Raw genomic sequence first — 144,179 nt, forward strand, 5'->3', positions numbered from 1 at the left:
AAATTCGCATAGAAATTCCTAGAACAATGGGGTGCCTGGGTGGCTCAGTCAGTTAAGCATCCCACATGGGCTCAGGTCATGATCTCATGGTTCCTGAGTTTGAGCCCCACGTTGGGCTTTCTGCTGTCAGCACAGAGCCTGCTTGGCATTCTCTCTCCCCCTCTCTCTCTGCCCCTCCCCTGCTCACTCAAGCTCTCTCTTTCTCTCTCTCAAAATAAATAAATAAATAAATAAATAAATAAATAAATAAATAGTAGGAGGTTTTAAACTGTGTTTCCTAGGGTTTGAAGTATGATCCAGCAGGATCTCCCCAGGAATACTCAAATCTCACTGACCAGCTGTGTTCACCTTCTCCTTTAAATGAACACAGTGAAAGAGACTGGCTCTCTAGACTGCATTCTCAAAGGGGTGATATCAGACCCAAAGGGGTGACAACCGGTCTTTGGAGGGGTATCAAGTTCTCTTTTTATGTGAAAACTACAATATACATTTAGCACATAAACAGACATGCAGTTTATGTCTGTTTTTTGGAATGTAGGAGTTGGAATGCAGTTTTTTTGGAATGGGGCAGGCCATTCCAAAAAAGATACCTAAAAAGGCTTCCTAGAGGGCCATAAAAAGAACAAGAAGTTGAGAAACATTTGTTTAGACTCAAGCTAAATCCTGAGTTTTCCACATGGAATGGGATGGAGTAGAGAACATTAAACGAGATAGAAGCTGAAATTTCAATTCTGGATTCAGTTCTGGCACAGATGTGGAAAGTTGAGCAAATCAATCTCTCTGAACCTCTATTTTGAACCTCTGTTTCTGAACATCATTTCTAAAATGAGTATAACAATGACTTTTCAGGGGCTCCTGAGTGGCTCAGTCAATTAAGTGTTCGACTTTGGCTCAGGTCATGATCTCACAGTTCATGAATTCGAGCCTGTATCAGGCTCTGTGCTGACAGCCCAGAGCCTGGAGCCTGCTTCCGATTCTGTCTCTATCTCTCTCTGCTCTCTCTCAAATATAAATAAACATTTAAAATTTTTTTTTTAAAAACAATGACTTTTATAGAGTTGTCATCTGGATCAAATAAAATTATGGATATCACTGTGCTTTGCCCTCATTCTTAAGCCCTTTCCTCTACCTTTCTGATATGCTATTGCCCTCAGGATTCATAGTATGGACAGTAACTACTAAGGTATTAGGACCAGCATCTTCTGAAAATATTATATAACTAAAGGAAAGAAGAATGTTTGAATACCATCATGAGTTTTGCAGTAAGGGCAGGAATTAGTCAGTTTCAACTATAAAATGAGCTAATTTACTATTATAGGCTACGTTCCTTTGGGCATTTGAGATTTTTGGAAAAACTTCTGAGCAGAATTTTACAATTTTATAGAAGTTCTTGTTTAATTACCAATGATACAATTTACAAAGTTCATTCATTCATTCATTCATCCACCTTGTCCTAAAAGGATTTAAAAGTGGCCTCATTCTCCAACATGTCACATATGGTCTGTTCACAAGCCCCTTAAGGCTACTGAGAGTACTAACCCCTTCCATGTACCTGTGGATACAATTCTATATCATCCAAGGACTTCCTGTGCTTAAAAAAGAAGCATTCACTTCTATTTGTGCTTTGTTGCTCACACGGTTGAATCTACATATGTAATAAACACATTTGAATATTAATTTTTCTGGGGCGCCTGGGTGGCTCGGTCGGTTAAGTGTCCGACTTCGGCTCAGGTCATGCTCTCACGGTCCATGGGTTCGAGCCCCGCATAGGGCTCTGTGCTGACAGCTCGGAGCCTGGAGCCTGCTTCAGATTCTGTGTCTCCCTCTCTCTCTGGCCCTCCCCCGTTCATGCTCTGTCTCTCTCTGTCTCAAAAATAAATAAACATTTAAAAAAAATTTTTTTTAAATGAAAATTAATTTTTCTTAAATACTTAAATATTAGTTACAAGTTCATCTCATCAAAATGTGAACTACAAAATAAGGGAAAAAAGAATGTAAACTACTATTAACAAATTTAGCGTGACTGGTTCAAATATACTAAAAAGCAGTCAAACACACAAGAATTACAAAATGTATTACTCCTTACACTTAAATCTTTTCTGAAATATTAACCTCATTCTTCTAATTAATTTCTTCATTTTCCCCCTATATACCTTCCTAGGGTGACAATACTTGTTTTGCTACCTTGCTGAGTTATAGTAACACTTACTTCCATTTCCTCCTGGGGTTATAGGAATCTAAATACACAGAAGGAAAAGGGAGGTCACAGGTTTGAGGATGGGACCCAGACTGAGTTGCCTTTCCTTAGATGACTGAAATGCAAGCTACAATCATCTGGGTCCATTTTTATATTGGCCTTTGCTTGCTCATAAGACTTTTAAGCTTAATACCTTTCCTTTCTCACAGGATATGTGTGGATATGTACGTATACAACCATTTATTTATTTACACAAACTGATATCTTCCTTGAAATGAGAAGTTTCCAACAAACTTTGCACTATCCACCATTCTGGGTACGCTGTTTGCATCAATGCAAATTTATTTGTGCTTCAATAATATCTCATGGTCTGTAGGGTTATTTTTAAATTTTTTTTTTCAACGTTTATTTATTTTTGGGACAGAGAGAGACAGAGCATGAACGGGGGAGGGGCAGAGAGAGAGGGAGACACAGAATCGGAAACAGGCTCCAGGCTCTGAGCCATCAGCCCAGAGCCTGACGCGGGGCTCGAACTCACGGACCGCGAGATCGTGACCTGGCTGAAGTCGGACGCTTAACCGACTGTGCCACCCAGGCGCCCCAATGTAGGGTTATTTAGAGACTTCCCCTCCTGGGAGATGTGAATTTGGCACAATTAACGCCCTCTTGCGGACATTAGTTGACCCATCATCTTCGAACGCTGCCTTCTTTTTGTGACCGCCAGTAATGATCAGTGCTTCCTTTTCTTGATGTAGGTTCTGCTATTTTCTGGGATTAATCTATATATCAAATCTATGACATCATTTATTATAAGATGCATCCGACTTTTAGAGAAGTTAAAATGTGGAACAATGTGCATTTTAGAATCATTAAATTATGATCTTGAATTTTTCTAGTTCCTCATATTCATACTTCTTAACAGAAAGAGTATATAGCTATACATGACAGTCATCAACTTAATAGAAGAAATGGAATACCTGTATATTAACAGTCCCTTACTTATTTAAACAACACAGGTTATCCTACTACAATCACATCCTGTCACATCCATTTTCCTTTCATATCACAACTGCCAAATTGTACACTTCGTATTGACTTTCCCGTTTGAGGATCATGATGAACTTTGGCCTATTATAGAAGTTTTTCAGCTTACTAAATTTACTATTTTCTTACTGATGTTCAGTAATTTGTGCTGAATTACATTTCTATTAGGTGATGCTAATCTAGCTCCATCTTGATTTTTCCCCCTCCCTCGGGTGTGAAATGAATTACCAGGAGTCCTTATTCCTTTGTTGAAGAAAACATTTTAAAAACCAAGTTGGGATGAGGAGTGCCTGGCTGATTCAATTGGTGGAACGTGCAGCTCTTGACTTTGGGGCTGTAAATTCAAGCTCCACATTGGGTGTTAGAGATTCCTTAAAAATAAAATCTTAAGGGACACCTGGGTGGCTCAGTCGGTTGAGCGTCTGATTCTTGATTTCAACTCAGGTCATGGTTCATGATCTCATGGTTTGTGCAATCAAGCCCCACATTGGGCTCTGTGCTGAATAAATAAGTAAGCATTAAAAAAATTTTTTTTAAATATTGGACTGTTGATTCTACTTTTTTTCAGACAATGAGGTTTAATCAATCATGATACATTTCCATTATCTCAATTGTATTTTGCCAGAAAAGATCAGTGTTAGTTCTTCAAAGCCTCCTCCCCACCTGAAAAAAAATTTTAATGGGCATTTTCAAGTATTGATATCTACAGCAATATTGTACAGTTTTATTTTTCTAAAATTTTTATAATGTTTTGTTGCTTTTTTTAACGTCTTATATTTTATTTTTGAGAGACAGACAGAGCTTGAGCCGGGAAGGGACCCAGATAGGGAGACACAGAATCCAAAGCAGGCTCCAGGCTCTGAGCTGTTAGCACAGAGCCAAATGCAGGGCTCGAACTCATGAACCGTGAGATCATGACCTGAGCCAGAGTTGGACGCTTAACCAACTGAGCCACCCAGGCACCTCTGTTGCTTTTTAAATTACAAAATCAATACATGTTTATGGCATCAAACTTAGAAAACGCAGAGAAGTGAAAAGAAGGAATTACCTATTGCCAATAATTCTACCACTTTGCCATTATCAACATTTTGATGTGCAAGTAGTCTTTGCTTTGCACACTAGTGCAGAACCATAGGTACAAACATGCAAGCTGAAATGATGCAAAAGTGATCTCAACAATCAATGGAAATAGTTACTATTGTTCCATGATCTTTAATTTTTAAAACTTTGAAAAATCTTGCCAGAACATTAAAAACTCTCTAACTGGTGGTTATAAATGAACAGGGAAATAAAAGAATGGAAAAAGTAACATTTATTTAAACATTTAAACTATAAACATTAAAAACATTGGGAATTAAAGCATTTTATTTCTCCATTAAAAAACTTATCAAAAGTAGGGGTGCCTGGGTGGCTCAGTCAGTTAAGCGTCTGACTTCAGCTCAGGTCATGATCTCACGGTTCCTGAGTTTGAGCCCCATGTTGAGCTCTGTGCTGACAGCTCAGAGCCTGGAGCCTGCTTCAGATTCTGTGTCTCCCTCTCTCTCTGCCCCTCTCCTGCTCCTGCTCATGCTTTCTCTCTTTCTCAAAAATAAATAAACATTAAAAAAAATAAAAAAACTTATCAAAAGTAGTTTCAGCAGTGCTTGTCTTCTTCTCATCATATAACTCACCATATGGAGCAAGCATGTATTCTATTTTCACTAATTCTCATATCCCTTTCTAAGTTAGGATCAGCTTTTGTAATTTTATCTTTTGTGTTTTCAATGTCATGAACTATCTCCGAGAACTCCTTTAACATTAAGGGTTTGTTTGTTTTTTGTTGTTTTTTTGGGGTTTTTTTTGGCTACTGTGACTTCCTCTGGGACATCATCATCTTTCTCATTTATATCAATATATTCACGAAGCTCCTTTGGCAGCATATCTGGAGTCTCTGAACAGTGGCAGTGTTGACACAGCCACGGTTAGATATTTATTCTATAACTTTATCTACATTTGGTTCAAATTTCATTCAAACATTATCATTTGGTTTCTTTGGTGTACTTTTAAAAAATATATTTATTTACTTATTTTTGAGAGAGAGAAAGAGACAGGGGTGGGGAGATAGAGAATTCCAAGTGGGCTCCATACTGCCAGTGCAGACCCCGATGCAGGGCTGGACCTCACAAACCACAGGATCGTGGCCTATGTCGAAATCAAGAGTCGGTTGCTTACCTGACCAAGCCACCCAAGCAACCCTCTTTGGTGTACCTTTATCTTCGGCCAGTTCCTTCTTTCAATTACCCATTTCTGTAAAATGTCACCTAGGTTTGTCACTGGGAGACAAAGAGGCAACATCATCACATGCTTTGCTGTGTGTAAACTGAAAAACAGATGTGCAGTTACCAGTCACAGATTTCGAAAGAAGTGACTGTGACAGGTATCTCTTATTCACATACCGCCTTGTGGTACTTTATGCAATCAGTTACTATACCATCATGTGAAATTTGAACCGTATTGTTGAAGGACTGGTGTTAACTAAACCATGGTAGTTGACATCACTGCTTATCAGAATGATGCAAAGCAAGGAAAGCCTACATATCGTTCCAGTCTTTTCTATTCAACTGTATGCATACTTTTTAAAAATTGGATCATCTTTGTGGCATATATAATAAATTGGCTCAACATCACTCATCCTAATGGCCTACTACTGGCTTCGTAGGAAATCTAAAGTCTACATTTCTCAGATTCCCATCTAGAGCTCTGCATGTGACCTAAGGTCCAAGTAGAGGCTGTAAATTTTGTTCTAGAATAGTTCCATGGTGTGATTTTGTTTTTCCTGCCTATCTTTTTCTCAGTGTTCCTGAAAGCCTCCTTAGGCTGTAACACTACAGTAGTTAATACAGTGTGGTATTGGTGAAAGAATAGACGAATAGATCAATGGGACAGAATAGAGACGCACATATAATATAGTCAACTGCTCTTTGACAAAGAAGCAAAGACAACTCAATAGAGCAAAGATAGTTTTTTCAATAAATGGTGCTGGAATATCCACATGCAAAGAAAACAAACAAAAAACAAATATAGTAACAGACCTTACGTACTTCACAAAAATTAACTTGAAATGGATCATAGGCCTAAGTGTAAAACACAGAAGTATAAAACATCTAGAAGATAACATAGGAGAATACTAGATGACCTTGGGTATGGTGATGACTTTTTAGATAAAATACCAAAGGCACAATCCATGCAAGTAATAGTTGATAAGCTGAACTTCATTAAAATTAAAAACTTCTGCCCCGTGAAAGGCAATGTCAAGTAAATGAGAAGACAAGCCACAGACTGGGAGGAAATATTTGCAAAAGATGTATTTGATAAAGGACTGCTAATTTATACGTGGAATTCTGCCCTCAGGAGAAATGATTTAATCAGAGCCTGACTGCTCAGGGAGAAGGGAACTATCCAACCCCAGCCCACTCTAGCCATCCTGTCCCACCTAACTGGGAGTAAAATGAGAAGCACTTGTGAAGTTCACAGTCTAGAGCCACAGGCTCACTAAAAAACCGGGACCTGATCATAGGACTACAGAATGCCTCCCCTTCCCCCCACCACACTACTATATTACCAAAAGCCTATTTACAGCAATTCCTTTTACCCAGAGTATGCCTGCTTATCAAGAACAAATTACAAGACATACTCAAAGGCAAATAGCACAGTTTGGAGAGACAGAGCAAGCATTAGAACCAGACATAGGAGGGATGTTGGAATTATCTATAACTTAAAGGAATTTAAAACAACTATGATTAATATGCTAAGGGCTCTAGTGGGTGGACAGCATGCAAGAACAGATAAGCAATGTAAGCAGAGAGACGAAAACCCTAAGATAAAAACAAAAGAAATGCTAGAGATCAAAAATACTGTAAAAAAAACAGGGGCCCCTAGGTGGCTCAGTTAAGCATCGGAGTCTTGATTTTGGCTCAGGTCATGATCTCTTAGTTCGTGAAATGGAGCTCCAAGTTGGGCTCTGTGCTGACAATGTGGAATTCTCTCCCTTCCTCTGCTCCTCCCCACCCTTGCATGTGTGCGCACGCTCTCAAAATAAATAAACATTTAAAAAATACTGTAACAAAACTGTAGAATGTCTTTGATGGACTTATAGGTCATTACTTGGTCCAATACACTTAGATTTTACTTAATAAGCCGATTTATAGGGTTAACTTTTGCAGAATTAATTTCAGATGCAATACTTAATGGTTTTATTTTTAAAAATTTTTAAGTTTATTTATTTTTGAGAGAGAGAGAGTGTGTGTGCACAAGTAGGGAGGGGCAGAGAGAAAGAGAGACAGAATCCCAAGCAGGCTCTGCACCATCAGTGCAAAGCCTGATGCGGGGCTCGAATTTATGAACTGCAAGACCTGAGCTAAGATCAAGGGTCAGTCGCTTAACTGACTGCGTCATCCAGGCACCCCAATATTTAATGATTTTAAAGGATAATACTGAATAGGAGCTGTGAAAGTGCTAATATTGCATTGATATTCAGAAAATAATAGTTTAAATTTATAAAACACTTGCTATGTGGCAGGAATTGAAACTTTTACTTAACATATATATATATATATATATACACACACACACACACATTTTTTTTTTTTTTTTTTTTTTGAGAGAGGGCACCAGTGATGGAGGGGCAGAGAAAGAAAGAGGGAGAATCCCACGATGGGGGGGGGGGGGGTGGGGAGAGAGAGAGAGAGAGAGAGAGAGAGAGAGAGAGAGGGAGAGAGGGAGAGAGAAAAAAGCAGGGCTCACCTGATGCGGGGCTTGAGCTCACCGAAGTGGGACTTGAATTCACAAACTGAAATCATGACCTGAGCCGAAGTCAAATGCTTAACAACTGAGCCTCCCAGGTGCCTAAACATTTTTAAAAGTTTATTTATTTATTTTGAGAGGGGGAGTAGCTCTGTATTCTTGGCTGCACCCACCTGGAGTAGATTTGCCATCATTCTGAGCTGAGAGGAGCAGAGAACAAGGGAGAGAGAGAATCACAAGCAGGCTCTGCACTGCCAGTAGGGACAATTATTTTTTTAAAAAAACAACCATTTAAAATCTCTGGAAATTGACCTAAAGACATATGGCAAATGAAGAAATATTTATTAAAAAAAAATCTACTGGGGCGCCTGGGTGGCGCAGTCGGTTAAGCGTCCGACTTCAGCCAGGTCACGATCTCGCGGTCCAGGAGTTCGAGCCCCGCGTCAGGCCCTGGGCTGATGGCTCAGAGCCTGGAGCCTGTTTCCGATTCTGTGTCTCCCTCTCTCTCTGCCCCTCCCCCGTTCATGCTCTGTCTCTCTCTGTCCCAAAAATAAATAAACGTTGAAAAAAAAAAATTAAAAAAAAAAAATCTACTAAAACATGGTAAGAACAGCCACAGTCTGTAGCATTTGAACCCATGGGGCATTTGAACTACCATCCCCCCCACTGTCCCCTCCCAGCTCAGAATGATGGCAAATCTATCTACTCCAGGTGGGTACAGCCAAGAACCAGGGCTACCTCTCCCACTCAGTGCCCCATCACCCTGGGAGAGGCAGGCCACCGGAATTTCCCACTTCTCCAAGCCATGTGTTGTAAAGGCTGAATTCCAAGCAAGTGAGGCCAAAAGGCGGGCTACCTTCTTTCACCTGTTGACACAACTTGAACAAACCTTGTAGAATCTCTAAAAGTAAGGAAGAGTTTTATCTGAGCCCAAGTTAGGACAGCTGTCCAGGAAACACACTCTTGACAGGGAAGAAGGTGTTCGGGAGAATGAAATTTTCACAGGGTTATATACTTTTTCACAACATGTAAAAGTGCAAAAGACTATATAGATTTGCATATAGGCAGGAATCGTAAGTTGCAGTGTAAAGGAACGCAGGAAGTAGAAACATTGATCAATAGGTACCTCAAGGACGAGATGGCTTTCCTTCAGGCTACTCATTCACAAAGCAGATGTACAATGCGTGCATGGAGGGCCACAAATCAGGCTTTAGGTTTGAAGAAAGTTTATATACAGTCATGTTGACTTAGAAGGAAATCTAAAATGGCTTCCCTTGTATATCAGGCCTTTAGAGGGTTTTTCTCATGTCACACCTGATCCCCACTCTTAAGAGTAGGGTCTCTAACTCAGGCATGACATACTGGTCATTCTCATCCCAGCTAACACGTAGAGTGGTTTCCAAATTGGGAGTCAAGACCAGAGAGCCTATCATCCCCACCCAGAGGCTTGCTCCTAAAGTAGGAGTACCACACAGATCCATAATTCTGTCTACACTACCAGCTACAGAGCTGTGGCTTAGGGGTTTTTGCCCACGGAGAAAACCAGGATGTAAAACAGAGAACTCCACAGCTATCCCCAAAGGAATACACTTTATGTGAAACAGGGTGTAGGGAAGTTCAAGCCTAAGGGTACTCAAAACAACAGATTTTGGTGGAAAGCAGTTAAGAAGCTGGTAGTTTCATAAAAGATACAAGCTAAATCAGATCACATAGTTTACCAGAGGCAAGGAGAGAGAGAGACAGCAAACAGCCTTCCTGGCATTAGAACAAACCACAATCATTGACCACCCTCCCCATTACTCCTTCAAAGTAGACAGGATTTAATTAGATCAGGTTGTGGCATAATTTATGCCCCAGGGTATTGTTTTCAACAATAGAACAATCAGAGGAGAATTAGTGAAGTTTCACAACTGAGTAAACATCAAGGAAAGAGACAGTATGGATCCCTGCTAAAACCACTGTCAGGGTGACTATGTATAATCAAGGCAGTGTTGTCCAAGGACCAACATCAGAGGCCCCATGATGTGTAGGAAACAGACATCACTAAAATAGTCCATCCAACACCAAGGAAAACACCAAACCAACTATAAGAACTGGCTCCAGGGGATGGGGGATTAGGGGGTAGGGAAACCAACATCCACTGTTACTATAAACAGAGAATATCAATAGAGATGGAAATTATACACACAAATGGAAATTCAGAAAGGTTCAAAAGCAGATTTGAATTGACAGAATTAGCAGACTTGTAGGTACCTTGATAGAGATTATGCAATTCAAAGAGCAAAGAGAAAAAAATGAAAAAAAAAAAAAAAAAAAAAAAACCACACAACTGAACAGAACCTCAAAGAAATGTGGGTCATTATTAAACACACCAACACAGGTATAATAGGAATATAATAAGTTCCAAACTTGATTTAAAGGAAATTCTTTTAAAAAAATTTTTTTAAGTGTTTTTTTATTTTTGAGACAGAGAGAGACAGAATGCAAGTGGGGGAGGGGCAGAGAGAGAGGGAGTCACAGAATCTGAAACAGGCTCCAGGCTCTGAGTGGTCAGCACAGAGCCCGACGCGGGGCTCGAACTCACAGACTGTGAGATCATGACCTGAGCCGAAGTCGGACGCTCAACCGACTGAGCCACCCAGGCGCCCCAAGGAAATTCTTAATGTATACAACCAAGAAGCTCAACAAACTCCAAGTAGGATACATGCAAGAGCTACTTCAAACACATCATAGTAAAAATGCTTTATCAGTATCAAATGTGATTTAACAATGTTATCAAAATTAAAAGCATTTGTGCTTCAAAGGACACTATCAAGGAAGTGAGGTAAACCCACTGAATGTAAGGAAATATTTCCAAATCATCTATCTTATGAGGAATTTATATCTAGAATATATAAAGACCTTTACAATTCAATAATAAAGACAACCCAATTTAAAAATGGGCAAAGAATCTGAATGAACATTACTCCAAAGAAAATATACATATAGCCAGTAAGCACATGAAAATATGCTCAACTTCATTAGCCATGATGGAAATGTGGGTTAAAACCACAATAATATACCACTTCACATCAAGTAGGATGGCTACAATCAAGAAGCAAGGTAATAAGCAAGTGCTGAAAAGGATAGGAAGAAATTGGAAACCTCACACATTATTGGAGGGATGGTTAAACTGGTACGGCCATTTTGAAAATCACTCTGACAGTTCCTCACTATAGTTCTAATAGAACCCAGAAATTCTCCTAGACATATACTCAAGAAAAATGAAAACATATATCCACCCCCAAATTTTTACACGAGTGTTCACAGTATTGTTCATAATAGCCAAAAAGTGGAAACCCAAATGTGTCCAACAACCGATGAACATATGAACAAAATGTGGTATATCCATCCATCTATGTGAAATGTCCAGAATGTGCAAATATAGAGACAGAACGTATATTACTAAGGATTGCCTAAGAATAGAGTGGTTAGGGGTGATAGCCAAAAGGTTTGGGGTTTCTGAGGTAATAAAAATATTCTAAAACTGTGGCGATAATTGCACAATTCAATACTAAAAACTGATCAGTTATACACTTTAAATGGGTGAACTGTGTGGTACATAAATTATATCCCAATAAAGCTACAACAAAAAAGATAGAAATAAGAGACAACTTAAAATTCTAAAAAGAGTTTTATTATAGAAACAAAACAAGGAGTGTAATTAAGCATGAAATAAATAATTTCATTCTTGATAAAAGTATATTTAATGTTACAAAATCTGAAGTAAACTAGTTTATAACCCAACTCTTTTAAAGGATTTCTATTTATTGAAATTAACTTTTATTCTTTTGGAAAGATGTAACAGTTACAAGAGGAACACATTTAATCTGGTATACATTGTTATAGGTACTATGACTCAGAAGTCAACATACATAAAAGCAGCTGTATTCATCTTTGCTAAATAGCTGTACAAAGCTATTCACTTAAAATATTAAAAAGTTGTTTATGAGATATTTCAAACTATAAGTTTGGAATGCATGTTTCTATCTGATACCATTATTCCACTAAATACAGTGGTCAGATGTTTAGTGTATCTCTTATAGAACTGCACATAGGATTACAGAAGCCAAGATTAAAATTTTGCAAATTCTAAGAGACATAAACAAGTGATTCAAAGATGACTTTATGCTAAATTCAGCAAATCTGATTCTTCAATGCCCCTTTTTTATTACAGAAAACAAGTATAATTTTAGAAACCTTAATAGATGGAAAATAGTTGAGTTAAATATATTCTTTGCAATTTTCACATCTAATTTTACTTAAAGTGTTAACTCTAAACATTCAAAAAGCTAATAACGAGCCATTATTTCAATAAGAATTGTTTAACTTTACTTGCAACTTTTCAAAGTTGTAATTTTAATACATATTGGGATCTAAAACTATTAGCAAATGGCAACAATAGAGACCATATATTTAAAAAGTGGACAATTGAAGTGAGAATATATTGAGATGTACAGGAAGTAGTTATTTGCTTTACAAAAAGTTCTTAAATATACAGAATAATTCATAACACGTGATGTTTAAATATTCATGCATTTAAAATAAATCTACCAAAAAGATTGACCTACATACAACTTTTAGAAACCCCATCAATTTTATAAAGAGAGGCACTACTTTTTATCTATCCACTAAAGGCAATAAAATGTTTTAACAGTTCAAAAACAGGGCGAAAAAACAGTTGATTTCTCAAAAACAAAACAGTTTTAGTAAGATGGCTATCACTGTGCCCTTCAAGAAATTAAGAACCTATTTTTTTAAAGCCTAGTTTCCAGCCCCAACTTGTAACACACTTTGACCTCCATTTCTGCTTTTCCTTAAACCAATCTGGAGTGTGTGGAAGAGTGCCACAACATTGAGGCTATGTGCAGTTTGGGTTAATGTTCTGAAAAAATATGCTGTCCATATACACAAAAAGTAATGAAGAAAACAGTTAGTTCTAAAGTATAATGCATACTTCCTAGGCTGTAAAACCCCACCAGTCTAACAAAAAGCACCAAGATGCCAAAGTGGGAAAAAATATAAACCAGCACAGAGTCAATATCATAAACCATATCAATTAAGTTTTATTTGTTAGACTGTTTGGCATTTGGGAAGCTAGATAAATTAATTTAGCAGGCAAAAAATCCCATCACTACCCTTACCAAAGATTTGCTTATTAACGAATTAAAGTCAATACTAAAAATAGCCTAGTGAGGAGTTTTTCTCTGTGCTTAATGATGAGGAAACAGATACCAAATTATAGAAAAAAGTAGATAATATTTTTTGAAAATAAACAGTAAAGAGAAATAAAGAAGTTAAGGCACTTATTTCCATGGTTTTGCAACATCAAGGGCAAAGTATGTTTTGTATTTCTTTGAGAAATTCCTTTCATCCTAAAACCGTAAACTTTGCTCCTTTCATAGGTTTTTATAACCTATGAAAATCTAACAACTGTAAGTTACCCAAATGGAATTACTTACAGAACTTTTAACCAGTTTTTACCCTACAAATAAGCAAGGAAATTAATAAAATGTTCCTCAAAGTTTCCTACTACTACTGTTTTAACTATAATTAAAATAGAAGCTAATCTCTTGTATCCAATATTATTACTTCTATAATAAAGCTCACATTTTCCTTTTCAACTGATGCTGAATGAACAACTTATCATTTAAAAAATTAAATTAAAAGCTTCTCCAAATCAATTTTATTTAAGAAATAAATAAATTTGCTTTGGCAGAAGCAAAAGCAACTCACTAATATGTTTATGTCAAAAGCCAAAACAAAGTCAAAAAACACACATCAAAATGAACTCAGCATATTTGATAATATAAATCAATACAAATTCAATTAAATATTTCACGCTACATAGGTTATTCTATTTCCCTTTCAACATATGCAAGCTAACCCTGAAGTTACATTGCTTTACATGCTCTAATCACAAGGACTACCAGGTGACCCTTTGCTGTGTACTTAGGTAACCACAGTAATATTTTCATAAGGCTTGAAGTTCAATACTAATGACTCACTATTAAGACGTGCAGAGAACCTGAAATGCCCTGCCTTGAAATATGTTAATTGTTAAAAATTATATAAAAGCATGAAATGAGAACCAAATAAAACTAGTACACCAGATATATGACACTGCCATCAAACAATTCTGAAGCTCTAAAAAAGCAAAGCATCCTCAAGCTAGTCTAAGAGTGCATGTGCTTTTGCACTTAAAAAAAAAAAGCCCCACATATATATACCCGAAAATAAGGATAATGAAAAGATGCTCCCTTCTAAAGTAGTAATTCAGAGTACTGAAACTGCAATTTTTACAACACTCTAACAAGTGAAAATTTTAAAAATCTATTCACTAAACATATGCATAAGGTAAAACTAAACATGCATCCCATCTTATTAAAATGATACATCTATCCTGAATCTCTTTATATGCCCCAATGAATCATTTAAGAATTTCTTTTAATAAGTGATTAAAAATACGAAAACATTTAACCTAAAGGAACGTAGCATTTAGACTGTGAAACTGTGTTGTGAATTTTATTAGAATTGTCATTTTGTTCTTAATGTTGAAGACTGTACTATAGTTTCATAAATAACAGCATTTGTGCTTTATGGTAAACATATCTGCATGCAGAAGTATGTTTAATAGCCTCTGCCCCATCTCAGGAAATTGTTCGTTTTAGTGTTGTCATTTTAGTTATTAATATCAGAATATTCTCATTCTGATAAAGACTTAATTTTTTATTTAATACGTCAGTAGAAAATATGTGAATAGACTGTATACCCCATTCTACCCCTTTAAAAACCTGAACAACATTCTTTTAAATGTTTCAAAAATATTTAGGTAACAACAGTTACACTGTTTTATCATGATTAAATTGGTATTAAATTTATGGGTATAAGTGAAAAAGGCTAACCACTTAATAGTCATAAAATAATAAAATGCAATATTATGTCCTCTATATTACTAAGAAAGTGCACATTTATATAAGCAGCAGGTGAGGAGAGCAGTATCATGGAAAATCTGGATATATCTTTATATATATCCTTCAAAATCATGTTCCTTTACACAATTTACACATTTTAATTTAAATGTCACATATTTTCAGCTAACATTTAAATTAATTTTTATTGTAATATTTCAATTCTATTATAAACCATGAAATACCTTCAGAAACTGCCTCAAGGGTAAGAAGAGTTCTTTCCTTCTAGTCTATAATTATGACTTTAAATGGTATATTTATTAAATGTTATGTCTGAGAAATATACTCTGACCTTGAACATATTCAAATTCAAGACCTATGTTATGACAGAATGAAGATTTATGAGGGCAATTTTATAATAATTGAAAAGATAAAGTATTCAAAGACCATGTAATGATAAGGAAAACACCTGACTGGAATGTTGTGGCAGATTTGACATTTTACCAAAGGACAGTAATGCTTGATGTTCTATTCTTGCAGAACTCTGGATCCAGTTAACAGCAGGAGGGGAAAAGCAGCAGCAACATTTCAAATGTCCATCCTCTGATTTCCAAAAGACACCATGTAAGTAGAAGAAAATCACATTTTACTTCAAGTGATAGGTCTTTGAAATGAAGACTCTGCTATTTTCAAGACTGAAAGGATATCACAGTGTTGATTTTATATACAAAGTAGGATCTGTTCCAGTACACTCTAGTGAAGTAATTCACATATGGAGAATAGTTAATTTTGACTTCATGACAAAATCGCCCATATTTTGAATAGGTCAACTTGTCACCTTCTTCGCAAACCACCTGTCAAAAGGTATGAAACACCATATTAAAAAGTGTCAGGTCACGATCTCACAGTTTGTGAGTTTGAGCCCTGCATTGGGCTCTGCGCTGATGGCGTGAAACCTGCTTGGGATTTTGTCTGCCCCTCCCCCGCTTGGGCGTGCTTGCTCTCTCTCTCAAAATAAAAAAATAAACTTTAAAAAGAGTAAGATTAAGCTAAATTAAAAAGTCATTTTTGTCAAAAAGATTTAACTTTTCAAATGATTACTTACGTGGCCATTTGCAATGTCTAATAAATCTTTAACCCTACAGCCTCTCATGGTTCCCACCTCATTGCAGATAGCATCCTCTACAATTAGGTAATTAGCCTTGTAGGATGTCAGTATTTTATAAATATCTTCAGCAGATCGCTTTGAATAGATTTGATAGATCTGGAAGAATATAATTAAAACAGTGATGTCAAAACATTTAAAATGTATTATTTGAAACTACACATTGAGCATTTACTATTATTTGGTATAAAGCACTATCTATGGAAAATAAAGATATTCACTAAGCCTTGATTCCTGCCCTTAGGAAGCTTATATTCATAATTCATTCACTTGCCACTGAATATCTTCTCTGGAGAAATGTCCATTCAAGTCCTTTGGCCATTTCCCCCCAGCTTTATTGAAATATAAGTGACATACAATGTTGTGCAAGTTTAAGGTGTACAACCTGTGGATTTGACACACTTAAATATTGCAAAATGATTACCATTACATTAGCTGCCACCTCCACTGTGTCACATAATTACCATTTCTTTTTTCTGGTGAGAACATGTAAGATTTACTCTCTCAGCAACTTTCAAGTATGTAATATAGTATTATTAACTAGAATCACCATACTGTAACATCAGATCCCCAGAACTTATTCATCTCATGACTGAAAGTTTGTACACTTTGACCAACAACTCCTCCTTCCCCTACCCTCTAGCCCCTGGTAACCACCACTCTACTCTCTATGAGTTTGGCTTGTTTAGATTCCATATGTAAATGATAATCAGAGTATTTGTCTTTATCTGACTTATTTCACTTAGCAATGGGCTTTGCCCATTTCTTAACTGACTTGTCTTTTTATTATTGAATTATAATAGTTCCTTTAATCTTATACCACATACAGTGTATTTTATACTCACTTATACATGAAATAAAGTTAGCAAGGTTAAACATAGTTTGATCACTGTTACAAAATACTAAATAAACAAGAATGCTTAAAACTCCTGTCTTGATTCCATGGTATTTTCCATTACAATTTTGCTGAACTTATAAGATAATAAGTTCTGGATCTTATTAAATAATAAGCTTGTTCAGTTTTTCTGAGATGCTAACATTGGGCTAGCTCTTGCTACAAAATACAAAATAAGAGAATCACAAATGTTAGGCCAAAAGTATCACATGCTATTTGTCCTGGAAATACTGAGATTTGATATCTAGATTGGACAAGATCCCAACCTATTTGATACTCAGCAGCCACCTCCTACATGTTATGATTTCTGTCATTCTAGCACCTTCAGGTCCAATGTCCACCAACATGATAGAGGTACTTACTGATATTCTGTGGTACACAGAATGTTAATAAACGCTTCTCTTTGCTAAATAGGTTTCAATGGAAATATTTCTATCCAGCCTATATCTATTTATTGTTTTCCACATACATTTTTTACTTACTTTTAAATTTTAAGAAGCTGTAACACACTCATGGGGCATTAAAAAAAAAATACTTCTAGGGGCGCCTGGGTGGTTCAGTTGGTTAAGTGTCTGCTTGATTTCAGCTTAGGTCATGATCTCATGGTTTGTGAGGTAGAGCCCCACATTGGGTTCTGTGCAGACAGCATGGAGCCTGCTTGGGATTCTCTTTCTCCCTCTCTCTGCCCCTCCCCCTCCCCCAATAATCTCTCTCTCTCTCTCTCACAAAATAAATAAATAAACATTTTTTAAACATACACACAAGAAAACCACTTCTATGCAATGGCAACAACACAGGGTTTCTCGATCTAAGTACTATTGACATTTTGGGCTAGAGAATTCTTTGTTGGGACAGAGGATGACTGTTCTGTGTAGTGCTGGATGTTCAGCAGTATTCCTGGTCCCTACCCACTAGATGCCTGAAGAATTCCTCCTACAGTTGTGACAATCAATGTCTCCAGACATTGCCAAATGTCCCTTAGGAGCATAATAGTCTCAGGTTTGAGAATTCCTGGCCTAGGAATTATACAAAGATTAGTCACAGGTCATGAATTGTAGATAGAATGCAATTCAAATGATATGGTCTCATTTATGGAGTCTGATTTGAATTTCAGTTTAACAACAAATTTATTCAGTCAGTACTTGCTGTGCACTAGATACCAAAGAGAAAGACAAAGTTTTGAAAAGAAACATGGTTCCTATTCTCATAGTTAAATCACATAAAACATAAAACTCTAAAATGTTTAAATTTAACTAGAACCTAATTAAAAGTCTGACCTAATTATAAGTGATTCTGAAATTCTGTATTAGGAAAAGACCAATCATAAGACAACAAAAAAACTAAAAAAAAAAGTTCAGGAATATGCTATATACATCTACATTCTAGGCGACTGTACCTTTTCAAAATGCAGCAAATACTAGACAAAGGCAGCTGTTGTCTCTCAGGTAAATCACACCCAGATGGATCTCCTCATCTCTGACCTCTCCCCTGCTTCAATCTGTTCTTTCTGCTGTGACCATAATTAACTCTCTAAAACAGATCTAAGCATTCCATTCCCAGGCTTATTAAAGGTCTCTAATAACTCCCAAATGCCTCAAGGGTAAGTCTAAATTCTTCAGCACAACATTCCAGGTCCTTTAGAATTTGGCCCTAGTTTATTTTTTTAGTTTCATGGCTATACAAATTTCATGGCTCATGTCATTTTTCATCCTGGAATCAATGCATTCTTTTTCCAACCATGTTTCTACTAGTCCTTCAAAGCCCAGATCAAGCCAATGCCTTTTATGAAGACTTGGATTTGTAGAGGCAGAATGGATTGTTCCTGCCTTTTTTTTTTTTTTTTTTTTTAAAGAAGGCTCCATGCCCAATGTGGAGCTTGACCTCACGACCCTGAGGTCAAGAGTCACATGTTCTACAGACTGAGCCAGACAGGTGCCCCAATTATTCCTGCTTTTGTGCTCCTCTTTGTACTTTCTATGTTTCTATGTGTGTGCATATACAATTTAATAGTAAATCAGAACATAATAACTAATATTTAAGTCTTACTATGTTTCAGGCATAGTGCATTATCTCATTTAATTGCTAAATAGGTTTCAATGGAAATATTTCTATCCAGCCTGTATCTATTTATTGTTTTTCACATACATTTGTTACTTACTTTAAATTTTAAGAAGCTGTAACACACTCATGGGGCATTAAAAAAAAAAAAATACTTCTAGGGGAGGCTGGGTGGCTCAGTAAGTTAAGCATCTGACTTTGGCTCAGGTCATGATCTCACAGCTAGTGGGTTCGAGCCCCACATCAGGTTTTGTACTGACAGCTCAGAGCTTGGAACCTGCTTCAGATTCTGTGTCTCCCTCTCTCTGCCCCTCCCCGGCTCATTATCTATCCTTCTCTCAAAAATAAGTAAACATTAAAAAAAAATTTTTTTTTAATTAAAAAAAAGAAATGCCAGGGACCTTGTCTCCACCCCACCTTTAAAATTTTTTTTCTGTATTAGGGCACCTGGGTGGCTCACTCATTTAAGCATCCCGACTCACAACCAGAAGATAAGAACTTACTATAATAACCAGATTCAGAAATTTGCTCAAAATTAAAGAAATTAAAGAAAACACAAATAAAAGGAAAGATATTCTGTGCTCATGAACTGGAAGAATGTTAAAACGTCCATACCACTTAAAGCCATCTACAGATTCAGTGCGATTCCTATCAAAATTCCAATGGCATTTTTCACAGAAATAGAACAAACAATCCTAAAATCTGTATAGAACCACAAAAGACCCTGAATAGTCAGAGCAATCTTGAGAAAAAACAAAGCTGGAAGAATCATGCTTCCTAACTACAAACTATATTACAAAGCTATAGTAATCCAAATAGTATGGTATCAGGATAAAAACAGACATATGGGGCACCTGGGTGGCTGAGTCGGTTAAGTGTCCAACTCTTGATCTCAGCTCAGGTCATGATCTCACAATTCATGAAACTGACTGTGCTGACAGTGCGGAGGCTGCTTAGGGTTCTCTGTCCCTCTACCCCTCCCCCATCCTCTCTCAAAATAAATAAATAACCGTTAAAAACAAAAACAGATACATAGATCAGTGGAACAAAACAGCCCAGAAATAAACCCACACGTACACGGTCAATTAATTTACAACAGAGGAGTCAAAACAGTACAATGGGAAAAGGACCATCTCTTCAATAAATGATGTTGGAAAACTGCACAGCCACACGCAAAAGAATGAAACTGAACTACTATTGTACAGCACACACAAAACTTAACTCACATGGATTAAAGACTTGAATGTAAGACCTGAAACCATAAAACTTCTAGAAGAAAACACAGGTGATAAGCTCTTTGATAATGGTCTTGGCGATTATTTTTTTGGATTTGACAGCAAAAGTGGAGGCAACAAAAGCAAAAATAAACAAGTGGGACTACATCAAACTAAAAAACTTCTGCACAGCAAAGAAAACTATCAACAAAATGAAGAGGCAACCTACTGAATGGGAGAAAAAAAAAATCTGATTAAAAAGTGGGCAAAATATCTAAATAGACATTGTTCCAAAATAGACATACAGATGGCAAACAGGTACATGAAAGGTGCTCAACATCATTCATCATCACAGAGATGCAAATCAAAACCATAAAGAGATATCACCTCACAGCTGTTAGAATGGGTACTATCAAAAAGGCAAGGGGCGCATGGGTGGCGCAGTCGGTTAAGCGTCCGACTTCAGCCAGGTCACGATCTCGCGGTCCGTGAGTTCGAGCCCCGCGTCAGGCTCTGGGCTGATGGCTCAGAGCCTGGAGCCTGTTTCTGATTCTGTGTCTCCCTCTCTCTCTGCCCCTCCCCTGTTCATGCTCTGTCTCTCTCTGTCCCAAAAATAAAAAAAATAAAAAAAAAAAAAGTTGAAAAAAAAAAAGCAAGAAATGAGAAATGCTGGCGAGAATGTGGAGAAAAGGGAACCCTCGTACTGGGGATGGGAAGGTAAAGTGATACAGCCACTGTGGAAAACAGTATGAAGTGTTCATCAAAAACTTAAAAATGAAACTACCATATCATCCAAAAATTCCACTTCTGGGTATTTATCCAAAGGAAATGGAAACACTAATTCAAAGAGATATATGCACATCCATGTTTACTGCAGCATTATTTATAAAAGCCAACATATGGAAACAACCTGAATGTCCATCAGTGGATGAATAGATAAAATGTAGTATATGTGTGTGTGTGTGTGTTTATAAATAGGAAATTATTCAGCCATAAGAAAGAATGAAATCTTGCCATTTGCAACAGTATGGATGACCTTGGGATGCCTCGCTGGCTCAGTCAGAACATGTGTCTCTTGATCTTGGGGGTATGAATTCGGGCCCCAGACTGGGTGTAGAGATTAGTACTTAAATAAATAAAGCTTAAACACACACACACACACACACACACACACACACACACAAACAAAAAACATGGCTGGACCTTGAGGATATTATACTAAGTGAAGTAAGTCACACAGGACAAATACTGTAGGATCTCACTTATATGTGGAATCTGAAAGCAAAACCAAAACCAACCAAACTCACAGATACAGAGAACAGACTGGTGGTTGCCAGAGGTGGGGGTGGGAGGTGGGTAAAATGGGTGAAAGGAGTCAAAAGCTACAAACTTCCAGTTATAAAATGTATGTCATAGAGACCTAATGTAGAGCATAGTGACATAGTTAGTAACACCGTACTGCACATTTAAAAGGTGCTAAGAAAGTAGATCTTAAAAGTTCTCATCATGAGAAAAAAATTTTTATAGCTATGTATGTTGATGGATGTTAACTGGACTTAATGTGGTAATCAATTTGTAATATATACAAATATCAAATCATTACATCGTACACATGAAATTAATATAATGTTATATGTCAATTACACCTCAATTATTTATTATTTATTTATTGTAAAAATTTTTTAACCATATTTTTTAAGGTTTTTTTATTTTGAGAGAGAGTGAGAGAGCAGGGGAGGGGCATGGAGAGAGGGGGACAGAGGATCTGAAGTAGCTCTGTGCTGACAGAGAGTCCAGTGTGGGGCCTGAACTTACAAACTGTGAAATCATGGCCTGAGCTGAGTCAGACACTTAACTGACTCAACCACTCAGGCACATCTATACCTCAATTTTTTAAAAAAGGCATTGTGTGGGGTGCCTGGGTGACTTAGTCGGTTAAACATCCGACATCAGCTTAGGTGCTTAGGTCATGATCTCATGGTGTGTGAGTTCGAGCCCTGCATGGGGGACTGCGCTGACAGTTCAGAGCCTGGAGCCTGCTTCAGATTCTGTGTCTCCTTCTTTCTCTGCCCCTCCCCCACTCATGCTCTGTCTCTCTCTGTTCTCAGAAATGAATAAACATTAAAAAAAATTCTTTTTAAATAAAACAGGAATTGTGGAAATACAAAAAAAAGGGGGGGGGGTGGTTCCTGGCTGGCTCAGTTGGTAAAGCATATGACTCTTGATCTCAGGGTTTTAAGTTTGAGCCCCAAGATAGGTGTAGAGATCAGAAGTGTTGAATCACTACATTGTACACTTTAAACTAACATTATACCGTATGTTAACTAACTGGAATTTAAATAAAAACTTAAAAAATAATCTTAAAAAAAAAAGGAAGACAAACTTGTTCAAGGTCACAGAGCTAGCACATGGCAGGAGTAGCATTTGAATCCAGGTATTCTAATTCCAGAGTCGTCTTCTTACAGTTTAAATTCTATATTGCTATATTACCTCCTTAGCTTACAGCATACTTAAAAACTACATAAAATTCTCTCAAACTGAAAAACAGAATATTTGGAATTTAGGTTCAGTTGATCACTGCTTCCAGATATGAAGTTAACATTTACATCTGGACCAGTCAAAATAATACATTCTATTGTATTATTAGATATTGTAATGTTATACTAAGTTATTAATAACAGCCCATACTGAAAAATAAACCACAGTGAGACAGAACTTTAGCTTGGAAATACAAAGTGTATCAAGACATTCACTGACAGTCTGCCTGCCTTCGGTAATTTGATTGAGAACAATCATATTTTCCAAAGAATGTTTCTCTTTGTGAAATATTACATATGAGTTCCCTTGAAACTTTGTGGAAAATTAAATGTTTCTCCTAGAAACTTATCAATACCATTCATAAAATAAAGAACTTAGTATTTTAATTTTGGCTCTCCTCTTGGTTAAATATATTACACAGCTTTTCAAAGACTAAAGCTAATAATCAACTCTTTCTAAAATTGTTTGAATTTTAATAGCTCTCTAAAATACAGAGCTATACTAAAATAGAAGAGGGATGTTTAAAAGATTTAAATGTGTAATCTAAAATGCCTTACATTTTCATTTCTCTTGAGAAGATCATCATCATTGTAAAGAGGTAAGCTGGTCACCATCCATCCCGTGCATAATTTAATCGCACCCATTAACTGTGGACTCCCTGCAAACACAGCTGCAACTGGAGCTTGCCTTCTGTAAAGAAACATAAAGATTTACACACTGAAAAGGTAAGTGTACTATTTAGATCAATGATTTATGTCAACTCTGAAACAGCAGGCAACCAATCATGTATTGTATGCTTGAATTTCTATATCAGCATTTGTTTCATTGACGAATTCAAAAAAAATAAGCACCTGCTAAGTGCCAGGAACTATTTTGAATGCTGAAAATATGGAAAAAAAAATTTTAAGTTTTATTTTCATTTTTAAATTTATTTTGAGAGAGTGAGAAAGAACTTGAGAGCAAGTGGGGGTGAGGCAGAGAGACAGGAAGAGAGAGAATCCCAAGCAGACTCCATGCTGTCTGTGCAGAGCCTGACATGGGGCTCAATCCCATGAACCATGAGATCATGATCTGAGCCAAAATGAAGAGTCAGGATGCTTAAATGAGTGAGCCACCCAGGTGCCCTAATACAGAAAAAAAATTTAAAGGTGGGGTGGAGACAAGGTCCCTGGCATTTCTTTTTTTTTTAATGTTTACTTATTTTTGAGAGAGGGATAGATAATGAGCTGGGGAGGGGCAGAGAGAGGGAGACACAGAATCTGAAGCAGATTCCAAGCTCTGAGTTGTCAGCACAAAACCTGATGCGGGGCTCAAACCCATGAGATCATGACCTGAGCCAAAGTCAGACACTTAACTGACTGGGCCACCCAGGCACCCCAAGGTTCCTGGCTTTTGAGAGAGATGGGAGGGATATAGGCCAGGTGGTAATACTACTACTAAAAAATAATGCAGGGTATATATAATGACAGGAATTTACTACTTTATATAGTGTAATCAATTCAATGGTGAGTGTGAATTCTCAAATTTATCCTTCTGAAAATATTAACCACCACAACCCAAATCTTTCCCAATCCATCCATCTCCTGCTTCTTCCCTACCTTTACCATGTACCTGTCTGCAGATAACACATGTAGGACTTCTCCACTTTGAACGATGATCCAAAGCCCCAGAAAGATGCCACTTACAAGACTAGGAAACCTAAAAGCAGATCCCAAAGGGTTGCTCCAATGTCTTCACTAACCAATCCAACCAATTCAACATTCAGCATCCACTTACTACACGCTAGAGTCAATGCCAAGCTCTGGAAATAAAAGATGGCACACAGCCACTGTCTTCAGGGAGCACCCAGTAATGGGGAAACAAACATGAAACAGGATAATTATACCACAGTAATATATATAACTGCCTGATGTACAATGTCCAATGTTCAAGCCCCTATGCTTAAAAATAATGTGATAAATCACACACCCAGATTTAACTTCATCTTTTGTTAATGACAATGCAAAGCTATACAGTCAGTGTCCTACAATGGTAATCACAATTCACAAAAAATATTAATAGGCAATAAAGGTGATCTAAAGAAAACAATTTTTATACATATGAAATGTGTATTTACAGTAACAAAACCTTGTAATAACACCAATTCTCATTTCTATAAACCTATTCCTCATTTATAGAAACATTTTTGTCTCCCCCCCCATATTTTCCTGTTTTTTGATAGTTTCATTTTTTCATGTTTTATTTTCTCCTTCTATGTCTTAAACATTTTTCAGTGTAGTTATTTCATAGTGTCTACACACAGGGTAGACTAGTTGTAAAATGGCTGCAATGATTCTTACCTCATACCTATGCTCTCAGAGCAAACAGTGGTCCTGGTCATGTGACTCGCTTTGGCCAACAGAACAGAAACATAATGTGAGCAGAAACTTTTAAAATGTTTGACATTGAGATTCGTCCTCTCTTGCTACTCTTAAGAACTCTATAACCACTATCTTCTAAATGAGCCCAGGCTACCTGAGCTGGATGAGAGGCCTGTGGCCAAGTCAATTCCATTCCCCCAGCTGGTACCTACCCAACCTTTAGACATGTGAGAGAGGCCATGCCTGACCACTCAGTCCCAGAGCAGCTAGCCCAGACCAGAAGACTCTTCCCCACCCCCCACTCACTGACTGCCAAAATAGTGAAAAATAAGAAATGTTTATTATTTGCAGCCACTGACTTTTGTGGTAGTCTATTATGCAGCAGAAACCAACTCACATAAATTTTATTATCAGAAATTTCTAGAGCTCTGGGGCACATGGCTGGCATAGTCAGAAGAGCATGTGACTCTTGATGTCAGGGTCATATTGGGTATAGAGTTTACTTCAGTAAGTAAGTAAATAAACTAAAAAAAAAAAGAAAGAAAAAGAAAAATTGTTAGAGATCTAATTCTGTTGTTTATCACAAACAACAGCTGATCTCACTGTGTTGGACCGTTTTGTCATGTGTTTTTTAATTTTAGAGCTCATCTTCATGAAGTCCTATTTGTGGAAACCTGTGTAGCCTGGGTTGAGAATATATCAGACACTCTAAACCACACAGGACCACTTTTTATGATGATTTTTTGACTGGGGGTTTCTTGGATTAGACAAGTATAATTTCAAACTGCAAACCCGTGTGAATTCAGATCCACTGCTGCAAATTCAGAGGAGAGACTTTTGTTTGACTAATAGCTGAGGCCAAGGAAGATATGCTTTCCCTACCACTGGATGGTTATTTTGTGGGTCTATTCTATCACTGATAGTGTAGTCCTCTGAGCGTCCCTTAGTCATATGTGTGTGTTGAGAGAGGGAAAACGGGGTCTCAATTGCAATTCCCTGTATCCATAGGCCAAAGACCATATCTTCTGTCCTGTGTGGGTTTTAACATACGCATGGCTATTAGGGGTGCCTGGATGGCTCAGTCAGTTGAGTGGCCGGCTTCAGTTCAGATTCATGATCTCACGGTCCGTGGGTTTGAGCCCTGGGTCGGGCTCTGAGCTGGCAGCTTGGAGCCTGGAACCTGCTTTGGATTCTGTGTCTCCCTCTCTCTCTGTTCCTTCCCTGCTCACATTCTGTCTCTCTCTCTCAAAAATAAATAAAGATTAAAAAATTTAAAAATAGGGGCGCCTGGGTGGCGCAGTCGGTTGGGCGTCCGACTTCAGCCAGGTCACGATCTCGCGGTCCGTGAGTTCGAGCCCCGCGTCAGGCTCTGGGCTGATGGCTCAGAGCCTGGAGCCTGTTTCCGATTCTGTGTCTCCCTCTCTCTCTGGCCCTCCCCCGTTCATGCTCTGTCTCTCTCTCTGTCCGAAAAATAAATAAATGTTGGAAAAAAAAAAAAAAAAAATTAAAAAAAAAAAAATTTAAAAATAAATAAATAAAATAAAATATGTATGGCTATTAAAATTAAAATCTTAAATTTTGGTAAACTTCGTTAACAAGACTAGTAATCCACCACTTATCCAACCCAGGGTAAAAGAAACAACCTCTTGACTATCTAAATAAAGGAATATTTGTTTCTTTACATTCTACATTTCTAGGTGTAGCACAGAAAGAGTCTCAAATCTCAAACTTATCAATGCTATATATATTAGCTTTTTATTTCTTTAAGTAAGGGGCTTGAACTCACAATCCAGAGATCAAAAATCACATGCTTTTTTTAAGTTTTTTTATTTATTTTTGAGAGAGAGAGTGCGCACGCTTGTGAGCAGGGGAGCAGCAGAGAGAGAATCCTAAGCAGGCTCTGTGCTGTCAGTGCAGAACCCAACACTGGGCTCAATCTCATGACCGTGAGATCATGAACTGAGCTGAAATCAAGAGTCAGACGCTTAACTGACTGAGCCACCCACGCGCCCTGAGTCACATGCTCTGACTGAGCTAGCCAGGTGCCCCTGAATGCTACTTTCTTTTTTTTTTAAGTTTATTTTTGAGACAGAGAGCGAAGGTGCACACATGAACAGGGGAGGGGCAGAAAGAGGGAGCCAGAGAATCCCAAGCAGGCTCCAAACTGTAAGCGCAGAGCCCAATAGCAGGGCTCGAACCCACAAACCATGAGATCATGACCGGAGCTGAAATCAAGAGTCAAATGCTTAACCATCTAAGCTACCCAGGTGACCTAATGCTGTATTTCCAATGGAGAGGAGTTCAATTAGAAAATCAGAACTATAAGTCAATTAAAAACTAAATATCCCTAAAAGCACGGGGCAAAATTCTAAGTTTTATGAGAACAATTTGGAAAAGGATTAATTTATTATTTCCCCTGAATTGATGAGATAGCATGCAACAATGGTTTAACAAAAGTGTTAAGCAGTTCAATTCTTACTTTATCCAGGTCATAAGTTCCACTGTATCTGGGTCATAAAATTCTTGTAGTTCCATTAGTTCTGTCATTAATCTTGGAAAAAACTAAAATGCAAAACAAAATTCCCAAAACTATGTATAAGTATCCAAAAAGTTCAAAACTGCTCCAGAGTATTTACCACGAGACTAACGTAAGACAAACAATATTATAACATCATTCTCATGGAAAAAATATCATGGATCTTTTTACTTTCTTTCAGTGAGCTGCTCATTCTTCTCAGTCCAAATAATCTAAATAATCTATTTTATGGTTAATTTACTGCCTAGACTCAATAAATAATTTTATCATTACCAAACAATCATCAGTTTCATCTTTCAGGAACACACAATTAATTTAACAGGTTTATTGGCAATTAGTTTCGTGTTATACTACAATAAACTAAAGAATTTATATTATTTTATAAATATTCAAATTTTGGAGTTGCCAAAACACTTTTTGTAATTCCAGTGTAGTTAACATACAGCATTATATTCCTTTCAGGTGTACAATATACTGATTAAACAATTACCTATATTACTCAGTGCTCATCAAGATAAGTGCGTGTGTGTGTATTATACATATAATATATATATTTATATATGTAATATACACACACACACCATATCTTCTTTAGCCATTCATATATCAATGGACAATTCCCTATATTACTCAATTAATTCCCTGTATTACTCAGTGCTCATCAAGATAAGTGTGTGTGTATATTATACATATATATTATTATATATAATATATACACACATGCCATATCTTCTTTAGCCATTCATCTATCAATGGACACTTAGGCTGTTTCCATAATTTAGCTATTGTAAATAATGCTACAATAAACATAGGGGTGCATGTATCACTCTGAATTAGTGTTTTTGTATTCTTTGGGTAAATATCTGGTAGTGCAATTGCTGGATCATAAAGTAGTTCTATTTTTAATTATTTGAGGAACCTCTACACTGTCTTCCACAGTGGCTGTACAATTTGCATTCCCACAAACAGTGCATGAGTGTGTCTATTTCTCCATATCCTCACTAACACTTGGTTTTTTATTTTTGGTTTTTTAGGGTTTTTTTTTAATGTTTATTCATTTTTGAAAGACAGAGAGACAGAACACAAGCAGGGGTGGGGCAGAGAGAGAGGGGGACACACAATCTGAAGCAGGCTCCAGGCTCTGAGCTGTCAACACAGAGCCCGATGCGGGGCTCGAACTCACGAACGGTGAGATCATGACCTGAGCCGAAGCCAGACATTCAACTGACTGAGCCACCCAGGCGCCCCTTTAGTTTTTTTTTTAAGTTTATTTATTTACATTGAGAGAGAGAGAGAGAGAGAGAGAGAGAGAGAGAGAGAGAGAGAGAGAGAAAGGCAGAGAGAGAATCCTAAGCAGGCTCTGCACTGTCAGTGTGGAGCCCGATGTGGGGCTCAAACTCACAAACCGTGAGATCCAGACCCGAGCAGAAAAGTCACGCACTCAACCGACTGAGCCACCCAGGTGTCTCTGTAATTTTTATTTTAGCTCTTCTGACCAGTGTGAGATGGTATCTCATTATGGTTTTGATTTGCATTTTTATGATGATGAGTGATGCTGAGCATCTTTTCATGTGTCTATTAGCCATCTGTATATCTTCTTTGGAGAATTATGTCTTCTGCCCACTTTTAAATTGGATTATGTTTTTTAGGTGTTGAGTTGTATCAGTTCTTTATATATTTTGGATACGAACCCCTTATCAGATATGTCATTTGCAAACGTCTTCTCCCATTCAGTAGATTGTCCTTTTGTTCTGTTGATTGTTTCTTTTGCTGTTCAGAAGCTCTTTATTTTGGTGTAGTCCCAAATAATTTATTTTTACTTTTGTTTCCTTTGTCTCAGGAAACATACCTAGAAAAATGTTGCTATGGCCAATGTCAGAGTAATTAATGCTTGTGTTCTCTTCTAGGATTTTTATGATTTCGGGTCTCACATTTAGGTCCTTAGTCCATTTTGAGTTTATCTTTGTGTATGGTGTAAGAAAGTGGTCCAGTTTCATTGTATTGTATGTAGCTGTCTAGTCTTCCCAACAGCATTTGTTGAAGACTGTCCTTTTCCCATTGCATATGCTTGCCTCCTTTGTTGAAGATTAATTTCTGGGCTTTCTATTCTGTTCCATTGATCTATGTGTTTATTTTTGTGCCAGTACCATACTGTTTTGATTACTATAGCTTTGTAATATAACTTGAAGTCTGGGGTCATGATACTTTCAGTTTTGCTTTCCAAGATTGCTTTGGCTATTTGGGGTCTTTTTTGGTTCCATACAAATTTTAGGAATGTCTGTTCTAATTCTACTGGTATTTTGATACAGATTGCATTAAATGTGTAGACTGCTTTGGGTAATATAGACATTTTAACAATATTTGTTCTTGTTTTTTTTTTAATAAGTTTATTTTTATTTTGAGAGAGATAGAGCCAAGCAGGGGAGGGACACAGAAAGAGAGAGAGAGAGAGAGAGAGAGAGAGAGAGAGAGAGAGAGAGAGAGAATCTCACACAGGCTTTATGCCATCAGCACAGAGCCTGATGCAGGGCTCAAACTCACAAACTGTGAGACCATGACCTGAGCCGAACTCAAGAGTCAGATGCGTAACCCACTGAGCTGCCCGGGTGCCTCCAATAGTTGTTTGTCTAATCCATGAGCATGTGACATCTTTCCATTTCTTTGTTTTGTCTTCAATTTCTTTCATCAGGTTTTATCGTTTTCAGAGTACAGGTCTTTCATCTCTTTGGTTAGGTTTATTCCTAGGTATCTTATTATTTTTGGTACAATTGTAAATGGGATTGTTTTCTTAATTTCTTTCTGCTGTTTAACTTCTCTTTCTCATATTTATTTATTTTGAGAGAGAGAGAGAGAGAGGATGAATGAGGGAGGCTCAGACAGAGAGGAAGAGAGAGAATCCCAAGTAGGCTCCATGCTGACAGCGAGGAGCCCAATGTGGGGCTCAATCCCACAAACCATGAGATCATGACCTGAGCTGAAATCAAGAGTTGGGACGCATAACCAACTACGCCACCCAGGTGTCCCTCTTTTTTCATTTTCATGAATGTGAGATCATGACCTGAGCTAAAATCAAGAGTCAGACACTAAACCCACTGAGCCCCCCAGGTGCTCCAATAGAGTTTCCTATATATAATATCACGTCATCCGCAAATAACAAAAGTTTTACTTCTTTACCAACGTGGATGCCTTTTATTCCTTTCTTTGGTCTGACTGCTATGGACTTCTAACTTCCAGTACTATGTTGAATAAAAGTGGTGAGAGTCAGTCTTGTTCCTGACCTTAGAAGAAAACCTCCGTTTTTCAATACTGAGTACGATGTTAGTTGTGGGTTTTTCATTACAAAATGCTTTTTAATAAAAAATTTTTTTTAACATTTATTTATTTTTGAGAGAGACAGACACAGAGTGTGAGCAGGAGAGGGGCAGAGAGAGAGAGGGAGACACAGAATCTGAGGCAGGTTCCAGGCTCTGAGTTGTCAGCACAGAGCCTGATGCAGGGCTCAAACTCACGAACCGCGAGATCATTACCTGAGCTGAAGTCAAACGCCCAAACTGACAGAGCTACCCAAGTGCCCCCCCAAATTGCTTTTTAATATTATCACCTATTTATTCAGTAATGGCCTTTGCCAATTATAAACTGAATTAGTAACAGAATTAGACTGTAGAAAACTGAGCAGCGCCTGGGTTTATAGGACTGAGCCCTGCGATGGGCCCCCCACTAAAGGCGTGGAGCTTGCTTGGGATTCTCTCTCTCCGTCTCCCCTATTCGCACACACATGCACATGCTCTCTCTCAAAATAAATAAACATTTAAATATAAATAAATAAATAAATAAATAAATAAATAAATAAATAAGGAAACCACAGAAAATTCATCATGTGGCATTCTAAAAATGTTTTAACTCTTGTATTGTGTTCCTAATGATAAAAAATTAGGCATACTAAGAATATCACACTTTATTTGGTTAGAATAGTATCTCAATATAAATATGCTACACACATGTAAATTTATCACTACCTTGTAAAGTACATTTTCATAATATAAAAACCTTTCTTACCTCTTTCCATAAGCTGAGACCTATTATAGTGGGCACAGCCATGCTCAGAATAAGAGCCTAAAATATTAAAACAAAAATGATTGTGGATACATTTTAGAATGTACTGGAGGTACTAGACATTGACTCCATGATCAATCACAGATTCTTAGAGTTATAAAATTTCAGAGAAACTGAAGTCAATGTGGAACCTAGGTTCACAGAGTGAAATGGGTGAAGATTAACGAATTGAAGACATATTAAGCAGGAGATAAAGTGAGACATACATATTTACTATATAAATTTAAGACAGAACAGAAAAAAGGTAACACTTATGGTAGTATTTCAAATAATAAATCAATATTTGACAATTCTGCCAGGAATTTAAGTTATGAACAGCTTAAAAGGACACTGCACCGTGCTACCTAAAAAGCTAGCAACAAAAAGGCAATGAATTAACACAAGAAAAACACCAGTACATATCAATATACAAGTATGCTAAAACAAGAACATATAAATTCCTCTGGAAAAAGACCAGCAAAACACAACATGACTATTACTAAAGATAATTATTCATCATCCCTTTGCCAAAACCTGTTCTTCCTATTGTCCTATGTCTATAACCCTATTTTGGTAACCCTAAAATCCACAGTCACACAAACTAGAGAACTAGGAAATATCTATGATTTGTCTCTCCATACTGTTGAAGCACCAAGTCTCACTAACCTTCTTTTCTAATTTTTTTCACTCCAGTATAGCACAGTATTAAGTGAATAGACCCCAGAGTCAGAAAAACCTGGGTGTAAATCATGATTTCCACATTTATAAACTGTGTGATCTCAAGCAAGTTATTTAACCAGATTAACCCTTAGTTTCTTTGTCTATAAAATACAGACAATAAAACTTAGCTGTTAGGGCCTCTGTAAGCATTGAATAGCACATAAAGTATTTTATAAACAGTACCCGACACGTGGTGAACACTCAATATATTGAAGCTTTTATCACTTCCATTCACCATGGCCAGTACCTTACCTTCTTGGCTTGAATTTGTCACCCTCAAGTCTATCCTTCAAAGAATTATAAGTGTGAACTGAGAGAAAACAGAAGTCTGACTCTCTCACACTCAAACATTTCAATGATTTTTCTACTTCCTATAGGATAAGACCAAGTGTTACTGCATGATATTCAAAGGCCTCCATGACCTTACACGTCTTGAATTCCCCAATCTCATTTCTTGACCACTCTTATCTCACATTTTATGTGCCAAGAAAAGTAAATATATCATGCTTTTTCTTTTCCACTGCTTTTATTCCCTTTGATTACAACATGTTCTTTGCCTATCTATGTTTATTCCTTCTACCATGAATGCCCATCCTTTCTTTCCCATCCATCCAAGTAATAATTCATCATCTTTCAAATTTCAGATTGAAAAGTCTTTGAATCCCTAACAAGACTGAATTAAGTAGCCCTACTCTGTGTTCTAACAGTACCCTGTCAATACTTCTTATTATTTTTATGAATAGGAGACTGTAATCTACCTGATGAAATTAATTTGCATTGCAAGCTCACTGCACATAGCAGGCACAGTGAAAATGTTGTATTCGCATTGAAAACATACAATAGTTTGCCTGGGTGGCTCAGTTGGTTAAGCAGTTAAGTGTCCCACTCCTGATTTTAGTTCAGGTCATGATCTCACAATTTGTGGAATTAAGCCCCACATTGGGCTCTATGCTGACAGTGCAAAGCCTCCTTGGGAATCTCTCTCTCCCTCTCTCTGCCCCTCTCCTGCTCGTTCTCTCTCTCTCAAAATTAAATTAAAAAAACAAAACCAAAAAAAATTTTTTGTTTAAACAACAAAAAAGAAAACATATAATAGTTCCATATCAAATCAAGAATGATATTATAAAAATTCTTTTTTTTATTTTATTTTTTAATGTTTCATTATTTATTTTTGAGAGACAGAGCACAAACAGGGGAAGGGCAGAGAGAGAGGGAGACACAGAATCCGAAGCAGTCTCCAGGCTCTGAGCTGCAAGCACAGAGCCTGACTGGGGGCCCAAACTCACAAACGATGAGATCATGACCTGAACTGAAGTCAGATGCCCAGCCGCTCAAAATTAATTCTTTTTTAATAAATTTTTTAAAAGTTTATTTATTTTGAGAGAGAGAAAGAGTGCACGCAAGCAGGGGAGGGGCAGAGAGAGAGAGAGAGGGAGAGAGACAGAATACCAAGCATGTTCCACACTGGCGGCACAAAGCCCAACGTGGGGCTTGATCTCATAAACCGTGACGTCATGACCCGAACTGAATGAAACCAAGAGTCACACACTCAACCAACTGAACCACCCAGGTGCCCCTAAAAATTAATTCTTGATAGCCTCTAACATTATTGATTCACTCGTATTTTTACCTTCTATTTTACTTATCTGCATTTAAATCAGAAATTCTAAAAAAATTTTTTCCCCCGGGATCTCTTTTTCACTTGAAAGTCATAATATCCTTTACTCACACCATTTCAATTGTATTCAATGTAGTTTCCATTTGTATAACTGAAAGAGAAACAAGTACTTAACACAAAATAACAATGACTCACCAATAACACTGGGTGTACTGTTCGTAATCGAAGCCACTTGAAAAGTGTCATCCAAAGTTCAGGAGAACATACACCAAATGCTGCTAACATGCATACATAAGGAGTCCAGAGGTATTTCAAGCTAGAAAAGAATGGGAGTCACATATCAGATGTCCCATGAACATCATTACTATCTAATTTCTCTATCTTTTTTTTTAAAGATTTTATTTTTTTAAGTAATTTCTGCACCCAATGTGGGGTTCAAACTCATAACCCCAAGATCATTAGTCACATGCTCCACTGACTGAGCCAGCCAGGCAACCCGATTTCTCTTTTCTCAGTTCTTTCCTACAACCCATGAAAATACCATATGTTAAGGGAAAATGAAAAGCTTAGCCTCTAACTTTCAGCAACAGATTGTTATTCATTTCTTAAATAATCAAGAAAACGTGCAGGTTACTAAAATGAGGATGAAATAAGAGCATTAATATAGATGAGAGTGTAGTAAGATTGTACTCTTGGAGAAAATATAAACTGCTATACTTTTCCAGAAGGCAATTTGGCAAAATCTATAAAAAATTTTTTTTAAGTTTTTAGTTTCAGTTTGTTTCATGTTTATTTATTTTTGAGAGGGAGAGAGCGAGCATGCAAGCAGGGGAGGGGCAGAAAGAAAAAGAGAGAGAGAATCCCAAGCAGGCTCCGCACTGCCAGTGCAGAGCCCGACAACAGGCTTGAACCCACGAACTGCAAGACAGGACTTGAGCTGAAATCAAGAGTTGGACGCTTAACCGACTGAGCCACCCAGGCACCCCAAAACCTAGACAAATTTTAAGTACTCCAAGACAACCCCATTTCTAGTAAGTTAGTCAACAGATATATTAGTATATGTATATAAAGATACAAAGGTTTTAACTGCAGTATGTTGTTTTAGTAGAAAAAAACTAGAAACCTGTCCTTCAGTAGGTATTAAATAGTTATGAAAAATATAAAAGCAAAATGTAAAATTGCAGGTACTATACTGCTACCCTAGCTTTTTGGCGATTTAAAAAAATGTAGGGGAACCCGGCTGGCTCAGTTGGTGGAGCATGCAGCTCTTAATCTCAGCGTTGTAAGTTTGAGCCCCATGTTGGGTATAGAGATTACTTAAAAATTAAATCTTAAGAAAAATGAAAACTGACTTGGACTTTGACAGAAGTAGTGTATGTGTATATAGAATACATATTGCTAAGACAAAGGAACTGTATTAGTTTCCTCTGGTCAACCAATATTTCCTCCTAATTACCCCCATTCCTGCTATTCTTCAAGTCACCCAGAATCAAAACTAGAGTCTGGTTTAGAACTCCAGGAGACACCATTCACATTGAATTATATGTACATAACATTCCCTGGAACACCAACTTCCTGCTCTAGAGATTAGACCACTATGTCCAGTCCAATGATTTCTCTGCATCTATCTCTTCCTTACCATTTTATTGCAACAGCCTGATAATTAACATCTCTACCTTTTGTTGTTTTTTAGTAATCTCTATATCCTATGTGGGGCTTGAACTTAAAACCCCAAGAACAAGAGTTGAATACTCTTCCCACTGAGCCAGCCAGGTGCCCTAACATCTCTACCTTTAGACTCTCCTTCAACCAAATGCCAGATGAACCTTCTTCAAACATAATTACAAGACACTTTTTGTTATAGTCTCTAGTGGTTCCCCAGAATCTACTGAAATAAATGAAAACTCATCTAAATTTCAGGGCCCTCAAAAATATGGTGTTGATGCACCTTTTCAGTTTTTCTCCTAGGACTTCCCTAAATATGATTAGTGTTCTAGCCAGAGTTTGCATAACAATATCAAGTGTTCCATTCCATAATGCACATAAGTTTCTCCTTCTTGATACAAGCCCATCCATCCTCGTCTAGTGCTGCCTTAGGCTCTGATTCCCTTTATAGCCAGACCCCTTGAGGTCCATGCTTACCACTTCTTCCTGCCTTCTACTCTCTGATTATGTACTCCTTTAAAAACTCCTTTGACTTCTGAGTTGTAACTCCTCCTAAAGTCCCTCTGCCACAGTCCCTACTGCTACTTACTCAGTTTCCAATTCCCAAATATTTTAGTTTTGGCCCCTTTCCTCCATCTCTATGGCTACCCTTTTCTATATTCTATTATGACACCTTCTTAACCAGCCTGTCTTCCTTTAATCTTGTTTTCCTCAATTATTGCTGCCAGAGAGATCTTACTAAAAACAAATCTGATATAACATTTTTGTTTATTTATTTCTGACAGAGAGAGAGAGACAGAGAGAGAGAGAGAGAGAGAGAGAGAGAGAGAGAGAGAATCCCAAGCAGGCTCTGCACTGTCATTGCAGAGTGCAATGTGGGGCTTGAACCCACGAACTGTGAGATCATGACCTGAGTTGAAACTAGGCATTGGATGCTTAACCAACTGAGCCACCTAAGCACCCCTGACATTTATTCTATCCAGATTATTACACACACACACAAACACACAAGAAAATGAACAGTCTGGCCAACCTCTATTTATCTCTGAAGGCTGTTGCCCCATTTAGGAAATCTTCCTTAAATTGACTTCCTCTGTCCACCCTCTACAACTGAGTTAGTACCTCTCCTCTTGAGTGATTAAAGCACCCTTTGTATACCTTTCTCATAGTACTTACTTTATTCTAACTCTTGGTTTACTTACTCTTTGAAGCAAAAGAGTAGATTTTGTATTTCTTTAATCCCTACTGCCTACTTAATAGAGTGCCTGGCACATTCTGGGTGACTATGCTTATTATTTGCATGAACAGGTGGTCACAGTATTATAGGCCTAGTGAATAAGTTAAAGAAGTAAAGATGAGTGAAAGAATAATGCATATTACATGTTCAAAAACAGGATCTTGAACTTAAAATGGTAGATCCAACAATGAAGAATGGTGAGGGTAATAAAATGTTCTTCTGCAGAGAGAAATAAAACTGAGAGAGTACAAAGGGGGAAAAAGGTAACCCATGCACCAAAATTCTAGTACTACAAGGCAATGAGATGAGAATCAAAACATGAATCACTTAGAATATTCATGGTTTAACACATTTCTTCATCCTACTTACTAGGCATTATGGAATGCTAACTATTAGTGTGAACCACCATTCTCACTTAATGTTTCAGTAAAAGATTCCCATTGGTCAGGGGTTTGGCAGTCTGATAAAGTGTACGGATGACTTAAAAGAAAATGGGTTTTTTTTTTTAAGTTTATTTATTTAAGAGAGAGCATGCATGTGTGCGAGCGGGGGAGAGGCAGAGACAGAGGGAGAGAGAATCCCAAGCAGGTTCCTTGCCATCAGCGTGGAGCCTAACGCAGGTCTCGAACCCGCAAACCGTGAAATCATGACCTGAGCCAAAATCAAGAGTCAGTCGGTTAACCAACTGAGTCTTCCAGATGCCCCAAGAAAATGTTTTTATTTATTTATTTTTAATGTTTATTTATTTTTGAGACAGGGAAAGACAGCATGAATGGGGAAGGGTCAGAGAGAGAGGGAGACACAGAATCCGAAACAAGTTCCAGGCTCTGAGCTGTCAGCACAGAGCCCGACGCGGGGCTCGAACTCACAGACCGCGAGATCATGACCTGAGCCGAGTCGGACGCTTAACCGACTGAGCCACCCAGGCACCCCAAGAAAATGTTTTTAAATGCATAAAGTACATAGGTTTACAAAGGAAACCAATTATGCTGAAATATTGATATCAAATAATAAAAAGATTTATAATATAGCACATTTGTGCTTATTAAGATGTTAAATGCAGGCCCAATGATAACTGTAACTTTGAGGTTGTGATGTATATAGTATTTCAAGATAAAAAATTAATATAATACTTGAAAACAGCTAAGCTTTCTTTTTGGAAAAGCACCATGGGACTGTGATTCAGTATCTATATTCATAATTAGAGAAAATTTAACTTGAGAAATCTTATACTAGGATCAATACTTTTCATTTCTCCCTACTTCCCCTCTTATCCCTCTACCTCAGAATCTTAATGGCTCCTCTTCATGGCAGTGATTTATCTGATTTGTGTATTAAGAGGGAGAATTGAGCATATCCAGCTTAAACATTCTAGGCATCCATATTTTGTATCTTCCTTTTGCAAGGTAGGTGTAGACAGGGGCATAAACTTACCAAGGCTCTAGCCATTAAAGAGGGAAAGCCCAAAGTCGAGGACTAAGGTCAATTTGGGGTGGCAAATAGTAGAAACCCTTTGTTCACACATGAAGAAGTGGTTTCCAATGCAACCTTTATAGAATCAGAATCATTCAGATGATTGAAATGTATTTCTCATATATTTGGTCTTTGTACAATCCCTGGCTCACAGCTCCTAAAATTCTTAGAATCTCCAAAGTGATGAAACTGGAAAGGTATCTTTTTTTATGTTAATGGTAACTTTTTGGAAGACACTCAAGGATGGCACTGGTTGCCAGTGGAGCCAACCATGTGATTAGGGAGTTGGAACTCAGTCCCACTCCAAACCTCTGGGGAGGGAAAAGGGCCTAGAGGTTGAGTTCAATCACTAATGGCCAATAATTTAATCAATCATGCCTATGTGAGGCTTTTATAAAAACCCAAAAGGACAGGGTTTGGAGAGCTTCTGGGTTGGCGACCACATGTAGACCTGGAGAGAGTGGTACACCTAGAGAGATAACGGGAGCTCCGGACCGCTTCCTACAAACATTGCCCTCTGCCGAGCTTCCATCTGGTTGTTCCTGAGTTATATCCTTTTATAACAAACTAGTGATCTAGTAAGTAAAATGTTTCTCTGAGTTCTGTGAACTGTTCTAGCAAGTTAATTGAACCTGAGGAGGGGGATCTAAGAACTTCTGATTTACAGCCAGTTGGTCAGAAGCACAGGTAATAACCTGGATTTGCAACTGGCACATGAAGTGGGTTGGGGGTAATCTTGAACTGTGGAATCTGATGCAACCTCTAGGTGGACAGTGCCAGAATTAAGTCAAAGTGTAGGACATTCAGTTGGTACCTGGACAATTGCTTGTTGTTACTGTGGGAAAAGCCCCTCCTCAAATTGAAATTGAGTATTCAAAATCATTTTATACCCATGTGTCTTATTTTTCATCTGAGTCCAAACTTTAAAGGGTATCATTTACTGAACTCTTAACCTCACAGCACGATTTACCTCTATTTCATTTAACAAAGTTGTAATTTTATTTTTGTGTGATTAATATCTGTCACCTCCATTAGGCCACAGTCACATAAGGTTAGAAACTGTATGTCCACTTTTGCTTACCAATGTACCTTCAGCACCTAGTACAATGCCTGGTCCTTGGAAAACATTCAATAGTTTTTGAACAAATGAGTGAATAAATAAATGTCAGTTCACTGTACTATAAGCACCTCTGTAAACTCCAGATAAATTAAGAAAGTTTGTAGATTTTGAGTTTTTATAGTTTCATAAATATATTCTTTTTTTTTTTTAAGTGTTTTTGTTTTTGTTTTGTTTTGTTTTGTTTTGAGAGAGAGTGCAAACAGGGTAGGGACAGAGAGAGAGAGAGAAAGAGAGAGAGACACACAGACAGACAGACAGAATCCCAAGCAGACTCCACAATGTCAGGGCAGAGCCCAATGCCAGGCTCAAACTCAGGAACCATGAGATCATGACCTGAGCCAAAATCTAGAGTCAGACACATAAACCAACTGAGCTACCCAGGCGTCCCTCATAAATATATTCTTGAAAGTATCCATTTATTACCATTAGAAAGGACAACTGTTTGTAAAAACAAATAGCTCCAATAAAGTACACTTACCCTTCTATAACCATTGCAAGAGAGCCCAATAAAATAGTATGAATCACATGATAAATTATTTCTGGCCTTCCTCCAATTCGTCCATCTTCAAGCGTAATAGTTTCTTTCAAGGACTTGCCACTACACAAAGGAAATGATTTTTACTATTGAAAAAACATTTTTAAATAATCAAAGGTCTTAAATTTTTTCAAAAAAAAAAAATAGAAATACAGGTGGTTCTTGAAATCTGAAAGTATATTCTGATAGTCAAATGCCTAACTTATATACATCTCCAAGTCCTTGAAAGGGCTTTTAAGAACCTGAAGAAACTGACTCAGTGAAGACTAAATATGAAAATTCAGGAAATATGACAAAAAAGATTTTTAGGTTCCTTTTCCAAGATTATCACTTAACTAGTTATTGCTTTCAGCCATGACAAAAATATTTTAAAATAGTCTTGATAATTTAAAATCACTTACATTACTAGCTTCATTTAGGTTACAAAAATTATTCTTACATTCAGTAAAAATATGACTAAATTAGTGAAGGAGTCTAACAGTTTAAATGAATATTATTCCTACATTAAATTTGTACATCATGTATTTAGATGTATAAACAAATTTGAATATTATCCGGTTAAGTTATAACGATCTTGTACATGTTCATAACAAGAGAATGGAACTAGAAACTCTAAAACAAATACACAAATATTGGAAGGATACTAAAAATTGATAGTTTACGTATTTCCATAAGGTATTAGTTAGCAATGTGATGATTCTCATAGGTACTTACTTAATTCTCCTAAAAATAACTTGCATCATAGAAAGAAAACAAATAATTAACACTAAAACATAGAAAGGTAATAAAGAAGACTGTGTCAATCGCAAAAAAAAATCTTGAGATGGTGCCTGCAGGGATTCTTGACACAGGAGCCAATTCATTGTAAAATTCCTTGAGAAAACAAAAAGCATGATGTTAAAATCACAGATGTTATAAACTACTGAACATAAAAGTATTATCTCAATAAAAACATAAAACACAAAACATATTTCCTAAATTCACTTGTAACAGTACCCTTTATAAATGAAGATAATAGCGTTAGTAACTCTTCTCAACAAATTGCCCTAATAAATGTAAAACTGCTGCTCTGTATTATCCAGTAATGTGACCATCTCTAGAATTCAATATGGTTTCAATAGAGTTTCACTTTCTATTTTTATCTGGAAACAACAAAAAATTCAGCTGTCCAACCCTTCCATCTGCAGTGCTCAACATGGTAGCTACTAGTTACAATGGGGCTATTAGCACTTGAAATGCGGCCAATGCAAATGGAGATCTACTTTAAGTATCCCGGATTTCAAACATAAAAGAAAATGAAAAAGGACAAAAGAATACAAAATAGCTCATTAGTAATTTTTATACTGTTTGCACATTAAAATATTTTAATAAATCAGATTAAATAAATTTATAATTAAAATAAAATTCCCTTGTTTCGTTTTACCTTTTTTAAAATTTATTTTACTTCATTTAAATTTTTAACGTTTATTTATTTTTGAGAGAGAGCAAGAGCGTGAGCCGGGGAGGGGCAGAGAGAGGGAGACACAGAATCAGAAGCAGGCTCCAGGCTCTGAGCTGTCAGCACAGAGCCCGATGCGGGACTCGAACTCACTAACTGTGAGATCATGACCTGAGCTGAAGTTGGATGCTTAACCAACTGAGCCACCCAGTACCCCTCTTTTTACTTTTTTTAATTTTTTTTTTTTTTAACGTTTATTCATTTTTGAGACAGAGAGAGACAGAGCATGAACGGGGGAAGGTCAGAGTGAGAGGGAGACACAGAATCTGAAACAGGCTCCAGGCTCTGAGCCGTCAGCACAGAGCCCAACACGGGGCTCAAACACACGGACCGTGAGATCATGACCTGAGCCGAAGTCGGACGTCCAACCGACTGAGCCACCCAGGCGCCCCTCTTTTTACTTTTTTTAATGTGGCTCCTAGAAAATTACATATGTGACTCACATTATATTATTGGACAGTCCTGTTTTATATGGATAAATGTAATTCAACTAGGACCCATTTTGAAAAATATTTCTTTTAGGTTTATTTATTTTTGAGAGAGAGAGCATGCACACGAGTGCGTCGGGGAGGGACAGAGAGACAGGGAGACAGAGAATCCCAAGCAGGCTCCATGCTGTCAGCTCAGAATTGGACATGGAGCTCAAACTCATGAACCATGAGATCATGACCTGAGCTGAAATCAAGAGCTGGATGCTTAACCCACTGAGTCACCCAGGTGCCCCACGGGACTCATTTTAAGAGAGTAACCTAATTATTACGACAGAAGTCATAAGATTTAACACATAAACATTTCAAGCTATAAGAATCAAGATAAACTTCTTTTGACTCTAAGCTAAATATGATTAACAAGGCTCCTGCTTATATATAGTTTTATCTGCATTCTCAACATCTGACCCATCTCCAACCACCATTTTATCCTTAATCCTAACCCTGGGAAAGGAGCTAAGAGATGGAGTGATCTTCGGGAGAGTTCATGGGTGGCCTGAGAATGCCTGCTTCACAAATCACTGGGTTTAGAATTAAAGGTCAAAGTTTCACAATGTGTCAAGCAGCAATACAACTGTATCAAAGAGGCTGCTATCCAACTGTCTTGTATATATGATTGTATGATGAATTCATGTCTTTTTTATCTGCCTATTAAACGTACTAATTCTGTAAGATCCAATTCAAATTTCAATTTCATGAATATTCTTCCACGTCACCCAGTCTCAATCTTTCCTTCCCCATATTCCCATGGCACTTTACTTATCCTTCTATTATAGCACTTAATACAATTTGCTAGTTTAAGATTATAGTCATTTTTTAATAGCTCAGAATACCTGGCCTAGTATCGTGCACATCCAATATTTATTAACATTTCATTACTGGTTCTTGAAAGTCTGTCTCAACAGAAATGTTTCCTCAAAACCTCTTTGATCTTGGCCGCAGCAACGTCTTACTCAGCATGTCTCCAGAGGCAAGGGAAACAAAAGCAAAAATGAACTATTGGAACCTCATCAAAATAAAAAGCTTCTGCACAGCGAAGGAAACAATCAACAAAACTAAAAGGCAACTGATGGAATGGGAGAAGATATTTGCAAACGACATATCAGATAAAGGGTTAGTATCCAAAATCTATAAAGAAGTTATCAAACTCAACACCCAAAAAACAAATAAGCCAGTGAAGAAATGGGCAAAATACATGAATAGACACTTCCTCAAAGAAGATATCCAGATGGCCAACCAACACACGAAAAAATCCTCAACATCGCTCATCATCAGGGAAATACAAATTAAAACCACAATGAGATACCACCTTACACCTGTCAGAATGGCTAATGTTAACAACTCAGGCAACAACAGATGTTGGATGTGGAGAAAGAGCATCTCTTTTGCACTGCTGGTGGGAATGCAAACTGGTGCAGCCACTCTGGAAAACAGTATCTAGGTTCCTCAAAAAATTACAAATAGAACTACCCTACGACCCAGGAGTTGCTCTACTAGGTATTTATCCAAGGCATACAGGTATGCTGTTTCGAAGGGATACATGCACCCCCATGTTTATAGCAGCACTATCAACAATAGCCAAAGTATGGAAAGAGCCCGAATGTCCATCGATGGATGAATGGATAAAGAAGATGTGGTTTATACATACAAGGAAGTATTACCTGGCAATTAAAAAGAATGAAATCTTGCCATTTGCAACTACATGGATGGAACTAAAAGGTATTAAGCGAAGCAAAATTAGTCAGAGAAAGGCAAGTATCATATGACTTTACTCATATGAGGACTTTAAGAGACAAAACAGATGAACATAAGGGAAGGGAAACAAAAATAATATAAAAACAGGGAGGGGGATAAAACAGATGAGACTCATAAATATAGAGAACAAACAGAGGGTTACTGGAGGGGTTGTGGGAAGGGGGATGGGCTAAATGGGTAAGGGGCATTAAGGAATCTACTCCCGAAATCATTGTTGCACTATACGCTAATTTGGACGTAAATTAAAAAAAATAAAATTAAAAAATACATATTAAAAAAAAAAAATGTTTCCTGACATTCTGGTGAACTACAAATCCTAATACCCAGTTGGCACATGTGAGTGTAAGGCATTTACTATTTATACCACCCATGTTATTAACTGTACAAAAACTACCAAGTGAGATGTCAATATTCTTAAGGACAGAGACACTACCTTATTCTTAAAATACCTATTATATTACCCAGCGAAACAAATCTAGTACCTGACATGCTGAAGAAAGGGGCACTACATAACATCAACTAAGAAATGCTAGACAAAAGCAGCCCTTAATCCTATTTGTGAACTCTAGAGTTTTCCAAGATTAAAGAAAAAGTCAGGGGAAAGGCTAGTCAATTATGGAGATCTATAACCAATTTTTCCTAATTGCCTGCTAAGTGTCAGGCCTATAAATATCCCTGAAAAAGACATGATCCCTGCCCTTATGGAGTATATGGCCTCTTACGGGATTTTACCTCAGTAGATATCCATACCTGACTTAACAAACTTCAGAAGATTTCTGAAGTGTTTAAACCATGTCAAAAGCTTTATTAACTGTGATATAACACACATGAAATTCCATGCACAGCATCTGAAATCCCATGTAATCACAGTGAATTATAAGGTTCTAAGGTATATTAGAAGAACTAGAAAAATGTGTAAATATTTTTTCTGTTATGCAAGTGGACTCCATCAGTGCATAAGTCATTTATTTCACTTTAGATTTAAAAAATGCATTTAACAAACAAAAGGTACATTATTCTTGAATTTAAAAGTCAGCTTCTGATCTAATCCACTATTATGATCTCATTTCTTTGCTATGAAATAAGTATCTTACTGCCCACCTCTTTTTGATGCAAACATTTTTAGTGGTTACAATTACATTGGTTCTTGGGGGGTCTGGATGGCTCAGTCGGTTAAGTGTCTGACTTCAGTCTAGGTCATGATCTCGCTGTTCCTGAGTTCAAGCCCCGCAGCTCAGAGCCTGGAGCCTGTTTCAGATTCTGTGTCTCCCAATCTCTCTCTGCCCCTCCCCCACTCATGCTGTCTCTCTCTCTCTCTCGCTCTCTCTCTCTCAAAAATAAACATTTAAAAAAATTTTTTTAATTACATTGGTTCTTTATTTATTTTATATCTTTAATTTATTCTGACTTTAGACTGTATCATTGTTCCGCATTAAGAGAAAAAATACTCTCAAACGCTGTCACACTATTAGGGTTTAAGTACATCTAATTTATAAAACACCTAAATGAGATTTTTTTTAAATGTTTTTATTTATTTTTGACACAGAGAGAGACAGAGCATGAGCAGGGGAGGGGCAGAGACAGAGAGGGAGACACAGAATCCAAAGCAGACTCCAGGCTCTGAGCTGTCAGCACAGAGCCTGACGTGGGGCTTGAACTCACAAACCGTGAGATCGTGACCTGATCTGAAATCGGACGCTTAACTGAGTCACCCAGGTGCCCCTGAGATTTTTTTTTTGCGTGTCATCCTTGCGCAGGGGCCATGCTAATCTTCTCTGTATCGTTCCAATTTTAGTATATGTGCTGCCGAAGCGAGCACATGAGATTTTTTTTTAATGAGAAAAAATATTAATATATTTCTCCTAGATATTGTAATTTTCCAAATTATTTATTTTCTAAGTGGTATGTAATTAAGTGTCTACTACCCCTTGGATTATTTTTGCTCCATATTTTCTAAGTGGTATAGAGTTAGACAAATTTTTAAAAAAATTTTTTTAATGTTTATTTTTGAGAAAGAGAGAGAGAAGGAGAGAGAGCACACGTGCATGGGGGGGTGGGGGGGGTGAAGAAAGACACAGGGAGACACAGAATCTGAAGCAGGCTCAGGCTCTGAGCTGTCAGCACAGAGCCTGATACAGGGCTTGTACTCAAGAGTCAGGAGATCATGACCTGAGCCAAAGTCACATGCTTAACCAACTGAGCCACCCAGGAGCCCCTAGATAAATTTTTATATAATCTAAAACTTACTGGGGTGCCTGAGTGGCTCAGTCAATTTCAGCCGAAATTCCTAGTTTCGGCTCAGGTCATGTACTCACAATTTGTGGGTTTGAGCCCTGTGTCAGTGTCTGTGCTAATGGCACCAAGCCTGCCTGGGATTCTCTCTCTCTTCCTCTCTGCCCCTTCCTGACTTCTGCATGCACTCTCTCCCTCTCAAAATAAATAAACTTAAAAAAATTAATAAATAAAACTTACTTAGTCATATTTAATCCAAATTTTACTTCAAGGAATTTCAGCATGTGCCCATTTTCTTTGTGTGGGACAAACATCTGGAAGTAAAAAACACTAGTTACAACAAAGAACTATTAGCTATGCTCACAGTAATGTTTCTGTCTAGAAATTGAAAACACAGCAAGACTATAAAACAAAAAATATGAATTAAAAAGGAATTAAATAATACATGCTATAACTATGAAGCAAGGAGACTTGACATACTCTTTTGAACACTTTTACTCATCTCAATTTACTCCATATATTACTTAATATTTTAAATGAAATGGAAAATAAGGTGTATCTTTTAAGCGTATCTAGAAAAGAATCAGAATCCTATATTCTCATGAAAGAATGATCATTGTTCAACTTGTAATTTTACTGTAAAAACTTTATTACCATGCTATGTTATCATGCTCATTAAAATTTAGCCCCGTACTTTCATTATTCAACTTGCTCTTCTACATGAATTTCAGACCCAGAGTTATTTACCTTCATTATAATATTCAGTGTCACTGTCAGAGTACACACCAAGTAAAAATTAATCACTTTCATTATTTTGGCTATAAAAGTTCCTTTTTTCACATTCAGCTGTGGGAAAAACAACCATGAACAAAGAAGTGAGGCATGAAAAATGAACAATTAAAAAATTTACCACAAGAATGATAAAAAGGCAATTCTTATTACCTGAAGGCACTTAGCAAGCATTAAGGCTACTACTAAACTTAATAGAGGAGACACCAATAAAGCTGAATTCTCAAACTGCAGTAAATATCCCAGAAAGAGAGAAAATATATAGATTTTATAAACTTCATGAACCTGTTGAAACAAAATAAGATGAATGAGATTAAAATGAATCTTACTGTACATCTTTTCATTGGTTTTGTGTAGAGTAGATTATAAATAATTATTAGTATCCAATTATATTATTATAAATCAATTATAAAATAAATGCTCTACTATAATTTAGGATATATTATACAAATGTTTAATCTGTATTTTTAATGTTATGGTATGAAATGAATTTCTTATTTTCTTAGAAATAACTCTTATAAGCAAAGTAAAAAGCTTTAAAACCAAGGACATCTAAATCAGACTGAAAAAAATCTTAGTCCTAGGCTCTGATTTAATTTTACTTGGCTTGCTTGCCCTGTTATTAAAATCCATCTATACATCATCAAACTGCATACATCAAAAATTATCATCTTTAGCAGCAGTTCCCAAACACCACCTAGTAAAAACATTGCCATGAAATGTAGCACCAGAGACCAGTATTTTTCGATTTGGTCCATTAACAGTGAGCATAAGAAAGTCAAATTCGGGGCGCCTGGGTGGCGCAGTCGGTTAAGCGTCCGACTTCAGCCAGGTCACGATCTCGCGGTCCGTGAGTTCAAGCCCCGCGTCAGGCTCTGGGCTGATGGCTCAGAGCCTGGAGCCTGTTTCCCATTCTGTGTCTCCCTCTCTCTCTGCCCCTCCCCCGTTCATGCTCTGTCTCTCTCTCTGTCCCAAAAAAATAAATAAACGTTGAAAAAAAAAAAAAAATTTTTAAAAAAAAAAGAAAGTCAAATTCAATATCCTAATAGAAGATCTCCCAAGAAAGTTGTTTGTCTTATAAGATTTCTTTTCTAAAAAAAAAAAAAAAAAAAAAAAAAAGATTTCTTTTCTAAAATTCAATAATATAGTAATTTTCTCTACCAGAAGATTAATTCCTTTTGGAAAGGGAAAACTAAGACAAAATATAGACATTAGTTAGGGGAGGAAATCAAAAGACAGAGTGTTAAAGGGAAAAGAAAAGAAAAGAAAATGAAAAAGAAAAAGAGAAAGAAAAAGAAAAACAGAAAAAAAATATCTGGCCTCTTAGAAGGCCAGAGCCATTAAGAAAAAGAAATACCTCACTGTAGGAAGGCTGAAACATTGACTGGGAGAAGGCACAATGGGATCTTCCAGGTGCTAAAAAAATTCTACTTCCTGATTTTGGATGCTGGTTCTGGAGATGTGTGCTAGTTATTGAGTGACTGTCTCTTAGCTCCAAACCTATCCCTCTACCCACTGTCTTGTAATGCTGGGGTTGAGGACTCTGCTTTCTATGTCTCTGCTTTTCCAGTTGGCTCCCTATTAAACTCTGCCAATATGAAATGCTAGAGAGAGATAGTAAGGCTGAAGAAGAAGGGAGGAGCTTGTGGCTTCCTGTCTGCTTTGCAGTTCCTGTGAGTATCATATCAGCAATACTTCTTCACTCCACTAGAGCAATTCCTTCCAGCTAAAGCAGCTAAATGCATGTGCAGCTTCTCCAACACTCGACAGACCAGCTTTAACACATTCTCTTGCCCCGGAGACCCCAGGGCCAGCTGGACAGAGCCCCCATTCTCAGAAGTCTGGGTTCCATTTCTCCAGTTCAGAGACTCCAGCAAAGCTGGGAGGCAGCCCCTCCTTAGAAGCCTGAGTTTCAGCTCCACAGGGGTTCCTCTTCTAAGTTTTGAAGTTTTAAAAACTCCAATTTCTCCCCTTTGCTCCCTCAACTCTAGTGGTGGTAACTGCTTCCTGCAGTTGCTTCCTGTATGATGCTTTTGGGTTCTTGCTACCCTTTCAATTAATAAGATAATGGCATTGTATTTGATTAATGACTCTTTATGTTAAACACCCTCAATTCAATTAACCTAAATGTTGATATTCATCAGGATTCTGGATCATCTAAATATATAGGATGAAGAAAAGAAAGAGCAAGAAGACCCACGAGTTTCTGGCTTGGACAACATATTAAATACTTAATAAATGTTTATAAATAAAAGATAAGAAAAGAGTGAAAAAGATAAAGATAAAAAAAGGAACCAAATACTGATGGGAACCTTTAACCACTGTAGGCAGTTATATAAACTGATAGAACCATTCTGGACAAAGGCTTGCTATGTGGTTAGGTTGAATATGCATATATCCTTTGACTTGTAATTCCACTATGAAGTGTATACTCTAGAAAAATCTTACACTTATGTCCCAGGTAAGAATGCTTATAGCAGCATTGGTCATATGGACAATAAACTGGAAAAAAAACCTGAAATGTCCATCAACAATAGAATGTGTAAATACATAAACATGAAAGAAATATAGGTCTGTACATCATCAAGGATGAATCTCAAAAGCAAATCAGACAAAAGTAAACAATACATTATTTTCAGCATGTTTTAAGGAATATATAGATAGGTAGTAAAAACCACAAGGAAACAGGAGGAAAGGATTAACAAAACTCAGGACAGTGAACCTCTGTTGGGGAGGGAGCAAGATGTGACTGGAAGCAGTTAAAAGCGGGACTTCTGGGTATTCAAATGCTCTATTTCTTGGCCTGGATGGTCAAACAGTCATGTTTTATTCCATATAGTATATTTACACAGAGTATATACACTCTTTTGTGTCTATTCTATATTTCACTTTTTTTTTTTGTTTGTTTGTTTAAAGAAATAGAAAGGGAAGGAGAAATGGCTCAAAAGAGCAAAAGCACATGGTGACTTTGGGTAAGCAGGCTGTCTTGAAGGGAATTTCGAAGTCCTTCTTTTTTTTTTTTTTTTTTAAATTTTTTTTTGAACGTTTATTTATTTTTGGGACAGAGAGAGACAGAGCATGAACGGGGGAGGGGCAGAGAGAGAGGGAGACACAGAATCGGAAACAGGCTCCAGGCTCCGAGCCATCAGCCCAGAGCCTGACGCGGGGCTCGAACTCGCGGACCGCGAGATAGTGACCTGGCTGAAGTCGGACGCTTAACCGACTGCGCCACCCAGGCGCCCCTCGAAGTCCTTCTTAAATGGCTGGGAGAATGAGTTTAACGATCTTTTGAGTACAAGTGTGAAGTCAGAGCCTATTAAAACATTTCAAAATAATCCCACCGCTGCCCCCCAAAACAAAACAAACAAAACCCAAACAACAAAAATTTCAAAATAAAGCTTAAAAGCCAAATTACCTAAAGATACGACACTATAAAAATATTTATTCTCCGGATTTAAAACCACAATTTTAAAATTCAAAGTACCTTCTCACTTTGCTCCAGTGAAAAACTATCTAGCAAGAATAGAGATATTGCTTGAAGAAATAAGAGATAGTGGCTGTACTCCCACATCATCATAAACGTGTAAGTTGAAGCACTCATCAACAAGTAGCAAAACCTCTAGGGAAAACAAAAGAAAGAGACTAAATATCAGTAGCTTCATTACTATAAAAATCCATGAGGTTGTTACCTCAAAGTTGCAGCCCTGTTACTGGTTCAACTTTAAGCTATATAATTCTAGAAATTTTGTTTTTAAGTCACATAATTATTATTAAATCCTTACATAAACAATAAGATCTTAAATAAAACACAGAGATAAATAAATCCTCAAAGTTCAAAACCATATTGAGAATTTCAGGAAGACAAAGGGAAAAAAGTCAGTACATTTTTCTTTTATCACAAGAGGTAAAGTAATAAATATAAGACAACGGTGGCTTTTGCTAGACGTGGCGACGGGCTTTTATATTGTGAAAGTAACTCCATTCACTCTAAAAAACATGTTCACTTCCAAATTTCCCTAAGAGTTTACATTTAAACAGTCTGTTTATGTCTCAGCCTATTCCACAGTCCAAGGAAAAAAGCCCACTGCTCTTTTTTCATTACTTCTCAGCAAATGTGTGCCCTTGCCTTTCCCCAATGCTTGTACTGTCAATCATATAAAACTCTTTTTTCCTCTGCTAACATACTAAACACAAGGACTTCTTGTCCTTGCCTGGCTAAAATCAATTCTGTCTTTCCAAATGTTACCTCCCAAGTGATCCCTTAGTGAGAAACCCAAGTCTGACAAATCCATTGTTCCTTAGCATATTTCTAACAACCTCTACTTCCTCCAGGGATCTGCATTTTTATTGCCAATTCCTCCATCAGCCATGGTATCACATGACTTTGTTCTGATAAGAATAGCAAAGGAGAAAGGCAATAAGGGTCTAGTCTAGTCAAGAAACCTAATAGCCATGCTCTCTTCTAAAACTAAGTCTTCCAGGGTGCCTAGGTGGCTCAGTTGGTTTAGCATTCAACTTTGGCTCAGGTCATGATCTCACAGTTCGTGAGTTCGAGCCCCGCATCAGGCTCTGTGCTGACAGCTTGGAGCATAGTGCTTGCTTCAGATTCTGTGTCTCTCTCTGCCCCTCCCCTGCTCATGCTCTCTCTCTCTCAAAAAAAAAAAAAACAAAAACAAAAAAAAACACACACTTTTTAAAAATTAAAAAATAATAGATTCCAAAATGAGAAATACTTCAGGCCGTCAGCACATATAAAGATTTTCCAGCACCCTGAATAAGATTAAGACCAGAAAACAAAGTGTAAGAGATGGAAAAATTCTATCAGTTGGTCAAAGAATACCAACTGCAAGGCCTAGAGAGCTTAGCACTGATAGAACACATAAGCTTCTGTTCTTCATATCACCATAGCTTTAAAAGAAAGTGTTCTGGAAACTTCTAACGTGGAACAACCAGAACTCTAATAACCAGACCTGAAACCATCATCCCCTGAGAAAACAGTACCAGAAATCAGGTCTAGATCCAGCCTAACTAACCTACTGGGCATGTGGAGATTACTTCAAGGATGTTAGGAAAAAGCTACAGTACAATGAAGCAAATTACTCATGCCATGGGTTTACCCTCAAACTACTTTAAAGGATATACAGTGTGAAATAAGATAGAAATATATGGGCGGGGGGGGGGGGGGGTGCCTGAGTGGCTTGGTCAGTTAAGCCTCCAACTTCAGCTCAGGTCATGATCTCACAGTTCATGAGTTCAGAGCCCCACATTGGGCTCTCCGCTGTCAGTGTGGAGCCTGCTTCAGATCCTCTGTCTCCCTCTCTCTGCCTCTCCCTGCTCATGCACGCTCTCTCTCTTAAAAATAAACAAACACTTAAAAAAAACATTTTTAGGGGCGCCTGGGTGGCGCAGTCGGTTAAGCGTCCGACTTCAACCAGGTCACGATCTCGCGGTCCGTGAGTTCGAGCCCCGCGTCAGGCTCTGGGCTGATGGCTCAGAGCCTGGAGCCTGTTTCCGATTCTGTGTCTCCCTCTCTCTCTCTGCCCCTCCCCCGTTCATGCTCTGTCTCTCTCTGTCCCAAAAATAAATAAACGTTGAAAAAAAAAAAAAATTAAAAAAAAAAAAAAAAGATTTTTAAAAAATATATGTCAAACACAATCTGCACAATTAGCTGTTTTTCCTTTCTCTGAACATTTTCAAAATTCTGTGCACTTTTGTCTATCCTTTATCGTGCTCACTTCATTTTCAACTATGCCTTTATTGTTAACTATTTTACACATATTACTTGACACATTAAATGTATTTTAGTAATCAACCACAGATATGTCTACATAGCTCCAAATAACTGCACAAAGATCTGAGCTTGGACAGCCTGATGCAACAGGGATCACAAGATCTAGACTCAAGACTGGAAGCAAACTACCAAATATGTGATTAAAATACACATCCTATTCCAATACTACTCAGCAATGAAACTAAGCAAACTATTGACACAATGCAATAACTTAGGATGTCAAGGGCATTAGGCTAAATGAAAAAAGCCGATCTTGGGGCACGTGAGTGGCTCAGTCAGTTAAGCCTCCGACTCTTCATTTCGGCTCAGGTCATGATCTCACAGCCGGTGAGATGGATCCCCATGTCAGGCTTTGTGCTGACAGTACAGAGACTGCTTGGGATTCTCTCTCTTCCTCTCTCTCTGCCCTTCCCCTGCTCATTCTCTTTCTCCCTCTCTCTCTCTCAAAAATAAACATTTAAAAAAAAAAAGAAAAAAAGCCAATCTTGAAGGATAACATACTATATAATTCCACTTGTATAACCTTTCAAAATAACAAAATCATTGTGATAAAAAATTAGAGCAGTGGTTGCCAGAAAAACAGAAAATATGCAGTGCTACCATGAAAGATAACATTGCTGCCATTTGTAGTCACTCTATACATCTTCATTAATATTTTCTTAACTTGCAATGACTAAAAGCTATCAATATTACAGAAAAGAAATGGTAAAATAATGAGAGATTAATTTTCAAAATAATAAACTCTTCATTTATTTGCCAAGTAACTGCACTGAAATGATACAACATCTCCTTTCTCTTAAAAATAATTTACCCATCAGGGGCACCTAGGTGGCTCAGTTGGTTAAGCATCTGACTGTTGGTTTTGGCTCAAGTCATGACCTCATGGTTTCGTGAGTTCAAGCCCCACGTGGGCCTCTGCGCTGGCAGCACGAAGCCTGCTTGGGATTCTCACTCTCCGTCTCTCTGCCCCTCCCTCACTTGGCACGGTCTCTGCCTCTCTCAAAATAAATAAATAAACTTTAAAAAAATAATAATTTACCCGTCAATCTGACTAGACTAATAATGTTATAGTAAGACTCTGTAAATATATCCTTTATTATGTAGTAATTAGGCTTCACTGAATATCACTGACCTGTTAATATGACTAACTTTAAAATTATATACATTTGCAATACATCAAAATTAACTGTGACAAATAAGTTTGTATCTTACCTCTCCATAAGTATTTAGGTTGCTTTTTAAATAGCCTGTAAGTGCAGCAATTTGGCATGCAAAGTATGGCAGTGCCCAGTTTTCTCTTAAAGGAATGGAGTATTCAATTCTTGTTGTATCTACCCTAAAGTAAACCACAGATGAAGAGCAAAATATCAAGACATTATATTTATGTAACACTGTACTTTTTTCAAAGTACTTTCACACACATCTCATTGTTCTCTGTAACAATCCTGTGAGGTAGACATAGACAGAGCCACTACGGTCTATACAGCACCTGGAGCAAATTAAGCATCTCATTCAACCCCCCTTTCCTCCCTTCCAGGAAGACTCAGTGTGGTTGTACACTGCTTGGTGAACAGATGGGCAACTGTGAAAATCTGAAAAAGGCTTTCTGCTCTGAACAGATACGCCTCATGTTAAGGCACACAACTTGTAGAGGACACTAGATTTCAGCTCCTACCCTCTCTTCCCTTAATGAGATAGATGGCTACTCTTCTCTAGAATACAATCTGCATTACATAATTAGCAGGCCTGACAGGCCCAAGGTTCTTATCCTCCCTTATGTAAAGAATATGAAGTTCAGAGAGGTGATGTGACTTAATCAATGTCATATAGCTGGCACAACTGGGATTACAATGCATCTTCTGATAGCTACTTTAATAATCTTTTCAATCAGCAGTTCCCAGGAATTACCATTACAGTAATCCTTCACGTGATATATCCAGAAACCCTTAAATGCCGAATACAGAATGTCTTTCCAGGCTCTTCCTAGGTTTCTTCTCAATCTGCGCTACAGCATGTTGTCTCCTGGGCATATCCTCACACCTCAAGAGAATTACCTTTGCAACAATCACCAAATTTAGGACTCACGCTCAATGTTTTTTTTCTACACAGAAACAAAGGTGCTACTGCTTTAAAATTTTTGTGAAAATTGTTGTATTAATTCTCCTAAATAATAGAGGTGAATGTATTTGCATGTAAGTTAGTTCCATCAAACTGTGATATAGGATACTTCTTAGCAATGAAAAGGAATGAACTATTGATATGCCCAATATACATGAGTCTCAAAATAATTATGCTGAGTTAAAAAAAAAAAAAAGACCAAAAAGTATATGCTATATGACTTTATTAAGTAAAATTCTGGAAAATGAGGGGTGCCTGGATGGCTCAGTTAGGTGAGTGTCTGACTCTTCATTTCGGCTAAGATTGATCCCAGGGTCATGAGATTGAGCCCCACGTTGGGCTCCATGCTGAGTGTGGAGCCTGTTTGGGATTCCCTCTCTCTCTATGCCCCTCTCCCCCACTCTGGCTCTCTCTCTAAAATAAAAAAATAAAAATAAACTTAAAATTCTATAAAATGAAAACTATAGTGACAGAAAGCAGATTCCTGGTTTTCTGGGGACAATGGAACAGTTAGTAGAGGTGAGGTAAGAAGAAGAAAGAAGGAAGCATTACAGGGAGGCTCAAAGAAACTTTTGGAGGTGATAGGTATGTTTATTACATTGATTTTATTGATGGGTTCAAGAGTGTGTCTAAATGCCTGAACTGATCAAACTGTATACTTTAAATATGTACATTTTATGACAGTTATACCTCAGTAAAACAGTTAAAAAGTATTATAAGAAAACTTGTCTATGAATATATATGTGATTGAATACATATATATGAAAAAAACAGGATCATACATGAAGATCAAACAAAATAAAAGCTGTGAATATTAACTTAGCAGTATATCTACAGCTTAGTAAACGGTATTAGATCTTGGCTCTTTTATAATTCTGTAATGGACCACTTTTCACTTAATATCTAATGAGAATCTTTCCATAACATATGTATCAATAAATACAGTTCAAGAATATTTAATGGCCAGGACACATCATTGTATAGATTTATCATTAAAATAACCAATTTCTATTGTCATACACTTACATTGTTTCAGATCTTATCTTTTACAAAGAATTTTAAAACATGAACCAATGTTTCTGTATAGTGATTATTGGTTTCACTATTTACTTTTAACTCTAATCCATTTGGAATTTACTTTAGTATTGATGCAACAAGATTTCTTTTCCAGATGATTATTCCAATATCATTTACTGAATATCATGTATTTTAAAGACCATCTATTCTCATATAATATCATCTCTGAGAAATTATGAAAGTTAACTCTCTAAAGACAAATAAGAGATTCACGTGTCATAAGGCAGGACGTGGGGAGGAGGGAGAGGATATCTATCAGCCACTCCATCAGCCCAGAATTGGGAAGCTGGACCCAGCAGTCACCTTTCTGAAGGTTTACTCACTATGCCTGCCTAAATCACAGATCAGTACAGTGAAAATCTTTAAAACTCTGCACTGGAGAGGGGGAGCTGTTGCAACACAGACTGAGTAGGATCTCTGCCAGTTACCCTCTTCACCTACACAAGCCTCCCCACTGCTACCTTGCTGAACACCTGAGCTACTCTCTCTTGCCTTTACCATGTTTGGTCCTTGTGAGGAACAGAAGGCTAATAGTAGGAAGTAAGTGACTAAATCAGATGAGACCCACTTTTTCTCCCCCAGTGGCAGAGTCTAGAGCAGCACAAACCAGTAGTTTAAAATAATAACTAGTTAAATCACCTAGGATGCATAGGCCTATTGATACATTCACAGAAATCAGGAAGCCCTGGTTTCATTTTCAATTTTCTTTCTTTTTTTAAAGTAATCGCTACACCCAATGTAGGTCTTGAACTCATGACCCTGAGATTAAGAGTCACATGTTCCACCAACTGATCCAGCCAAGCACCCTTTGAATTTTCATTTTAGACACGTCATGGTATAAGCCTAATCTGGATTTCAGTACTCGCTTCCGTGTTTGTGTTAACAATGTAGTTGGCAATATAGCATTACTTCAATTGGCTTGAGTTAATTGGGGGGGGGGGGAGAGATGACTGTAATACTAAATGGTATACTGTCAAATAAAAACAAAACGATGTCATGATCACTATGGTAAAAAAAAAAAAAAAAAAAAAAAAAGATTCCATAGACAAGAGAGCAACATGATGAGAAGTGAGTCATCTCACAGTACCCAGCTGTGTAGGTTTACCATATTCAAAAGAACCTGCTGGAATGGTACCATATTTACACAGATAGTAGAAATCTGGTTTTAGCAAAATATCATTTTTTATGTTAAATTTATCTTTTCAGTTAATATTTTGCTGGCTCATTATTTCATTAATAGATTGGTTTCAGTTTTATTTATTTAAAAAAAATTTTTTTACATTTATTTATTTTTGAGAAACAGAATGAGACAAAGCGTGAGCGGGGGAGGGGCAAAGAGACAAGGAGACACAGAATCTGAAGCAGGCTCCAAGCTGTGAGCAAGCGGTCAGCACAGAGCCTGATGTGGGGCTTGAACCCACAAACTGTGAGATCATGACCTGAGCTGAAGTCAGATGCTTAACCGACTGAGCCACCCAGGTACCCTGATTGGTTTCAGTTTTATAGTAGCATAAGTGCTTTTAAGTATATGGAGCATTACCTAGTTTTGTTTTATATGTAAGTAGCATTACAGAATTCAAATTATTTATGTCACTACATGGAATACATGAGAATTAAGTTTTAAATATACAGAACTGAAGTCCAAGAAATGCTGAGTTGGATAACATAGAAAACAGTTTGGTATGTCAATGTATAATGTGTGAAAGATGAAAAACATTTACACAGTATCAGTATAACTTCCAATGACAGCATATTGCCTTGCACTGATGTATTACAATTTACCTAACCATTCTCCTATATTTAGATGGTTTTCTAATTTTTCATGTTATTTCCCTCCTTTTCTGGATTACTGTCTTGTGATAAAATGGAATTCTTGGGGAAGACTACCACCTAAAATTTAAAAAGCTTATACCTCCATGAGCATTCTGAGTATACCAATACCATCACAACAGAACCAGCATCATGTGTTACCGTTATTTTCCGTTAGCTGTACCTCTACGTCATGGATATTTCCTTGCACCTAACCTCTTTATTATTACCAATGTACAATTACTTTTTTGGGGGCCAAAGACTAACTTTAACATACATTTTTTTTAAGGTTTATTTATTTTTGAGAGCGACAGAGCGTGAGTTGGGAGGGGTAGAGAGAGGAGACAGAATCCAAAGCAGGCTCCAAACTCTAAACTGTCAGCGCAGAGCCAGATGCGGGGCTCGAACCCACAAACCACGAGATCATAACCTGAGCCGAAGTCGGACACTCAACTGACTGAACCACCCAGTAGTACACTTAATCCTACACATTTCTTCTTTGTTCTTCAAATATAAATATGTTTTCACTGAAAGTGATATCCAGGTATATATTTGTAGATGAGAAGATCAGTAGGACTCTTCCATATTGTTTATGTGTAAAGCCTGGTTTTGGTTACCCTATTTTGGTGATCACGTCTGTTAAGAGGGAGTCATTCGCCACTGAGTTTTCCCTCACTACTGTCTATACAGTGCTGTTTTCTAAAATTTCCTCAAATTTTCTAGTATGCCTACATTTTTTAGTTTTAGAATACTTCTTTTCCCTTCTGGTGTTAAGAAACAAGTAACACAAAATACAACTAAGAACACTACGAATAATCATAATATAATGGAATGACTAATACCTTTTTATACTTTTCTAGGTATTCATATATAAACTCTAAAGCTGCTGAATAAAAAAAAAGCAAGTTATCTTTCATAGCATTAAAATATATTTTCCAGTATAAAATATATATCAATAAAAAATGAATGAAATGCAAAACAAATAAAAGCTACTTGTTAAGAATATTTTAATTGCCAAAAGATACATTTTAGCAGAATATAGCACAAATTGTCTACCGAACTCCTGCTCTAGGTACCCAGGATACAATGTGTCATTAAATAAGGCAATTTCCTTACAATTCTCACTAAGAGCTCTAAAACACTCTTATTTGGGGGGCACCAGGGTGGTTCAGTCCACGCTGAGAGCACAGAGCCTGCTTGGGATTCTCTCTCTGCCCCTCCCCTGCTCGCTCTATCTCTCTCTCAAAATAAACAAATGAACTTTAAACATGTGGCAAGGAGTCTTTAATGCCATTATTTTTACAAGGAAAAATTGCCTGGGCTTCCCCTCTTCAAATTTTTGATGAAGATAAAGATAGATCTAGAAATTAAACAAAATGAATATTAAAAGTTCACTGCTGGATGCCTGGCTGTCTCAGTCCGTAGAGTATATGACTCTTGATCTCAGGGTCATGAGTTTGAGCCCTGTGCTGGGCGTGGAGCCTACTTAAAAAACAAAAAGTTCCCTGCCTGTAGTAGCCAGTCTCCAAGATGGTCTGCAATGGTCCCTGCCTCCTAGTATTAACACCCTGTGTAGTTACTTCCATAATGCACTGGAGTTAGTCTGCATGATCAACAGAATATGGCAGAGTAATGTCCTATCATTTCTGATAATTAAATTTTAAAAGAGATCTGGAGGGGCGCCTGGGTGGCTCAGTCGGTTGAGCCTCTGACTTCAGGTCAGGTCATGATCTCACGGTCTGTGAGTTTGAGCCCCACGTCGGGCTCTGTGCTGACAGCTCAGAGCCTGGAGCCTGCTTCAAATTCTGTGTCTCCCTCTCTCTCTGACCCTCCCCCGTTAATGTTCTGTCTCTCTCTGTCTCAAAAATAAATAAACATTAAAAAAAAAAAAAAAAAAGATATCTGGCTTCCACTACAGCACACTCACTCCACACTCTTTTGGATCACTCACTATAAAGAAAGCCAGCAGCCAAGCTGTGAGCAGCCCTACAGTGAGGCTTGTGTGTTGAAAAATTAAAGTCTCCCGGGCCAATAACCAGCTAAAGAACGAAGGTTTCTTGTAAAAAGTCACATGAATGAGCTTGGAAGTAGATGGTCCAGGCCAGTCAAACCTTCAAATGTTTATACCCTTAAACAACTCTTGACTGCACCCTCATAACAGGCCCTGAACCAGAACCACCCAGTTAAGCCACTGTGGATTCCTGACCACCAGAAACTGTGACATAATGTTTGTTTTAAGCTGTTAAGTTTTAGGGTGATTTTTATGCAGCAATAACTAATACATCACATAATGAAGAAAACAATCCTTTTATTATTTTAAATAATGTTAGTTTTATACTAAATACATTTCACTCTAAAAAGGAAGACTTTCTAGACCTAGTCTATGAGTTCTGAAATACTTTGAGTGGGCTATTAAATATCTAACAATGAACTCTAATAGAATGAACTCTGAATAGAATGAACTCTAATAGAATCTTTTTTTTTTTTTATAGGTTTACTTTATTTTATTTTTATTTTTGAGAGAGAGAGAGAGAGAGAGACAGAGCGTAAGCAGGGGAGGGGCAGAGAGAGATGGAAACACAGAATCTGAAGCAGGCTCCAGGGTCTGAGCTGTCAACACAGAGCCCGACATGGGGCTTGAACTCACAAACCATGAGATCATGACCTGAGCCAAAGTCGGCTGCCCAACCGTCCAGGCGCCCCAAGAGAAAGAGAATCTTAAGCATGGAGCCACTCAGTGTGGAGCCCAACCAGGGCTTATGACCGCTGAGATCATAATCTGAGCTGAAATCAAGAGTCTGACACTTAACTGACTGAGCCACCCAGGTGCCTCCTGACTTTCTAATAGTAACTGTATTTAAAGGTAACCAAAGAACCTTCATTAATAAAGAAAAATTTTACCTTTTGAAGAAGAATCTAGCTAATGAAAATAGATACATATAATTTAATAAACCCTAATGTAATTACTAATTTCAGCAGATTATCAACTAGAGTTACAACCCTTAGCTAAATGGTTAACATTGAAAAGGGCACAGATTATTTTCTAGTCACACTATTCAATGAAGAAATCTGACTGTCATTTCCCAAAGCAGCAATCTCAGACTCACTAGGGGCAGGCCAAGTAAATACCTTGTAACTTTTAAATATCATGGAACACGAAAAACATACCACCTATGATATATTCTAACTAGAACTGTTTACCTTGAACTCATCAAGCCTTTGGATATAACTTCCAGGTTATAGAAACACAAGGAATAGAGGGAAAAGCTAGATGACACCACAGGAAGCAACAAGAGAAATCCATAAGGTGGGATATTCTGTAGGGTAACTGACTTGGTCTCTTCAACAGAAAAAAGGGATTACGTTAGATTTAAAGAGAAATAAGGAGGGGCACCTGGCTGGCTCAGTGGGTTAAGCATCTGACCCTGGCTCAAGTCATGATCTCACAGGTTCGTGAGTTTGAGCCCTGCATCAGTCTCTCCACTCTCAGTGCAGAGCCCACTTTGGATCCTCTGTCTCCCTCTCTCTCTGCCACCCCCTCACTCCACTCTCTCTCTTTTCTCAAAAATAAATCAACATTTTTTTCTTAAATCTTGAAAAAAAGAATTAAAGAACATAACAACCAGATGCAATATGTGGTCCTGGATTAAATGCTGGTTTGGACAAACCAGCTTTTTGGGGTATTCTGAGGTCAACACGGGTAAGAGGTAAGATAAAAAGTTATTGAGGGGTGCCTGCCTGGATGGTTTAGTCAGTACAGCATCTGACTCTTGATCTCAAGGTCCTGAGTTCAAGCCCCACAGTGGACCCTACTTAAAAAAAAAAAGTTATTGAAGTGGAGGGGTTCAGTCGGTACAGCACATGACTCTTGATCTCTGGGTTGTGAGTTCAAGCCCCATGTTGGGCATAGAGTTTACTTTAAAAAAAAAGTTATTGGAAAGGTAGACTGCTGAATAAAGAAAGCAGCATATAAAACAGTATGTGTAATATATTTCATTCTGACAAAAAAAATACACACACAAATACACTATATACACATACACATACATACTCACATAGAAAAAGATCCAAAAGTATAGACACCGAGGTATAAACAATGGTGAGTGATCTCCAGGTGGTGGGAATGTAAAGTTACTATTTTGTTTTTGCTGGTTTTAATTTTCCATAACATACATATACTGTTTTTGTAATAATAAAGTTTGGTTCATTCCTGTTTTTTTTTTTTTTTGTTTTTTTTTTTAAATTTTTTTAACGTTTATTTATTTTTGAGACAGAGAGAGACAGAGCATGAACGGGGGAGGGGCAGAGAGAGAGGGAGACACAGAATCGGAAACAGGCTCCAGGCTCTGAGCCATCAGCCCAGAGCCCGACGCGGGGCTCAAACTCCCGGACCGCGAGATCGTGACCTGAGCCGAAGTCGGATGCTCAACCGACTGAGCCACCCAGGTGCCCCGGTTCATTCCTGTTTTTAAGAAGAAATATGTTTAGGGGCACCTGGCTGTCTCAGTCAGTACAGCATGCAACTCAATCCCGGGGCTGTGAATTGAAACCCCATGTTGGGTATAGAACTTACTTTAAAAAAATAAAAAATAAAAATAAAAATAATAAGAACAAATAGGTTTAAGCCATAAAGCTGAACAGCTATACTTTAAAACTTCTAAGGAAGATTTTTAAAATATGCTTTATATCAAATTATTGGCAGCATATGACTCTAAATATAAACAAAGCCCAGTAAAAGATATAGCCCTTAATGCTGAGTCTCAATAACTTGAAAAGTATCATATTTTTTATTTGGGAATTGCCAAAAGAAAATGTTGTAACAGAAGAAATATTTCATTTTTTAGAAATTTAGTCATGATGGGGCGCCTGGGTGGCTCCATCAGTTAAGCATCCAACTTTGGCTCAGGTTATGATCTCATGGTTTGTGAGTTCAAGCCCCACGTCAGGCTCTGTGCTAACAGCCCAGAGCCTACAGCCTGCCTCGGAATCTGTGTCTCCATCTCTCTCTGCCCCTTCCCCGCTCGTGCTCTCTCAAAAATAAATAAATGTTAAAAAAAATTTTAATAATAAAAAAATAAAAATTTAGTCATGATAAATGTTAGGGGAGAAAAGTGCTATGGAGAGAAAAAATACCCATAATTCAGAATTAAATTTTTGACACTGACCAATGCCAAGAAAATTTTTATGTCTCAAATCAGCCCTCCATTTCAAAGAAACCCCATTGCTTATTCTCTTTTTACTTACTATTAAAGAACTGAGACTGCTTTGATCACCAAAAGGGATGGATTTACTAATTCAAAGCACTCTGTGACAGATTAACATAGAATCCTTATCTGTGGTGGTTAACTTAATAGTGATATATCTTGGGTACCTAGGGGGTTTAGTCGGTTAAGCCTCTGACTCTTGATTTTGGCTCAGGTCACAATCTTGAGGTTTGTGAGATCAAGCTCCGTGTTGGGCCCCACGAGGACAGTGTGGAACCTGCTTGGGATTCTCTCTCTCTCTCACTCTCTCTCCCTCTCTCAAAATAAATAAATGTTGAAAAAAAAATAGTGATCTATCTGATGCCTCTTCCTTCTTTTCATGAAATTGTGTCATCAATTTTAAATAAAAGAGGAAAGGGGCACCTAGGTAGCTCAGTCAGTTAAGCATCTGACTTCGGCTAAGGTCATGAACTCAAGGCTCATGACTTTGAGCCCCACACTGGGCTCCGCTCTGCCAGTGTGGAGCCTGCTTAGAATTCTCTCTCTCTCTCTCTCTCTCTCACTCTCTCTCTGCCCCTCCACTACTTGCATTCTCTCTCTCTCAAAATAAATAAAAACTTAAAATAAATAAATAAGTAGGGAAAGAAAAGGCACATCCATATATGCCAATGTTACTACGTCTGAAAATACAGAGATACAAGGTGAGTTTATTAGTCTTCAATTGTTGCATAACAAATGACCACAAATGTATAGGCTTAAAACAACACAAATTAGCTAAAAAACCTACCCCAGTTCCTCTGGATACTTTGCTCAGGGACTCCCTAAGCTAAAATCAAAGCACCTGCCAGGGCTGCCATACTCATGCAGGGCTTGTGGTCTTTTCACAGGTTCGCTGGTTGCTGGCAAAATTCATTTCCTCCTCACTTCAATCCAGCAACAGCACGGCAACCTGTCTCATGCTTCAAATATCTCTGACCTCCCCTTCTGCACCAAGTGGAGAAAGATCTCCACTTTTAAGGGCTCATATGATTGTATCAGGTCCACCACATAATCTTCGTATCTTAAGGTCAACTGTGCCATGTAACATAACATAACCAGGAATGATATCTCATCATATTTACAGGTTGGGATTAGGATGTAGAATATTTGGGGGATGGCATTTTTAGAACCAAATACCACAGCCATAAAAAACTGTAAAACTTAATTAAGAAAACATCTTTTACCTGTTAATAATGAACCATGCAACAGTAAGCATTCCTGCTAGCCATGTTCCACTCATAAGCCAACTTGTAACAAATAAAGCAGTAACGTATATCCCTTGCAATCCAAAAACAATGCCAATATAGAAGTATACTGGCTCAATAATCTCCTAATTGGCAAAAAAAAAAAAGAAAAGATAATAGAACATTAAATAATTTTAATGATTCATAAACATGTAAGAAAATAAATATTAAAGTCAAAAGAAAACATACATTGCTACCAGTTGCTTGATACAAAACACTGGCGATAAGTTCTGGATATAGAGACATTTGCTGCACTGCATTTATAGTCTTCAGAGATACAGTTTTGTTATTGTGTGTCAATTCATAAACACCTAGAGACAGAAAAATTTTTCTCCAGATTATTTATTCTGCTTTAAAATAATTAAACATGTCAGAGGTCATTAAATATTTTAAGTTATTAAGAAAAATCTCAAAATACAATACACTGTGCCTCATTTTTCCAATGTCTTTATTAAGTATAAAAAAGAGTAATACTTTTTTTATAATGTTTTTAATATTTATTTAGTTTTGAGAGAGAAAGAGAGACAAACAGAGAGCAAGCAGGGGAGGGGCAGAGAGAGAGAGGGAGACACAGAATCCAAAGCAGGCTCCAGGCTCTGAGCTGTCAGTACAGAGCCTGATGCGGAGCTCGAACTCACAAACTGTGAGATCATGACCTGAGCTTGAAGTTGGACACTTAACTGACTGAGCCACCCAGGCGCCCCAAAAGAGTAATACTTCTATTCTGAGACAATTTTCCACATTCAAGTGCTCACACATAGAACAATGTTTTATTTTAGAAAAACGTTATTTTAAAAAAATTTTTTTTAATGTTTATTTATTTTTGAGAGAAGGAGACAGAGCATGAGCAGGAGAGGGGCAGAGAGAGAGGGAGACACAGAACCTGAGGCAGGCTCCAGGCTTTGAGCTGTCAGCACAGAGCCTGATGTGGGGCTCGAACTCATGGACCGCGAGATCACGACCTGAGCCGAAGCCAGGCGCTTAACCAGCTGAGCCACCCAGGCGCCCCTAGAAAACATTGTTATTAAAAATATAAATGTGAGGGGTGCCTGGCTGGCTCAGTTGGTAGAACGTATGACTCTTGATCTCAGTTTCCTGAGTTTGAGCCCCACGTTGGAGGCAGAGTGTAATTTAAAAAGATACAAATGTGGTTATCATACCTCTTTCAAATGAGGGCGCTTTTAACATATCTTTATAATAAGAATAATAAATGGCACTGTCACCTTGAAATGTGATTTCTCGTTCGAGTTCCTAAAAGAAAATGAAATGATTATTTAAATACCAGTGTCCTAAATTTCAACTGTAATCTTCTTTTTCTCTCCTCGTCTTCTAAATTAATGCTATGTATTTATCATCTTATTCAAAGACATGTTTGCATTTTCCTTTAATCATTAGTAGTCACATTAAGGAGGTTAAACTTTTCAATAATCTGGCAATCATTTTAATGAAACACCTAAGGTTTAAAATGGATTGTAGGTCATAAGTCATTTACCTATTACATACAAGGAAAAGCAGAAAAATGCCCTAAGGACAGCAAGAACAGTAAGGCAGGTAATAAAAAATGATGGTTGAGGTGTTAAAGTGCATAAGAAAAAGATAAGTTTAAGAAGAAACCAGTGTTTTCTATTGCTATTCCACTTCCTTATGTATCCAGAATTGCAAACTCTTAACTAGTATTTTCAAGAGCAGCAGACACCTAATCAGGGCTTTTCAAATGAACTTCCAGTAATGTAAATCTTAAATTTCCTAAAATTGGGCTATACAGAGCCAAGAATATAGGTAATTCAAAAACTCTGAAAAATTGTGCATTTCAAGATGAATCAAGGTTTCATAAATCTATAGTCTTTGAAAATGCAACTTCTTTATTTTCATGAATATTTATCAATTAATACAAAAGATATCAGACCAGCTTCCCCAAGATCTGATCAACAGAACTTGCTAAGATATAAATGAGTGTTACGTAAGAGTTCTATAGTTAAAAAAATAAGTAAATAAAATAGTTCTATGGTTAAATGAGTTGTGAAAAGGTTGCATGAAAGAAAATTAGTGGGTTTCTTTACTGCAAGACTTTTAAGAGTTTCAGTATATGTTATGCATGGTGAATCTCAAAAGAGAAAACCTTTCCCATATCTATTTGACCAGTGAATTTTTCCCCCTCATTTGGAGTTCATTAAATATATTTCCTTAAAATGATTCTTTATGAATGGAAACAATTTGTTTCTAAGATTTCAAAGATGTAAACTTTTGATCAATGCTGCTCAGATTTAATGTGTATATGAAACTCCTAGAGATCTTATTAAAAGATCTCTGATTAGATTCTGATTCTAAAGTAGGGCCTGAGAATCTGCGATTCTGAAAAAGCTCCCAGGTATTGTCAATGTTCCTGGCTCATATACAATGTTTTAAAAAAACAAGGTTCTTGATGTATGCCTTCTATATTTTCAAACCTTTGGTTGTTCTCAATTCTGCCTATAATAACACAACTGCTTGGAAATATTTTGAAATTCTGATCCCAGACACTCCCCAGTACCCCACCTAAGAGTCTGTGAGGGAGGTTATGTTTTGAAAGCTCATCAGATGACTTTATTGTACATCCAGTATTGAGAACTACTAATGGTTAATCTGCATAACATTTTCAAGGAAACAGAGGATATACTACAGTAATAGCTTTTGTCAAGACTATACAAATAATTATTCAGCTAAATGTTTTGGTGGGATTAGGTCAATCAACGGCTTAAAAACATTTAGTCAGTTTGACGAAGGCGACGACTACTACTACTACAAAACAGCTTGGACCAAAAAAGAAAAGTCTCCAGAGTCAAGTGATAACACTGTGCACTTTGTCAACGCATATTAAAGATGTATCTGATTGCGAAGTCTGAGAACAAACTTATTCAAAGGCTAAATTATGAATTAAGTAACTATAGGGCCTAAAGAGTCTGTGAAATGCACATGACTTAAAACCAAACATTAATCATACTAATATGTAAGAGACAACTTAATAAATACTGTCATGCATGTTAATCATGTCCAATCCCCCAAAAACATTCTAATCATGTCATCTAAAAATTAAAATATTTTACTGCTGAAATTTCTATAGACTGTTTCTGAAATGTAAACTCCATAAACTAAAAGACTGACTAAACTGTAACATTTCACTGTCTTCAAAAACTCCTGATAAGCTAGTTACATGAAGGAAAGCACCCTTAGTTTAGAAACCCATAGTCTCTATTCTATGGCCTTGAAATATATTGTATTACATTTTTCAAGGTTGACCCTGTGACTATGTTAAAACAGCTTCTACACCATTTTGTTTCTAATGGCTGTAAATAAGAAAGCACTTTTCATACTTATCATACATATATTTTGGCTCCCTGTAAAACACATTACATAAGTTAAAATTAAATACTAAAACAACTTCCATATGCTCAAAATTCTTTCTTCTTACCTGCCTGTTGGAAAACCAGAATTTCCGTTCATGGTATGCTGATAAATACAGAGCATACATCATACCACTAGTAACTGCTGCAAGACAGCCAATGAAAATCTTTGCAAAGCGCTGAAATAATACATCTGAAAAAGCATATTAAAAGTAATCAGATGTAGATGATATTTATATTCATGCACTTCTATTTTTAAAAAGTAACCAACTCTAACTCTGTTCTTCCTCCCCCAAATCTAGAACCTTAATCTAATGAGAAAAACAGCAAATTCGAATAGAGGGGCATCCTAAATATACCTGACCAGTACTCTTCAAAACTGTCAAGGTCACTAAAAACAAGGAAAGCCTAAAAAAACTGCCACAGCCAAGAGGAGTCTAAATGTAATGTCAACTAAATGTAATGTAGGATCCTGGAACAGAAAAAGGACATTAGGTAATAACTAAACAAATCTGAATAAAGTGTGGACTTTAGTTAAAAATACTGTATCGGAGCACCTGGGTGGCTCAGTTGGTTAAACCTCTGACTTTGGCTCATATCATGATCTCATGGGTCATGAGTTTGAGACCTGCGTCGGGCTCTGTGCCACAGTGTGGAGCCTGTTTGGGATTCTCATTCTCATTCTCTCTCTCTCTCTCCCCCCCCCGCCCCTCCCCAGCTTGCTTTCTCTCTCTCAAAATAAATAAACTTAAAAATAAAAATAAAATAAAAATAAGTGTATCAACATTGGTTTGTTAATTATAACAAGTATACCATACTAATATAAAATGTTAATAAGAGGGAAAACTGTGTGGGCAGAGGGAGGGTATAACAAGGGAACTCTACACTATCTGTTCAGTTCTTCTATAAATCAAAAAAGGTTTCAAAAATTAAAATCTATTAATCAAAAGAAAGAATAAAAGTAATGTACTACGAAATATCTAAAGGAAAGATAGGGGTTCATTCAGAATTACTATTGATAGCTTTTCCTTATCAAGGAGTTTTTTTTCTTGAGGAATAATTTACACATTATATAGCCATTTAAAGTATATAATTCAATGATCTTTGATGATTATGTATTTAAAACATCATATACAACTATTACATATATATAACTACTTCTTGATGAAACAACATAAAACACATTTGGATTTTCTACACACAGGATGATTTGGTCCTGCTATAGCTATTAGGAATAATAAGGCGTAAGGGCCCAAAGTCCAGTGTTCTGTTACTGAATGACTGACAGGTCTGTAAAAAACTCAACTTGCTGATTTGTTCATTTAGCTAAACTAAAATCTTAACCATTTTCAAAATATTATTTAATAAATACTAGTTTTCATATAATACTAGAGACATTAAGCAGACTAAATAGTTAGATATCACTAAGTCAGGGCACCTGGCTGGCTCAATCAGTAGAGCATGGGACTCTAGATCTCAGGGCTGTGAGTTCAAGCCCCATGTTAGGTGTAGAGATTACTTTTAAAAAAGATATCAGTAAGTCTATGAGAATTATATTCAAAATGCTTTAGAGGGGCGCCTGGGTGGCTCAGTCGGTTGAGCGGCCGACTTCGGCTCAGGTCATGATCTCACGCTCTGTGAGTTCGAGCCCCGCGTCGGGCTCTGTGCTGACAGCTCAGAGCCTGGAGCCTGTTTCAGATTCTGTGTCTCCCTCTCTCTGATCCTCCCCCGGTCATGCTCTGTCTCTCTCTGTCTCAAAAATAAATAAACGTTAAAAAAATAAAAAATTTTATAAAAAAAAATGCTTTAGAAACACTACTCAATAAATCAAATATTAGTATCAGTATAACAAAATCATTTTAAAATTACTGTTTTCAGAGGCACCTGGCTGGATCAGTCAGTGAAGCGTCCAACTCTGGATTTCGGCTCAGGTCATGATCTCACAATTCATGAGTTCAAGCCCTATATCAGACTCTATGCTGACAGTGTGGAGGCTGTTTGGGATTCTCTCTCTCCCTCTGTCTCTGCCCCTCCCCTGCTTGCTCTCTGGCCCTCAAAATAAATAAACATTTCAAAATAATAAATAAAATTACTGTTTTCAACAGCATGTGTAAAGCATTTGGCCTGGCACATAGTAAGAGCTCAGTAAATACTAGCTATTATGGTTGAAATATATGTGCAAAAATATATAAGATAGTCATTTAAAGCAATGTTGACATAATATGAACTATAAAAAACTGGTAAGGAAACTTATCAATGGTGGCAGTTTAACAAAAGTTCTTCCAAGTTTCTGAACATGTATCTCTTCCTGTTTTTTTCATTAAGTCTTAGATAATGGCAAATTAACCCTAATTATCTGGGGCTATTATAAAAAGTATGTAAACCAAATCCTACATATAAATGTTTTACCTTAATACTAAATACGCTGTTTTCAAAGTTTTTTGTGAAGAGTCAAAAATGGAATAAAAAAAAGAGCACTACATAAATGTCTGTATCAGTAACACAGGTCATAGTTAAGTAATATTTAAAGCTAACGAAAAATCTAATGACATGTTAGGAAAAGAAATGTAAGATTCAATTTCACAAAAAGTTAAAAAAAGGAAAGAAAAGGAAAAGTATAACTGCATTCAAAAAAATACAAGCAATACTTGCCAAAACTTTTAAGAGTAGTTCCATCTACTGGCATTATTCATATATTTTATTTTTATTATACTTTTCTCCATTTTCCATATTTTCTGCCCTAAAAATATATTTTTGTAGTCAGGGGGAAATACTATTTTATAGTAGTTATCTCTAGTTATCTCTAGATTGTTTAATTTAATCTTTCTTATATTGTATTTTCCAAAATGTTTTAAATAACCACTCTATTAGTAAGCTTTGCTGTGATTAAAAAAAAAGGTACCCCAAATTATTAGTGGCTTACAAAATAAAGGTTTAGTTCTCACTTATGCTACTTGTTGGTATTGGGTCTGCAGTGACTCTCCACCCAATTCCAGACTTCAGATTAGCTGTGGTTCTTCTTGGATCTTCTTCAGAGTTCCAGATTGGGGTCAATCCCTATTTGAGACATGCTATTCTCATGAGGAAAAGAGCAGGAGAACAGGCAGAGCATACAATGCCTCTTACAGTTTCTGGTCAAAACTAGTACAGTGTTGCTTCCACTCACATCCCATTGGTCCACGTGAGTCATGTGGATAAGCCTGACAATGAGGTAGTGAAGTAAACACTGCTTCAGAGACTGCGCTCCAAATCACATGGCAATGGGAAGGAATGGATAATTTATTTTAGGGAAGGGAGCAAATATTTGGGAACAGTAAAAGAGTCCACCAGGGTCTGCCCCACTTATCACAAACACTCATTTCCTGCCCAAAGGCAAAACACTCTCACTGCTTTTCAAGAAAAACATCCTAAGAGCAGCTTATTCAGCTTGTTTCCTGCATGTATACATCATTTTAAGATCTGAATAGTTGCATCCTCTTAAATTTAGGCTGATACTTCTTTTTTTTTTTTCCTTTTTTTTTTTTTTTTTTTTTTTTTTTCATCGTTTATTTATTTTGGGGACAGAGAGAGACAGAGCATGAACGGGGGAGGGGCAGAGAGAGAGGGAGACACAGAATCGGAAACAGGCTCCAGGCTCTGAGCCATCAGCCCAGAGCCCGACGCGGGGCTCGAACTCACGGAGCGCGAGATCGTGACCTGGCTGAAGTCGGACGCTTAACCGACTGCGCCACCCAGGCGCCCCTGATACTTCTTTTAATAGTACATCTCTCTTGGGGTGCCTGGGTGGCTCAGTTAAATGTCCAACTTTGGCTCAGGTCATGGTCTCACGGTCTGTGAGTACAAGTCCCACGTCAGGCTCTGTGCTGACAGCTCAGAGTGAGGAGCCTGCTTTGGATTCCGTCTCCCTCTCTCTCTCTGCCCTTCCCCCCACTCACGTTCTCTCTCTCTTTCTCTCTCTCTCTCTCAAAAAACAGATAAACGTTAAAAAAAAAAAAGCAAACAAAAAAACAAAACAATACATCTCTCAAAAGCTTAGCAGGCAATTCTCCTAGATATTTACCTAACAGAAAAAAAAGAACAAATGTCCACAAAAATATCTGTAGAACTATGTTCACAGAAGCCTTATTCATAATAGCTAAATACTGAAAACTACTCAAATGTCCAACAAGAAAATAGTTAGAAAATTACAGCAACATGAATGAATCTCAAAATGATTATATATATATATATTTTTTAATTTGTTTTAACATTTATTTATTTTTGAGACAGAGAGAGAGCATGAACAGGGGAGGGTCAGAGAAAGAGGGAGACACAGAATCTGAAACAGGCTCCAGGCTCTGAGCTGTCAGTCCCGACGCGGGGCTCGAACCCACGGACCGCAAGATCATGACCTGAGCCCTTCGAAGTCGGATGCTTAACCAACTGAGCCACGCAGGTGCCCCAAAATGATTATATTTTTAAAGGATAAAATGCTAAGTGAAAAAATCCAGACACAAAAGCACACATGTTGTATGATTCCACTTACATGAAATTCTACAACATGCAAAACTAATTAATCAATATTGGTAAGTATCCGAAGAGTGGTTGTCTTAGGGGGTACAGGGAAAATCTACTGGAAGGGATACAAAGAAACTTTCTGGGATAACGGAAATGTTCTGTATCTTGTTAATTGGACTAAGATGTCAAAACTCATTTAATAAAACACCTAAGATTCTGGGCATTTTTTAATATGTTAACTATACAGCTATACCTCAGTGCAGTTCCAGACCACTACAATAAAGTGAATACTGTCATAAAGTGAATCAAATTAATTTTTTTGGTTTCCCAGTATATATAAAAGTTATGTTTACACTATACTGTAGCCTATTAAGTGTGCGATAACATTACATCTATAAAAACAACATACCTATCTTAATTAACGCTAAAATAAGCTAACCATCGCCTGAGCTGTCAATGAGTCACAATCACTGATCACAGATCACCACAAGAAATACAATGATAATACACTGCAAGAATTAACAAAATGTGACACAGAGACATAAAGTTAGCAAACGGTGTTGGAAAAATGGAGCCAATAGACTTGCTTGCCACTAACCTTCAACTCATTAAAAAAACAAAAAAACAGGGGCGCCTGGGTGGCTCAGTCGGTTAAGCCTTCGACTTCGGCTCAGGTCATGATCTCAGGTTCGTGGGTTCGAGCCCCGCATCGGGCTCTGTGCTGACAGCTCAGAGCCTGGACCCTGCTTTAGATTCTGTGTCTCCCTCTCTCTCTGCTCCTCTCATGCTCTGTCTCTCAAAAATAAATAAACATTTAAAAACAAAAAAAAACAAAAAAACAAAACAGAAAAAAAAGATAATCTGCAAAGTACAACATGAAGCACAATTAAAGGCGGTATGCCTGTACCTTAATTTTTAACAGTTAAATCACTTATTTTTGCAAAGAAAAAAACAATTTTGTTAGCTTTTTACCTACTCGATTCTATTCAGTTCCATGTTCCAACAACTACACAGTAGTCCCCCTCCCCACTGTCTGTGGGGGATATATTCCAAGATCCTTAGCAGATGCCTCAAACTGAATTCTAGTAGTGAACCCTAGATATGCTATGTTTTTTCCTATACATACACACCTAGGATAAAGTTCAATTTATTAATTAGACACAGTAAGAGATTAACAATAATAGCTAATAATAAAATACAACTATAACAATATGCTGTAATAAAAGTTATGTGAACATGGTCTCTCTCTTAAAATATCTTATTGTACTGTACTCACTTTACTTCTTGTGATGATAGGAGATGATAAAATTCCCATGTGATGAGATGAAGTGAGAAGAATGACAAGGCATTGTGAGTGTGACATAGCATTACACTGCTAACAGTACATACTTTGACAATGCGTCAGAAAGCAGATCATCTGCTTCCAAACTCTGATTGACCAGATAACTGAATCCATGGAAACTGAAACTACTGGATAAGGTGGGGGACTACTGTAACCACAATTTTATTTCTAGATGAGTCTTGGCAAGGTTTAACTACATGTATTTGAGCTTTTGTAGAACCACACTCTATCTTACTTTATCCAACTGAAAGGATTTACTAGGAAATACCTTAATGCATTCATATATTTTAACAAACTATGTGCTGACAGCCATGCCCCTGATTTAGTCATTGCCCTGAGGATTCATCTTAATCAGCCTTTGTTACTCAAAGTATTTCTCAATTTTCTCGATTTTACTAGCTGAAATAGACAGTTCTAACTCAACACTACAAGTCCCAGAAAATTTGGGTTCTCTATTTTTCTCTTCATTCCCGCTTGCAAATAGGCCAAATGTTTTAAATTCATCTTTCTTGTAATCAAATGCAGCTGATAACCAAGGCACTCTAGTAACATTCTGTTTTATAATCTTGTTACCTAAAATAATAAAAAAATTTAGTATTAAAATTGTAACTATTCACAGGAAACAGATACAAATGTTTTGTCACTGCATAACATGGATTATTATTTTTCCAGCTTCCAAAAAATTTTCTTGCTGCTAGCCCCTAAACTAGCTCTATAGATGACCCACTGCCTTTACCTTATTTGAGAAAAATATATATAAATGTGCCTTCGACTCTTTATGGGCAAGAAGCAATTTGAGAAGGCATTTCAGTCCCTAAGGATGGCATGTTCTCCAAAGCCATCTTCATATATGGTTCAGCAGGATAACAGAAAAGGAAGGACCTCTAGAGGGTGGACTCAAGGACCACACAGAATAATGAAGCTACTCCCAAGGTAAACAACTGGGGCCTAATCAAGAAACATCCCTACACCAGAGTAAGACCTCATATTTATCTTGTAGGATTTCAAAACTGCTATGAACCAGTGGCTGATGTACGTCTCTCTTCCTCTGAGGAAAGAAAAGTTAACATAGCATAGCAGCTCTACAATTACTTTGCCAAGAAAGGTCTGCTTGCAAGGTAAACTCTGCTGGAATCTGGGAACTTGGATTTCAGGAGGGTTATCACCATTCTCTCATGTTAGTTTACTGTACCTGACCTGTTTGTACAAACAATGTGGTTCATGCTCATTGCTTTCCTTCTGGGAATCTAGTTTGGGTATGTGGTAGGAAAAGGTATGGCGACCAGCTAACAGTAAAAACTCTGTGCAGGGGACCCTGGGTGGCTCAGTCGGTTAAGTGTCCAACTTCAGCCCAGGTCACAATCTCACAGTCCGTGAGTTCAAGCCCTGCATCAGGCTCTGCTCTGACAGTGCAGAGCCTGCTTGGGATTCTCTCTCTCACTCTCTCTATGCCCCTCCCCTACTCGCACTCTATCTCAAAATAAATTAAAACACACACACACACACACACACACACACACACACACACACCCACACATATTCTGTGCAGAGCCATTAACGAGCTTCCCTGGTAGACAAAACTTTACAAATGTCACAATTTGATGCTTGAAGGAGTTAAGCACATCTTGTATAACTCCATTAGGAAAGGAATCAGGGAAGCTTATGCCTAGATCTTACAGATTTTGGCCCACAGACCTTTCCCTTTGCTGATTTTGTTTTGTACTGTTCACTGTAATAAATCACAGCTGTAAATATTCTGAGGCTGTAAGTCCTTCTAGCTCATCACCAAACGGGGGTGGTCTTGGAGACCCCTGACACAGAGCACATAATTTATCTTTTTAATTCATGGGTCTCTGGACTAGAATGAATCATAGCTGGCCCTGAACAAGACCTTGGGCCTCAAGACTGATGCCATGACCGGGTAAGACTGAGTGTCTTCCTGGGTCAGAGAGGTAGTGAGAGTATTTTGTCTGACGGAGAAAAGCAAATATTTATGACTAAAAGGACAGAATGTGGTAGACTGTTACTATTATTCCCACTTATTTTGTCCTTTCTTATAAAAAGATTATTCATCTCTGCCCACTACCATGTGACTTGCAATGCATCCCTGTAGTCAGAGTATACTTCTCCATCTCATTGTCTGGATTAATTATGTAACTTATGTGACTTACTTGGGTCAACAGAATGTGACTACAAGTAACGGTGTGCCAGTTCAACAGAAACTTTAAGAGACACCGAATGATTCTGCCTGTTCTCCTGTTCTTTTCTTCTGCCATAAGAAAACCATATCCCAAATAGGGGCTGTTCCTTCAAGATACATGAAGCTAAACCAGCCAACCTGCAGCCACAACACGTAACATTAGTCAGAAATAAGTGTCTTTTGTAAGCCAGTGAGATTTAGGGTTTGTTCTACAACAAAACCTATGAAAGTTGACTGCCAACACCATACAATTAATCTCAAAATAGGCATAAACATTTAAAACATTAATATAAAATATACTACCTAATGTATAAAAAAACATTTTTATAGTGGCATGAAAACAAATTTATCTAACTTACGTTTTGGAGCTCTTTCAGGCATTGGAGTATCGCGAATTTTCTCTTCTTTGGCAGATTCCTTATTTTCTGAAGACTTCAGCTTTCTTCTCTGGCGCAGTTCTACAGTTGGTCCTTAAAATATTTAAGAAGTTATTGCAACATGTGTATCAAGCTGTTCTAATCTGTAATCCAAACGAATTCACTTTTATTATAATAGGGCAATGAGTCACATAGAGATCTTTTAGTATCAAAGATAACTTTTTTCCACAATTATTTTAGCACTTCTTGAAAAACAATCTTTCATACAAAAAAAAAAATTAGGTTCTGTCTGCCATCTGTGCTTTCAGAGTCCTAGTGATAAATCAACAAGCTCTTCTCCTGAGATAATGTTATTTTCAAATATCCCAAAATAAGTAAACTCCTTTCTAGAATGACTGGGGAACAAGGTGTTATTTAATACATTAGCATAATATTCTAGTTACCTGAGAGTATCACATTCATCATTCAAGGATTAACCATTTTTTAAAATTTGAATATAATAAAATACATTGATCATAAAATTATACTTCATTTTTAAAATAATCCTGCAAGCTCTGCAGAATTTCACAGTGCTATGGTATTGCCATTGTAATACATTGTTTTATAGATTTAGGTGTTAGAAATAGGCTGAACCTATAAATATCCCTATATGTGGGAAGTTGTCAGAAAATTTCCCAATATTAGACTACCCTTTCTATGTCTGATAAAAAATGTAAAGCAAAAAGTACCTCCAAATTAGTAAACTAAATTCCGAATGAAACAAGAATTTACTATATTCAACCTAACTACGTTTCCTTCCTAGAATTATCTCATAGAGTCGACTATGACTGTCGTGTAGGTGCAGACTGTCCTCCCAACCTTATAAGATGGTTCAAGAATTTATTTCCTTCTTAACGGAGCAGAGGAGAGTTTTCTTTTCTCTTAGGAATGACTTTAGGCTATGAAATGTGAGCCTAAAAAGACAAGTCACAAAAGGAAAATGAATCAGCTACTGTTGATCAGATGAAGGGTTCTACCTTTACAGTGGAGGGGCACCAGGTTGGCTCAGTCGGAGGAGCACGTGACTCCTGATCTTGGGGTCATGGGTTTGAACACCATGTGGGGTGCAGATATTACTTAAATAAATAAAACTTTTAAAAATTCCTTTAAAAAAATCCTCTAGCTTTCCTGTGGAAAATGAAAAAACAAATACACATTTTCTTAATTTATTTTTTTCTAAATGTCTATACCCAAATGGTGCTTGAACTCATGCCCCTGAGAAACAAAGCTGCATGCTCCTCCAACTAAGTCAGCCAGGTGCCCCTATTGGTTTCTGCTCTGATCATGATGTTCATGGTTCATGCTGACAGCACGGAGCCTACTTGGGATTCTCCCTCTCTCCCTCTCTCTCAAAATAAATTAAATAAACTAAAAAAAAAATTTGTTTTCCCCTGCTCTGTGATAAAAGAAAAGTTAAAAGCACCCAACAAGGGGCACCTGGGTGGCTCAGTCAGTTAAGCATAAAACTTTTTTCAAGTTTTTAAAACGTTTGTTCACTTTTGAGAGACAGAGACACAGCGTGAGCAGGGGAGGGGCAGAGACAGAGGGAGACACAGAATCCGAAGCAGGCTCCAGGCTCTGAGCTGTCAGCACAGAGCCCGACGTGGGCTCAAACCCACAAACCGTGAGATCATGACCTGAGCCGAAGTCAGGCGCTTAACTGAGTGAGCCACCCAGGTGCCCCAAGCATAGAACTCTTGATCTCAGCTCAGGCCATGATCTCATGAACCATGAGCTCTGCGGTCACGGCACAGAGCCTGCTTAAGATTCTTTCTTTCTCTCTCTCTCTCTCTCTGCCCTTACATGCACTCTCTCTCAAAATAAACAAATACATATTTTTTTAAAGTCAAACTAAATGAAAATGATAACATAAAGGGGCACTTAAGTTGGTTAAGTACCCAACTCAGGCTCAGATTACAATCTCACAGTTAGGGAGTTCGAGCCCTGCATCCAGCGTTGTGCTGACAGTGCAATGCAGAGCCTGCCTGGGGTTCTCTATCGCTCCCTGTCTCTCGGCCCCTCCCCCATGGTTCGTTTACACACTCTCTCTCTCAAAATAAATAAATAAACTTAAAAAATAAAACGAAAATGACAACATAGCCACAAAAATAACCCAGTATTTCAGTCTCTGGTCCAGCGACCTTCACATGAGATAGTGAGCAGAGCTACAAATAGGCCAGCAAATGTCCATCCAAACTATTCCACATGAAGTGTTAATACTGCTGTATTCAAAGTTGTCACTTGTTTGTTCTAACATTTCTTTCAGGAAGCCTTAAGTATGAACAACCTGAGGCTCTACTGCATCAAGAAAGACATTTTTCATAACATGAGATTCTCAAAATTATGTACGTGGAGTAACAGTGGGACAATGAAAAGGATCCAAGTGAATGTGAATGATAACAAAAAAGGGATCTAGGGAAGATATGGATACAAGTAAAATACACCATGTAGACTAATTTTAAGATAACATGTATTTTGAAAAAATTTAGAGGGCCAAATAAACGTAAGGCACACAAAATAATGCCTAGCACACAGACATGTTTGCTATAAATATTATCATTACTAGCATTATTTTAATAAATAAGAATATAATTATTCATTGCTGACTATTATATCCCAGCACCTAACATAGTAGGCACCAAATGTTCACAGAATTGAAAAATTTGTTGAATGAAACTATATTTTAAGAAAACTTCAATCCATTAATTGTTCCATTTAACATGTATTTGCTTATCTGTAATTCTACAATGAAAAATCATTTTTCCTTTTTTATCCCATGAGTAAATTTTACAGAATAGTGTGGTATTGATTTAATTAAGTGTAACCATAATATCCTAAAGCAATTTCTCATTTTGCATGATGCAAAATATTAAAGACTTTTAGTATTGCAGTACTTTTTTCCTGCTTTAGATTAAGCATGAAAGGGCTCATGGAAACATACAAGCTAGCTTATCAACTTACTCCACAGATTTGCAAGTAGTCAGAAAAGGAAAAAAAAAAATCAAGAAATGTTTTAAACTACTGCAACCAAAAATAAAACCAAGGTAACAAATGGAATTACTTATCCCTTATCAACTACAAACAGCACTGGTTTTGAAGTTGTATATTAGGAAGAATGTCTTAAATTTAGATCAGCTTTAACACTCTGAGAACTCAAAAAAGAGGAGGCAGATAATGAAGTCAGTGTGAGCATAGACAGAGACAAGGCAGAACGCCAAAGAGCAATAAACAATGTTTTAAATATCACTTTCCACCGAATTCTTGAAATTCCCTCCTTGCACTCTTGGTTCAATAAAGGTTTAAATCTAAATGAGATCACATTCACAACCGCACTCAAGAAAGTAAAAAGTCATGTTTCCCACCAGGATGCAAAATCTAACTGCTCAGTCAAGCGACACCATCAAATAGACCTGTTCCTGACACTAGCACGGGTATTATGAAGTTGTTATGCCATGAATGCTTCCTGTGATATCTATCACTAGCTGATCAATTCCTCCAACTCCCCAATTGTCTCTCATACTTATCATTTTAAATATTACTGAAGGGCTTAATTTTCTTAACATTGGCCCTGTGGGGGCATGGAAAGCTTTCTCCGGCCCACCCACTTTCACCCTCAAAGCACTCGTGGCTTCCTAATCCTTACACCCTAATACTTACACCCTAATACTTACACCCTTCAGCCTTTGCCACCTTCCCCTAACCTGTAAGTGACCAGGCCTTCTTCAGTTTCCCCTCCCCAACCCCCTCCTCTTTCTACACTCTAGGCGTGCGGCTCCTCTCGCCCTGTGACTTCGTATTTATCAGCGTCCACAGACCTCTGAAGAGGGCACTCAGAATGAGAGGCATTTGGTTAAACACTCTCACTTTCAAATATGCACTCAGTGCCCAAGCCTCCATCTTCTAAACCAAACTATGCTCCCCACCCCATTAATTATCTGCTAGTGGCCTCCCCTCTCAAGCACTCCTCCCACCCGCAGCTTTTTCTCTACCAGCCCGATTCCCAACTTTAAGCTCCACCTTTGCTTCCCACTGAGGCGGACAAAACTTCAGGCCACTCACTCCGCTCCTAAATGTCCCCACGCCGCCGCCGCCCCGCTTCTTTCCGCCCCCCACCCCGCGCGGCCGCGGCCGCTGACCGCCCGCAGCCCAGGCCTCTGGGCCCCTCGCGCCCCCGCCCCTCTTTCCCGCGACCACGAGCGACAGTTGGCGCGCTGGACCCCGGGGCCGTCACCTTCTTCCTCCGCCATCGTCTCCGCGGAGGTCCCGGCGCCCCTCAGGCTCCCGCGCGGCCCGGAGTCGCCGGTCCTCAACGTCGCCGAGCCCCTCGGCAGCCCCAGGACAGCTCCCGGCCGCCGCGCCCCCACTTCCTGACCCGCCCCCCTCCGGTGTCGCCGCCAACCGCGTCCCCCCGGGTGGCCCGGGAACCAGAGAGCCGGGAGCGAAGGGCAGCCGGAGCGTTTTGCGAGCGTGCCTGGGCCTGCGCGGGCAGGAAGGGGAGTCGCCGCGGGTGGCACCGCCTACAGCCCTCGCTCCGGGCCCGCTCCAGCCGTTTGCCGAAGCCCCTCCCTTCGCCCGCCCCTTCCGAAAGGTGGGAGCGCAGGGGGCTGGCCGAGGCTTTTGTCTTCCGACTTAGTCGGAGAGTAGCGTCGGCCACATCTTCCAGATCCGAACCCCATCCGCGCCCCATTTTACAGAGAGGAAGCTGAGGCCCCCGAGATGGACTGGAGGCCATCTGGAAGCCAGGGCTCCGAACTCCTCTCGGTACCTGCGTGCCGGGTGATTTCAGGCAGCGGTAAAACGCTCTGGGTGGCGCTTCGGTGTAGTAGGCCACGTCTCATTACAAGAAAGCTTGTGCTTGGAACTTTGTTTTTAACTCCCCAAACTGGTTGGACAAATGCATTTACGTTTCAAGATATTTAAAGAAACAGTAATACGATGGTCAGTCGGGGGAGCGGATACATTCAGATATTCCACAGCAGCTGAACATAGTTTTAACCTGTTAGGCTGTTTATATCTTTGCTTGTATTACGGCTGGCATTCTCCAACAAATGCCAGGAACTTTCCCCCAACAATACCCAGAAGTAGATTTAGATGAGAAAATGCTCATTTTAGAGCGAGAGAAAGAAGCACAAGAACTCACTGAAGTCCTGGGGTAATTATGAACATCCCATTCATAGCAGGCATGAAGATTCGCCTAATAGCGCCTTTGTCAAGTTAGGATATTTGGAGAGAAGCTATCGTTTTTCAGTGCTGTGCAAAAACGGTTCCAAGAACTCTTTTTATGGCTTTGGTTGCCTATACATAAGTCTTGCCCTTAAACAACACTGGACCAGGAGTTAGAAACACGGTGGAGGTTGCCAGTGGACCAGAAAAGACCCAGATCAAAGGACAGAGAACAAAATGTATGGTTCTTGAAAACCTGAAGCTATGGCAGGGCCCATGCCATGGACAGCAGATACCAGAGCGCTCTCCTTAATAGATGAGCTTCATTGCAAGAGTTCCATCTCATGGAAAAACAGTTTTTCTGAGAGTCTTGCGGTGATGATGACCATTCTTCCTATAGTTCCTTCATAATCACCTCAAGGTGACTGATGGGCTTAATTACAAATGTACCTGCTCTAAACAGTAGTGGATAGAAAGGGAAGACAGCTTCTTAAAATGAAATGAAAATATGAAAGAACAAAGATCATTATTCAATCTTTAGATAGATAACCAGTGGAATCATGATTGTTTGTTTCCTAGTAGAAACATTGTTCTTCCCTTGAACCCTAAAACCTCCACATAAGGGTAATGAGAATGGAGCATTCTATTTCCCCTCCATCTCTCATTTTGCTTTGAGAGAAATGGGCCATTTTGTATTCAAAACATATACATAATCTGAAAAGATAGAACCCTAACTGCTCAAGATGTTGCCTTGCAGTAGGCATTATATCTGAGTTTTCAGAAGGCCAGTCCATTATTCTCTAATACCAGCTGCTTCCAGATGGCAATGGGCATGGGTATGGATGCATGGTCCAAAGATCACTTCGAGTTCAAGCCCCGCATCAGGCTCTGCACTGACAGTGTGGAGCCTGCTTAGGATTCTCTCTCTCTCTCTCTCCCCACCCCCACCCCTCCTCTGTCTCTCTGCCCCTCCCCTGCTCATGAGCACACTCTCTCCCTCTCTTTCAAAATAAATGAACTTAAAAAAAAAAAAAAAAAGCCCCTGAGGACTTAGCTACTTGAAATCAGATACAGGCAAAGTCTATTTCATCAACATTCTTCTGTCAAATGCTTCATCTTATTATTAGGAACAGAACAGAAATAGAAAATCCTTGTGTAAGTTCAGCTTTTCCTCTCCTAAAGATATGGAATTTTGTTTTTATTATATAATAAAGTCTCAACTGCACATTGGTTAACAACATGTTTATATTATTCTGAAACACCGTCTCCTTTGTGACCTCTTAACCAAATGGGATCAATTCATTTTTGAAACATGTAGCACCCTGACCACAGTTATATTCTGGCTTGTATTTTGGTCATGTTTGATCCCCATACTTTCAACTCTTTGAAAACACTTTGTAGACAAATATTTTGGGAATTGACTTAAAAGTTGTTGATAATAGCAAGTATTAGCTGAGGGTGTGACTTAGAAGACCAACATAAATTGTGTATTCTACACTATCCATGAGAACTATCCCTTGATTTGAAGCTGTTTTGTTCACTAGTTCTGATTGTGATTTTGGATTAGTGTGAAATTTTACCCCCTGTACCTCTTCATTAAAAGGGACTCAGGGTTGGGTGCCTGCGTGGCTCAGTTGGTTAAGCATCTGACCGGTTCAGGTCATGATCTCGCAGTTCATGAGTTCAAGCCCCGCATCGGGCTCTGTGCTGACAGCTCAGAGCCTGGAGCCTGCTTCGGATTCTGTGTCTCCCTCTTTCTGTGCTGCTCCCTTGTTTGTGCCTTGTCTCTGTCTCTCTCTCTCTCTCTCTCTCTCTCTCTCTGTCTCTCAAAAATAAACATTAAGAAAAGTTTTTTTTAAAAGGGAATCAGGGTTACACTCTCAGTTGCTCCTCACTTGTTTCTCACAGAGGCCTCACTTATTCCTCATTGTTTGAAGCTGTGCTTCCACGCCTCCTGAATACATTTTCTCTTTTGTCACTCATTGTAAGGATTTGCTGTCTTCCTCTTCCACTGATCAGGAGGGGCTACAATCATACAAACCAACAGAGTCAAACTGTGAACGCTATAGTCCTCCCAAGGGGGATACATTAAACAATCTATATTACATTTAAATATTTTTTGTGGCACCTGGGTGGCTCAGTAGGTTCAGCATCCGACTTTCAATTTCAGCACAGTTCAAGATCTCAGGGTTGTGGGATTGAGCCCTGTGTCGAGTCCTGTGTTGAGCCCTACATCAGGCCCTGTGCTGACCACGGAACCTGCTTGGGATTCTCTCTTTCCCTCTGCCCCTCTCCCACACTCATGTGCATACTCTTGCTCTCCCGAAAATAAAATAAGTAAATAGATACTTTTTAAACTTTATTTATTTTGAGAGAGAGAGAGAGAGGGAATAAGTAGGGGAGGGGCAGAGGGAGAGAGAATCCCAAGCAAGCATTGCACTGTCAGCGCAGAACCCTATGTGGAGCTCCAACTCACAAACCATGAGATCATGGCCTGAGCTGGAACCAACAGCTGGCTGCCTGACTGAGCCTCCCAGGTGTACCAAAGTAAGTAAATATTTTTTAACTAGATATCTTAGGACATTTTCTAAACTTCAGTTTTTTCTAGTGTTAAAACTCCTCTAGAAAGAGATTTTTGACCACATTGATCATATGAAAGAATACTCCTAAATTAAAGCAAAACATTATTGGCATTTAGTGGTCTATTACTGAGATTTTCCCAGCAAACTTCTGTTTTAGTAGACACAGTTTGCTGACTTTGTACCAAGATCCATTCCTCTTTTCTTTCAGATAGTATGCTCTCTAAATATTTGTGAAATTGAAATGAATTATATATTAAAGGCGCCAGATAAAATGCAGAACACTTTTGTATAACTATGTCTCATGATTATTTGGGCCATATTTAATGAAAAATTATCTATTTGAAATTCCCATTTAATTATCTAATTTTTTTTTATTCAGTTTGACTTGGTGTTTTGTTTGTTTCCACTAATTCCAGTAGCCCTATTTACACGGATTGAGACGGCCCCATTTGAAGCCATCTAGCATTGACTGCTTTCAGGCCTCTGGGAACGTGTAATTAACAGATTAAATTCTTTCTTATGATAGAGGGAAGGCAGTTAGATAGCAGGTGGACTCTGAGTACCTCAATTGAACTAATTCAGAAAAAAAAAAAAATCTGTCATTTCTAAAGCCCCAGCACATGAAGTTGCTCTGCTGTTTTGCCATCCTGGCTCAGGCCAGACCTGGATGGGCCTAGTCCAGTCCTGGAGCTACCACTGAACTACTTCTCAAACAGCCAGTGCAGATGATTTACGAGGCATCTCAAGACCTGCTCTGCTGGGCACTAATCACACTTCCAAATTATACGTATCTTAAATCGAAAAGAGCACAATGATTTTGTGGGGGAAACTGCTTCTCTTCAAAATTATGACTTAGCAACATAACAATTCATGTGTAATAGAGAAATTGCCAAAACATTTATTTATTTATTTGTTAAATGTTTGCTTATTTTGGAGTGAGAGAGACAGAGACAGAGCATGAGTGGGGGAGGGGCAAAGAGAGAGGGAGACATAGAATCCGAAGTAGGCTCCAGGCTCTGAGCTGTCAGCACAGAGCCCGATGCGGGGCTCATTGAACTCACCAGAACCGTGAGATCATGATCTGAGCCGAAGTCGGACGCTTAACCAACTGAGCCACCGAGGTGACCCTATATTTTTAAGTACTGTGAAGAAATCAATTATGACATGATTTAAATACAAATATATTTTTAAAATCCTATTGGAATCCTGAATAAACACTCTGGCTGAGAATAGGACTCTGAAGATCCAGTAGCACTATATGTCCAGTAGATGGCAGAAGCAGCCGAAAACGTAATGTTTAGGTAAATTTTAAACAAAACTGTCACTTTGGATGTGTACTTTGGATGTGTACTTTGGATGTGTACAATGTACAAAGTGACTCTCTGAATTTTTACTTCAAAATAAAAAGCGTACCATTAATAACTGCATTAATACTGACATTTAAACATTTTTAATGGTGCTAAACAAAAACAATTTTTACTGTTTTGCAACATTTTATTTTTTTTAATGTTTACTTATTTTTGAGAGAAAGAGAGAGAGAGAGAGAGAGAGAGAGAGAGAGAGTGTGTATGTGTGTGTGTGTGTGAGTGTGAACGGGACGGGCAGAGAGAGGGGAGACAGAGGATCCAAAGCAGGCTCCATGCTGACAGCAGAGAGCTGACGCAGTACTCGAACCTACAAACTGTGGGACCTGAGCCGAAGTCAGATGCTTACTTGACTGAGCCACCAGGTGCCGCTGTTTAGCAACACTTCAATTTATAAAAATTCTTAAAACTGTATAGAATTACTTTTTTTAAAAAAGAATCACATTAGTTTTCCTCTTTAGGAATAAACATAAACTTTTTCATTCAACAGTTATTGTGTACATATTTCAAAACTGGCTAGTCACTAACGATACACTGGGAAGATACACACTGCCTCGATGAAAGTTACAATTTAGGCAGTTGATCTCAGTGAATCAGAAAAGACCTCCCTGAGAAAAATATTTCTGAGTAGCAGTTAGTGAAAAGAGGAATAACAGAGGGGGGAAAAAGGGTATTTCAGACAAAACCCACAAAAAGCTAGAAAAAACAACAAAATGTAGCACACAAGGGGAAGAGTGCCCTGAAAAAAAAAGGCTCAAGAAGTAGCAGGAGGCATCCATGCAATACCATGCAGTCATACATGTGTCGATTTTTTCCAATAGCAAATGGGAACATTTAATCAAAAGATTTTAACGGGGCACCTGGATGGCTCGGTTGGTTTTTTCTTGGTTAAAGACTCTGGGTTTTGGCTCAGGTCATGGTCTCATGGTTTGCGAGTTCGAGCCCCGTGTTGGGCTCCACACTGTCAGTGTGAAGCCTGCTTGGAATTTTCTCTCTTTCCCTCTGTCTCTGCTGCTCCCCTGCTCATGCTCTCTCTCTCTCTTAAAATAAATAAATAAACTTAAAAAATTATTTATTAAAAAAAGATTCTAGGAATATATAATCATTGTGTGTTATCACACACATACAAAAAATAAAGATGCCAGGAGGAACGTGTTGGAGGCAACGGATGTTTGTGACATCAGTTGTGGTGAGTGTGTACTTCATTCCAAACTCATCCAAGTTGTGTACATTAAATATGTACAGCTCTTGTATCTCAATCATACCTCAGTAAGTGCTTTTCTAAGGAACATGTAATCAGATCTGTGTTTATTTATTTTTAATGTTTATTTTTGAGAGATAGAGCATGAGAGGGGGAGGGGCAGAGATAGAGGGACACACAGAATGTGAAGCAGGCTCCAGGCTCTGAGCTGTCAGCACAGAGCCCGATGCGGGGCTCAAACTCAAAAAGAGAGATCATGACCTGAGCTGAAGTTGAACACTTAACTGACTGAGCCATGCAGGTGCCCCAGATCTGGGTTAATTTAAAAGGTGGTTTTGTTTTTTGTTTTTTTTTTAAACATTCTGCCAAGAGAGGAAAGCAGAATTTGATGCAAGGACTCCAGTATTGAGGCAAAAACACGTGAAAGAGGAAGTTAAAGAATGACTTTTTTTTTTTTAATGTTTATTTATTTTTGAGACAGAGAGAGACAGAGCATGAACGGGGGAGGGTCAGAGAGAGGGAGACACAGAATCTGAAACAGGCTCCAGGCTCTGAGCTGTCAGCACAGAGCCCGATGCGGGACTCGAACTCACGGGCCGCGAGATCATGACCTGAGCCGAAGTAGGACGCTTACCCGATTGAGCCACCCAGGCGCCCCAAGAATGACTTTCTTAACTTTAACATTTGGTGGTACGCTGCACGGCTTCCTGAAGTAAAAAGAATACAAGGAGTATAACCAGAATGCAAGAGTACAAGCAGGTTTTTGGTCATAGATCAGTTCTATTTTAAGCATGTTGAATTTGAATTGCCAGGGAGATGTCCAAATGGAAATGTCCATTATAGTGTTGAGTATAGAAGTCTGTGGCACACCTGTGTGTGTGGAAGAAAATGAGTTTGCTCAGAGAATGAATGGATGGAAAAGGTAGCTGAGGAAGGAACCATGAAAAACACCTCCAGGTAGGGAAGGATGAATCACAAGGGAGGCCAGAAGCAGAGCAAGCCAAGAATTTCACATTGATTTTCTTTTTTTTTCCCTACTGTTGTCCCTGAGGGGGTGCACCGTTCCTGGAAGTACTGCAGTAGCAAGTCGATGGGGGGAGTGGACGGAGCAAGCTCTTATTCCATCTCCAAAAACCCATTTAATATATGGTCCTCTGATATAGGACATGCCAGATGTTAAACTGATAAAAACAGATACTACATTCGATCTTAGCCAAAAGGCCGAGAAGCAATTCATATTTTTTAAAGATTATTTAAGTAGTCTCCTCCACACCCAACGTGGCGCTCAAACTCACAACTCTGAAATCAAGAGTTGCATGCTCCACTGACTGAGCCAGCCAGGAACTCCTACATTGATGTTTTTTAATTTTTAAAAAATTTTTTGTTTTTTACTTAAAAAAAATTTTTTTAATGTTTATTTTTGAGACAGAGAGAGACAGAGCATGAACAGGGGGAGGGTCAGAGAGAGAGGGAGACACAGAATCTGAAACAGGCTCCAGGCTCTGAGCTGTCGGCACAGAGCCGGACGCGGGGCTCGAACTCACGGACCGCGAGATCATGACCTGAGCCAAAGTCAGACGCTTAACCGACTGAGCCACGCAGGTGCCCCTGTTTTTATTTTAGAGAGGGGAGGACATGTGAGGAGGGGAGGGAGGGCAGAAGGAAGAGAGAGAGAGAGAGAGAGAGAGAGAGAGAGAGAGAGAGAGAGAAATCTCAAGCAAGCTCCATGCTCAGCAAGGAGCCCAATGCAGGGCTCAATCCCAACCCTGGGATCTGACCTGCGCTGACATCAAGAGTTGGACACTCAACCGACTGAGCAACTCAGACGCCACTACATTGGTTTTTTTTTTTAATGTGCTCTTTCTGGTGTTTAATTCTTTTTTTTTTTTTTTTAATGCTTATTTATTTTTGAGTAAGAGAAAGCATGAATGGGGAAAGGGCAGGGAGAGAGGGAGAGAGAATCTCAAGCAGGCTCTGCACTGTCAGCGCAGAGCTGGATGCGGGGCTCGAACTCACAAACCGCGAGATCATGACCTGAGCCAAAACCAAGAGTAGGACACTTACCTGACTGAGCCACCCAGGTGCCCCTTAATTCTTTTTATTTTTTATGTTTGTTTATTTTTGAGAGAGAGAGAGTGTGTGAGCAGGACAGGGGCAGAGAAAGAAGGGGTAAAGTATCCAAAGTGGGCTCTGCTCTGACAGTAGCGAGTCCCATGTGGGGTTCAAACTCACAAACTGTGAGATCATGATCTGAGCCACAGTCAGGTGCTCAACTGACTAGGCCTCCCAGGTGCCTCGGTATTTAATTCTACTATCATACAGGTTTCAGTTATAAAACACTAGCTCAAACTCAAGTGTGCAACCAGCAGCTTTGTTTCCATTTACGTTCACTTTTAGAACAGCAACAATAGGCAGCTACGAATTCAGCTGCTGAATTAATGCATTGCTGGCAATAAAATAAAAAGGCAGACCAAAGGGGGTAAAAAGGTGGACCAAAGGAACATTACGAAGCCCTACTTTGTGACACTGTAAACAATGAACTGTGTTTGTGCAGTGCTAGGAAAAAGAGCCAAAGTGGATACAGGAGAAACTATGGGAGTAGTAACCCTATCAACCAGTCTCCAAATCTCACTTTATTTTCCAGATCCCTTCCTTTACTTTCTGTGCAACCATGAAGTTTTTTTACTTGACCTATGCTTCAATTTCCTAGTCTATTAATAATAGTTGTACCTACTATAATAGGTTATTGTGAAGATGCATTTAACCAATATAATGCTTATTATCATTAACAAAATGTGTTCTCAGTGATTGTTTTGTTGTAGTTTATGGTATACTCTTCCAATATAATGAGTCCTAGCTTGGTTTTTGGCTTTAAATATCCCTCCACATTCCACATAATGGAATTGTGCTGAACCACATTGAAATAAAGACAAAAGTCAGGTCTAAGCTTGGGCAAGTCAAGTAGTTTGCTTCTGAACCTTTTTTCCTTAGGTTCATGCCTTGGGATCTTGGCTTTCACGAATTCGCTCAATACAAAGGAAGCAGTAAAAATGAAAAAAACCGGTTTTCTCCCTGTGGCACCCATTTAGTGGTCTTACTTGCGAATTTCATCCCGGTGGCCTTCTGGTCTTGAGTGTAGATCATCTCCTGCCTAGTCTGTTTCCTTGTATTAGCACATAGACTATAACATGAATAGATCATAGATTAGATCCAGCCTTGAACCAAAGACATCCATAAACAGATGTCTTCAGTTCAGTTCCAGTCTTCTACTCTTTTCATCAAGAACAGCACCTCCTACAGTGGCTCAATTTAAAAAAAAATATTTAATGTTTGTTTTTGAGAGAGAGACAAAGTGCGAGTGGGGAAGGGGCAGAGTGAGAGAGGGAGCAGGCCGGAGCAGGCTCCAGGCTCTGAGCTGTCAGCACAGAGACGGACAGGGAGCTCGAACTCACGAGCTGTGAGATCATGACCTGAACCAAAGTCGGATGCTTAATTGACTGAGCCACACAGGCATCCCCAGAGATACATTTTAAACTTGACCCAAAACATTTGTTTCAAAATTATACAACGGGGGAAAAAAGGATACAACGGGGGAAAAAAGGAAAGAGATATAAAGCAAGATGGGCCTGGAGTTCATAATTGTTGAAGCTGGCTAAAGGGTACAAAGTGTTCATCATCCTACTTTTGCAGGTTACCCACCCCTTCCAACCACCGCTGGGGAAAGCAGGGAAAGGAAGAGAAATTGTGTAATCAACTATGATCCTAAAAGATGAACCTTTAAGGTATTTTATATATTCTGGTCCTCTTTGCCCTCATCTTGTCTTCCTTCCCTTACTCAGTTCGACGTCCTATTTTTCTTTCCTGCCATGCGAACAGCAGCTACACGTGGGACAATTTCAAGGAGGTAAACAGACAAATGAGTTCAGCACAGGCAACTTTGTTTTTGAAGGCAGGGAATAGACTGGGCAATGTCAAATGCCTGCCAGAGATCATGAACATGGGTCAGAAGCTCAGCTTGTCTAGAGAACTCTACCACCTCCTTACAGATGATGCCAGACACACCCAAAGGTGAAGTACGAACCTGAAAGCAACAGCTCCATTTTTGTAAATGATATTGGCAAGGACTGGGACTTTCCCACGTGAACTAAACTTCATTCGGTGAATGCTTAATAAGGGCTAATTGAGTGAATAGAAATGTGCTAAACAGAGGGAAATAGAGGCATACTTCCTGTCCACGAGGTTATAACCTAAATTCAGAACTGACACACTTGTGCTCTGTTAACAAGATTATATATGTCAAGTGATACTGACAATATATACAGCTCTGAAGTAGCACCACTCAGGAAAGACTTGAAGAATGGATAGAATTTGATTTGAAGGGGTGCCCTCGTGGCTCAGTCAATTGAGTAAGAGTCTCCAATTTCGGCCCAGGTCATGATCTCACGATTCTTATGAGATGGAGCCCCGAGATGGGCTCTGTGCCGATAGCAAGGATCCTGCTTGAGATTCTCTCTTCCCCTCCCCTGCACTCACGTGTGCACACACATGCTCTCAAAATAAACGTTAAAAAAAATTTTAACGTTTATTTTTGAAGGAGAGAGAGAGAGAAAGTGAGAGTGGGGGAGGGGCAGAGAGAGAGAGGGAGTCAGAATCCAGAGCGGGCTCCAGGCTCTAAGTGGTCAGCACAGTGCATGACACAGGGTTTGAACTCACTAACTGTGAGATCATGACACCTGAGCCAAAGTCGGAGGCTTAACCTCCTGAGCCATCCAGGTGCCCCTAAACATTTTTTTTTTAAGTTTATTTATTTAGAGAGAGAGAGTGCAAGCAAATCTTTATAGCAAACTTAGGGAAAAACCTTACCACCTCAGGAAAAGATGGCTTACCCACACCCTTTCCATGACCCTAACCGTTTCAGTAATAAAAAAGAACACACACTTTGAGATTAAACAGGCATGTTTTATTATCAAATGTAACAATTCTATGAAAACTCTCAGTAGTATTGTAGTTAAGTATTACTATTTTTAAGGCTTTCAGAGCTTTGGGCAGACAGCATCTTAAGGCATCAAGTATAAACAACTCTTTTTCTGATCCTAAGTGCCAGTTGTCACCAGTTTTCACACAAAAAGGTTTTTTGTTTTTTCTTTTTTCCTACTGCAGTTAAAGGGCCATTGCTGGTCAAGTGAAGAGGGAAGGTTTGGCTCTCCATTCAAGGTGTTAATCAAAGTAATGCAAAGTAAATAAAAAATAGCAGCCACATAAATCTGCATGGCATTGCATCCAAGCCAAGGACAATAGGAGGAACTTAAAGACACATGTGCACTTACTTAATCAAATCCTGTTTTCCTCTTTGGAGTTCCATGAGGCAGCAGTACTAGCTAGCTAGTGTCTAATATTGCACTTTTGTAGCATACACACAGCTAAACACATAGTGCTAAACGCTGACAGCATCAGTAACTGCTCTAACCGCTTCAGTGTTTACTTCTCAGTCCAGCATGCTGACTCTAATCCTATGCTTTTAAAAGTTTTAATTATTTGACAGTTAAGGCATTAGAGAGAAAGGTTTAAGGCTATATCTTAATATATACAAGCATTCACTTCAGTTAGTATATTGCTTTCTAGAATACACTGTTCAAATATTCTCATTTTGCGATATTAAAAACTATGGAATATCTCTTATTAAAGTCCAAACCATCAGTAATGGGAAAAGTACAATATAAAATAATACATTTGAAGCCACAATGTTCAGTTACAGTTTAAACTAGAAATTACTAGCTACACATAGCTGCTTCATTTTTGGTTTTGCATTTTGGCCCCTAGTTCATTATTTACAACTGGTACCTGCTGAGAAAAAAGATGCAACTTTTAAGCCATGTATGTTTTGCAGTGGGTGTACAATATCTTCTAATTTATCCCAAGGTGTTTTAAAAATCATTTTCATTCGTTTTTAACTGTAAGACACCATGATGGCCAAGATAGTGGGAGAATAGTTTTATTTCTTAAGTTTGTGACTCAAGTATTCCAAGATCTTATTCTTGAATTACTTAGTAAGAGGGCACACTCGTGCAGAAGATAGGGAGATGGAGATAGAAAAATGGAAACACACAAATGAAGCTTCCACAACAGAGTTCCTGATGGAGACGGTAGACACTAGTATTTTTTGTCCAAGACTTAAAACTTAGGAAACACCTATGATGCCACGTTAGCTGGAAGTATTAGAGTCACTCAATTTCCAATTCACATTTTAAATGCCTATTTGCAATCAGCAAGGAGCCAGGCATGCTGCTTGCTAGAAGGATTTGGCTTCATTGGCTCAAATTTTTTCCTCTACCAAAAGATAGGGCACAGGCCCACTGTCCAATCACGTTTGCTGAAAATACTGCAGCCTGAGTGTAGACAAACTTCCCCTGAAGTTGCTAGAAGTTGATATATCTGACGGTTTCGGGATCACCATACATCTTTCAAACACTGAAAAAAACAACACAAGACAATAAAAGGAAATATTACAGTCTCTAAATTTTCAATTATTGGCAGCTATAATAAAACGATTTCGAATTACAAAAGGCCCCCCCCCCCAAAAAAAAGCCTTAAGGGAGTCCACAATTTTATTTTACACATAGTTGGGATTCTTTTTTTCTTTTTAATGTTTTATTTATTTTTGAGACAGAGACAGAGCATGAGCAGAGGAGGGGCAGAGAGAAAGGGAGACACAGAATCCGAAGCCGTTATTTTACACATAGTTGGGGTTTCTACAGCAAGTTCTCAAGGAGCAGTGTTGGCAGATGAAATTTACGTGGTAACTGGCATTCCCACAGCTCCCTCCCTTGTGTTACCATTTGTTGATGATGTGTATGTTTGCACCTCCATACTTTACTCAGCTCCTTTGTGGAGTGACTATTTCACAATGTCTGTACATACAGACATTCCTCAGTCTGGGTCCTCAAGTTACAACAGCGTTTTTTTGTTTTGTTGTGTTTTTAATTTTTATTTGGAAGAGAGAGAGAGAGAGAGAGAGAGAGAGAGTGTGCGTGCACACATGCAAGCTGGGGAGAGGGACACAGGGAGAGAGAGAGAAACCACAAGAAGACTCTATGCTCAGCACAGAGCCTGACATGGGGCTCGATCCCATGACCCTGGGATCACAACCTGAGCTGAAATCAAGAGCTCAACTGACTGAGCCACTCAGGCACCCCATCATAGCAATTCTTCTGATATTAAGAGGCTTGATGCCATTATTAAAACCATTAAGACAATTTTTGAAAATTAAAGTCTAGTATAAGAAATTTCATATATGAAACAAAAATATTTGAGTCAATAAGAAGCAATGAGGCATGACATTATAGGAAACATCAACTCTTTCAGTGAACAGTTGATAGACAACCTTTATGTGAATTCATTCATCTGCACAACCATCCTATAAAGATTACCATGCTATTCCCATCATACAGATGGAGAAACGGAGGCACAGCGCAATTAATGTAGTCATTGGCAGGTCCAGAATTTGAACACCAATTGGTTCTGTTATGCTATTTCACTTATACGCCACACAAAAACACACATACATACATACATACATTCATTCATTGTGTGAGAGAGAGAGATAGGCGGAGAGAGGGGGAGAGAGAGAAAACAAAGCAGGCTGTGCACCATCAGCACAGAGCCCGACGCGGGACTCGAATTCACGAGCTGCAAGATCATGACCTGAGTGAAATCAAGAGTTGGTTGCCCTACTGACCAAGCCACCCAGGTACCCCACCACACAAAAACTTTAAAGTGAAAACTTTTGGCATTGTGCATGCTTTCACAAGTAGATGAGAAACTGGACTGCAGGTAGACATAAAAATGGTTCTTCAGAGTTCAGATCTGTTCATATGGCCAGTTTGAAATCATGGTCAAGGTTAGATTTGCTTTAATAATAGACTCTAAAATTGATACAAATTTAGAATCAGGTATTTATAAAACAGGGAAATACTTGTTAGAAATCATTCTTAAAATGTGGTTTACAAAGTGACTGTAATTTAGTACTTAGTGTAAAACACAGGACACGCAAGTTTCCCCTTGGTTACTAAGTACAAATAAAATCTCTATCAATGATCTACCAACACAATTGTCCAAGATCTGCTATATTCTTCTTTTGGCAATAGCATCTGAATTGTCCTTAAATAACTGACTGTCCCATAACCTAATCTTAAGCCCATAATGAAGCAACTTTACAACTGAGCCCAACAAGTGACACAGACATGGCCAATCAGAGCCCTGCATGTTCCTGGCCACAGTGCTTTCTGAAATGGACCTAAGCCAGGCCAAATAACCTCAATTCCTGGCCTGCCTCTGGATTTAAGATGGAAGGATGTAAGCCAAGAGTTGCTGGAGGTACCCTACAGAGACAGTTTGGAAAGAGCAAGCCCTTGGATCCAGTCAAGTCAGTCAACCATGGGCCTGTTATCAGAGTCAATAAATAAAACCTTTCCCATTCCCAGCTCATATTATCATTCTAATAAGAAACCAATGTATATGCTGAAAACTATACCTTCATATTCTGTGAAAACGTAGAAAAGTCTGAAAAAAATGAAAAGTTTAGCTTTCTCAAGCCTGTTTTTTTTTTCAGCTTATTTTGAGAGAGAAAAGCAAGAAAGAGTGCACGTGCATATGGAAGGGGCAGAGAGAGAATCCCAAACAGGCTCTACACCCTCAGTGTGGAGCCTGATATGGGTCTTGAAGTCCCTGAGCTGAAGTCAGATGCTTGACTGAGCGACCCACTCACCTCTGAAGCCTGCCTTTTTTTTTTTTAGTGTTTATTCACTTTTGATAGACAGAACATGAGCAGGGGAGGGGCAGAGAGAGAGGGGGACGCAGAATCCGAAGCAGGCTCCGGGCCCTGAGCTGTCAGCACAGAGCCTGATTTGGGGCTCGAACTAACAAACCGTGACATCATGACCTGAGTGGAAGTCGGACGCTCAACTGACTGAGCCACCCAGGTGCCCCTTGCTTTTTAATCCCAGTAGTATCCAATGGAATTTTAGTGTTTAGTAATCAAACTTTAGACTTCAAGCTGTTAACAAAAGACAAACCCCACAAAACCTTCAACTCCCCCTCAAAACAACAAAAACCCCCAAAACAAACAAAAAACAACCAATGTTTCCTATTTTCCCTTAGCTGCAGAAAAGAGTAAAAGTATAAAGAAACTATTATGCAAAGACAATTTTAAAGTTACAACTGCAAATATTCACAAATCTCTTTCCAGTAAGATCTGTGTTAAAAAATGTTTTTTTGTCCACGGACATTGAAAGTACCATGTACAAAGAAATCATTTAAGAAAACTGGATTTCACCAACTGGGGTTACGTCTTATGAAATGAAGCTAAACCCCTTAAAAACCCTGCAATTCTGATTAGTTGTAATATTTTATTTCCTTGTAGTAATTTTGACATCTCTTTTCTAAAAAAATTAAGTCATTTGTGAGATTTCTTTGTTAGGACAAAGAAATAGTTTCTTTTTCCTTATATAATAGGTAAAATAAAACCCATAACTCAGATTCTTTAATCAAAGAAAAATGTTTTGATAGCCTTTTTGTCACTTAAATCACTAATCGGCATTTAGGTAGCTGTTGCTGCCCACTATTATAAATACTAGCTGAAAGAGAAATAAAGTAAAATCTTGTTTCATTTTAAAAATCTCATTTATCCAAGAAACATCTTGAATATTGTGGCCAGAAACTAAAATATTAGTCACTATATTGGTCCAAACAATTATATAATACAAAAGACATATCATTTTTAAAAAATTTAAATCCCAGTTAGTTAACATATAGTGTAATATAGTGTAATAATAATTTCAGAAATAGAATTTAGTGATTCATTAGTTACATATAACACCCAGTGCTCATCCCATCTCAAATCCTCCTTAATGCCCATCACCCATTTAGTCCATCCCCCACCTCCCACCCCGCCAGCAACTCTCAGTTTGTTCTCTGTATTTGAGTCTTTTATGGTTTATCTCCCTGTTTTTATATTATTTTTGCTTCCTTTCCTTTATGTTCATCTGTTTGTATCTTAAATTCATCATAGGAGTGAAATCATGTTTGTTGTTCTCTGACTTATTTTGCTTAGCATAATACACTCTAGTTCCATCTGTGTTGTTGCAAATGGCCAGATTTCATTCTTTTTGATCACTGAGTAATATTCCAGTACACACACACACACACACACACACACACACACACACACACACACACACACAACACATCTTTTTTATCCATTCATCAGTCGATGGACATTTGAGCTCTTTCCATAATTTGGCTATTGTTGATAGTGCAAGACAGATAATTTTCGAACTACAAAGTAATCTAAACTATATACTTAAGAGGCCAGGTATAAAAGATACTCTCCAAATGAAAGCTGCATGGTTTTTGTTTGATTGTTGGGTATTCTTTTGTTTTTCCTTAAAACCTAGCTGTTGTGAAAATACCAGGCTTAACACATCACAAGAACTTCCAAAAATACCCAGTATAGACAAAAGTTCTCACAAAAAAGCAAAGGAAAATGTTAACACTTCATCTTGGACCTCCCTGCCTCTAGAACTGTGAGAAATTAGAGGTTTGTTATTTATAAAACACCCAGTCCATGGAATTGTGTTACGGCAGCCAGAATGAACTAAGACATTCAGCAAATGATCAAGATTACACTGCCAGTAATGTTATGTAGGTAATAGCATCCCAGATATTATGTGATAGGATGTGCACTTCACCTCCATGGTATTATTCTTTCCCAATACTCATTACCCCAGTATAATTGCCAAAAAAGCATCTAACAAATTCAAAATCAAGGATAGCCCACAAAATACCTCAAAAGCAGAATACCTGAAAATTGTCAAGGTCATGAAAAATAAGCAAAGACTGAGAAACTAACATGGACTAGAGGATACTAAGGAGACAGGCCAAGTAACTGCAACATGGATTCATAGATTGGATCATGGAACTAGATCATGGAAATGAAAAAGAACATTAATGGAAAAATTGGTGAAATCTGAACAATGTCTGGAGCATAGATAATAATCATCAACATTGCTTCTGTATTGATTATTGTAATCATAGCAATAAAGTAGTTATTTGTCTATATGCATAACTTTATAGTTTGTAAAACTTGCTTACGCTCATTAACCCACCTGATTCTTACCTAGAAAAGTTAAGTCACATATGAAGAAGTGATGTTATGTGCATTTTACAGAATAGGAAAATGTTACCTCTGAAGAACTGTCTCTCCATATGTATGCAAAATATGTTTATAGCCAAGCATTTGTTGACAAATTTATGAGCTGGTCCTGCCCCCCCCCCCCCCCAACACACTAGGAGAGTTACACTTGGAGCTTATGGTGAGGGAGTTGGGGATACAAACAAGAACTCTGGCCTTTTGAGGAGGCATTTTTTTCCAGACAGCCATCAAACCTCCTTCCCAAGAGGGCATCTTCAACAGCTTGTGAGCAGTCGTTGGGATCTTTTATGATAAAAAAAGAGGCATACCTAGATTAATTCTTGGGTTAGCTGACAAATGTTGGCTATACAAGAAGGCAGAATACTGAAACTTCTTTATCAGACCTTATCATGGGCTTTGGCTACCTTTATCTGACTCCATAACCAGTAATGGCATCATGCTTTCAATAAATTTTTCAAGTACTGTTACTAGTTTCCTGTCATTGCTGTAAAAAATAATGTAATTTGATGACTTAAAACAGAAACTTCTCTCACATATCTGGCGGCCAGAAATCAAGGTGTCAGCCAGGATGTACATCCTCCAGAGGCCCTAGGGACCAATTCTTTGCCTTCTCCACCTTTCAATGGTTGCAGGTGATCCCTGGCTTATGTCTGTATTATTTAAATCTCTGCCTCCATGGTCATATTGCCTCCTCTTCTCCTGTGTCCATCTGGTCTCCTCCCCACTGCCCTTTTTTTTAAGTAGGCTCCATACCCAGTGTGAAAGCTTGAACTCATGACCCTGAGATCAAGAGTCATGTGCTCCACTGACTGTGCTGCCCAGGTGCCCCTATTTCTGCTTCTTTTATAATTGCATTAAGGGCCCACCCACATAATCCAGGATAAACTCCCCTCAAGATCCTTACTTTTTTTTTTTTTTTTTTTTTTTTTTGCCAGATAAGGTAATAGTCACAGGTTCCAGGGATTAGGATGTGGACATTTATTTGGGGCCACCATCCATCCCACTATAAGTACTTACTTTGCCAGGCTCTTATTTGCTTAGTAGAAAAGAGCACCAAGACTGAAACTCAAAGTGATGTATCTTTAGTCAGCTTGGTCATTAACTGTAGGACTCAGAAAGTTACCCAGCCTCTCTGGGTTTCATTTCCTCATCTGTCACATGGAGCCATTGGTACCTGCTCTGATGCCTCACAGTGCTGCAATGAGACTTAAATGGCACTGGAGATATAAAATTGCTTACAGAGCATAAGGCATTCTAGTGATGTTTAAGAGATGACTAGTGATGATAAATTTGATTATTAATATAGATGATGAGAAAAAATATATAGCCACACAAGAAGGTTAAAGGGAAATAAATGGGGTCCAAATTGCATAAGGACGTACAAAAAAGAATCTGAAAGAAAATATTCATTATGGTTATTTCTGGAGGGTGGAATTATAAGTGACTTCTTTGCACCTGTCTGTATGTTCCAAATTCTTTACAATGAGCACACAATACTTTTATGGTCCTTACCTCCCAGGATCGCTGAGATCATTAAATAACTGATAACTTAGCCAGGTGTTTCAGTCAGTACTCCATGTGAATTTTTTTTAAATTTCAATATAAAAGTAGATCAATCTGATTTTATAATAATAAATGCAAACACCTGGATTTTAACAGAGCACCTGATATTTCTATCATGACTTCAAATATATAAACATAAGATAGAATCAGAGTTAGGGGCGCCTGGGTGGCGCAGTCGGTTAAGCGTCCGACTTCAGCCAGGTCACGATCTCGCGGTCCGGGAGTTCGAGCCCCGTGTCGGGCTCTGGGCTGATGGCTCAGAGCCTGGAGCCTGTTTCCGATTCTGTGTCTCCCTCTCTCTCTGACCCTCCCCTGTTCATGCTCTGTCTCTCTCTGTCCCAAAAATAAATAAACATTGGGAAAAAAAATTAAAAAAAAAAAAAAAAAGATAGAATCAGAGTTGAGTAATGGTTATAGTCAAGTTAGGACATTTCTCATATAATAACAAAAAGCTCTGAGGTGCCTGGGTGGCTCAGTTGGTTAAGCATCCTACTCTTGATCTCAGATCAGGTCATGATCTTGCCATTGGTGAGATAGAGCCCTGTATGGGGCTCTGCACTGATAGCCCATAAGACTACTTGGGATTCTCTCTCTCCCTCTCTCTCCTCCTCCCTGTCTCGTATGTGTGCATGCGCACATGCTCTCTCAAAGTAAGTAACATTTTTAAAAAAGAACAAAGTTCCACGTCTAGTCATTTCTTCTTTTTCTTTTTAAAGATTTTAATGTTTATTTATTTTTGAGAGCGTGTGTGCAAGCAGGGGAGGAGCAGAGAGAGAGAAGGAAGGAGACGATCTGAAGCAGGCTCCCCACTGTCAGCACAAAGTCCCACGAGGGGCTTGAACCCAGGAACCCCAAGATCATGACCCTGGGAGTGCCTGAAGTCAGACACTCAACTGACTGAACCACCCAGTCACCCCTCTAGTCATTTCTCATTCAATATATTCATTTTATGATATAGAAGAATATGCTTATCACGTTCATAAACAGCATTAAGAAGTTGAATAAAGAACATTTCAAATGACGAAGTATGGATCAAAAAGAGTATCAAAAGGCTAGAATAATGTGCTCTCATTCCTGTGAACTAAACTAGAAAATACCCCATACCCACTGCAAAGTATCTGGGCACAATGTTCTTTAGTACCCAAGATATCTTGAAATCTCACAGAAAATAGCAGAGAATCATCACTTCCATCCCAGAACTGGGGTTTCTACAACTTCAGAACGAGAGCCTAAGACCCTAATTGTCATTTCTCAAGGACAATATTGTACTATTGGCAACCACACTTTCCAATTTAGAACTCATATAGTTAAGGCCCATAGGGTCCTCAGCCATGAAAATGGTAACAAAATTTTATTTTATTTTAATGTTTAATTTATTCTTGAGAGAGAGAGAGAGAGAGAGAGAGAGTGAGAGAGAGACAGAGAGAGAGAGTGAGAGAGAGACAGAGAGAGAGAGTGAGAGAGAGACAGGGAGAGAGGGAGACACAGAATCCCAAACAGGCTCCAGGCTCCTAGGTGTCAGCACAGAGCCCGACACAGGGCTTGAACTCACGAGCCATGAGATCATGATCTGAGCCAAAGTCGGACGCTCAACTGACTGAGCCACCCAGGTGCCCCAGTAACAAAATTTTAAAGTGGCATACCAGGAAACCAAATCCAACAACAACAACAACAACAAAAAATGAAGGAATTAAGTTACAGCAATTCCTGACCATGTCCCCACAATGCCATCTCTAGAGCAAGCTCACAAAGAAACCCAGTATCCTTTTTTTCCCTTCCAAGTATGTATGTATGTGTGTATTTTTTAAATGTTTATCTTTGAGAGAGAGAGAGGGAGGGAGAGAGGGAGGGAGGGAGGACGCTTGCAAGTAGGATAGGGGCAGAGCAAGAGGGAGACAGAGGATCTGCAGTGGGCTCTGTGCTGACAGCAGAGAGCTTGATGTGGGACTCGTACTTATAAACTATGAGATCTGACCTGAGTGGAAGTTAGACGCTTAACCCACTGAACCACCCATGTGCCCCACCCCACCCCCGAAGTTTTTATTTAAGTTCAAGTTAGTTAATGAAAGCCAATATCCTTTAAGAAAAGGTTACCAATTAAAAAACTATTTTCAAAAACTATCAGGATTCCTTTACTCTAGATTTAGACAATGAACCTTAAAAACATTATGCTAATGGGGGTACATGGGTGGCTCAGTCGGTTGAGCGTCCGACTTCAGCTCAGGTCATGATCTCGTGGTTGATGAGTTCAAGCCTTGCGTCGGGCTCTATGCTGACAGCTCAGAGCCTGGAGCCTGGAGCCTGCCTTGGATTCTGTGTCTCCCTCTCTTTCCACCCCTCTTCTGCTCATGCTCTGTCTCAAAAATAAACATTAAAAAAAAATTATGCTAATGGAAATAAGCTAATCATGAAAAGACAAATATTAGGTTATTCCATTTTTGAGTTACCTAGAATAGTCAAATGTATAGAAACAGGAAGTAGAAAGGTAGTTGCCAGGGTGTGAGGGAAGAGGGGAGTGTCAGTTTGAGATGATGACAATAGATGGTGGTGATGGTTACATAATAATGTGACTGTACTTAATGCCACTGAACCATACACTTAAAAATGGTTAATTTTATGTTATGTATACTTTACCACCATTAAAAAAAATGAAATGGGAAAAAAGTCCACTCAACAGAATTACCATAGGACTCTGTGATTCCACTCCTAGATACATACCCAAGAGAATTAAAAAACAGGTACTCAAATCTTTGTACGTAAATGTTCATATCAGCACTATTTACAATAGCAAGAAGGCAGAAACAACTCAAATGTCTATCAAAAGAGGAATGAATAAAAAATGCGGTCTAGGGGCGCCTGGGTGGCGCAGTCGGTTAAGCGTCCGACTTCAGCCAGGTCACGATCTCGCGGTCCGGGAGTTCGAGCCCCGCGTCGGGCTCTGGGCTGATGGCTCAGAGCCTGGAGCCTGTTTCCGATTCTGTGTCTCCCTCTCTCTCTGCCCCTCCCCCGTTCATGCTCTGTCTCTCTCTGTCGCAAAAATAAATAAATGTTGAAAAAAAAAAATTAAAAAAAAAAAAAATGCGGTCTATCCATATAATGGAATGTTATTCAACAATGAAAAGAAAGGAAGTACTGATACAGGCTCCAACAAGGATGAACCTCAAAAACTTGGGAAGTGAAAGAAGCCAGACACAAAAGCGCCACATATTGTAGGATTCCATTTTTATGAAATATGCACTAAAGGCAAATCCATGCAGACAGGAATGGTGTTTCCAGGGTCTATGGGGAAGGAAAATAGGGAGATACTGCTTAATGGGTTTGGGGTTTTCTTTTGGGGTGATGAAAGTGTTTTGGAACTAGATAGACGTGCTGGTTGCACATGTTATGAATATACTGCCACTGAATTGTATACTTATAATAATGATGGATTTTAGGGGCGGTGCCTGGGTGGCTCAGTCAGTTAAGTGTCCTACTTCGGCTCAGGTCATGATCTCACCGTTCATGTGTTAGAGCCCTGCATCGGGCTCTGTGCTGACAGCTCAGAGCCTGGAGCCTGCTTCTGTTTCTGTGTCTCCCTCCCTCTGCCCCTCCCGCACTCATGTTCTGTCTCTCTCTCAAAAGTAAATACATGTTAAAAAAAATTTTTTTTAAATGGTAGATTGTTATGATTTTTACCTAAATTAAAACAACAAAAAAGCATACCCAAACTGTATTCCACATTAAATCTAGCAAATGAATTTCTAAATTGACAAGTTTTCCCTTACCCCCAAATAACATACAACTACGATCCATAAATGTTTCTAAGATACTGTCTCCTTGGATGACACACTGAATTCCAGTCTCCCAATTCTTCCAGAATCTCTGTCACTCCTACATCATACTAAAGAAAAGGGGGAACTTCTTATGCGACTCATAAAAAATACATTCAGATTCTCGATCTCTATTTGGCCCTTTATGATTGAGCTTTCACATCGTAGCGCCTTACCTTCTTTTCTGAGGATGGTCTAACTGCTGGGGCCCTTAAATACAAACCCATTCTTTGGGTAGAGTCCTGGCCTGGTCATTTGTGTGTACAAGTCCATCATCGGCTGCGTACTACAATGCAAGTTAGAACAAACAGGATCATAAGATGGACAAACTGCCACTATGGACGATTAGCATTTCAACTGAATAGATCTACGGACAGTACTATATGACATTTAGAATGTAGGAAACAGCTCAAATGCTGGTAAGAGCCACATATGTAACAACTAATCCCAAGTCACCACTTCCTACTTAATAAAACCTTCTTTTAGGGAAGGGGTTAGTTAGAGTGAACACAGGGATAAAGAACCCATAACACAATAAACAACAAACACGTCAGATCATGCTAACAGTAGTTTCCATGATATCACAGGTGTGACTAGATATAAAATAGTTTGAGTACCAACTATTTGCAAAGTATTGTCCAATAAGCCCAGCATCTGCAAGCAACTCTGTGAACTTTAAATATTGTATTTGTAATATCAACCTAATTCTCTCAAGCAGACAGCAGATAAACATAATAGCGGCAAGAGGCTTAAAGAGATACTGATTAAAGTCAGTATTCTGAGAAAAAACAAAAACTAAAACCATTAAAAATGCAAAGCATTAACAGTAAAGGATAAAGCAAATGGCAAATCAAGTTATAAGAATTATGTAAGGAGACCAGAGAGTCCAGAATAAGAGGCCCATCAAATATAGATACAGGTTTATTTTCACGACCAGAATGACATTCTCCTGATCAAATATTTTCATGGTAGTTTGTCTTCATGTATTCAGTCCTCATTCTATAAATCTCATTTACCAAAATCGGCCCAACCCAGGCACTTTAACTTTATAAAATCACAGATTTTTAAAAAGTTTACCTATTTATTTATTTTAGTATTCCCTACACCCAACGTGGGGCTCAAACTCACAAATCTGAGATCAAGGGTAGCATGCTCTTCTGACTGAGCCAGACAGGTGCCCCTACAAAATTACAAAATTGATAGCAGAACCCATGTGCTGCATTTTGTTTTGGACATCAGAATTCTTCCCTTTTTGTAAATCCTTGCCCTCTCTGGCTTCATACCCCCTTCCCCACTACCACCAAGTGTGAAGTATGGAAAAATTACGTCGAAGTAGAAGGAATTTTGCTAAGGGTAGGAGAAACATATATCCAAAAATTATGTTTAAATATAATGTTTATAGGAAATGACATATGCCATTATTATCTTGAGATGTTTTTTAGAAGGCAGAATTGGAAACTATCAAGAGATTTCACTCAACCAATTATTACTAAGTATTTGCTTTATTATATGAATATATTACATAACCAGAAATAAAATGAAAACCTTCCAATACATCAACAGCAATGAATACACTGTAAATAAAAATAAATACAAAATATACTTAAGAGAACACAGTTTTAAGTCACACTCTACTGATTTTGTCTTATGGTAAATCTACACCCAATCCGGATTCCTATAGCTAGGGACTATTACCAAAATAATTAAGGACAGAAAAAAATAAGAAGACACAGACTCTTGGGGCACCTGGGTGGCTCAGTCCCATAAGTATCCGAGTCTTGATCTCAGCTCAGGTCATGATCTCAGGGTCACGGTTTCAAGCCCTGTGTGATTCATTCAATCAAGCTTGTGATTCATTCTCTCTCTTTCTCTCTTTCAAAAATAAATAAAAACTTAAAAAACAAAACCATTAAAAAAAAAGAAAACAAACAAAAAAATAGACATGGACTCTCAAAGACTGAATGTATGAGCCTTCATGTAAGAGTGATATAAAATTAGGATACAAAAGATTTTGGATTTTGTAACTGCCTTAAAACTCAAATTACTAAAGACATTGGAATAATTTGATATACTTAATTTGATAAGTGAGGTTTATATATAATCTTTTTCTTTTCTTTTTTTTAAGGAAGCTTTATGCTCAATGTGGGGCTTGAACTCACAACCCTGGGATCAACAGTCGCATGGTCTACTGATTGAACCAGACAGGTGCTCCTAGTTCCTACGTAATCCTAATTGGTTGAACCAGGTCATGAACTCCAAGCACTTCAGCAATGAAGGCCAAATTCCTTGAGATCAAATAATTTTGTACGATCTTCTTACTTCTGATTACACCAGATAACTCTACTCCAGCCTTCAATGATTCCCTAGAAGATACTAGAAGGTAAACTGCTATAAACTGCAACTTTGAAGCACATCAATCTTGTAGCTATAAATCTAGAAATAACTGCTTTTACTTGTTTCTGGTAGAATACCCACAAAAGCCAGCCAGAGAACACTTCATAATAAGAGCAATTTTGCTTAATCTCACAACCAATTTATGTGTATGACCTCTTAATTCTAGTCATTGCAAAGCTAAATGTTGACCAGTCAAAACAAAATAGAAAATTAATTGACTTCAAAATAGAAAATCAGCTGACTTTTAGAGCCTGAAACTTTGCTTGTACTTTCCAGAATTGGAAAACACTGGGAGAAAACACAAACTCAAAAGTTTATTAAGCAACCTCCTCAATAGCCTTCAGTAAAATTCTCTATTCCTTTCAGAATCTCATGAATCTTATGTGAAGTTTAGAGTAACTGTTTCCCCCCTTGCAAAGCTCCCAATAGGCAGCATATGGTTTAGGGAAGAAGCAAAGTATGTACAATAGTCCCCCTTATCAGCAGTTTCAGTTACCCTTGACTGACCAGAAGCAAATGATCCTAACACAATCCTAACACTACATCACGATGCGTACGTCATTCACCTCACTTCATCTTACCACACAGGCATTTTATCTTTTCACATCATCACAACAAGGGTAAATGTAGTACAGTAAGATATTTTGAGAGAGAATGACCACATTCGCATCCCTTTTATTACAGTTCTGCTTTATTATTGTTAATCTCTGTCTTTGAATTAGAATTTATCACAGGTAGGTAGGGATAGGAAAAAAGAAATTACAGGGTTTGATTCTATCTGCAATTTCAGGCATCCACTGGGTGTCTTGGAATGTTTTCTCCCATAGATAAGGGGAAAAGATCTACTGATCTCTAAAGACCTCTTACTTCCGGTATGAATGTGTTAAGCCAGGCAATAACAAAAAATAACTTTTGTCTAACCTTCACTAGATATTCTTCATTTGCCAGAAAATACACTTTCAATTTTAAAAGCCCATAAGAACATTACAATAACTTGGTAGGCTTGGGGCAGCCCCACGGAGATAATTTTAGACGAGCTCCACAATCCTCCAGGATTCATGGACACCAAGCTTGTAAACCCATTCCAATGGTGAAACAGACTCTGTAGGCATAATCCTTACAACTCTGTACTGTAAATGCTCAAGGCCTATTTTAGGTTTGATGATTATGTCCATAAATACTTCTCGGCTCTAGAGACTCAAGCAAAGTTCAGCTTCAAGAAGAAAGATAATTTTTGCTATTAATACAATAAAAGAGTTTCAAGATACTGATTTTTAGGTATTGCAAGAAAGGAATTTGGGTTCTAGGTAATTATGTGATTCAAGGAAAGAAAGGTCTCTGCTCAGAGGAGATGGCAATGAGGAGATTTTGCTCACTCTTACAGAGCTCTTATAGAGTTTACCAAGAAACATCTCATTTCGTAACTTGAGTTGGAAAACAATTGATGGACATAGGCAGTGGCAGAAAAAGTTGGTAAGAGCCAACATTCGTTTCACAAGAATTATCACAGATCATTTCATATAAGGCTCACCAAATATCCTACAGCTCATTTTAATGAGTTAGCATCTAAAGATTGAGTCTCCTTTGTTTTTTCCAGGTTAGGTAGAGAGGCCTTGACTACTTTTTACATACTCAAATTGCATGTTTAAGTACTTTTTTTTTTTTTTGGGGGGGGGGTAGTCAAGAATTAGAGGAAAACTCCTTCTTAGCCAATCCTATTCTAGATGAAAAGACCCACATTGCTGTGTACCCTGAAGAGCTTTCCCAAAGTAGCCCAATTTTCAAAAAGAGCACCAACAGATTATATTGAGACAATTAGAGTAGCCTGGAAAAGTCCTAATCTTGTCAAATGGGTGAGTTTGAAAATAGCACTCAAGGGGCGCCTGGGTGGCTCAGTCGGTTGGGCGTCTGACTTCGGCTCAGGTCATGATCTCACAGTCCGTGAGTTCGAGCCCTGCGTCGGGTTCTGTGCTGACAGCCCGGAGCCTGGAGCCTGCTTCAGATTCTGTGTCTCCCTCTCTCTGACCCTCCCCCGTTCATGCTCTGTCTCTCTCCGTCTCAAAAATAAATAAACATTAAAAAAAAAAAAATTTAAAAAACAAAAAAAAGAAAAAATAGCACTCAAAACTAGCCCCCCTGACTTTGCCTCTGGTTCTTTTTGCCTCTATAAGCAAACCTATTAGCATATGCACACATGAGGTTCAGAAAATCTGCTCTTTCCTGGCTGCATTCTTTAGGCAAATCAACTTAAGTAATAAGGGCACTGTGTATTTTCTTCTTCAAGCTACTGACCTGGTAACCTTGGAAGAAGTTAAGAATTTCCTTAACTCCAGTATTGTAGGCCAGGCCCTGCATTCTGACCACCGTGCCAGGCTGTGGAGGGACACCGCTAAGATTAGCAGCTGTAGGGAAGTAGCCAAGACTATTGGGCGAACCTGGGGGGCTAAAGGGAGAGAAAGCACAGTGAACCAATAGGAATAGACAATGTCCAATATTTATTCTAAAAGCATCAGTTATGTAAGGAAACAGACTTCCTCAAGGTGATCTTTCTTAGAATTCTCAGTTATCTGTCCCAAGACAGGTAAGAATACCATAGCTAGTCTGTCCCACGTTTCCACAAAAGTCCAAAGTTGAAAAGCAAAAGGGTTAATATAGACTTAAGTGCAAGTCTTCCCCAGAGATCCAGTTCTGAGATTCTTAAAGGGACAGGAAAGAGAGAATTAAGCCTTCGTAGTCACTCAACCACAAAGCACCACTTCCAAAGCCCAGCTCATTGATGATTAACTGGGTAGTTGCCAGGAATAGTTAGGCATGAAAATGCATGAATTCAAAGCACTAATAGGAACCACAGCCACAGTGACCAAAAGGAAAAGAAAAAGAGAAAAAAATCCAAAGTTATTGCTCCAAAGAATAGACGGTTCTACCCACATATACAAGCAATTATACAGCATAAAACACAAAGTACTATAGCACTCATGAATTAGTTCTTCCAACCTTGATTGGAAAAAAAGGTAGCAAAGTGGGTAAATTGGAAGGGATGCATAACAAGTTAAATCAATCACCATTAACACAAAGGGAAAATTGATGCTTGTGTCCTCTCCGTGCTATCTGCAGCAATTACCACCAAGAAGAACAAGCCAAGTGAATACATAATTATTCTTTATGTGGCAACTCAAGTGATTACCATATTTTGAAATTAGTTTCACCCTGCCCCCCTACCCAATTTGTTTTCCATCACAGTGGCCAGATACCCATAATTGAAAATACATAGAGAAAAATTATAAAGATGTTAGTAGCTTAAGGATCAATAAAGACCCACAGCTTTAGATTATTCAATCTTCTAAATCTAAGTAGGTAATTATCCAACTTCAAAGACCAGTAAACACATAATGGAAGGGCTAAGAATCTGAGATTATTTATCCTACATAATCCTAACTGATGGGTTAATAGGAAAGGTGCCAGATGTGCATATAGTTCCAGACTCCTTTTTTTTTTTTATTAGTACAGAAACTTTGAGCAAGTCACTTAATTTCTCTGAACTTCAATTTCATCATTTGCTAAATGGGGATAATAGCACTTTCCTAGTTTCACAGAATTGTTCTTCAGATTCAATAATGTAACATACCAAGTTACTCCATAAATCATAAAATAATTTGTTACCTCATTCTTGTTATTTCCATAACCATCATTCCATTTCATCATTTTTAAAATATCAGAGCATGAAAAAATTACTTGACATCAAGCTGCCCTTAATCTTTTAAGTCTATAAAGCAGTGATCCTCAACTTATGTGCATATTAAAGATAGTTGGGAGATGTTTCTAACTTTGTGTGGGGAAAGTCTATTTAGAGAGTAACAGTCAATCTATATGCAACTATAAGAGCAGATACAGAGGGAATGCTGAAATTTATGCCTGAGTAGAACTTTAGCAATCACTCAGACATACCTCATCGTTTTCACAGAGGTAGAAACAGAAACTAAGAGTTAAATTATTTCCCAAAGGTCACACAACTAGTTAGCTCTTCACCAAACCAGAACCACCCAGAGTTTTTAACCACCATTCATTCAAAGACCATATTTGCTCATGTCAAATGCCTGATAACTAATTCTCAAAAACCACCAAGACTTCTCTGTGTATTTAATGGAGTAACTAGGTTTTTCCTACTAACTAGCAGAGTCAGATTGTTCCCACAGTATACAACTTACTTCTATGACTCTGTCCTGGCACATTCTATACCTTTGGCTAACGATCTCCTATAAATTAAATCCAGGTGTCTAGTACCTTCAAAATACAAACAAGACAAAATAGATAAAAGTTATCCAACTAGAAATGTAACATTATAAGTGACAATTATGTTCAGTATCTATAAGGTAACACCTATTTTCAGGAACCCTAAACTCGGAATCACATCCTTATTTTTGCACTAGGATTTCTGCTGTACACAAGGCATCTTAAGGAAAATTAAATAATTGTGTATGTACCTGACAGGAAATGAGAATAAGAATTTTCTATCAACCTAAATGCAAAGGTCTTTCAGATTATTGAAATCAGAATCAACAAAAATAACTTATTAAAAAATGACAAGATATTGACAAGGTAAACCTTTATGTAGAAAATAAAAAAGAATTTACTAAAAACAAGGTAGAAAAAACCAGTCCAGCAAGGTAACAAAATACCAGATCGACACATATAATAGATCAATTGCATTTCTTTTTTTTTTTTTTTTTTTTTAATTTTTTTTTAATTTTTTTTTTTTTTTCAACGTTTATTTATTTTTGGGACAGAGAGAGACAGAGCATGAACGGGGGAGGGGCAGAGAGAGAGGGAGACACAGAATCGGAAACAGGCTCCAGGCTCCGAGCCATCAGCCCAGAGCCTGACGCGGGGCTCGAACCCACGGACCGCGAGATCGTGACCTGGCTGAAGTCGGACGCTTAACCGACTGCGCCACCCAGGCGCCCCTAGATCAATTGCATTTCTATACACTACAGTGAAAACACAAAAATGAAATTAAGAAAGCAATTCTATTCACAATAGCATCAAAAAAAAAAAAAAAACAAAAGATGATCTAAACACAAGGAAAGACAGTCATGTTCATAAACAAAGGACTTAATATGGTTAAAATGGCAATCTTGTCTACAGATTCAATTCACAAGCTATCAAAATCTCAACTGTTTTTTTTTTTTTTTTTTTTTTTACAAAAATCAACAAAACTGAACCTAAAATGTGCACAGAAATGCAAAGGACCCAGAAGAGCCATACTGTCTTGAAAAAGAACAAAGTAGGAGTTATGTTTGCTAAATTTAAAACTTGCTATAAAACTACAGTGATCAAAATGGTGTGATACTCCCATAAGGGTAGGCAATGATCAGTGGAATTGAATTGGGTGGCCCGAAATAAACCCTTACATTTATGGTCATTTGAATTTTGACAAAGATTCCAAGACAATTTGGTGAGGAAAGAATACAAGCAAACCTTGAAGATGCTGTGGGTTTGGTTCCAGACCACTGCAATAAAGTAAACATCACAATAAATAGAGTCAAATGAATATTTTGGTTCCCCAGTGCATATACAAGTTTTGTCTAGACTATGCGGCAGTCTACTAAGTGTGTGCAATGCCATGAGGTCTAAAAACACACCTTAATTTAAAAATAACTATTTTGGGGGGCATCTGGATGGTTCAGTTGGTTAAGCGTCTGACTTTGGCTCAGGTCATGATCTCTTGGTTCATGAGTTCGAGCCCCACATCAGGCTCTGTGTTGACAGCTCAGAGCCTGGAACCTGCTTCAGATTCTGTCTCCCTCTCTCTGCCTCTCCCCTACTCACACCGTCTTTCTCTCTCAAAAATAAACAAACATTAAAGTTTTTTTTAATAACTATTTTTTAGAAGTTTTAAATTTTTATTTACTTATTTTTTACCTTAGAGAGGGAGCATGAGTTGGAAGAGAGAGAGAGAGAGAGAGAGAGAGAGAGAGAGAGAGAGAGAGAGAATCTTAAGCAGGCTCCATGCTAAGCATGGGGCCCATCTCGGGGCTTGATCCCACCAACCCAGAATCATGACCCAAGCCAAAATCAAGAGTTGGATACTCAACCAACTGAGCCACTCAGACGTCCCTAAAACTACGTTATTGCTAGAAAATGCTAAGTATCACCTAAACTTTCAGCTAGTTATAATTACTGATCACAGATCATAACAAAATTATAGAAAACTACAAATTTTTCAAATATCGCCAAAATGTGACAGAGAAACAAAGTGAGCAAATGCTGTTGAGAAAATGGTGCCGACAGACTTGCTTGAGGCAGGATTGCCATACACCTTCAATTTGTTAAAAACAAAAACAAAACAAAACAAAAACAACACAGTACCTAGGGGCACCTGGGTGACTTTTTCAGTTGGGCATTCAACTTGACTTGGGCTCAGGTCATGGTCTCCCAGTTTGAGCCCCACGTTGGGCTCTGCACTGACAGCATGGAGCCTACTTTGGATTCTCTGTCTCCCTCCTCTCTCTGCCCTTCCTCTGCTCGTGCTCTTTCTCTCTTTCAAAAATAAATAAACATTAAAAAAGAAATATACAGGGGCACTTGGGTGGCTCAGTCAGTTGAGTGTCCGACTTCGGCTCAGGTCATGATCTCGCAGTCTGTGAGTTTGAGCCCCACATCAGGCTCTGTGCTGACAGCTCGGAGCCTGGAGCCTGCTTCGGATTCTGTGTCTCTCCCTCTCTGTCTCCAGCCCTCCCCCACTCATGCTCTGTCTCTCTCTCTGTCAAAAATAAACACTAAAAAAAATTTCTTTAAAAAAAAAATACACAGTATCTACACAGTGCAAGAGAGCAAAACACAATAAAACAAAGCATGTCTGTTGTCTTTCCAATAAATGGTGCTGAAATAATGTAATACCCACATGCAAAAGAATGAATTTAGGCCTCTATCTCATATCATACAAAAAATTAATCCAAGTTGAATAAGACACCTAAATTAAGAGCAAAGATTACAGAACTCTGAGGCCCCTGGGTAGCTCTGTCAGTTGAGTGACTGACTCTTGATTTTGGCTCAGGTCATGATCTCACGGTTCGTGGGATGAAGCCCTGCATTGGGCTCTGTGCTGAGAGCACAGAGCCTGTTTGGGATTCTCTCACTCACTCTCAAAATAAATGAATAAACTTAAAAAAATAAAGTAAAATTATAGAACTCTTGCAAGAATATGTAGTAAATCTCCAGAAACTTGGGTGATATATTACAACAAAACTGTAAGTGAGAAAATAAGACACTGATAAATTGTACTTCATCAAAATTTAAAACTTTTGTGCTTTAAAAGACATCATTAAGAAAATGAAGATAACCCACAGACTGAGAAAAAGTATTTGTAAATCACACCTTAATAAGGTCTCTCATCTAGAATATATAAAGAAATCTTACCACTGAAAAACAGTAAGGAGACTAATCCAGTTTTAAAATGCACAAGAGATTTGAACATTTCTCCAAAGAAAATATACAAAAGGATAATAAGCACATATGAAGATGCTCAAAATCAATAGCCATTAAGGAAATGTAAATCAAAACTATAATGAGAAAGCAATCCACACCTACAAAAATGACTAAAATAAAATCAAGTTTAAAAGGTTGTAGAGAGGGGCGCCTGGGTGGCTCAGTTGGTTAAGTGGCCGACTTCGGCTCAGGTCGTGATCTTGCAGTCCGTGAGTTCAAGCCCCGCATCGGGCTCTGTGCTGACAGCTCAGAGCCTGGAGCCTGTTTCGGATTCTGTGTCTCACTCTCTCTCTCTGACCCTCCCCCGTTCATGCTCTGTCTCTGTCTCAAAAATAAATAAACTTTAAAAAAAAAAAATTAAAAGGCTGTGGAGAAACTGAACTCTCATACATTGCTGGTTAGAAATGTAAAATGGTAGGGCACCTGGCTGGTTCAGTTGGTGGAACATTAGACTCTTGGTCTTGGGTTGTGGGTTTCAGTCCGAAGTTGGGTATAGAGACTGCTTAAAAATAAAGTCTTAAGGGGTGCCTGGGTGGCTCAGGTTGTGATCTCATTGTTTGTAAGTTTTAGTCCCCCCCTCAGGCTCTCTGCTGTTGGTGCAGAGCCCGCTTCAGATCCTCTGTTTCTCTTCCTCTCTGCCCTTCTCCCACTCGTGTGTGCTCACACACTCTCTCAAAATAAATAACATTAAAAAATTTAAACATCATAAAAAAAAAAAGAAATGTAAAATGGTGAAGCTCCTTTGGACAACAGTTTCGCTCTTTCTCAAAAGTTAAACTTAGAATTAACGTATGACACAGCAATCCCACTCCTAGGTGTAAACCTTATACTAGAAATCTGAAAATTTATACACATGCAAAAACTTGAATGTAGAGGTACACAGTACCATTATACTTAATAGTCAAAACACCTTCAGATGTCCAACAAGTGATAAATGGACAAACTAAATGTTGTAAATCCCTAAAATATTATTAGCCATAATATTATTTAGCCATAAAAAAGAATAATGCTACAGTATGAATGAACTTCAAAACATGCTCCATAAAAGAAGCCAGGCACAAAGACCACATGTGGTATGACTTCATTTATATGAAGTATCTGCAAGAGGCAAATCCGTAGAAACCAAAAATAAGTTGGTAGTTCTTTAGGGATGGGGTTACGGGAGAGAGTGAAGGGGGTAGGAGGAGGTGAATAGGAGTTTCCACTAATGGCCACCAGGTTTCTTTTTGGGGTGATAGGTTATTCTTAAATTAGAATGTTATATTATCAGAAACAGGCTCCAGGCTCCGAGCCATCAGCCCAGAGCCTGACGCGGGGCTCGAACTCCCGGACCGCGAGATCGTGACCTGGCTGAAGTCGGACGCTCAACCGACTGCGCCACCCAGGTGCCCCTTTTTCTATTTTTTTTTTTTAATTTTTTTTTAAAAGAGTCAATTTTCAAAGCAAGAAAGAGTATCCAATGGAAAAAAGACAGTCTCTTCAGCACATGGTGCTGGGAAAGCTGGAGAGCAACATGCAGAAGAATGAAACCACTTTCTTACACCATACACAAAAATAAACTCAAAATGGATGAAAGACTTAAATGTGAGACAGGAAACTATCAAAATCATAGAGGAGAAAACAGGCAACAATCTCTTTGACCTCAGCTGTAGCAACTCCTTACTAGACCTGTCTTGGAGGCAAGGGAAATAAAAGCAAAAGTGAACTATTGGGACTTCATCAAGATAGAAAGCTTCTGGACAGCAAAGGAAACAATCAACAAAACTAAAAGGCAATCGACAGAATGGGAGAAGATATTTGCAAATGACATATCACATAAAGGGTCAGTATTCGAAATCTACCAAGAACTATTCAAACTCAACACCCAAAAAACAAATAATCCAGTGAAGAAATGGGCAGAAGACATGAATAGATACTTCTCCAAAGAAGACATCCAGATGGCTAACAGACACATGGAAACATGCGCCACATCACTCATCATCGGGGAAATACAAATCAAATCCACAATGAGATACCACCTCACACCTGTCAGAATGGCTAACATTAACAACTCAGGCAACAACGGATGTTGGAGAAGATGTGGAGAAAGGGGAACCCTTTTCCACTGTTGGTGGGAAAGCAAACTGGGTACAGCCACTCTGGAAAACAGTATGGAGGTTTCTCAAAAAATTAAAAATAGAATTACCCTCTGATCCATCAGTTGCACTACTGGGTATTTATCCAAATGAGACAAAGATGCTGAATTAAAGGGGCACATGCATCCAAATGTTTATAGCAGCACTATCAACAATAGCCAAATTATGCAAAGAGTCCAAATGTCCATCAACTAACAAATGAAGATGTGTTACATATACACAATGGAATACTACTCAGCAATCAAAAGGAATGAAATCTTGCCATTTGCAACAACATGGATGCTAAGTGAAATCAGTCAGAGAGACAAATATATGATTTCACTCATATATGGAATTAAAAAAAATTTTTTTTAATGTTTATTTATTTCTGAGAGAGAGAGAGACAGAGTGTGAACAGGGGAGGGGCAGAGAGAGGGAGGCACAGAATCCAAAACAGGCTCCAGGCTCCGAGCTATCAGAGCCTGATGTGGGGCTCAAACTCACGAGCCACGAGATCATGACCTGAGCTGAAGTCGGACGCTCCACCGACTGAGCCACCCAGGCGCCCCACTCATATATGGAATTTAAGAAACACAACAGATGAACATAGAGGAAGGGAAGGAAAAATAAGATAAAAACAAAGATGGAGGCAAACCATAAGAGATTTTTAAAAATTTTTTTTAATGTTTATTTATTTTTGAGAGAGAGAAGGAGACAGAGAATCTGAAACAGACACCAGACTCTGAGCTGTCAGCACAGAGCCCAACATGGGGCTCAGACTCAGGAACCGTGAGATCATGACCTGAGCTGAAGTCGGATGCTTAACAGACTGAGTCACCTAGGTGCCCCATAAAAGACTCTACTGCATTGTATGTTAATTTGAATTTGAATAAATTTTAAAAAATAAAATGGGTCAATTTTACAGTATATAAAGTCCCTCAATAAATATGAAAAATCATAGCATTAACTTTTCAGCTAATTGAGTTAAAGACCAATTTATAGTCAATGTCTGAGATATTCAATGCTTTTCATGGAACATAAATTACTGAGTTATAAAAAAATCTTAGGATGTGCCTGGCTGGCTTATTTGGAAGAGCATGAGACTTTTAATATCGGGGTTGTAAATTCGAGCCTCACATGGGGTGTTAGAGATTACTTAAGTAAATAAAACTTTAAAAAATTTTAAGTCTTTTATCAGATTCTGTGTAGATTAAAAAACATTATGAAAGATAAGAGAAACAAATTTCAACATAAGAATAGCTTCAAAATATGTATGGATTTCTCTGCCACAACAGAATAAGGAGAACACAGAAATTATGTGCATTTGCTTTATGGCAGTAATTTAGAAAAAGACAAGAAATTCAAGCAGGAAATTTTCTAACCACTCCAATTAAGAACATAAATGAGACGGACGCCTAGGTGGCTCAGTTGGTTGAGTGTCCTACTTCAGCTCAGGTCATGATCTCGCAGTCCTTGAGTTTGAGCCCCGCGTCGGGTTCTGTACTGACAGCTCAGTGCCTGGAGCCTGTTTGAGATTGTGTCCCCCTCTCTCTGCCCCTCCCCCACTCTGTCTCTATCAAAAACGAATAAATGTTAAAACAAACAAACCATAAACAAGAGCTACCCATCAAAAGATTATACTAGTAACTCATCTTAATCTTTACGTTCAGTCGTTCAGCCATTACTGTTTTGGGTTCTTGCTGCCATTATACCCTTAGTGAGGTTTCAGATTCTCAAGTGCAAGTGTTTATCAATGCCTCATGCGTATAGGAGGTCCACAATGTAACTTCTACTCAGAAGCCACAAAGGTTAAAAAAAAACTGATAGGACTAAAAAGGTAACACTGAACTCAAAGGTCCTGTGGTTGGAAAGATTGTACCGTAGGCACATAAGCAAGAAGGTTGCACTTGAGGGGCATCTGAGTGGCTCAGTTAAGCGTCCAACTCTTACTTTTGCCTCAGGTCACGATCTCAGTTTGTGGGATCAAGCCCTGCATTGGACTCTATTCTGACAGGGTAGAGCCTGCTTGGGATTCTCTCTACCCCCCTCAAAATAAATAATATTAAAAGGAAAAAAAAAAGGGAGAGACTGCACTTGAGCTGGGTGCAACCCCAATAAGAATGAGGGGAGGCAGAGGAAATGAAGGGAAAAAGAACACAAGAAGTAAAGACATTATTTATGACCACTTGCTGGGACAAGCTGCACTGAGACAGTGTTAAGAAACTGCTTAATGAAACACATGAATAAGTATATTATAAAGCTGTTGAAGATTCCCTCCACTGCAGTACTCCATGTCTTCTCTGTCCAGTTAAAACCTTTTTCAAACCCAATGTAGAGAAAACCTATATTTGTGAGAAGTTATGACTTCCTTTCCTTTGAAGTTAGGAGTTTTGAATATAGGTTTCCTTTCATCTGACTACCTGCTCAGAGTTCAAGATTGTTATTCCCATATCAATAGCCTAAGAGTCTATTGTTAAGACTACCCAAACATTTCTTTTCTATCCTTTATTTTCCCAGATTCGAATTTATATCTAATTTTGTAATACCCAATGTATTTGAGTAAGTCTTACAAAAATTCTTGCAGAACAGGGAAAGACATATGAAAATACTGGGGGCTGGGGTGCCTGGGTGGCTCAGTCGGTTGAGTGTCCGACTTCAGCTCAGGTCATGGTCTCGCGGTTTGTGGGTTTGAGCCCCGCGTCGGGCTCTGTGCTGACAGCTTGGAGCCTGGAGCCTGCTTCGGACTCTGTGTGTCTCTCTTTCTGCCCCTCCCCTGCTCATGCTCTGTCTCTGTCTCAAAAATAAATATAAACATTAAAAAAAATTAAAAGAAAAAAAAAAATACTGGGGCCAAGATGCCTACCACATCAGAACACTCATAATACACACTCTGTTGAAAACAAGCCTCATAATACCCTTCCTCATTTACTAATTACAAACTACTAAACATTGGTAACACAAATTAATGTCATCAGATGACATTCAAAATCAAGGTAGTCATAGTGTGACAATATTCTTAATTTGAAGACTTGCCAGATTTCTCTTGAAAAGAGAAATCTAAGCATTATGTAGTCTGTTAGAGAAATAGGTTAAGTGAAAAGATTCATGAAATACATTCTCCCCTCTGATGAGTTACAACACATTAACCTAGGAAATATTCCCTTGCCAAAATTATTGCACAACCTTTGTAACAACATTCATCAACACCACAGTGTTACAAAGACCATGTATTCGGAAGTGACTCTTTGAATTCCAGCAAGGGTGAAGTCTGGAGTCAATTTTCATGTAGGAAATTTTTGATCTGACTTGACTTTTTCATTTGAAATCAATAATCTCAAGGTTAATTTTCAGCACTGTTTATGAATTTTGTGTGGCAGTTGCCCATACTGATTACTACACCTGGGCTCTTCTTAAAGACTAGAAGGTAAATGTTACTACTGGGAGAAACTAGGTAGGGTGTATAGGAGATTTCTCCCTACTATTTACTACAATTGCATGTGAATTAAATTATACTTCTTTCAAAAGCTAAGTTTGAAAATATGAAATATAGGCATCTCCCAGAGGCTTGGTAGTTTTTTTTTTTTGGTTCAAATGCAAAGAATTCCAGAATAGAATACGATAATGCTGTACAACAAAGCAAACAGTGCAGAATGCCTCAATATTACTAAATCTACACTGCTTAGGTAGAAATAAGCTGATTGTATAACAAATGGTTATCCCAGGAAAGAAATAATCTCTACCACCCCCAATATTTCACATGGGCATGCAAATGAAGCACACTCATGAATAAAATAAAATATCCCTTGTCCTCTTTCTTGGTCCAAGGAATATGTTACTTTTTCAGTGTCCTACAAAAGGTGAGGTGATGCATACAAAGACATTTATGTTAATCTGGCTTTTCTTTTTTTTTTTTATTTTTTTATTTTTAAAAAAATTTTTTTTTCAACGTTTATTTATTTTTGGGACAGAGAGAGACAGAGCATGAACGGGGGAGGGGCAGAGAGAGAGGGAGACAGAATCGGAAACAGGCTCCAGGCTCTGAGCCATCAGCCCAGAGCCCGACGCGGGGCTCGAACTCACGGACCGCAAGATCGTGACCTGGCTGAAGTAGGACGCTTAACCGACTGCGCCACCCAGGCGCCCCAATCTGGCTTTTCTTAAATTAGATGGCATTGAGTTCAAAAGCAGATTTTTCACCGGTGCTACAGCTTTGATGCAAAGGAGAATATGCTTTTCCTAGAAAACTGAAAGATCAGAATAAAAGGTGGGACTTCATGTAACTGGAGAGGAAAAGGTGTGATCTAACAGAGTTTTGAGTGGTAAACAGGGTGGGCATGAACATATTATATTGGCCTTTCTAACTTCTTTGTACCCTTGGCTAAGCTCTAGGATACTAAGGAACTGGAACGGTCTTCCAAAAAGAGGGGAATTGGGGGTGCCTGGGTGGCTCAGTAGGTTAAGTGTTGGACTCTTGATCTCAGCTCAAGTCATGATCTCACTGTTTGGTTCATGAGATCAAACCAGGCGTGGGGCTCTGCACTGACAGTGTGGAGCCTGCTTGGGATTCTCTCTCTCCCCTCTCTCTGTCCTCCCCTGTGTGCTCGCTCACATTCTCTCTCTCAAAATAAACAAACTTAAAAAAAAGGAGGAGAAAGAATGTCCATAAACAGAAAATAAAAACCACATATGCTTTTATTTCACTTACTCTTCATGATGTTATTGTCACAGCCACACATTTAAACTGCCAAAAACTTATTTAGTATTAAATGGTTCATGGGGCGTCTGGATGGCTCATTTGCTTAAATGTCTGACTTCAGCTCAGGTCATGATCTCGAGGTTCGTGAGTTTGAGTTTGTGTCTGCTGTCAGCACAAAGCCCACCTCGGATCCTGTGTCTCCCTCTTTCTCGGCCCCTCCCCAGCTCAAGCGTGGGCACGCTCACACTCTCTCTCAAAAATAAACATTAAATAAACAAACAAACAATTCATGTTTTCTCCTTAAATTGTTCCTCAAGAAACCCAAATCCTTATGATAAAAGATGCCATATCTCAGAGCAGTAGCCACTGGAGAGTTTATCTTCAAATTTTTAAAGAGAGCAAGTTAGAGACAAAATAAAGACAAATGCTCTCGAGCTGAAGGAGACCACTGACGGCACTGACTTTGAACAGGGTTACATACATACTCCGTCAGCTGCTCTATACCAGAAAGAGTCCAGGTTTTGTTAATGTTCCCAACAGATATCACACAGAGGTACTAAGTAATAGTTTGCTCAGTTAAATTGAAAGTCAAAAACAGTTAAATCCAGGGTGCCTGGCTGGCTCAGTCAGTAGAGCATGCAACTCTTGTTCTCATGGTCATAGGTTCGAGGCCCATGTCAGGGGCAGAGAATAGTCAAAATAAAATAAAAATAATAATAAAATCTTAAACAGTTAAAACCAATCACTTCTTTTTGAGGGACATGCTTTAAAAATTCTGCAAAATACTTGGCATCTTAAACTCTTAAAGTAATGAACACATTAAATTAATTTCAAGTCAAACTGACATATTTTATAAAAAAAAAGTAGGGAATTTAAAAATCTTTAAAAAGAGACACAAACTCCAACACTTCTGATTAATATCCTTTTTTAGCCTCACATGTGCTCTCTTAAGACTTCCTCCATTTATCAGGGAATATGGTCAAAATATACATGAAAACTTACGCAGAAATTTTTCAATAGCCTCAAATGCTTTATAGTCATGTCAGATTAGAGTTTAGTGGTATTATTCCAAAACTGTGAACTATTTTATAGTTTTTTGGAATTTTTAAAAATTATTCTAGATTTTGCAGTATAAATAAGAGGACATTCCCATGTTTCAACACCTTGTTTATGTGGGCAATTTCATTACAATTAGGGAAATGTCAATTAAAATAATGAAATATATTAGGGGTTATTTGAAAGTATTAATTTAAATTTAATACACATGATCTTTGATTAAAAATTTCATTTCTGTGAAATTGTCCTACAGAAATAGATGTACTTAAAGATCAATACAAACTTTAATAGAGAACAAATTTTTTTTTAATTTTTTTTTTTTTTGAGAGAGAGCACAAGCAGTGAAGGACAGTGAGGAAGGGGGACAGAGGATCTGAAGCAGGATCTATGCTGATAGCAGCGAGCCCAATGTGGGGCGTGAACTCACAAACTGTGAGATCATGACCTGAGTCAAAGTCAGATGCTCAACTGATTGAGCCACCGAGGTGCCCTGAGAAAAATTTTTTTTAAATTAGAGGTCTAAAAATAAAGGAATTGTTAAATTCTCATGTATTTTCACCCTTGTGACATCATGCGGAAGTTTAAACCTCTCATGGCAGGTTTAAAAAAAAAAAAAAGGAAAGAAACAGGTGCCTGAGTTGCTCAGTTGGTTGACTATACTGTCTCCTGATGTTCGCTCAGGTCATGATCCCAGGGTTGTGGGATCAAGCCCCCCAATCAGGCTCTGTCTCCCTCTCTCTCCTTCTGCTCCCCTTCCCCACTCTCTCTCCCAAAAATAAAAAAGGAACAAATGAGCAGTACATGTTAAGTATGCCACACTATTTAGAAATGCAAACATATGTGTGTATTCTCAAACCAATAAGAGTGATTGCTTCTGGACTTAGAGGTTTATAAAATGGGAGTCTACTTTTACTCACCATATTTCTATACTCTTAGACTTAACAAGAGGACCTTACCAACTTTAAAACTACTAGAAAAAAATTAACCTACAGGCAAGGGCATGAAATTACAGGAGCTATCAAGCCATAAATGTCAGTTCCTCCTGCCTTTGGGGTTTCCATTCAAGACTTAAGTTCCCATCTTACCACGATAGCTAGCTATTTCTAAGGGATTCCTTCTTTTCATAGGATCCAGCTTACAAGTCAACAGTGGAATCGAATACTCTGCAAATGTATTCTAGAGTTGAGAAATAGTACCCAAAGGAACAATGCTTTTTCACTCCTGACATTCTGATGGTGTAGACAAAGATCTTTCTTATAACCAGGACCCACTACTAGCCAAGTGATTGTCACAGGGCCCAGAGAAGGTGACAGACTGGGACTCGGCTGGGCACCTGACACAGTACTCAACCATGAACAATCATTCATGCTTCTGAGCTTCTTCAAACCTTCAAAAGATGGCCAACTGACTATTATTGCTTCCTCCCTATTCTTCCCCAGTAGAATAAAGGATAGCTGTGGGGCACCTGGGTGGCTCAGTCAGGTGAACGTCTGACTCTTGATTTTTGGCTCAGGTCATGACCCTGGGGTTATGGGATGGAGCCCCATGTTGGGATCTGAACTGAGCGTGATTCTCCTTAAGCCTCTATTTCTCCTTCTCTCTCTCTCAATCCCCCTCTGCCCCTCTCCCCTGTTCATGTGCTCTCTTGAAAGAAAGAAAGAGGGGCGCCTGGGTGGCGCAGTCGGTTAAGCGTCCGACTTCAGCCAGGTCACGATCTTGCGGTCCGTGAGTTCGAGCCCCGCGTCGGGCTCTGGGCTGATGGCTCAGAGCCTGGAGCCTGTTTCCGATTCTGTGTCTCCCTCTCTCTCTGCCCCTCCCCCGTTCATGCTCTGTCTCTCTCTGTCCCAAAAATAAATAAACGTTGAAAAAAAAAAAAAAAGAAAGAAAGAAAGAAAAGAATATGTATAATAACATTAGTGAATATTTTTAAAATGCCTAATTAAGTAACAAATGTAATGAACTGTGGTTACAAGCTTCACCGCTAGAGATTCTACAGTTTCTGCTCCCTTCTCAAAAACTAGATGGAGAAGGAAGAAAACTACAATGTGACATGGCAACTATGGGGATCGGATAGGTTACTTCCAGATCACTTATCAAAAAACTTCACTTACATATTGGTGGACGTACTCAAAACATGCAGTCAAATAGCTTGGGAAGGAAAAATAAGGCCTGGGATAAGTTAAAAATTTTTGAGCAATATTGCTTGCACCAAAGTAAAATTTTATTCTAATAACGTGAACCGGTTACTGGCTAAACAGTTTTTTTGAAAAGAAAATTTAACAAAATTTTGAGATGTCATTATACATCCAAGTTAGATTCACAAGCAATCAGACGTGAAATGGACTTCAAAAACTTGGTCAATCTTATCATATTTTAAGAACCAGAAAACTTAAGTGACTTGCCCCAGTTAGAATAAGAGCTGAGACTAAATCTCAGGTCTCCTAACTTCCAGACCAACAGCTTTCTCTCCATTATACCTCCTGCCTTCCAGAAATTGAACAGAACTCAAAAGAATGAACTGGATTAAAAATATGTTGATTCCAAGAAAAGTACTGACGAATCTCATCTTGGACTTGTTAGTACTGGTTTGGGGTGGGGGTGGGGCGAACAAAATACAAGTTCTGTAAAATTTAAAAGTTTTTATTTATTATAGGCCGACGTATGAATTGATGCTACTTAAAAATATAATTGTTCTTATGGATTTTCCTGTTTTAAAATCCAGTTACATGATATTGCCACGCTGTTGTGATACTTACAGTGCTACTTACTTATGGTCCTAAGACAGGAGCAGGAAACAAAGGAAATTTGTCTCCGTGAGTAACCTAAAAGATCCTGCTGTCAATACGTGGTGAAAAAATAAACTTATTTTGGTCTCGAAACAACCTCTGTGGTCAGAGAGATAGGACAGAGGCTGCTGCCCGCCATCCTAACCTTTAATGGCAGACAATATTCTTTTGTGAACCCAAGCACTGGCCATCAAAGGAGTCCTTTGTTTCTGTCCTTCGCTTCCACTTCCACCCGAGCCTCACCTGGGGTAGTACGCAGTGTAGTTCATGAAGAGCTGGGTGCCCGCTGGATAGTATGCCGTGGAGGGCTGTAGTGCTCGTGGATTCAAAAGCACAGAGGGCTGATAAATGGCAGCTTCGGTAGGAATAACCGCTGCAGGAGCTGGAAATGTGTAGGAGGGAGGAGACAGGCCTAAATAAGCAAAGAGAGAGACTTTAAGACCTATTTGTCACAACTGACACATATGCTAACACTAAAGCCATAAGGTCAGCGTTCCACACATCCATACATTTTGAAGAGACTAGCTCTGTCATCCCAAGCAGCTTTTTTATTATTGCATAGATTTAATATTTTCTGAGTTCTTTATACCAACGTGAACTTTCTCAAATGTGTAATCTTCTACAAATCTGTAAAAACATTTTTAAGGTTGGTAATTTTTTGGTGAATCTTCAACTCATCAATCGTTGAATTCTGATCCTTCATACAAAATTTGATTAAAATGTCCAAATAACTTCCTTTTGATTGCACAGATAACACCTAAAAATAATCTCAAAACCCGAATACCTGGAAATTGGGAGAAACCAATTAGCAAGTGAACTTTTACGTCTTTTCAACCATTTCATGATGTGATTTTTTTAAATGTTTGTCTATTTTTGAAAGAGAGAGAGAGAAAGAGAGAGAGAGAGAGAGAGAGAGAAAGAGAAAAAGAGAGAAAGAGAAAGAGAGAAAGAAAGAGAGCAGGGGAGGGGCAGATAGAGAGGGAGACACAGAATCTGAAGCAGGCTCCAGGCTCTGAGCTGTCAGCACAGAAGCCAACATGGGGCTTGAACCCACAAACCACAAGATCATGACCCGAGCCCAAGTCAGATGCTTAACCGACTGAGTCACCCAGGCACCCCTGATTTTTATTTTCTACTCTTGAGTGCCAGTTACTACAAACTAACCCTTTGAGGAAACAAACACAGGACTCACATCTAGTATAACTTCAAATTAAAAGCTGGGTTGTTGTTGTCCTTTTGAGAGCTATGCTGTTCTTTCATCTTATTAACTACTCTGTAGTAAGCATGAGATGCAAATTGTTATGATAAAAACAACTTAACCAGTTCCATGCATTATGCCCAAGCATAGATGACACCAGAGTGAATGGATCTAAGAATAGATTAACTCCATTATTTCCACCTAAACAAAACCCAGAAGGTGGGATTTGAAGCTAATCTAACTTTTTGGACCTGTTTTTAAAAAACAGACAACAGAGGTGCCTGGGTGGCTCAGCTGGTGAGCATCTGACTCTTGATTTTGGGTCAGGTCATGATCCCAGGGTCCTGGGATGGAGCCCCACATCAGGGTCTGTGCTGAGTAAGGAGTCTACTTAAGATTCTCTCTCTCTCTCTCTCTCTCTCTCTCTCTCTCTCTCTCTCACTCTCCCCCTCTGTCCCTCTCCTCTGTTCACGCATGCTCTCTCTAAAATAATAATTAAGTGGGGGAGAGGGGAAAGTGGGTGACGGGCATTGAGGAGGACACCTGTTGGGATGAGCACTGGGTGTTGTATGGAAACCAATTTGACAATAAATATTTAATATAAAAAAAATAATTAAAAAAAAGAACAAAAGACCACATGTAACCTGAAAAATAACTCTCAAGAAATATATGTTCAAGGCTTCCAAGCATCAGCTGATAAAAAGCTCAGTTTAAACAGAAAATAGAAAAGGATGAAATTCTATTAACTTCCAGTTATTCAGCATCTTCCAGGCCCCATAACCCTTTTAAATCAGACTCATTACTAGACAGTGGCTTTATCAAGCAGGATGAATATAACTATCCAGGCCATCTGCACCCGACAGAAGAGATAACTGAGGGGTGGCCTGAATTTGGAATTCCTGACTTTAATTTCTACACCAGGAACTATTTAATATAATTTGTAAATAACAGAGGCCCAAGGGATACCTTTTCACAGGAAAATCTCTATTGTCTTATGCTTTTCTTAAAAGTTTCTACACATGTACGGTGATGAGTAAGAGTCTGAGAGGGGGTACATAAACCAAAGACCAACATATTGATCTCCTATTCAACTTTTAGGTATCTCCTTCATAATTCAATAAAAACTGTGATGCATGTTTGGTCCGTAATGTACATAAATTTTAAAATTATGATTCCTGGACTTCAAGACTCCACAAAAGGGCAAACAGAACAAATTGAGGCACTAAGTCATACAGAAAATTATAAAGCTTATGCCTATATCTTGCTTTTGAACTATCAAGTAATTCATTATGTGACAATATAAAGAAAGGTAGAAATTTTTGATAACAAAACAGATTAGGCTGCCCAGATTTGGATTTTCCTCAATTGAAAAGAGCTATTCTTATACCCCTAAGAGAAAATCAGATGTATACATTCATAGATTAGAAAAGTGGAATTCACCTTCCAATGTTCAACTTTTTGCAAAAGTTAAAATTTCAATGAACAAATTAATGTTTTAAACTTTAAACCACTGAGACTGTAGCAGCATTTCTTTCCACATTGAACAAGAAACTCCTCAGTGGGGAATTTCCAATCACTATTTTAACTTCTTTAGTCATTGAGAGTAGATAAAAAATATATGCAATTTCCCTAAGTTTTTTGGTTGCTGTAAAAATAGGAAATCACCTAGAGTTGGCAGGGAAAAAAAACTCCAGAACAGGCATAATATTACAATGTATTGATTAGAATTCTTTTATTTTTTATTTTTATTTTTTAAATGAGTATGTCTTCCACTTGTAAGTAATTTGGGTTAAAATTTTTGAAGAATATTAAAATACATGGAAATCTATTTTTACAAAAAAAATTTTAATTTTCTATTATTTTAGGACTTGTAGGAGGAAAGGGGGAAAAATGAAGTCTTAAGAAGAAAGTCTGTATTGACCAGTTTTCCACTAGGAAGAGAGAAGTAAAAGGATACCACAGCAGAATAATTTGGGTTATACATCACGAAGAAATTCCCTTATGTCACAGTGTTTGATAACATTATCACTAAAGGAAATTGAAAGTTACTGATATTATCAGGGGTTTATGGACAGGATACATAGGACTAAGATTACTTTAAGATACTGCTTAAACCCAATCACAAGTTTTCAAAACTTGATAGCCATTAGTCATCAACTCCTATTCACCAACAGCAAGCAGCAGGTAAATGGAATATTAGCATTTAGGAAGTCCAAGGGGGAAAAAAAGGATTAAGCCCCACCGAATCTTCTATGAAAAATACTTTATCAAATAGTTTCATTGGTAAAGATACTCTTTATTAGAAAGCGATGTCCTAACACTCCTCATTTTATTGGGATCAAGCACATAATCCAGTTTGCTTTCTCAGTCATCTTTGAACTACATTCCAAGTGCTACATTCTTTGAACATACCCAGTATGACTCCTAACAAGGTATGTCTTATTCAAAAGTGAAAACTGTGTCAAAAAGATTCAAGTTTTAACATAAGATCCCCAAATGTCCCTCACTATCCAGAACGTGGTTTCCAGACTAAAGGGCTTATTCCTCTCAAACAGGATTCCAGATGGCTTGCACCCAGGTGCCCATGAGCAAGAGCATGGCTTGAAATTAAGCACTGATCCTGCGATCCAATGGAAACTTTGGCTAATTTATTTACGCATTTATGTGTATATATATATGTGTGTGTGTATATATACATATATATATATATATATTTTTTTTTTTTTTTTTGTTACTAACTTACTCATTACAGATATCCTGGAAAGCAAGAGAAATGCTCCCCAGGTTGTCCTTTCCAAAGACATACTTAATGCTCAAAAAATTAAAAATGCAAAATGGGCATCAATCACCCTTCTAAAAAAAAAAAAAAAGCAGAAGGAAAAGAAAAAGGATCCAGCCATATTTATTTTACCTTTAAATGCGTATTAAAATATCTACATAGCCAGGTTGCCTCTCAGAGTCAGTGCTTATCTTGATCACACTAAGCTTCAGAAATCAAGTGCTTATCACTGGAAAAGCAAGAATATAATTTGAAAGGAGGTATTCGTAGCATCTCTAATTATGGGTGTCCACAACCAAGGTCTTAAATGATTACCAGATACTACCGATTTCAGATGGGAAAGCCTTATGTAACCATCTCACCTGCCTTAGAAAGAACCAGGGGCACAGAAAGTTATGAAAGCAGCTTAAGCACCTACCAGCATATAGCGTAGAATAGCGCCAAGACCCAAGAAAAACTTACATGGTAACTTACATGGCGGTGGGGATAAGCCATTTCGATTTAAAGTGCCCCCCATTAACACAAAGTTCATCTCCTCAGCTGAACACTGAAAGACTTCAACATATCTGTCCTTCATGGTTTTTTTATGACACTTCTGTGCAGCCATAAATGCTCTGTCCGCAGACTTCATCTGGATAAAGGCATCTCCTGATGGGCGGCCCTGAGTGTGTGGGGGAAGAATAAAAACAAAAGGAGACTGTCTCCTTCAACAAGGAAATGGTTGCTTACAAAACATGCAAAGTGACAATCACCCATAGTACAGACGTTTTAGCCACAAAATCTGGGTGACAAGTGTTGTCTACTGAAATCTGATTCGCATTTCATCACCTAATCACCAGAATGGCCCACAAAACCTTGGAAACAGTTTTGAGGGCTTGTAGCTAAAAGTGATCCTTTCTCATTTCTATTAGTTAGTATCAGATTTACAGGGTTTTGAAAGGGTCTCCTTGTAACTGTGGTTTCAAAGTATAGGATTGTATATTGGGTTTTGCATTTCTGAAAAACCTGATTAAATCTTATTTGATTGAGAAAAGCTAGGAATAGAACCAGTATAAGAGCTTTATGTATCCTCCTACAAGAAGCTGACTAAACCAGTGTTCTCTTTTGGCTCTCAGTTGTCTATCATTGACCTGCAACATCCCTTTCCCTTCTCCCTGAAGCCTAGGTGGTGACGTGGGCTTAGGAATAGAGAAGGGGGATAAGGAAACGGGAGATGCAAAGCACCGTGGGGGTTGGTGAAAGCTGTACTAAAAGTCTTGCATGGGAGCCCTTCTTTCATCTCTTCCCTGGCACCTCCATCTTAAACCTTGGTCAGACAGGTGTTTATAGACACTTCCTCTATTACTAATAGTTTGCTAAAAATCCTGTTTAAAACCACACTAGATTTCTGTTTCACAGAACCAGAACACCTTGGCTTTATTTAACATGGACATTTTGTGGGGGAGAAATAGACACAGTTTTTAAGATTCCTTTTTTATGGATTTCTTTAAAAATCTCTAAGGGACTATGTAGTGCAAATTATAACCATGCAAGTTACCATAAGAGTTACCATACCAGGGAAATTAGGGATACCATGGAAACCCAGTCCAAGATGGAAACCTAACATCTTTGAGGCAGCTAAAAGCTTGTCCATCATTAAAGAAGCATTTCTCCCAAGTGCAATCATAATAGGTCATGTGGGTCAATAAGAGACAAATAGGTCTACTGTGGTTAATCAAAGAATTATAATAGCCCCTAGGTTATTAGAAATGGTGCTCGAAGAGAAACAAAATAATCCCCTGGTGATGCTGAATTGTGGGGAGGTTTTATTTAAAACGACTCCCCCCAGTGAAGCATGCTGAGGGTGTGTAAGATAAAAAGTTGCGTAGCTTAATATTGACATACGAGTAAGAATGAGCATGTGCTGGTGTGGAAACCCAAGCCAGAGGCTCAGGATGTTTTCTGATTCCTCATCCCCAGAGGGATGTACTTTCCAGTGGGACAGGATTATGGTTATGAATGTGACCAAATCTCCACATGAGAAGAGAAAGCCAGAGACTAGCAATTTAGAAAAATGTTGGAACTTCCAATACAAATCTATATTTAAACCATAATACTAAGAAAACATTTTCAAAAATTCAACTTTGCTTTTAATAGAGAGTTCCAAAATTTTAATTAGAATTGCTTGGCTTAGGGGTTTTTAGAAATTTTGTCCTGCTTATAATAGCACACAATGCTGGTAAATTATTCAGCAACAAATAGGACTAATTTTATTTAACCAAAAATCAAAGGACACCAAGCCAGGAACTACTGCTAATATACTCATAAGTATACTTGTATACAGTTAGAATTTGGTTCCACTTTGATGGAGACTTCTCCACAATTCATTAATACATTTGAGCACCTGTTATGATCACATACTGTTCCAGGTGGTACAGATACAAATCCTTACTAACTTCGCATTTTACTAAACGTCATTTGAGGTCATACATATAAAATAAGCCATTTCTAAACAGTCTATAAATATAAAATACTCTGATGCACAGACATGCTCATTGGTTTATATACAATCGCTTTCACACTACAACAGCAAAGCTCAGAAAAATGTTGTATTAGACTAATAATGTATTTGTCTCCTTCCTGAGGCAAATAATTTGACTGATATAAATAATGATGGAATCAGAGCTGAATTTAAATTACCAGGCTAATGATAGCATTCTTTCTGGAGTCCATTTTAAAGACCTCCTCCATTTACAGTTAAATCTTTCCTTAAAGACTTACTACACAGCTGATGAACATTTGTACTTTTTTTTTTTTTTTTTTTTTTTTTACTGGAAGAGAGCCTTTGATCATAAAAATAAGCAAGTCAGCGTTCGATAAGTAACTTTCTTACCTGGTGATTCAATACCATGTGAACCCCATGAGTTCGAATATCTGTGGAAAACTCCCCCAGAAAGTCCAGGATGTCCTCAATTGTAGCCGCATAGGGAAGACCTCGAAGGCGTATACAGTCTCTAACATTTGTAGGGGGCACAAATTGCTGAGGTAGTACTGGAATAATGGGAGGGGTTGGAAGTGGAATAAGAGGGGCCGAAGAGAATCGATTCAGCACCTATACTCAAAGCAAAAGAGAAGTGATTTAGAGCCTTACTCTTCCAACATGGTCTGCAAACCAGCACCAGCAGCGCTGTGGAATCTGTTAGAAATGTGTCTCCTCAGCTCCAACCCAGACCTCGTAAATATGAACCTGCATTTTAACAAGATCCCCAGGTAATTCATAAGCATATTAAAGCTTGAGAAGCACTTATGGAGAAAGGGATCCATGCTTTTCAGCTGGGAAAGCAGGATTCCTACTTTTGTCAGATGCCTGCTGAGGCATGTGCCACACACAATACAACACACTTAGATTAAGGACTTGTCTACTGGACAAGTACATCACTGTCTCAGGACACATATCCTGAAAGTATGCTGCTTTTATAAAAACCAGACATATTGCTAAATGTGGACATTTGCAGCAATCTATTAGATTTCATTTCACCAGGCACAGTGTTTCCCTTAATACTGTTACCACATTCTACCTCCAAACTCAAGCAAGAGAATGACATAATAAAGGAACCACAGGTCAAACAATGACTCTGGATTATATAACGCCACATTTATAATAACGTATAAAGCCCAAAACAGAATAACTGGTAATGTAAAAATGAAAGAAAAAAATCATTTGGTGACCATCAAAATAATCAGTTGTCATGTGAATTTGTGATAGTAGCAAGACAGAATATCTTGACTATCTTTTTTTTTTTTTTTTTTTTTTGATGTTTATTTTTGAGAGAGAGTGCATGTGAGTGAGAGCAAGCAGAGGTGGGGAAGGAGAGAGGTGGACAGAGGATCTGAAGCAGGCTCTGCATGGACAGCAGTGAGCCCGATGCAGGACTTAAACTCATGAACTGCGAGATCATGACCTGAGCCAAAGTCAGATGCTCAACTGACTGAGCCACTCAGGTGCCCCTTGACTATCATTTAAAGTCATGGAATTCAGCTATCTTGATAATGAATGAGAGGTCAGGTATATTTAGGAGAAAGGATTACTGCCAGGCAAAACCTTATTGTAAGGTTCTGGTCTACTTTTGTTTTAGTTTAGAACATGCCTACTTGTTTATAATATAAAGGTCCTTGTGCAACAATGTGTGACATCCCTAAGTTTTCTGAACTTACTACGGTAGCCTTCATCATCCTATAAACTGGAAATATAGAATCAAAACCCTCCCCAAAAAATTGTCCTGATTTTCTCACTCACACCCTGTCTGGTTGCTATCTAAGTAAGAGGTGACAAAAATAAATACAAACACAGCCAAATAAACTTTAAAGAGACAGCAAGATTTAAAAAGAAAAAAAAATAAAAAGAAATTATACAAATAATCTAGACATAGAACAAACATTACAGGATGAACATGAAAATAAATATAGTTGTAGACAAACTCAGGACAGGACATGGTCAGGCACCTTCCAATAACTGCCAAATAGGAGGTGAGCAAATAGTTATTGAATGAAATGATTACTTGTATGAGTAATGAGAAGATGACAGTGCAGAGCATATGATTACTTCAGCATTTCTTAAATAAGTCAGTAGGATGGGGTTAGAGAGGAAGCTCATCTATAACCAAAACCACATTAAAGTCATAGAGAGGAAGCATACTCTATACCCAAACCAATCAACATACAGTAGCCAAGGCCCTGGAGTAGTCTGTTGTAGGCCAAGATTTCCATAAAACTTTTCTTCCAATTAAAGATCTAAAGTCTCATTTTCACCTCCTCTGGTTTGGCGCTGATGAATGTAATATGTGAAGCCTCAAGCACATTTAGCATATTTTAGAAATTCAGAGTTTATGATTCTAATTTTCAACAAGGTACAGAATTACTTAAAGTAGAAGTATGTTCATAGATTAGGGTTCAAGAACAGGAGGACATCAGGATGCAGAACTAGCTCAGAATGTCACCTCTGTTCACTGTAGGTATAAAAACATGTTGGTATTCTACCAGGTGAAACGTTCTTTTCAACTTTGGGCAATGATGTCAAACCACAATACACAATGGGCTTTGCAGAAAAAAGCTAGACAAAATCATTTTATGAACTCATAGAAATAACAGTGGAGTCAGTGTCCTAATTGCTTGTAAAGAGGACAAAAATGAATCATTAAAGTGACTCTGTTCTACTATGGGACCCAAGTAAAAGAAGTTGGAAGAGCCACGTGTGAGGCAGTCCACATGATCTCAGATACAAGGAAAAATGAACAGACCCTTGAAGACCATTCAGCTGGTAAGTCAAGAATAGTCAAAATGCTTGAAACCCTGCAGATGGCTTCATGTCTGGACCATGTGGGGCAAACGATTGTCCCATCTGTGCCTCAAAAACAACTCTGAATTCTGGAAGGCAATAACAGGACAAAAGGGCACTTCATGCTGTCACCAGCAGTATGGAACTGAGTAAGCCTTTTGGGAAATAAATTTGGTAAGTTATTAAAAACATTAAAAGCTCATACCATCCAGTTCTAAAGAAATCAACCAGAAGTTGAGTTTTATAAGCATGTTTATATAGAAATGTCTTATAGGAGAAAAAAACCCCAACCTAAATGTACAATGGGTTCTCTAAATAAATCATGTACCTTTGAGACATAGCAAAAATGGAACTTTTTAGACATGGGTAAACTTCCAAGATACGGAAGGTTTTTTTTCTTTTTTCTTTTTTTATTGGTAAGAGACTTTTTGTTTAAGCTTATTTATTTTGAGACAGAGAGGGAGAGCACACGTGTGAGCGGGGGAAGGGCAGAGAGAGAGGGAGAGAGAATCCCAAGCAGGCTCTGACTTGTCAGCACAGAGCCTGACTTGGGGGGCTAAATTCCATGGACCGGAAGATCATGACCTGAGCCAAAATTCAGAGTTGGACACTTAACCAACTGAGCCACTCAGACTCCTCAAGATATGTAGGTTTTAAACATAGGTTTTAAACAGAATATAAAGTATATCTACAGCAGTATTCCAATTATATAAAAACATAGTATTTTTCCTATGCGTATAGAAAATAACAGTGGTTATCTTTTAATCATGGAATGAAAAATTTTTTAAATGCACTTACACTTTCTACATTTCTCAAGTTTTATTTTAGCACAATAAATAATGTAGTCTTGTTCTTGGAATAAATAATAAATCACACTAAGCACCAAAATGTTCTTAAAAAACCAACCTGCTGGACTTCAGCTGCTGTGCTTCTGAAGAGTTCAATGTATCTTTTACCCAACAAGTCCTTATGCTTCCTCAATGCATTCTGTGCATATTCCTCACAGGCAAAGAGAACAAAAGCATCCCCTGTTGGCCTACCATCTGGGTAAGTAACGAAAAGGATGCCTTCCTTCCCCCCAGTGATGGGGCAATGCTGTCCAAAGAAGGCCACCACTTCATCAGCTGTGGCCGTGAAAGGGAGCCCCCGCATGCGGACAATGACTTGATTTTCCTTGGAGAGAAATTGGGCTACCTCATTGGACGTACCTAGGGAACACAAATACCAGGAAACATGGGGAGAAATGGTTAAGACATCAACTTTACCAAATTTAAAATGGCAAAATTCTTGGCAATGTCTTGAGTTTTTAATTAAAATTCACACTCCCACTGAATTCATGACAACATCCCAGGAATCAGAATTCTCTTCCCACAAGTTTGAAACTTTTCCCCTACCATTTTCATAAAATACCTGTTAACTTAGGAAGGTGGCCAGACAGTTAAATCATGCACCAACCACTGTATTCTTCTCACAGAGAGGCAGTAAGTCATTGTGATAGGTAAGGGCACAGGTCAGGGAGCTAGAATGTCTGGGCCCAATCTTGACTTTGCCATTTACTAGGTTATGACTTTAGTCAAGTTTAACCTCTATCTTTTAGTATCCTCATCTAAAAGTGGAGGTAAAATTACCTACTTCATAAATTATGATAATTAAATAAGTTACTATACATGAAGCACTTTGGTGACTTTTGTTATTATTTTCCTATGTTTTATTAAGAAAGTTTCAAAAATAATCAAGTTAAGGGGAGTATAATGAACATACATGGCAGCTAATTTCAAGATTTATCAACATTCTGCCTGACATAAAGCATTTTGTACAATATTGCCACGTAGCAAATGTTCAAATGCACATCTACCACCAACATGGAGCTTTAATTCACAAGCCCTAGAACAAGAGTCACATGCTTTACTGGCTGAGACAGCCAGGTGCCCCAGGAACATTTTCCTTTAAGAGCAAACTATCATACTACCTACAAGCCATGAAATCCCAGGCATGAACATATTAGTTAACTTTGCTTCTTCAATTTACAATATTAGCTATCATGGAACCTCAGAGCCATAGCAACTCCAAATGTATTTTATCACCAACCAGTATCAAACATCACTTTGGGATTCTGGAAGCACTATTAAATTTGAAGCTCTGAATTTGGAAGCCTTCATTCGTCTAAAGGAATAAGTGCCAGAATAGAAATATACCAGCAAATTGAAAACAGGATGTTTTTACTACAAGTTCAACAGTTGCAAGGATTTTAACCAGGGCTATATAATGCAGAGATACAAAAGTTCTCTATATTTAAGTAAAAGTCATCCTAGTATATATTTGGCAATAGAAGATTTTCAAAAGCCTCTTAAAAGGTCTACCTACATTCTTTGATTCAGCCATCCTAATTTTAGAGAGGTATCCTAATGAGTGGTATATTCAGAGACACAAAAATATTCACTGCAACATACTTAGCATGAAAAATTGGAAATAAGCTTTAAATGCCCAACAGGGGTGTTTTTAAAATAATGTATGGTACTTAATATTGTATAGTAATTAACATGTAATATTTAGTTACATGGGAAAATATTTATAATATACTAAAAGGAGAAAGTTATAAAGCTGTATGAACAGAGCAATAGAAACTTACAAAGTAGTTTTATGTATAGAAAAAATCTGTCAGACAAACCATAGTTAACATTTTTTATCCATTACTTACAGCTTTTAAAGTAACAAATTACTCAATAATTAGATAAATATCTGTTCCCATTTCTTTTTGACCATAGTACTGCAAACAAAACACTACATATTCAAACATATTAGAGCAAGAAAAGTACTATGTTTTTGGTCATTGATGAGTTAAGGAAGCTTGAGAGAAAAACCATAAGCAGATATGCAACAATTCCAGGTATTCTGGTGTGGTATTCTGTGATTGTTTCACAGTAGTTTTCAGACTATTTAATTTCTTTCAAGAACTACTCTCTTCCTTTGTACAAGACTTTACAATGACCCTTTCACCTTTTTATGATACTATTTTGTTTTTAAAGGTTTTATTTTTAAATGATCTCTACACCCAAGATGGGGCTTGAACTCACAGCCCCAAGATCAAGAGTCACATGGTCTACTGACTGAGCCAGCCAGACTCTCCCGTATGTTACTATTGTTAATGGCTATTTAACTACAGTTGGTTGACTCAAGCCTTAGGGTGAGTGTATACATTTAGTCACTGATACCATATGGGTCTTGTTTCCAACTTATAAAAAAAAAAAAAGTCAATTCCTTTGTTTCTTTAGGCAATAGAAACCATTCATGACCCTACTTATTTATTCTAGTATATAAATAAATTTTAGATTCTTCTTATAGCCACATTATATAAAAAGCACTCACCACCAGCAATTTTAAGAAAATCTTCACCTGTTGCTTTGTAAACCTAAGAAAAGAAAGGGGAATTAAATACAGTTTCTGAGCCTTCCAACATTAATATTCATTCAAGATGCCAAGGATCTCAGATTGTGAGGACGTACCTCAATGTACCGGGTCCCCATGTGATGTTTGTGCCTCTGTAATGCTAGGTCTCTGTGTTCCTCACTTACAAACCTAACCAGAGCTTCTCCGTTCCTTCGACCCTGGGCATTCAGACAAAGTGCTGCACCTCCCCTTTGAAACAGACAGACAGCAGTGGGGGAAAAACACAGTGAGGAAAAATGATAGGACACCCATTATCCCTTTGGGATTACTAAACAAAATAGAATTAAAGAAAACCAACTTGGCAATATTGAGTCCTTTGAAGAATCTTGCAATGTCTTGATCTGAAGACTGCCATGGTAAACCTCTCGCCCGGACTATGGTGTTGTCATCAATAAGTTCCATCTTGCTGCTGTGGGTCAAGCAAAACTTCAGTTTGCATAATTAGCACTAGGGAGTCCAAACTATTCCCTCCCACCATTTTCCTAGTTACACATAAGGTATTGTTTGGTGTTCAGACAGACTTGTAATACTGCCTCATTTATTTCAGAACCTCAAAAATTATCTGGGCACTCAGGGCGCCTGGGTAGCTCAGTCGGTTAAGCATCCACCTTCAGCTCAGGTCATGATCTCACGGTTGGTGAGTTCGAGCCCCGCATCAGGCTCTGTGCTGACAGCTCAGAGCCTGGAGCCTGCTTCAGATTCTGTGTCCCCCTCTCTCTGTGCCCCTCCCCTGCTCATGCTCTGTCTCTTTTTGTCTCAAAAATAAATAAAAATATTAAAAACAAATTATCTGGGAACAAAGTATTCTTTAGGTGGTTCACTATAGAAAGGAAAGTGCCAAAGCAGGTCCCACATGGGTAGCTCACTCAACAAACCATCTATCAGTGGAGTTGCTTGCCTGCTTGCCATAAACTCAAAAGGACCTAGGATCAAGTCACAGAAAGCAAAGTTCTCCCAATACCCTGATAGCCAGTAAGTTCCTAGAACCAAGAAGAATACGTTTAAATTTATTATGAGATCCGGCCAGTATACCAGTGGAGTTTAAATCCAGTTTGACAGCAAAAGTTAAGATCTGCATAAAGCTGACAATTAACCCACATCAGGAATGTGTGCATGCAGTCAGAACACTGCCATTAAAATATCTCCCCTATCAAACAGGGGAGCCATCAGAGTGTTTATGGAAATGCATGGGAGTTCCCACACCTTAATGAGTCATTTGCAAGTCACCTATTATATATTTTAACACCTTTTGATGTGCTATTCCTCCCATATTCATATTTCTAATAGTCCTAGGACACTTTCAGAATGAGTCACTTTCTCCCCAACTAAATAGGCCTCAAAGTCTCTCGCTGGGCAAAGACGTCCAAAGTTTTTGCTCATTTCAGGCAGCAGGCAATCTCAGGGATTCACTGCTGTGTTTACGAACAGTTCTGTCATCAGAATGAGATCCCACCATTTCATACTTCTTGTCAGTTATTTCCTTTGCTTTAAAGTAGAAGTTGATAGAACATACTTAAAATTATCTCCGTAAGGGCCTTGTGAACTCTTTTAAAGCCTATGATTTTTCCTTTGGAAGTTCTCTGGTGAGAGGATGAATAGTTCTGAGAGGCTAAAGCAAGAGTCACAGATACAACACCTATGGGTCATAGTGACTAAAGATACAAATATTCCACTTAAGTTTAATGCCAACATCCAAGCTCACTTTAAGATACAACTTTCTTTTATAAATAACATAATATTTTTAACAATGGATAGCCAAAAGGTTTAGTGAAGTTACGAGAAGAGTTAAATATCACAATATGAATAAAACAAATTAAAAGGCTCAAACTGAATACCACTCTAGTACTTACCAAGTGCCACTTTCAAATTTGTAATTTACTCTCTCTGGATCTGAAAACCTATGATCTAAAAATGAGAAAACAGAAGCCATCATTTTACCTATTAGGAAGACAAAGATATGGCAGGAGATTTAAAAGCATACATGAGGGAAAAATGGCAGGATCAAACTCTACGTCTGCAACTGTTAAAACAGCAATACTTACTATAAGGCTCTGAAATCATTGCTAAAATTATATTCCCCATATCTTCAACTTGAGAGGCTCCATACCGGGAGACTGAACTATTCTTCTCAAAGTTTAAACCTGGGATATTAAGTTAAGGAAACATTTTGAGGAAGTAACATGAGGTTGCTTCTAACCCCAAATTAAACTTACACAGAGCCAAGAAGCCAAGTAAAATACATCTGAGATCAAGAATTATTTGGAATCACAGAATAGATGCTTCCTGTCAGTCTGGACTTCACCCACACTTTTTGGAGTCTCCAATTTCCCTCTTGGGCAAATATATAAAAAAGTGGCCTAATCAATCCTATCCTGAGGCACTACTAGTAATAAAATTTCTATTTATTGAGTAGTAGCATAGGCATGAATACTAAGCACTTTCATTTAGTTTCAAACTACCTAGCATACACCAAAGTTAGTAAACCTCTTCATCCTATTATCTTTATAGCACATCCAAGGCAGTGATCATACTGACTTAAAGATATGGTTACATCTAGAGATGCCTGGGTGGCTCAGTCAGTTAAGCATCTAGCTTCGGCTCAGGTCATGATCTCATGGTTCGTGAGTTCGAGCCCTGCGTCCAGCTCTGTGCTGACAGCTCAGAGGTTGGAGCTTGCTTTGGATTCTGTGTCTCCCTCTCTCTTTGCCCCTCCCCCACATGAGCTCTGTTTTTCTCTCAAATAAACATTAAAAAAAATTTAAAGATATGGTTACATCTCTCTCACTCTCTCAATAAATAAATATCCCCCACTGTCTCTCAAATGAATGGATGGATGGGTAGGTAGGTAGGTGGGTAGGTAGGTAGGTAGGTAGATAGATAGGCAGGTGCCTGGGTGGCTCAGTCAGTTAAGTGTCTGACTCAATTTCAGCTCAGGTCATGATCTCATTGTTGTGAGATCAAGCTCCACATCAGGCTCTGCACGGGGTATGGAGCCTGCTAGATTCTTTCTCTTTCTCAAAGGAAAAAAAAAAAAAAGAGATAGTTACATCAGTCCAGATCATGAGGCATCAAAAGGCTTTTTAAGGCTGTTTGAGAAAAAAAAAACAACTTCAGATTAGTGATGACACTATTTCTATGCCACCTTTACTCAGAACTTCCCTACCAGATTTATAGAGCCATATAGTATAGCCTTCTTAGATGGCAGCAAATGCTTGTCCTTTGAGAGTAAATTTGTAGAAAGAATTCAAATACTCAGAGCTAACAAACAATGGCTAATATGCCTCTCAATCAAGTGAATACATGCTTTGAGCAAGCCAGGATACATGGCTTTTGAGAAATGCATGGCTTAAGTTGGGTTGGGGAGTGGGACCAGAAGAGATTTACATCAAGTTTTACAAATTTATAATCTCTCTAAAAGAAGCATGTATCTTTGACAAAATGGTTGCTTAAGAAGTCATTAAAAGGTTTAATTTTGTTATTTCTAAGTTTCAATACTACAGTCATACTTTGTATTATGTATAAATTTGCATAAATTTCATAATATAGTACACAACATATACAACAGATAACACTGTGGGACCTATCTTTCCTCCAATTTGGAATGAAAACAGCAATCTGGGTGGTTGTTTGCCTTTTAGTTTTCTAACTGGTACTTTATAATAAGGGTAAAAAATGAAGACAGACATTAAGAAAAACTTCAAAGCACTACTTCACGGCAATCAAAGAGGATACAAGATTCAAACAGTTCAGAGAGCCTAACTTCCACCAAGCATTATAACCAATCATCTGAGGAGTTAATTCAATGAGCAATAAATATCCTTTTCCATTCAATTAAAAATCCCTTTCCATTTCATCCTTCCACAAGCTCCACCCCCCCTTCCTCCTTTCTTTCTCCACTAAAGAGACGTTGTTTTCCCACAGTGCTGCGCAAATTCACTTTGTGTTGCCCCTCATCCGGCTACATTTCTCTGCAGTTAAATATACTACATGTAGAAATGCAGGCATATGTTCCTTGGCAAATTACTTAACCCTACTAAACTTCAGCTTATCTGAAAAGCCAAAGCTGTGATAATCTTTACCTCCCTGGGCATTTTTGTGAAGATTAAATGAGATAAAACAAGTCCAGGGCACAAAGCAGGCATTATAAAAAGCGATGTCCTCCCCCTCATCCTAGAACCCTTGGGTAACCAACTTTCATAACCCACAATAATCACACTTTGAGAGTCACATTTATGACCAAAATTCTGAACTCACCAGATGCCTATTTGTATACTCACAGGATAATCATCAAGCTGAAATGGTAGGTAATTTCTACACTCCCCACCCCCTAATCCCACCGTTTACATCATCTAGTGATGAAATAAATGTGCTGACCCCTCAGGAATTAGAAAATCAATCCCAGGAGATGCTTCCACCTGAGCAATGACCATGGAATGGGTCATTAAAATGATTATCAGGGCACCTGCTTGGCTCAGTAGAGCATGTGACACTTGATCGTGGGGCTGTAAGTTGGAGCCCCATGTTGGGTGTAGAGATTACTTAAAAATAAAATCTTAAAAATAAGATGAAATGATTATCCATGGAAGGTATACAGTAAGTATTAATCCAGTGTTGTTTTCAAAAAGTACGACAGGACAGAAACAGGAGAAACAAATGATGAAGATACTCTGGGGAGACAACTGCCCTAAATTTTCTGGGAAGGCAAGGGAGGGGGTGAGGAGGGGTACTTTAAGAATCCTTACAGAACTAAGAAGGACTAGCTGTGACTAGCCATAGTTTACCATGCAAACCCTGCCACTAAACAGTCCCTTGAAACCTTGCAATTCTTTTTTAATATTTATTTATTCATTTCAAGAGAGACAGAGAGAGTGAGGGGGGAGGGGCAGAGAGAAAGGGAGAGAGATGATCTCAAGCAGGCTCTGCACTGAGTGCATGGAGCCCAGATCCCAGAGGCGGGGCTTGAACTCATGAAATGCGAGACCACGACCTGAGCCAAAACCAAGAGTTGGATGTTTAACCAACTGAGCCACCCAGGCACCCCTACGATTCTTTTTTTTTTTTTTTTTTAACGTTTATTTATTTTGAGAGAGAACGCACACGTGCGAACGGGGGCAGGGAAGATGAAGAGGAGAGAGAGAATCCCAACTCAGGGCTTGATCCCATGAACTGTGAGCTCATGGACCTGAGCCAAACTCAAGAATTAGACACTTAACCAACTGAGCCACCCAGGCACCCCTGAAACCCTGCAATTAGAATAATTGCTTTTGGCCTTGTCAGGGGCTACGATGGAATCAAGAGAAAAGTATCCAAGAAATGGAGACCAATCCCACTGTATAAATCACTTTTATTTCAACCTTGGCACTATTGGCCAAGACAATTCTTTGGGGTGGGTGGGTGGTGATGCATAGGGTGGGGATCCTGTGTACTCTAGGATTTTTACTAGCATGCTGGCCTCTACCCACCTGAGTTCTGGCTAAAAATATCTCCAGGCATTGCCAAATGTCCCCAAATGGGCAAAAATCACTCCAGGTTGAGAACCACTCGTATAGGCTAATGGTTCCCAATTGTTCCAACTTCACCCCTCACCATCCACTGAATGATCAGAGAAAGTTTTTGTTTTTTTTTTTAAATTTTTTTAAACATTTATTTTTAAGAAAGAGACAGAGCATGACCAGAGGAGGGGCAGAGAGGGAGACACAGAATCTAAAGCCAGTTCCAGGCTCCGAGCTGTCAGCACAGAGCCTGATGTTGGGCTTGAACCCAAAAACTCTGAGATTATAACCTGAGCCAAAGTTGGACGCTTAACCAACTGAGCCACAAAGGCACCCCTAGAAAGTTTTTATAATATAGGAGACCATTACTGAACAGAGTTTCAAGAAAATTGGCTAAAAAAACCCCCATGTAAGGACCTGTACAGTGCTGTATCAAAACCCCTATCAGTAAATACACACACACACACACACACACACACACACACACACACACACACACACACACCCTATCTTAGGAAATGAAAGAAAAACATTGCAAGAGTCAACCCTTGATGGTCAGCCTGTTTTTGGACGATCAAAAACAGAAAAATGGATTTTACATTTTTAGGATTATAAAAAGAAAAATATGAGCAGAGACCATATGTGGCCTACAAAAAGTATAAACTATTGACTATCTGGACCTTTACTGAAAAAGTTTGCTGACCTCTAGCCTAAAGGAAGAGCGATTGCTTGAAGATGGCCAAAAAGCAGAACAGCACAGGAACATTTACCACATCATAACATTCTATCCCCAAACAGAATATTGGTTGAAATCAAGCTTTGAAGGAATAGGAATGGGGAGAGTATATTCCATTCAAACCACTGTTTTCTCTCTTCTATAAAGAGGTTTCTAGCCTTCCCACCTTTCCTCAGTTAACTAGTCTATGAAGCTCTCCTATCTTTCTAATCCCCTAACCAAATTAGACCATAGGTAACTCCTACCCAGCACCAATACCCTCCCTAACTGCTCTAGGCTGCAACCGTCAATTTAAGAGTTGATTAGATATTACCATTCGCATAAAATATTTCTGTCCTCAACTGTACTGTATATTTCCTAAGCACAGGCCCCTACCTCCTTCTGTTCTCTATCCATCTATCACAGCACCTATCATTTCCCAGAATCTAGTGACATAAATGATGACATTTATTAAACATTTCACGCCCCACACACACTGTTTCCTCCAGTTTTTGCAATAGCCCTACCAGATAGATAAGAGTAAAACCAAACAGATGAAGAAACTAGGATTTAGAGAAGTTCCATAACTTACCCAGTCCACTAGCTCGTCTGTAAGAGAGCTGGGATTACAATACAGCTCTGATCTGACTATGTGTACATAATTCCCTGAACCAAGAGAAGCAGCTTTGCTTAATTCATTTTAAGCAATACTTTATGAGAGATTTTCTAAATGTATATATCAAAGTCAAGTGAAAAAAGATCAAAAGTAAAAACGTAAAGTATCCTGTCTGTGTAGACAAAGATTGGTAGATGAAGGATTATTTACTGAATTCTACATTTAAAGTAGGAATATGTTCTAGACATTTGGCTAACTTGGTTCCACATAACACGTCCCAACATGTTTCCCTTCAAGACATCACACACCAAGGATCAGCAGCTCTAAGCTCCCGACAACTTTTAAGTCACCCAACCTCCTGCATGCCCAAACCTAAACCAAAACTCACACACACTTACACACACAGACACCCTCTCTTCAAAAGGCTTGCTCAATCCATAATCCTTACCAGAATTTAACATGAATAACAAATAAAGAATAGCAAAAAAAAATAAAATAAAAAAATAAATGTTTTAGTACCAATTCTTTCCTCTATCAATTCCTAATTATATATTGAATTACTTGCTGCACGTCTGATCTTGAGGAAAGGAAAGATGAGTCTATGCCCCTTGATTTATGGCTCATCATGCAACTTACTCACTCTGCCCTCGAGGCAACCACAACAGCACGAACAGGCTCAGCCAGCTTTACAAATGAGAAATGCCATGAGGAAATGAGGAAGGGTAAAGCCAGACATGGTGGGAACAAAACTAACATTTCGGGCTACAACTGAGCAAAGTGCTGCATTTACACTGAGCTTACAGAAGTCCAGCTGTTCCCTTCATCTGAGTAGGGGGAACATTTTCCTTAGCACTCTTTTCAGTGAAACAGATTTCAGGATTTGACCCAAACTTATACCATAGCTGAAGGTGGAATTCACAGTGTGAGATTTTGGAGTTCATCAATATTAGCTAACTCTCTCGAGGCGGGGTGAATCACCAAAAACTCGCCACTATTAGCTTATCCAGCCAAAAAGTTACCTTTTCTGACTGCTTAAAAATACACATTTGGTTATTAATTTTCACTTTTAAGTAACCTTTTTTTTTTTTTTAATTTTTTTTTTTTCAACGTTTATTTTT

The 144,179-nt window shown here is 38.3% G+C and overlaps 2 protein-coding genes and 2 non-coding genes across 14 annotated transcripts in view; all 4 read right to left on the reverse strand.

Annotated features, from left to right (window-relative positions):
* Positions 1-11,677: 11,677 nt before the first annotated feature.
* On the reverse strand, positions 11,678-80,467 carry DPY19L4 (dpy-19 like 4). 7 transcript variants are annotated; one of them, XM_086695567.1, is made up of 19 exons: positions 80,310-80,467; positions 76,022-76,132; positions 67,692-67,816; positions 65,467-65,494; positions 64,433-64,554; positions 64,184-64,329; positions 53,965-54,088; positions 50,446-50,580; positions 47,115-47,246; positions 46,920-47,018; positions 46,413-46,486; positions 40,914-41,072; positions 40,143-40,262; positions 34,365-34,485; positions 31,796-31,852; positions 27,683-27,765; positions 23,401-23,533; positions 16,079-16,237; positions 11,678-15,827 (listed from the first exon to the last, which is right to left on the reverse strand). In XM_086695567.1, exons 1-19 carry the CDS (start codon positions 80,323-80,325, stop codon positions 15,663-15,665), a joined length of 2,109 nt encoding a protein of 702 aa, XP_086551693.1. In that variant the 5' UTR covers positions 80,326-80,467; the 3' UTR covers positions 11,678-15,662. The 7 variants fall into 7 exon arrangements, with proteins under 7 accessions (XP_086551693.1, XP_025778622.1, XP_086551692.1 ...); XM_025922837.2 differs by having other exon boundaries at positions 65,404-65,494; XM_086695566.1 differs by lacking the exon at positions 31,796-31,852 and having other exon boundaries at positions 65,404-65,494.
* On the reverse strand, positions 45,653-45,759 carry LOC112859820 (U6 spliceosomal RNA). Its single transcript, XR_015247090.1, has one exon. It is a non-coding gene; the product is annotated as a U6 spliceosomal RNA (small nuclear RNA).
* A 6,970-nt stretch (positions 80,468-87,437) lies between the features above and the next one.
* Positions 87,438-87,621, reverse strand: LOC112859806 (U2 spliceosomal RNA). The gene has a single exon (XR_003223543.1). It is a non-coding gene; the product is annotated as a U2 spliceosomal RNA (small nuclear RNA).
* Positions 87,622-91,326: 3,705 nt separating this feature from the next.
* ESRP1 (epithelial splicing regulatory protein 1) overlaps positions 91,327-144,179 on the reverse strand; it is a 66,317-nt gene continuing 13,464 nt past the window's right edge. Inside the window, exons 5-16 of one of the 5 annotated variants that reach the window (XM_025922632.2) lie at positions 138,281-138,379; positions 138,089-138,143; positions 136,537-136,647; positions 136,295-136,427; positions 136,158-136,200; positions 133,698-133,999; positions 130,350-130,568; positions 127,952-128,138; positions 123,744-123,912; positions 107,656-107,806; positions 103,146-103,255; positions 91,327-92,856 (exon numbers count right to left, since the gene is read on the reverse strand). In XM_025922632.2, coding sequence (XP_025778417.1) covers positions 103,181-103,255; positions 107,656-107,806; positions 123,744-123,912; positions 127,952-128,138; positions 130,350-130,568; positions 133,698-133,999; positions 136,158-136,200; positions 136,295-136,427; positions 136,537-136,647; positions 138,089-138,143; positions 138,281-138,379 — 1,544 coding nt within the window. In that variant the 3' untranslated portion in view covers positions 91,327-92,856; positions 103,146-103,180. Of the gene's footprint in view, positions 92,857-103,145; positions 103,256-107,655; positions 107,807-123,743; positions 123,913-127,939; positions 128,139-130,349; positions 130,569-133,697; positions 134,000-136,157; positions 136,201-136,294; positions 136,428-136,536; positions 136,648-138,088; positions 138,144-138,280; positions 138,380-144,179 lie in introns of all 5 variants that reach the window. The other 4 variants (XM_025922631.2, XM_086695520.1, XM_086695519.1 and 1 more) reach the window with 4 other exon arrangements.

The sequence above is a fragment of the Puma concolor genome, chromosome F2 (assembly GCF_028749965.1).
Source record: "Puma concolor isolate L17-30 chromosome F2, mPumCon1.1.hap2, whole genome shotgun sequence".
NCBI lineage: Eukaryota > Metazoa > Chordata > Mammalia > Carnivora > Felidae > Puma > Puma concolor.

What these genes read in the sequence shown, in the direction of transcription:
- DPY19L4 (XM_025922837.2), bottom strand. An exon ending in ATCAAGCAACTGGTAGCAAT is followed by an intron (nt 64,330 to 64,432) that starts GTATGTTTTCTT and finishes TTTGCCAATTAG; the next exon opens with GAGATTATTGAGCCAGTATA. An exon ending in TGCTTGCTAAGTGCCTTCAG is followed by an intron (nt 47,019 to 47,114) that starts GTAATAAGAATT and finishes TTTTTCCCACAG; the next exon opens with CTGAATGTGAAAAAAGGAAC.